Consider the following 144,179-nt stretch of genomic DNA (forward strand, 5'->3'; position numbering starts at 1 on the left):
CTGCTCTGAGAATGGGAGGGCTAGAGGACAAGGGGAGGGAGAGTTGTTGAGCCCTGGACGACAGAGCTCAGCTTGGTGGGGAACAAAGGCTCTCGCCAGTGCCATCTCCCTCGCCCATCCCCCAGCCAAAATCCCAAAGGGAACCAGATCCTGCCAGGGAACTTGCTTGCACTGCGCAAACACCCAACACTGTGCTTCTGCGGATCCATCCCTCCAGTGGTGGGTCTGACTCCCTCCCGGTGCCCCAGGACCCTCCTGAAGCGGATGTCCAAAGGAAAAGCAAGCTGATCCTGCCCCTCTCTCCCCTGTGCACCTTGCCATCCACCCCAGCTAATAGGCCAAATCCCCAGCACCACAAGCCTGGAAGTGTGCAAGCAGCCCAGACGGGCCACGCCACCCCACAGTGAATCCCGCCCCTAGGAGAGGGGAAGAGAAGGCACACACCTGTCTGACTGTGGCCCCAGCGGTGGGCTGGGGGCAGACATCAGGTCTGACTGTGGCCCCGCCCACCAACGCATGTTATTCAAGACAGCACAGGGGAAGTGACCAGCAGTCCCGCACCACTCCAGGGACTATCCAAAATGATGAAACGAAAGAATTCCCCTCAGAAAAATGTCCAGGAAATAACAACAGCTAACGAACTGATAAAAAATTATTTAAATAATATAACAGAAAGTGAATTTAGAATAATAGTCATAAAATTAATCGCTGGGCTTGAAAACAGTATAAAGGACAGCAGAGAATCTATTGCTACAGAGATCAAGGGACTAAGGAACAGCCAGGAGGAGCTAAAACATGCTATCAAAGAGCTGCAAAATAAAATGGAGACAACTACGGCTAGGATTGAAGAGGCAGAGGAGAGAATAGGTGAACTAGAAGATAAAATTATGGAAAAAGAAGAAGCTGAGAAAAAGAGATATAAAAAAATCCAGAAGTATGAGGAGAAAATTAGAGAACTAAGTGATGCACTAAAGAGAAATAATATATGCATAATTGGTATTCCAGAGGAGGAAGACAGAGGGAAAGGTGCTGAAGGGGAACTTGAAGAAATAATAGCTGAGAACTTCCCTGAACTGGGGAAGAAAAAAGGCACTGAAATCCAAGAGGCACAGAGAACTCCCTTCAGACGTAACTTGAATCGATCTTCTGCACAACATATCATAGTGAAACTGGCAAAATACAAGGACAAAGAGAAAATTCTGAAAGCAGCTAGAGATAAACGTGCTCTAACATATAAAGGCAGACCTATAAGACTCGTGACTGATCTCTCTACTGAAACTTGGCAGGCCAGAAAGGAATGGCAGGAGATCTTCAATGTGATGAACAGAAAAAAAATCCGCAGCCGAGAATCCTTTATCCAGCAAGTCTGTCATTTAGAATAGAAGGAGAGATAAAGGTCTTCCCAAACAAACAAAAACTGAGGAATTCATCACCATTAAACCAGCCCTACAAGAGATCCTAAGGGGGATCCTGTGAGAAAAAGTACCAGAGACATCACTACAAGCATGAAACCTACGGACATCACAATAACTCTAAACCCATATCTTTTTATATTAACACTGAATGTAAATGGACTAAATGCGCCAACCAAAAGACAAAGGGTATCAGAATGGATAAAAAAACAAGATCAACCTATTTGCTGTCTACAAGAGACTCATTTTAGACCTGAGGACACCTTCAGATTGAGAGTGAGGGGATGGAGAACTATTTATCATGCTACTGGAAGTCAAAAGAAAGCTGGAGTAGCCATACTTATATCAGACAAACTAGACTTTAAATTAAAGGCTGTAACAAGAGATGAAGAAGGGCATTATATAATAATTACAGGGTCTATCCATCAGGAAGAGCTAACAATTACAAATGTCTATGCGCCGAATACAGGAGCCCCCAAATATATAAAATAAACATAAGCAACCTTATTGATAAGAATGTGGTTATTGCAGGGGAATTTAACACCCCACTTACAGAAATGGATAGATCATCTAGACACACGGTCAATAAAGAAACAAGGGCCCTGAATGATACATTGGATCAGATGAACTTGACAGATATATTTAGAACTCTGCATCCCAAAGCAACAGAATATACTTTCTTCTCGAGTGCACATGGAACATTCTCCAAGATAGATCACATATTAGGTCACAAAACAGCCCTTCATAAGTATACAAGAATTGAAATCATACCATGCATATTTTCAGACCACAATGCTATGAAGCTTGAAATCAACCACAGGTAAAAGTCTGGAAAACCTCCAAAAGCATGGAGGTAAAAGAACACCCTGCTAAAGAATGAATGGGTCAACCAGGCAATTAGAGGAGAAATTAAAAAATATATGGAAACAAATGAAAATGAAAATACAACAATCCAAATGCTTTGGGATACAGCTAAGGCAGTCCTGAGAGGAAAATACTTTGTAATCCAGGCCTATCTCAAGAAACAAGAAAAATCCCAAATACAAAACCTAACGGCACACCTAAAGGAAATAGAAGCAGAACAGCAAAGACAGCCTAAACCCAGCAGCAGAAGAGAAATAATAAAGATCAGAGCAGAAATAAACAATATAGAATCTAAAAACACTGTAGAGCAGATCAATGAAACCAAGAGTTGGTTTTTTGAAAAAATAAACAAAATTGATAAACCTTTAGCCAGGCTTCTCAAAAAGAAAAGGGAGATGACCCAAATAGATAAAATCATGAATGAAAATGGAATGATTACAACCAATCCCTCAGAGATACAAACAATTATCAGGGAATACTATGAAAAATTATATGTCAACAAACTGGACAACCTGGAAGAAGTGGACAAATTCCTAAACACCCACACGCTTCCAAAACTCAATCAGGAGGAAATAGAAAGCTTGAACAGACCCATAATCAGCGAAGAAATTGAATCAGTCATCAAAAATCTCCCAAAAAATGAGTCCAGGAGCAGATGGCTTCCCAGGGGAGTTCTACCAGATGTTTAAAGCAGAGATAATACCTATCCTTCTCAAGCTATTCCAAGAAATAGAAAGGGAAGGAAAACTTCCAGACTCATTCTATGAAGCCAGTATTACTTTGATTCCTAAACCAGACAGAGACCTAGTAAAAAAAGAGAACTACAGGCCAATATCCCTGGTGAATATGGATGCAAAAATTCTCAATAAGATACTAGCAAATCGAATTCAACAGCATATAAAAAGCATTATTCACCATGATCAAGTGGGATTCATTCCTGGGAGGCAGGGCTGCTTCAACAGTAGCAAATCAATCAATGTGATACATCACATTAATAAAAGAAATGATAAGAACCATATGATCCTGTCAATCGATGCAGAAAAGGCCTTTGACAAAATTCAGCACCCTTTCTTAATAAAAACCCTTGAGAAAGTCGGGATAGAAGGAACATACTTAGAGATCATAAAAGTGATTTATGAAAAGCGCACAGCTAACATCATCGTCAATGGGGAAAAACTGAGAGCTTTTTTCCTAAGATCAGGAACACGACAGAGATGCCCACTCTCACCGCTGTTGCTTAACATAGTGTTGGAAGTTCTAGCGTCAGCAATCAGACAACAAAAGGAAATCAAAGACATCAAAATTGGCAGAGATGAAGTTAATCTTTCACTTTTTGCAGATGACATGATATTATACATGGAAAATCTGATAGACTCCACCAGAAGTCTGCTAGAACAGATACATGAATTTAGCAAAGTTGCAGGATACAAAATCAACGTACAGAAATCAGTTGCATTCTTATACACTAACAATGCAGCAACAGAAAGACAAATAAAGAAACTGATCCCATTCACAATTGCACCAAGAAGCATAAAATACCTAGGGATAAATCTAACCAAAGATGTAAAAGATCTGTATGCTGAAAACTATAGAAAGCTTATGAAGGAAATTGAAGAAGATATAAAAAAAATGGAAAAAACATTTCATGCTCACGGATTGGAAGAATAAATGTTGTCAAAATGTCAATACTACCCAAAGCTATCTACACATTCAATGCAATCCCAATCAAAATTACACCAGCATTCTTCTCGAAACTAGAGCAAGCAATCCTAAAATTCATATGGAACCACAAAAGGCCCCAAATAGCCAAAGTAATTTTGAAGAAGAAGACCAAAGCAGGAGGCATCACAATCCCAGACTTTAGCCTCTACTACAAAGCTGTCATCATCAAGACAGCATGGTATTGGCACAAAAACAGACACATAGACCAATGGAATAGAATAGAAACCCCAGAACTAGACCCACAAATGTATGGCCAACTAATCTTTGACAAAGCAGGAAAGAATATCCAATGGAAAAAAGACAGTCTCTTTAACAAATGGTGCTGGGAGAACAGAACAACAACATGCAGAAGGTTGAAACTAGACCACTTTCTCACACCATTCACAAAAATAAACTCAAAATGGATTAAGGACCTGAATGTGAGACAGGAAACCATGAAAACCCTAGAGGAGAAAGCAGGAAAAGACCTCTCTGACCTCAGCCGTAGCAATTTCTTATTTGACACATCCCCAAAGGCAAGGGAATTAAAAGCAAAAATGAACTACTGGGACCTTATGAAGATTAAAAGCTTCCGCACAGCAAAGGAAACAACCAACAAAACTAAAAGGCAACCAACGGAATGGGAAAAGATATTTGCAAATGACATATCGGACAAAGGGCTAGTATCCAAAATCTATTTATAGCTCACCAAACTCCACACCCGAAAAACAAATAACCCAGTGAAGAAATGGGCAGAAAACATGAATAGACACTTCTCTAAAGAAGACATCCGGATGGCCAACAGGCACATGAAAAGATGTTCAATGTCACTCCTTATCAGGGAAATACAAATCAAAACCACACTCAGATACCACCTCACGCCAGTCAGAGTGGCCAAAATGAAGAAATCAGGAGACTATAGATGCTGGAGAGGATGTGGAGAAACGGGAACCCTCTTGCACTGTTGGTGGGAATGCAAATTGGTGCAGCCACTCTGGAAAGCAGTGTGGAGGTTCCTGAGAAAATTAAAAATAGACCTACCCTATGACCCAGCAATAGCACTGCTAGGAATTTACCCAAGGGATACAGGAGTACTGATGCATAGGGGCACTTGTACCCCAATGTTTATAGCAGCACTCTCAACAATAGCCAAATTATGGAAAGAGCCTAAATGTCCATCAACTGATGAATGGATAAAGAAATTGTGGTTTATACACAAAATTATATACACGTGGCAATGAGAAAGAATGAAATATGGCCCTTTGTAGCAACATGGATGGAACTGAAGAGTGTTATGCTAAGTGAAATAAGCCATACAGAGAAAGACAGATACCATATGGTTTCACTCTTATGTGGATCCTGAGAAACTTAACAGAAACCCATGGGGGAGGGGAAGAAAAAAAAAAAAAAGAGGTTAGAGTGGGAGAGAGCCAAAGCATAAGAGATGTTAAAAACTGAGAACAAACTGAGGGTTGATGGGGGGTGGGAGGGAGGGGAGGATGGGTGATGGGTATTGAGGAGGGCACCTTTTGGGATGAGCACTGGGTGTTGTATAGAAACCAATTTGACAATAAACTTCATATATTGAAAAAAAATAAATAAAAAATAAAGGATAGTTAGTAATTTAAAACATTTTTCTCCCTGGTGTCTAGAAATTACACTATTTTACCACTGAGGTCTCCAACCTAGCTAGACTGTTGCAGTTCCTGTTTCTGTTTTTCATAGGAATCAAACGCTGCATAAGATAAAGAAATTGAAGAACGGAAAATGTGATTTATTTATAGTTGCCCTTTCTTCTGTGTGTTTTTTAGTTTAATTTGGTTAACTATAGTGATATAGGAAATGTGAAAAAGTGAAAGAGTTGTCAGGATTACTTTCTAAATCAAACCGTTTTCTATAAATAGAGCTTATCGTCTATATCTTTTTAAAAATACTTTCGTGTTATTGGTATCCCTAAATGAATGTGAATTCCTCAAGGAATAAAATGTTGCATTGCAAATATGGGGATTTAGTAAAAATTTAATTAGCAAAAATATTGACATGCTTTCCATTGCAAATTCTAATGAGACTTAATCAAGTATCCTTCAGATTGCCTTTACTTATGATGAAGCTCTTAAAGTTATATAAAATACTTTGCTAAGGAATTCATTACAGCTAAGTTTGGCTATAGTGTACATTATAAGAGTTATCATAGAAATGATGATCATATCCTGAAGGGATGTTTTGTTTATCTACTAAAAGTTTATATATGAAACCTTTTAATGTTAAAAGGGCTATTTGTTCTATTTTTATTTTGTGATTTGAGATACCAGAAGATTGAGAGCATGGTAGAATTATGCTTGTCTGTTTCCATAAAGACTGCTTTTCTACTCTGAAGATTATGTTAGCAGTTATTGAATAAGGGATTTATAATTTTTCACATTTATGTTCCTTTAATATTTGTGCAGCAAGCTTTATAAATTCTTACTGATGCCATTAGACTTTCAGATTACATACTTATTTGTATATATACATTCTTAGGTCCCTAGTTGTAACTTTATTATTTTTGATTATAATGCTTAAGGTTCTTTTGTCAGAAAGAATTATTTTGTGGATTGTTTTGCACAATGTCTTACAAAAAATCCAAAATACACAAATACAAACCAATATTTTAAAAATACTGACATTTAAAAATAACAAACCGTTTGGGTATAAAAACTAGAACTATAGTATCTCAGCTTTTCTTATAGTATGAGTTTAAAAAATGCTTCTAGGGGCGCCTGGGTGGCTTGGTCGGTTAAGCTTCCGACTTCAGCTCAGGTCATGATCTCACGGTCTGTGAGTTCGAGCCCCGCGTCGGGCTCTGTGCTGACAGCTCAGAGCCTGGAGCCTGTTTCAGATTCTGTGTTTCCGTCTCTCTCTGCTCCTCCCCCGTTCATGCTCTGTCTCTCTCTGTCTCAAAAATAAAATAAAACGTTAAAAAAAAAAAAAAAATTAAAAAAAAAAAAAAAAATGCTTCTATCTAGTATAGAATTGCTGAGAATTAGGATAGGAAGATGGCATAGACAGCTGAGCATAACAAGAAGCTCTAAAGTCTACCAAAATTAGGAATAGGGATTTAGTATATTTGGACATTAATTTACTTCTGCCTTAATTGGGCTCAGACTAGGAAATCTATGGAATGGTATTAAAACTAAAATTTTAGAACTTATCTTCTACAATTTTCTATCTCCCTCTCTCAAAAATAAATAAACATTAAAAAAAACATTTAAATAAAAGTTGGGGGTCACCTGGGTGGTTCAGTTGGTTAAGCATCCGACTTTGGCTCAGGTCATGATCTCACAGATCATGAGTTCAAGCCCCACATCACATGGGGCTCTGTGCTGACAGCTCAGAGCCTGGAGCCTGCTTCAGATTCTGTCTCTCTCTCTCTCTCTGCCCCTCCCCCTACTCACTCTCTGTCTCTCTTCCTCTCTCAAAAATAAATAAACATTTAAAAAAATTTTAATAAAAAATAAAGTTCTATTTTCTTGGCCACCCAAAATTTGTGAGCACTTTTAGTAGTCTATGCCCTATGGACATGTCACTATTCAGGGGCACTTGTTATAATCAGAATTCATCACAAATTCAAAGTGCGTTTCTCATTCAAGATTACTTAGGAAAATGCTAAATAAGACTGGCTTATCTGTGTTAATAGAAAAGTGGCACAAATAATCACAAACAGTAGGTAATCCATAAATCATTTATATTTGATTTTAGAATTTATTATGTAAATTGCGTTCTACAGCAGAATTATCATTCTAATATAATTTGCTTAGGATGATATTTAAATTAGTTTGCATTCCCTCCTCATCCACAACTGAAGGTGAAATGAGTCAGCACACATTTAGGTGGTGAATAAATCTGTTTGAAAATAAAACTTTGCTGTGAAAAATACAAAACAATAGTGAATAGAGCAAGATTTGCTTGGAGAAGAGCCCCATATCAATGATTGAATCAGTCGTAGAAAGTTTTGATAGAAAGATAACGTGGAAGTTTTTTAGTAGAATTTCTTGTCACTTTTATATCATCCCACAAATATCACTACTTCCACATTTTCCTAAATGAGACCACTTTCTCATACCATTCCTAAAATATAAGTTCTACCCTAAATTCAGTTTTTAACATTTTGAGGTTGTGTACACTCATGGGGAATACTGGAAATCAGCAGCTTAATTGATCTGAAGAAAATAAGAATAGAGGGCAATGAAAATCAAAAGTTCAATCATGCATTAATCAGAAAACAATGAAAGCAGAAGGTCATAAAACAAAGAACACATGATAATAGCTTTTCTTTTCTTTTCTTTCTTTTTTCAACAAAGGAGAAAATTTTCATCCTTAACTCTTTCTTTTTTGTTTTATCACACTAATACCTCTGTTAAAACAGAAACATTAGCACTTCACCAAAAGCTTGTTCAGTCCCCTCTTCCCACCATCTTTAAATTTCCTCATCTAATCACTTCTAAATATGGTCTCATCTATTTATCTTAAACATTAAAGAAAATAATCAAATAAAAAAAAAGGCTTTCATGACTCCATATCTTCTTCCAGTTTTGTCTTTTCTCTCTCTTTCCCATTCCTGCCAATTTTCCTTTAGGAGTTGGCTCTGTATTAATCTGCTTATAAAATAACTGTAATTGCATGAATTTTTTTCTCTATCTTCCATAGTGTAATTTCATAATCTGAAGGGAAAGCCCTGAGATTTATTCTTTTTATCTTCAGTAAGTAGCACAGTTAATGGAATGTAACACATTATCAGTGATATTTGTGAAAGAAAAAATAATTCCCTTTGTAAATAGTCAGGTCTTATTGCAAATAAATATAAATTCTAAAATACTAGAATTTAAATATTAGAATATTATATTAATATTAGAATAGAAATGTGTGAAATATTTGAAACAAAATTCCATAAATAGTAAGCACAGATGATCACTGAAGGTATACTTTGAAAGTAAACAGCATGAAACATCAAAAAATGCAAATTTGGAAGCTAAAATTCTAGTTTTTTAAGGCAATGATTAAAATCAAAACAATAAGCTTATATTATTTATTATTTATGTGGCCTCAATTTCTTCCATTTCTTTCATATTAACATGTAGACTTTGAGTCACAATGATTGACAAATTTTTGCAAGTGATAACAACAGACATACTGAAAAGAATCAAAGAAAGAATCATGAAAGGCAAAAAAAAAAAAAAAGTGGGTACAGATCAGCAGAAACTTAGAAACTGTAGAAATTTTAGATAATATGTCATCTATCATTAGCATCACTTAAGCCTACACTACTGATAGTACATTTTATAAATAATAAGTGATTAAAAATAACAACTAATCTCCTATGTAAATTTTCTTGCCTTCATTGAAAGTCGGGTACAGATTGTCTCCAACTATTAGTGTAGAACTATTTTTCCTTTCAATTCTGTCAATACTTACATTTTGCAATGTTTATTTGTTTTGGGACTGTGTTTTTCAATGCATATATGTTTACAATTGCTGTATCTTTCTGATGAGTTCATACTTTTATCAAAACCTATTATCCTTATTGATCTCTTATGATAGTTTTTTACTTAAAGGCTATTTTATCTGTTATTAGTACACCAATCCATCTCATGGAAAATCATTTTTAATATTTTCACTTTCAACCCAGTTGTGTCTTTGTATCCAAAGTAAATCTCTTCTAGAAAATATATCATTGGATCATAGGTTTTTTAATGCATTCTGCAATATCTGACTTTTGATTGGAGAGTTGCATTCATTTACATAGAAAATAATACTTTATGAGGAAAAACTTACTTCTGCTATTTTGCTATATGTGTTTGGTATGCGAGATCTTTGTTGTCCCTCACATGCTCCATTAGTGACTTAATTATGTTTAGTTGGTTTTGTATTGAGTTATTTTGATTTCTTTCTCATTTCTTTTTGTGTACATTCGATATTTTCTTTGTGTTTACTATATAGATTATATTTAACATCCTAAATTTAAAAGGATATAATTTAAATTGCTATGAACTTCACTTCAACAGCAACTTCACTTCAAAAGCTCTAATGTTGTAGAAATCTGCCCTCCTTTATGCTACTGTTTTCACAATTACATCCATACATTTTGTGCCCTAAGACATAGATTTATAATTCTTTTCATGCATCTATCTAAATCAGGTAGAAATAAAACAGAGTTATAAAACAAAAATACAATAATGCTGGCTTTTATATTTGACTATGTAGTTACATTGTAGGATATCCTCATTTCTTCATAGGACTTTGATTAACTGTTTAATGCCCTTTCATTTCAGCCCAAAGAATTCCATCTTGCATTTCTTTTGGGTAGGTTTAATGATAACAAATGCCCTCAGCTTTTGTTTATCTCTGAATATCTTAAATTTTCTCTCATTTTTGAAGGACAATTTGCCAGATACAGAATTCTTGGTTTAAAGGTTTTATTTTTCTTCCAGCCTTTTATATTTGCTATCCTACTGTTTTCTGGGTTCCATAGTTTCAGATGAGGAACATACTGTTAACCTTTTGTGGATCCCTTGTAAGTGCTAAGTCTCTTTCCTCTTGCAGATTTCAAAATTCTCTATTTTGACTTTCCACAGTTTCATTATAATGTGTCTTGGTGTGAGTCTCTTTAAATTTATCTCATATAAACTTTTTTTTAAGTTTCTTGGCTTCATGTCATTTATCAAATTTGGAAAGCTTTTGGCTATTATTTATTCAAATTTCTCTGTTCCAGTCTCTGTGTTTTTCTCTGTTATCTATTTAATTGGTGTTTCACAGGTCCCTTAGTCTTTTATTTCACTTTTCTTCATTATTTTTTATTTTCTTCTCTTCAGACATGATCATTTCAATTATCGTATCATCAAGATTGCTGATCTTCGGTCTATTCAAATCTTATGTTGTACTCCTCTAGTGAAATTTTCAATTCAGATATTGTAATCTTAGGAACAGAATTTCTTTTTGGTTCCTTTTTATAATTTCTGTCTCTTTATCAATATGTTAATTTTGTTCCTCTATCATTTGGCCCTTTTTCAATAGTTTATCTTTAGTTCTTGGAGCGTATTTAAGACCGTTGTTTTACAGTCGGACATCCGGGCTTCTTCTGAGGGATGGTTTCTATTAATCTATTTTTTTCTCCTTTGAATGAGCCAAATTTTCTGTTTCTTGTCATGCCTGTGATATTTTTGATGTTGTTGTTGGAAAAGGCACATTTTAATATTATAATATGGTAAATCTGAAAATAATATTTTCCCTTCCCCTATGTATACTGAGGATTTAATAACTTTTTCAAACTATTTTTGTAAAGACTGCATTCTTTCTTTTCTGTGGTCACTGATGTCTCTGTTCCTTTAGCCCATGTTTTGACAGAGACTTCCTTGGATGCAAGGAATTTTTTAAAAATACAATAAAAAAACAGACAAACAAATATCTCTCCCTTGTTTTTCCGTATTGACTCAGTGCTGAGGTACTCTAACACTTATGTAGGCTTGCAAAGAACATAGGAATCAAGCTAAGATGTCAGTTAAAGGTCTTGCAGGGTCTTTTCTGAGCACATGTCTTGCCCGGTTCATGCATATGTCTTTCTAAATTCCTCTGTGTAGAGGTGCCTGGGTGACTCAGTCGGTTAAGCATCTGACTCTTGATTTCAACACAGGTCATGATCTCACAGTTGGCAGGTTCGAGCCCCACATCAGGCTCTCTCCCTCTCTTTGCCCTTCCCCCACTTATGTTCACTCTCTCTTTCTCCCTCTCCCTCTCAAAATAAATAAATAAACATTAAAAAAGATAAATTCCTCTGTGTTTATGTATATGGGCACTTCTGAATGTCCCAATTTTCCAAAAAGAATACAAACAGCTTTCCTCTCTTGGCTCTTGGCTGTTTATGCCTTGACTATAATCTTATCTTTCAGGCACATGTTGGTTGTTAGGTCACCTGTGGCATTTCTGAGCAATGCCTGCTACTTTTCCAGCCTAAATTCTGAGTTAGGCATACAGAGACGAAGGAACACCTCGTGCCAGTTCATCAGGAAGCCCTCAGAGCAATTAGAACAGATTGCAAATAAGTGTGATCTGGCCTTTCCAAAACCAGAAACCATGGTCCCACACTGGGAACACAGGCTGCTGCTGTTTCAAGATGGACACTGCAACAGGTAGGGAATAAGTCAAGGTCCATTAAAAAAGATATAAAGCTTTCCTACTATTTCCAAGTTGCCTCTTTCATGATTTGGCATGTTAGTTATTTTACATCTTTTACTGTTTTCCAAAGTTCTAACAATGTTGCTTTGAGAGTTTTGTTTTGTTTTTCCCATTTTGTCTGTGGGGGACCAAGTTTGGAGCTGCCTACCCTACCATTTTGCTAAAGTCAGTCCTCTCACTAATCCTTCATTTTGTCTTCAAGCATAGCTTTTTGGCCTGGGAGGAAGAGGCCATACACATAAATACAGAATACTAGGAAATTTTTATAGAGGGTATTTAACATGAAATAACTGCTTACTCAGAAGGAAGTAGTGGTGGGGCTTCACAAAGAGCAACTGAGCTCTTTGCTAAGAGAAGACAGGTTTTCTAAATACTAAAAATCAAAGTCTTAATTTCTCCTGGGAATGTTGTCAGAGTCATACATATGTATAGATATTTAAGTTGCATAGTTATTCCTTTAGATATTACTTTGGAAGAGTAATGAGGTATTACACTTACTACGCAAATGAGGCATGAGATGGTCCTGCTATGAAACTTTGCACCAATCTATGGACATTTTCCAAAACATTTACAGAGTGAAAGCTTTAGATTTGGTAAAGACATCATTATGTACTTTGACTAACTTGGCTATGGAAGTAAAATTTTAAGTATCTTAAGTAAATATTATTTATTTATAAATTTAGATAGATATGAATGGACCTAAGTGAGTATTATACTTTCATTATAATTTATATTTGCACTGGTCAGGCAAAAGAGAAAAGATACTGCTATTAATTAGTTACATCTACCTGGATTATAACTAAAAACCAGATGTATTTGTATTTTTGTATTATATTTACTCATTATTTGCTGTATTTCTAATATGTCAGTTGAAACTTTTATGTTGTATACTCTACAATGAACAAGTGAACATTTATCATTCTTTAAAGAGAACATAAGGAAAAATGGGAAAAAAATCAAAAGTATTCATAAAATACATGTGTAAGCTCCAAATTAATCCTAAAAGAGCAAATGGAACATTAATGTGAGTGTGTTCAGTGAATAAATTATTTCTCAGTAAAGGCATTTAAAAATAGAACCAAAATCTAGTTCAAACAAATACAGTATCCACATATTTATGACTTATTTTGTCAGAAGAAAATTTCCTATTTAATGCAATAGTTTTTCTTTACTAAGTAAATATGAAGCTTACTTAACTTCTACACTTAATCTGTTCTGATTCTGTTTTAATATATATTTACAAGTATAATTGTTTTTAATGTTTTTCCCCTAAGGGTAAATAAAAAATAATGTAATTCCAAAGAGAGAAAGTTTGTTCTCCAAGCAAATTAATCTACTTATGTAATAAAATTAATAATACATTTTGCTTTGAAATACACAAATGGACTTATTTCCCAATTTCCCTTTACTTAAATTATAAATGCTGCCTTCCATAAATATGAATGCAGCTAAGTAGAAAATTTTATTGCAAGTCTGTAAAGCTTTTTATGGTTTGTCATTCTACATTTGTTTCTGGATGTGAGTCGACTAGTATGCTATAGATGTTCATTCTAATGTATAGTTCACTGGATTAACATAACTACCAACTACAAACTTCTCATTACTTGAATTCTAGGTAAGCTACATTAAGATTAGTAGATAGACTGCAAATTGAGATAATTATTTTTACATTATTTTAATATTTTGTGATGATGCTATTTGATAGCAATTTGAAAACTGCCATTTATTCAGATATCAATTAGTTGTCAAATATTCAACCACACACTATTTTTCTATTAAGCATAATATTACCGATCAGCATTCAGAAATCACTGAAAATAGACTAACTGAATTAAACCATTATGCTTTTCCTCTTAGGTGGTTGGCTTTCTGTGGTAGGCAGAATTCCAGGGTGGCTCGCATGATCTTTCCCCCCCAAGTGCTACTCGTATGATTATGCAACCTTATATGCCAATAGAAATTTTGTAGATAGAACTCAAGTTACTACTTGACCCTAAGACAGAGAGATGATCTGGGTAGGCCTAAGTGTTCTTTAGCCAGTTGCAGCAAAGAATGCCTGAGAGATTCAAACAATGAGAAGGATTTAACATTATGAAAGTCCCTTCTTGCTGAGCTGGAGGAAGCTGCAGGACAAGGGCCTAAGAGTGGCTTCTAGATGCTGAAAGCAGTCTTCATCCGATAGCCTGGAAGCAAACAAAAATTCAGTTCTCAAGTCTAAGGAAATAAATTCTGCCAAAGAAAGGAAAGAGCTTGGAAAAGGCCCTTGAGCATGCACCTAGGCCCCCACCTGTTTTTAGCCTAAGCAGAGAATCCAAAAACACCATTCCCAACATCTGATCTATAAATCATGAGCTAACAAATGAATGCTGTTTTAAGCCACTAACATTATTTTATTTGTTATGAAAAATAAAACAATAAACCTTCAAAATACACTTAATTTTATCAAACTGGTTGATAGCACATTTGATATTATACCATATTACCTTCAAATATATTTTTATATATTGTTTTTGATTTAGTCTTTCAAAATTTTCCAATAAGTAAATGTATCCTGCTATTATCAGTAGGAAGTTAAATATTTCTTCCTGCAATCCTCATGTTTCTAAGAAACCCTGAAGATCCTCTGTAACAAGCCAGTTCCTCTGAAAGACCCAGTTCTTCTTTTTGTACAACAGACAAAACTGTCTAGGAAATCAGACTGTTAGCTCTATTAATCACTTTGTTGTTATAATAGGTCACAGTTGAAGACTATCTGTGTCTGAGGTCATGCTCTGGCCAAAGCCAGAGTTTCTGGCTCAATAGTTTCTCAGGCTGATCATCAATATTATACTTTTGTTTTTATTTTTGGTAATTTATTATTCATTTGCTATTCATTATTACACAGACACACACACACACACACACACACACACACATACACATGCACATGCACATGGACAAAACATGGTATGCCAGCTCTCTGAGTCGAGATGGGCTTACCAATTTCAGCCATACATTTTTTAGGAATTAGGTATTTCTCATGAACACAAAAAGTATTTTGTTAACACACATTAAAAGTCCAGGTATCCCTGATTATGAGATCCCATTTGCAGCATTGGTATCTTTTCTTGCCATCAGACTAAGATTAGAGCCTCCTAGACCAGATTTCCTTAATTTCAAACAATATCATGAAAAATGGGAGTGATACTCCAACCCCTTTACCATAGTCTATTGCCATATTCTATCTAGAAGGAAATTATAAGCATCACTCACAAATCAGGGGAGGGTATTAATCACGGGCATGTCCTTTGAGGACCATCATTGCCTTTGAGGACCATCATTTCACACAATGAAAATGATAATAAACTTGACAGGGGGGGTGCTTTTATTTTCAGTAGTTTTTAATTCATTCATCCATATATTCCAAAAAATATTACAGAGCAATAACTAGAGCAGTTACGTTTCTATTTGTGACGGATTCTGCAGTGAACTAAGAGAATAACATATCTGCACTCATAAGGTTTATATCCTATTTGATAAGGTATTAGATAAATGCATAGACATGAAATCAGATAATAAAAGAAGCTGTGAAGAAAACGAAAACAGTCTAAGTGATTAGAAAGTGACAGGGGTGATGTTATTTTAGAAAAGAAGAACCGGAAACACCTCTCTGGAGAGTAGTATTTCAGCACTGACTTGAAAGAAATAAGAGGCCATAGGCATATAGCCAAAAGCATTCCTGGTAGAGGAGAGAATAATGTCAAAGGCCACGGTGCAGAAGTGTGGTCTGGAATCATAGGAAGGCCAGAGAAGCTGAGCCAAAATGAGCAAGGAGAAAAATTTAGGCGATAATGCCAGAGATTCATTCAGGTAAATGATACTTAAACCTATAAGGGCTCTTCCTTATTACCTGTGATACAGATTCCCATGTGTGTGGGGCTGGGGGGCCAGGAGCAGTGTGTCAAACAAAGGGGTACAAGGGAATGACATCTGGTTTTGGTCTTAAGTGGGTTCTGTTTATTTTTTTATAAAAAAATAAAATTTGAAGAACAAGAAAAGAATGATAAAAAGCGTTTGGGCATCAACTGCAAGAGTTCAAGCAAGGGATCATAGTATTTGTTATCACAAAGAAAATAAGGACAAAAAGACTTACTTATAACTTTTTGAAAATCCTTCACAAGTTAGTAGCCTTAAAATTTTGAAGTTTCTAAAACACGCAAACTGTCTTCAGGACATGCTATGTTCCTCCTACTTTCTACCTCTCTGTTTACATTTTAGAAGGCCACAGATTTTGTTCTGTGGTTCATGTCCATGGAGACATAGTTTGTTTTCCTTTCTCTGTCCTGGGTCAATCTGTAATCCTTTTCTGGATGGCTGGTAACAAAATTATAGTTAGTATAAATTTAGAAAAGGGAGAATATATCCATCAAGATCCAATAAAAATTTTTAACACCATATCCTTTATGAAGGAAGGTAAGAATAGAAAGGAAAGCTTTGAAACTTATAAAACCATAATGTATAATATCCACTAATAGAAAATGTACTATTTTTATTATGTACATTGCTTCAATTATTTTTCTGTTAGATAAGGTTTTAAGTTCTTTTCTTCTTTAGAGAGTTTATAAATATTTGATGAGTTTTCATCAGAGAACTATTTTTAGTTTTAATACTGTTTTTATTTGATGGCCAACTAGTAAATCCAACTTTTCTCCTACAGTGAAACAATATAAATGATATGAACCAACCAGTGGGGTTTTGGCATAGGGACAGCTTATCTAGTTTTCAATAGACTTTCCAACAAATAGTGTTGAAGTACTAACTTTAGAAAACAGTCAGCATTTTTATGTGAAAATAGTTCCTATATAGTTTTAGGATTTAATGGACTCCCAAACGATATGAGTTGGTTCTAAGGAAGCTCCCAGACAATGCTCTGTCAGTGAACCCAGAAAGCCCATTAACATAAGGGAATATTTCCGAATAGGATGCTTCTGAAGGGATTGCCAGGACTGAAATTTAGAGAATAATTTGAACTCATAATAAATGAAATACAAATGTACACATATGCCAACTGCTTATATTGAGCCTTGCCTTTAAAAAAATGTTTATTTATTTATTTTGAAAGACAGAGGCACAATTTGGGGAGGGGGAGAGTGAGGGGGAGGGAGAGAGAATCTCAAGCAGACTCTGTGCTGTCAGCACAGAGCCTGACCTAGGGCTCCATCGCATGAACAGTGAGATCATGACCTGAGCCGAAATCAAGAGTTAGACGCTTAACCAACTGAGGCACCCAGGTCCCTGAGCCTTGCACATTTTGAGGAGAGGCTATTGGAGCCTTTATTTGAGAATCTAAACCAGCAACCAGTACATGCTCCAGGCCCTGTATTAGAGCAATTCCCCTACTTTTTACATATTTTTACTTCCATGGAATTAAGTACTTTACCCCTATGCATTTAAATTTTGTTCCCTATACACAATTGCTATTCTAATTTGGTAGAGAATGGTTTGAATTTTGTAAAATACAAAGTTATATAAAAAATGCATAAAATACATTTAAGCCACAAATTGCCTTATTGAATTCACGTGACTTTTCCCAGACAGCACATTTAACTATATGCTTATTTTCTAGATTCTTTGTGTTTAGCCGAATACCCTGATGCTTCCTGTATGAATACAGACATGCCGATATATGTATATATATAAACATACACATACATGTATACATACATACGTATGTACACACATATACATGCGTGTATTTATACATATGTATATATACATATATACATATGTGTATGTATACATATATGTATACACATATACATATATGTATATATACATATATTGGCATGTCTGTATACACACACATATGTATTTATATATATTTGAAGTTTTAAAACACAGGGTTAAATACCTTGGTAAAGCATATTATATTTTATTTTGCACGTTAACTTTTCACAACCTAAGAAAAGTAATATTGAGCAAACACATATGTTAATACCAAAACCATTCAGTTGGTCTACAATCTAATTTGAAGTTTGCAAAAAAATTAGTCTTAAATGTATGTATTAGTTTGTCTTATTTATATAATCATATGCACTGAGGTTGCATACATTTTTATTTTATAATTCAGCAGCTAAATTCTAACTTAACCTATAATTGTCTCCTGTTACCAAATATGACAATTTCTGTCCCATAACAGGAATCCTTAGACCATTCACATTTAATGTATTGATATTATCTTTCCAGCTCTTTTCTATATGTACATGTTATCTCTTTTTCCCCTCTTTCCTGCCTTCTGTTTTGATAACTGACCAGTTTCTTCGGATTCTACCTTGCTTCTTCTATTAACTTATTTTACATACATCTTATTGTTAATTTTTTCATGGTGCCCTAGGGTTTACCATAAATATTTTAAATTAATCAGTCTACATTCACATAATATTACACTACTTCACAGGTAGTGTAATAATATTACAACTTTATATTCCCAATTCTTTCCTCCTATCCTTTGTGCTTTTATTGTAAAACTCTTTTAAATGTGACATAAACACATAATACAGTGCTGCATTTTGTCTAGTATTTTTGTTGCTAGTCAGAAAAAAAATAATAAATTTCAATGTACCATCTTTTTGTTTCTATTCATTTCATTTTATATGTCTACCTGTGATACAGTATTTCTGCCAGAAGGCACTTCTTTTATTTTTTTACAGAGTAGGTATGTTAGCAATTATTCTTATAGTTTTGGTTATGTCTAAGAAAGCTGTTATTTCTCAAATATTCAGGGCATAGAAGATTCTATTACAAATGATGCTACAGTGAACATCTTGAACATGTCTCTATAAGAGCATATGTGGGATAACTCTCTACTTTATGTCCCAAGCAGAATTTCTGGGACACAAGATATATACAACTTCAATTTTACTAATTGTTTTTGAATTGCTAGGCATTATATCTACTTACAAAGGTACTAATTATATTTCATTGCCTCTGTTTTCCCCATTCAACCCTTGGAAGTGTCAGAATTTAATCTGTATATGATACTTCTGTCTGTGAAGCATATAATATAAATGTATTTGCCTTATTATATACATATTTATTCATAATATCTAGGGCTATACATAAAATAATTTAATTACTGTCCAAATTTTTTGGAATCCTCTTAATATGCATCTTTGAAAGAAAAATGCATCCAGATTTTAGAGATTGTAAAAAAATATGACATGTTGAAGTATAAGTTCCATTATTGTGCATGAAATACTACTATCCATTGCTTCTAAATTTCTGAATCATAAATCAAAATAGCTTAATAGAAGTTGTACAGTTTTCAAGAAAGCAATTTAAATTTTGTACTTTATTAGTATGTCTATTTTTTGGCAATTTATACTTTTCAGTTTCAAAGTTACATTTCCAGGGGAAAAAAGGTATTGGACTGACAATGCATACAATTTACAACTGAAATTTTACTACTCATAAATGTAATAAAAGTGTATGGTAGAAGATAAATGATTTTTTTCCTAAACAGTGATAAAAGACTTACTTCTGATGAATATATTATTAGAGGGTAGAAATAGTAAAAAAAAAAAAAAAAAAACACATCATTTGCCTTTCTGGTTTCCAGTTCTTTTCAAAATATAGAATTTAATATAACAATTTACCATTTATCAGGAGGTTAACCTTCAAAATTTCAACTCTTGAACTAACTGAACAGCCAAGATAGAAAAATATTCTCCATGTTATCAAAACAAATGGGGGCTAGTTTTTATTAACTGTACTTGTGCTGATGTATATAAATTAGGTATTACTACAGGATGAATAACATGTACATTTCCAAGTCTTTTTTCATCCTTTGAACATTGTTTAGAATAACCATATTTGCAATAAGTATTGAAAATAATTGCAAGCCTTCATGAAATATTCAGATTATGTAGAATATAGAGTATTACGATAAAGAGTATTTGAACTTTTTAAACCAATTGAGTGTTAATTTAAGCGTACTCAAGTTGACATTGACACACTTGATATATATTCTCATTAAAGTAAAACCATGCATAATTTTAAAATAAACTATAATAAAATAGTTTTAATCTTGGTCATGTTTCTTCTAATCTGACCTTCACTGTACTGCTTACGGAAATTCATACTTCCATAGAACAACATTCATGAACTAGAAAATACACAAAAACAAAAACAGAGTAAGTTTCTCTTCTTTTTATATTTTCACAGATCCTAACATTTTTTGAATAATGGGACAAAATCTTCTTGAAATCTCCGCAGAGCAATGTTCATAAAACACACGTTTCTTACCTCTATTTCTTTCTTACCAGGAAGCAGAGCAAAATTTTAAAGATAGATAAAAACATGGGAGACATTACAAGCTCCAGGAAATAAGAATTAACACTTAGATGGCTCACACTCAATTTTTAATGAGCATCTAAAAGTGAAGACAGGAGTGCCTGGGTGGCTCAGTAGGCTAAGCTGCTGACTTGGTTTTGGCTCAGGTCGTGATCTCATCGTTTCATGGGTTTGAGCCCTGAGTCGGGCTCTGTGCTGCCATCCCAGAGTCTGCTTGGGATTCTCTCCCTGTCTCTCTCTCTCTCTGCCCCTCCCCTACTCACACTGTCTCTGTCCCTCTCAAAATAAAAAAAAAAAAAGTGAAGAGAAAGTGTCTGGGAATATTTGAAACAAATATTAAAAATAAAGAAAATCAAACTTTGAACCATTAGCAAATTATATTTTAAATAAAATTAAAGAAAAGAATGTGTTTTTGTAACAGTGACTTAGTTTTGAACAGGGAAATATGTCCCCTGTAAATTGCTAATGATGAGTCTATGTGTAATCCAAACAGGTTAAAACATGTAGGGAACCTGGGAAGAGAGATGCTTAAATTCTACTTTAGTTATTCAGACCAGACTTATTTTTTTAGACTCCAAATATGAGATAAAATCTACCTTGAGTTTTTTCACAACTGTCTGGTTCAATTTGTCTGTGACTAAAGAGATACCCTTAATATTGTGGAGGTAAAAATTAAAAAGTAAACAAAAGTAGTTCCTGAATTTCCAGAAGAATGGTTCCTGAATTCCCAAAAGCAAATAGCAGCAACAGAAGCAGATAAAATAATTAAGGCTAGGTGTTTTTGAAGAATAAGAATCTGGGTCAAAAGGGCTACAAAGACATTTCAGGTTATGAATTCAGTGTGTGAATATTGCACGCACCTGTGTGTGTGTAACATATTTTTATCACACGAAATTTGAAAAAAGTATATACCAGATAACATAGAAGGAAATGTTAAAAAAAGAAAGAAAAAATAGAAAACAAGGAAAGCTTAAAGAAAAATGCAAGCATTCTATAAAGTAATACATCTCTTTCCCCACTTTCATTCTAAAAAGTTTCTTCTCAAGGAAGAATAAGTGATTAGTACCGTAATCAGAAAAATAAATCTTTTGTTATCCTTTCTTTTTCTAGATCCCTGGTTCATATGTCAAGGAGAATCTGCTCATATTGAGTTTTTCACCTACAGAAGTAAATATAAAACATATTATATTTTGATAAAGACTGAGGAGAGAAATTGAAAAAAAAAAAAAGGCTGGCTTCTTTCTAGCCATTAAAAACCTGAGGGAATTCAGTAAATGATATATGGGTATGATATATGGGTTTGGAAATATTTGTGTTTTAAAACAAAGCCTGCAATATTGGAATAGGTCAAAGACTCACTATAAATTAATTGACTAAGATGTTAAAAGGAATACAACATTTAAACTCATGTAAGCTTTCTTAGAGAAAGCCCATCCTTTTGTCAGCACATAAGTGACAAGGAATGTTTACAGCTAGTTCTTATTTAGGTAATGCAATCTAAAACTTGATTTTTAATTATTTTATTTTTAATATTTTATTGGATTGTGGTAAGAACACTTAACATGAGTTCTTAACAATTTGTTGAGGCAGAATACATTATTGCTGACCATGGGTACAATGTCACATAGAAGATCTGTACAGCTTATTCATCAAATTTAACTGAGGCTATATGCCCATTGATTAGTAACTCCCCATTTCCCCCTTTCCCGATCCCTGGAAACCACCATTCCACTCTTTCATTCAATAAATTTGATTATTTAGATTCCTCACACAAGGGGAATTATGCAGTATTTGCCTTTTTGTGACTGGCATATTTCACTTAGTTTAACATCTTCAAGATTTATCCATGTTGTTGCATATTGTAGAATTTCCTCTTTTTCTTTTTGATTATGAATTGTATTACATTGTATGTGTATACCATATTTTCTTTATCCACTCATCTGTCAATGACCACTTAAGTAGTTGCTACATCTTGGCTATTGTGAATAGTGCTGCAATGAAGCTTGGGAGTGCTAATATCTCTTCAAGATCCTACTTTCAATTTTTTTGAATAAACACTTTACAGTGGAATTTCTAGATCATATGGTAGTTACACTTCTAATTTTTTGAAGGACCTCCATACTATTTTCCATAGCACGAGTTCCAATTCTGCCACACCCTCACCAAACCCCTTCTTTTTTTTTTTTTTTTTTTTATAATAGCCAACCTGACAGATGTGAAGTGATAGCTGATTGTGGTTTTGATTTGCATTTCTCTGATGATTAGTGACATTGGGCCTTTTTACATATACCTGTTGGTTATTTGTATGTCTTTAGAAGAAAGTTCAAAGACATTTTGAAGAAATGTACATTCAAGTCCTTAGACCATCTTAGTTAATCAGGATAGTTAGGTTTTTGTTTATTGTTTGTTAGTTTGTCTTTGCTATTGAGTTTTAAAAATTTGATATTGACCCATAACTAGTGAAGAAATTGAATATGTTATCAAAAATCTCCCAACAAATAAGAGTCCTGGGCCAGATGACTTCTCAGGGGAATTCTACCACACATTCAAAGCAGAGTTAATACCTACCCTTCTCAAGCTGTTCAAAAAAATAGAAATGGAAAGAAAGATTTCAGACTCATTCTGTGAAGCCAGCATTACCTTGACTCCCAAACCAGACAGAGACCCCAGTAAAAGAGGAGAATTTCAGGCCAATATTCCTGATGAATATGGATGCAAACATTCTCAACAAGATACTAGCAAATCGAATTCCACAGCGTATAGAAAGAATTATTCACCATGATCAAGTGGGATTCAATCCTGGGCTGCAGGACTGGTTCAATATTCGCAAATCAATCAATGTGATACATCACATTAATAAAAGAAAGGATAAGAACCATATGATCCTGCCAATAGATACAGAAAAAGCATTTGACAAAATTCAGCATCCTTTCTTAATAAAAACCCTCAAGAAAGTCAGAATAGAAGGAATGTACCTAAACATCATAAAAGTTATATATAAAAAGCCCACAGTTAATATCATCCTCAATGGGGAAAAACAGAACTTTCCCCGTGAGACCAGGAACACGACATGGATGTCCACTCTTACCACTGTTGTTTAACATCATGTTGGAAGTCCTAGCATCAGTAATCAGACAACAAAATGAAATAAAAGGCATCAAATTGGCAAAGAAGTTAAACTTTCACATTTTGCAGATGATATGATACTTTACATGGAAAACCTGAAAGACTCCACCAAAGGCTACTAGAACTGATACATGAATTCAGCAAAGTCGCAGGGTACAAAATCAATGTACAGAAATCAGTTGCATTTCTATACACCAATAATGAGGCAACAGAAAGAGATATCAAGAAACTGGTCCCATTTACACCAAGAACCATTGCACCAAGAGCCATAAAATACCTAGTAATAAACCTAACCAAAATGTAAAAGATCTGTATGCTGCAAACTATAGAAAACTTATGAAGGAAATTGAAGAAGACACAAAAGAATGGAAAAACATTCCATGCTCATGTATTGAAAGAATAAATATTATTAAAATGTCAATACTACCCAAAGCAATCTACACATTCAATGCAATCCCAATCAAAATTGCACCATATGGGCCCTGGATGGCTTAGTCTGTTAAGCATCCAACTTCAGCTCAGGTCATGATCTCACAGTCTGTGGGTTCAAGCCCCGTGTTGGGCTTTGTGCTGACAGCTCAGAACCCAGAGTCTGCTTTGGATTCATTCTCTCTCTCTCTCTCTCTCCTTCCCTGCTCTCTCTGTCTCTCTCAAAAATAAATAAACATTAAAAAAAATTTTAAAAATTGCACCAGCATTCTTCTCAAACCTAGAACAAACAATCCTAAAATTTGTATGGAACCGAATAGCCAAAATATTGAAAAAGAAAACCAAACCTGGAGGCATAACAATTCCAGACTTCAAAAGCTGCATTACAAAGTTATAATCACCAAGACAATATAGTATTGGCAAAAACAAACAAACAAACAAACCAAACAAACAAAAAAGCAGACACATAGACCAATGGAATAGAATAGAGAACCCAGAATTGGGCCCACAAATGTATGGCCAACTAATATTTGTCAAAGCAGGAAAGAGTATCCAGTGGAAAAAAGACAGTCTCTTTAGCAAATGGTGCTGGGAGAACTGGACAGCAACATACAGAAGAATGAAACTAGACCACTTTCTTATACCACACACAAAAATAAACTCAAAAGGATGAAAGACCTAAATGTGAGACAGGAAACCATCAACACACTAGAGGAGAAAGCAGGCAACAACCTCTTTGACCTCAGTCGCAGCAATTTCTTGCTCGACACATCTCCAAAAGCAAGGGAATTAAAAGCAAAAATGAACTATTGGGACCTCATCAAGATAAAAAGCTTCTGCACTGCAAAGGAAACAATCAACAAAACTAAAAGGCAACCGACAGATGGGAAAATATATTTGCAAATGACATATCGGATAAAGGGTTAGTATCCAAAATCTATAAAGAACTTAACCACACTCAACACCTGAAAAACTAATAATCCAGTGAAGAAATAGGCAGAAGACTTGCATAGACACTTTTATAAAGAAGACATCCAGATGGCCAACAGATACATGAAAAGATGCTCAACATCACTCGTCATCAGGGAAATACAAATCAAAACCACATTGAGATGCCACCTCGCACTGGTCAGAATGGCTAAAATTAACAACTCAGGAAACAACAGATGCTGGTGAGGATGTGGAGAAATGGGAACCCTCTTGTACTGTTGGTGGGAAGGCAAACTGGTGCAGCCACTCTGGAAAACACTGTGGCAAAAAATTAAAAATAGAACTACCCCACAACCCAGCAATAGAACTACTAGGAATTTAACCAAAAGATACAGGAGTGCTGATTTATAGGGGCACATGTACCCCAATGTTTATAGCAGCACTTTCTACAATAGCCAAATTATGAAAAGAGTTAAATGTCCATCAAGTGATGAATGGATAAAGAAGATGTGGTTTATATACACAATGGAATACTACTTGGCATGAGAAAGAATGAAATCTTGCCATTTGCAGCAATGTGGATGGAACTGGTAGGTATTATGCAAAGTGAAATAAGTCAGACAGAGAAAGACAGATATTATACGTTTTCATCATATGTGGAACTTGAGAAACTTAACTGAAGACCATGGGGGAAGGGAAGGGGAAAAATAGTCACAGACAGAGAGGGAGGGAGGCAAACCATAAGAGACTCTTAAATACAGAGAACAAACTGAGGGTTGATGGGGACATGGGGGAGAGGAGAAAATGGGTGATGGGCATTGAGGAGGGCACTTGTTGGGATGAGCACTGGGTGTTGTATGTAAGTGATGAACCACGGGCAAACCAAGAGCACACTGTATATAATGTATGTTAGCCAATTTAACAATAAATTAAAAGAAAAATTGGAACAAAAAAAACTGTTTGGTATATGATTGGTATAAAGTAGATATTTCTGTAAAAAAATAGATATTAGTTCTAGCATGCTCTTTTACCTCCAAAGAGTTATAAGTAACTGGTTGCCAAAATGAAATAAATCTTGCATTAGTCTGTTTTAAAAAATGGAAATGTCCAGAAGAAAACCTTTCTCTTAAATGCTCAGTATTTTATATTATGCTACTGCATGTGAAATTAAAAATAAATTGTCACTGAAGTACATTTTAGTTATTATTAATATATTCACTTCACAGCAAATAAATACATACTTAGTATGTTTTAACTAGTTCACATAGTTGGGTGCTATAAACATCTATATAGTTTATTATCAACATGAAACAAAACAACTGAAACAGAATTACTTTCATCTTGATTTTCTCTCTTCAGTAACCTATGTAGAATTCCTATTTTCTGCTCTTACTGCAACTACCATATCATACCCCCAAATTACACTGTAACACTTAGAGCAATAAGTTTATTATATTTTTCTCCACTACCAGCAGTTTTACAACGCCTTTAAAATAATCATACTTCAATTATTTTGAGATAGTTCCTCCTAATGGCAAACATAATTACTGGATTTAAAAATTTGAGTATAAAGCTCTTGATATGAATTTCCATATTCTCTCTGAAATGATTCAACTATGCTTAATATTCAGCATGAGATGTGAATTGTAACAGTTAAGGTAAAAGTATTCTAATGAATATTTTTAATTGAGATTATGCAGATGGTTGGTGGTAAGAACATGTCTCTAATACCATTTAAGGTTAGAAATGCAATACTTACACATTTTCGTGTGTGTCAAATTCCAGTTTTTAACTATGGAGGAGTGATTTCTTTAAATACGTCAATCTGTGGTAGATAAATACATTGTAGGGTACACTTAGACTTTTTGAGGAGGCAAGTTAAATTGGAAGAGTTGAAGCTATAATTTAGACAAATCAACAGAAAAGTGAACATCCCCATCATCTGGGACATGTTAGATGATGTGCTGTAATTACATAGCTTTATTATCTTTATTGATCACATTTAGCTAAAGATTCTTTTGCTTTCTACTCCAATTTGCCTGAGTAAAATACTGAAGACAGAGTAATCACATCATTTTCCTTCATTTACCAAATCTGTTATTTTTTGTTTAATATCTAGAAAATTGGCTAAAACATAATTTTAAATGTTTTAACTCTGCTTTGATTCCATATAAAAGAAATAGAAAATCTTAGAGTGTACTTCTATGTCTGTTGTTTTATTTTCTTACAATATTTAGCTAACCTTCTTAATATAGATTAGTGACTCAAAATATGTATTTATCAATTGCAAATTATGACTTCTAAGGTGAGGCATGGAGGTTTTGCAGAACAGACTTGTATATAATTGGCAAATAAGCAAAATAAAGTATACCCCTTTCATTCTTTTTGATGGAAGAGATTCAGAAATTATTCAGTGATTATAGAAAGAAATCCATGTATAATCATTAGCTTATACATTTAATCAACACCTTAATTCAATTTTAAATAAAAAAAATGAATCCAAGCAAAATGTGTGCTTGTTTATTCAAACTCATTAGAAAAATGTACAGAAACCTTCATTTTCATGACAACTTAAACATAAGCAATAACAAGGAAATGTTTATTGGGGAAAAAAAATGTTGACTTTATGGCTATAGCACAGCAACAACAAAATTCCTCTAAAAATCAAAAAAATATATATAAATATCTTTATTCTCATAAATTGTTACTTCTTTAAAATTTTTTTTTAATGTTTATGTATTTTTGAGAGAGAGACAGAGTGTGAGCGGGGTGGTTGGGAGAGCAGTGAGAGAGAGAGAGACACAGAATCTGAAGCAGGCTCCAGGCTTAGAGCTGTCAGCACAGAGCTTACTTCTAAGCTGCAAAAACCTTAAAAATAAAAGGTAAATACAAAAGTCACAGAAATATATTCCTCAGAGCCATTAAGTAATTACATAAATAGTCTGAGAACTAAACGGATGCTATTCACAGAGAACATTTATCATAAGTGAATTTTAGGGGCAAGTGGAGACATTTCCCAAAATTTAAAGTAATACAAATGCCAATTAATTAATTAGATTTACTGGATTACTCTTAATATTTAATACATTTATGTAAATACCTCTGTGTAATTTCATCATTTAATATGTGTTATCTTTTATTTTCTTTGAATGATGCAATATTTATATTACTGAAAACTATAAAAAATTACAAAATATCTGACATGGAACTATTACTGCAATATGATAATTTTCTAAAATATATTTTTACTTATACTTTAAAGTACTATAGATTATATTTTATTTGTAAATAAAATACATAAATAATGCAAATAATGCTTTTCTAATTTGCTAACTTTTGATATTTTTTTCACTGATTATTGATAAATTTAAGCCATAGTAAGTTTTAAGTATTTTGTCTATTTTTACAATTTCCTCTCTGCATTGCTTGTTTATTTATCACCTAGCTTACTTGTATGTTGTTTTTAATATCTAGAATTTTTCAAACTTATTAGAAAATGGAAGGCATCTTGTTTTGGCAGCTGCTCTGCCCTTACCTTCATTTATAATGCTCTAATTTAATGTTTCATATGACTGTTGCAAATAAATTAAGTGGCATTTAGTAGCATATAATTAGCTGTATATATTCCACAGATTATTCCAATTTTAAAAAAAGCGCTAATATTTATGTATATAATTATTGCTTTGGGAATTTCAGTTCAGACTTACCTCCCTATCATGATAATTATGTTTCATATTAAGTTATATTTGACAAACAACATGCGAGTCATATAAACTTTTAGAGTCAAACTGAATTTGAAATATTTATCTTAAAAATCTGTTCATAATACATATTTCTGATAACACTTTTATCATACATAACTTAATATGTAAAGACTCTTTCACATTCATGATTTATTTACAAGATCTGAAAGATTCTGATGACTTTGGATAATATGTTGGATTAATTTGAATTTTCTCTAAGTAAATCAAAGCCAAGTAAATATTTACATATGTAAATTGACCATAAAGGCTCTAAAATCCAAAATAATAATCATGCTCTAAGAAAGTAGAAGGTACAAAGTAATTATATTTTCTTATAAAATTCTATAACTTTATTATTTAGTGAGTTTGTAGTGTTTGGCTTACTTATCTCAAAGTGGTATTGATATTTATCCCACACTTTCCATCCAGTTTATGTAGGTATAAATTATGGTAAATTTTTTTTTTTGGTAGAATAACTGACACAGAAGAATGTAGCAGCATACAGAACATTTTTCATGTTATTCTAGTATTTCTTTGTTTCCTGATATCTGCTTCATGGATATTCATATTCCATAAAGTTGTCAGCCGGTCAGTACCTGAAAACTTCTAGTAATGAAGTCCTATATCCTACACTAAGTTTGCCCTCTTCAGTATTGTCTTCTTGCAGATTATAAAATTTTGGTTGTCAAAGATTTACTATGCCTATTTTATTACCCACATGTTTGTATAGAAATCTCCCTGGTAGGAAGCAGTACATAATAAAAATGTACTAATCTGAAGCTTACACGCTGCTTCTCTTCTTACACACTACTACTTACTGCTTCTAGTTTGGCTACCAAACTGTCTTCATATCTGTCCCTACTCAAAGTAGAAAACTATGCAGAAAATTTTCATATGGTTCCAAACAGTAAAATTAAGAAAACAACTTCTGGCAGGCCTGTGAGGAATTAATCCCAATTTGGGCAGTCAGAACAATTATTCAGGTCACTGAAGTGCTATCTGGCACATTACTCAACTAGTGTGGGACCCATATATCCTAAAACACATAATGCAGCTTTCCAAATTGTCTAACTTTCATCCAAGTCAAACGCAGGATGAAAAAATACCAGCTGCATTTCTGTTTATGACTTTTTCCCCCAATGTATTTTTGATATGATGTCTCAATGCACATTTTCAGCTGATACCAACATTTTTATAAAAGTTAGAAAATAAGGGCATATGCAGAACCTATTATTGGAAGAACTGGAAGAAATGCTTCACATTTGATTTAAGTCCAATGCCATGACAATCACTGCCTGCCCTAAAAAGGATTGCTCAGGCAGTGGTTTGGCCCAATAATTTCAAAAAATCATTAATTAAACTAACCGAATGCTACAGAGTTCTACAGTTAAAATAATGTGACTAAACTGACCACTACACCAAAGCAATATAGTCTCCATCTAAATTATTCTGTTTGGTAAATAATCCAATATTTAATTAGCTTTGTTATTTGTATCAGTGTATATTTAAAATGGACTTTTGGGGCACCTGGGTGGCTCAGTCGGTTGAGCGTCCGACTTCGGCTCAGGTCATGATCTCACAGTCTGTGGGCTCGAGCCCCAGTCGGGCTCTGTGCTGACAGCTCAGAGCCTGGAGCCTACTTTCGATCCTGTGTCTCCCTCTCTCTCTGCCCCTCCCCACTCTCACTTTGTCTCACTCTGTCTCTCAAAAATAAATAAATATTTTTTAAAAATAAATAAATAAAATAAAATGGACTTTTAACTTGGATCAGACAGCAGATTGCTGCTCACCTTAAAAGTACATGTATATACTATGTAAAGATTAGTATTCTATAAATTTTGCTTAAACTTTTTCATTAACACTTCTCATGACCATGTCCTTTGTGTTTATGATGATGTTTTCAGGGATTTTGGTAAACCTCAGAGCCATCCTGCCTTGGCTTTCATGACCGCAGTACTTAATACCTCAGTAAGGCTACATGGCTTTGCAGCATAATGAATTTAGGGGAACCATTGCTGTCTGGGATTATATACAATAGCAAATAGTACCTGTAGCTATGCATTATGTGCAAGATAAGTTTTTTTTTTTTTTGATAAACGAGGGCATCTCTCTCCTACCTTGGGGCCCATGGAGAAATCACACAGCCTTGGTACATAAAATTGTTATCTTCCTTGTAACTGCCTAGCTAAAATTGGTATTTTTTAAAAAATGTTTTCTTAAATTCTCCCTTAATTTACTACAGTTTATTCACACATAAAAAGGTAGCACCTTGGTTTACTTTAAATAATCTTTTAAAGAGGAAAGAACTGATATTTAGGGTATATTAACACATATGTGGGAGTACCAGACTTGGGCACACAGCATAACCCACTTCAAGCCTTGAGGCATTGCACAACACATGCATTGAGCAATATCTCTGGTCTTCCAAACTGTTTTAGCAGTGGAAGAAGAAGAACAAGTGACAGGCAACATGGATGGTGCCTCTCACGTTCATTTTTTCGGATTGAGTATGGAGTATGGGCAATCAGGATTCTGTTTGTTTGGCTGCCAAATCAGTAGGAGATCAGTAGGAGATCTAAGGTTGGCTTTCAGCATTTGCTCTGTACAAGTACAGGGAGTGGTCAGACACATTTTTCTCAGGCCTTATACAAGAGAAAGGGCAGTGAAATGTCCAGACAGCTGGTAGTCTGTTAGTCAACAGCTGGCCCGTCCTCCTGCCCGGTGCATTCCATCTCATTAGGAATGAGCCTCCATGCACAGCCTCTCTCCTGGCCCCAATATCCTCATCTCTGACTCTTGTGTTACTTTCCAGAACCAAGAAACACTGGGACTCCCCCTTAAAAGGATGTATACATGCAGTATAAACATATTTGATAGTGTATTTAAATATATATAAAGAAATATGTGTGTACTGCATACACACATAGGTATTTCCATATAATAATCAGGCTGGAGGTTTCAAGTTTGAAGATCAATATGAATATGTATATATATGTATATGTGTGTGTGTGTGTGTGTGTGTGTGTGTGTAAAGATAGAAGTGCATAATATATACACATACATTATAATGTATATATATATAAGGTATAATATATATCTTATATATACATACATACATAATTGCACTGTATTTATGTACATGTATGCACACAATACAATATACATGTATTGTAATATATATTCAGACTGTGTATGTGTGTATATACGTGTGTATACGTATGCAAGTGTGTATATATGTATGTGTGCATATATGTATATAAATGTGTGTATGTGTATAAATATATTTATAATTATACATATAATGCCCCTCCAACATATCAACAGGTGGGCAGAGGGAACAGCCATTGTAGCATCAACCATTCCTTAAAGCTGAGGCAATAATTGCCCATTGTGCATTTTGAGAAAAAATCTTTGCCCTACTTCCAATCAACTTGATCACCAGCTTTTCTACCATTTGTAAGAGTGAAGTTATGCGGTTAGTGTGTATTTGCATTTTTCATTAAGTACTAGTACATGTACAATAATGTCCCTACTAAGGTACTATATTTCATGAATCTGCCTTTTGTCCCAAACCAAAGTGCTTTAAATACTGAAATTTCATAGAATTTTTCAATATGTGCTATGACATGTCTCCCCTCCCATAACATATTTAACAGTTTCCCTTGGTTTTATGAATAATTCGAAGAAAATAAGACTAAAACTGATGAATTTTCATATGCAAAGTTGTACACCCAAAGTATAGCTTTTTATCTATTTTTTCTTTTCTGTAATTTCATGAAAAAGTTTCTCTGCCTTCTCTTATTTTTGTCGTAAATAGTATGTATGTATGTATGTATGTATGTATGTATGTATTTATTTTAATTTTTTTAATTCCCATGCAGTGTTATTTTAGTTTCAGGTGAACAATACAGTGATTCAGCAATTCTATACATTATAGATGCTCATCATGATAAGTGCACTCTTTAATACCTATCACTTATTACACCTAAATAGTTTGTTTTATTTTATTTTGTTTGCTTTTTGTTTTTGCTAACTCCCTGTTTCTCTTACTATTTACATACAATAATTTCTTTTCTGTTTTTCAAATGTCAGTTCTCTTATCTTTTGTCTTGACTAATTACATTGGCAAATACATTCAGAACACTCTTAAAGGACAGTGAGGATATAGTCTTCTCTCTGATTTCAACTGATGTGATTATTGCAAATCCCCATTATGCATGATATTGGCTTTTGGTCTGAAGTATAAAGTTTTCATAAAGCTAGAGAAGTAACTTATTTTCTATTGTACTATGATTACAATTATATTTTTCAGTATCTATTAGGACAATCCAGTGATTTTTGTTGTTGGAAAACTTAATATAATGAGTTGCATAAATAGTTTCTAATATTTAATTATCTAATATTTAGATAAAATGTACCAGTGATTTATTTAGAATAAATATTACAATATTCATGAATGAAGTTGATCATTAATTTCATTAGTTTATATTTTTGCTACTTTTTTATGGCTTAATATCAGTGTTTTAATATCTTCAACAAATATGTGTGCTAGGTATAGTACCTTAAATATGTTTATATCCTCAGTCTGTTCATTATTTGGATAAGCTTAACCAAGGAAATGACATAGTCTGATGTACATTTTTAAAAAATCACTATTTATACTTGGGAGGATGGCTTACAGAAATGTTGCAATTATATGTGGAAGGCTATTTACCCATGTCTCAATGCTGAGGTTTCAGACATTTTGTATCTCAAGAAGACTGTCTTACCAGTGTCTGTAAGAAAAGGGATAGGTTCAAAAGAAAGCCAAATTTCACTATCAGATAGGTGTCCTAAGAAATATTCATGAATCACTTGAGAACAGAAGTAGACTTTTGTGTAAGATTGGTCTATCATACATACAGAGGGACTGGTATAGATCTATGCTAGTCTCTGGAAACTCCTAGAAATCTGGTACTGACATTCGGCCAAGATAAAAACAAGATAGACTCTCTTGCAATTGATAATGTTTTCCTTAAATTTTGAAATTACCCTGTACATAAATAATAGAGCATGTAGTTCAATATTCTTATTTGTACAATGAAAATAATAACCAAAACTTACCTCAAAGAATTTTTGTAAGTATTATATGAGTTAATTATATGTAAAGCACTTAGTGTCTGTCACATATAATTGCTATGTAATATTAACATTAACTGTTTCAGATACTGAAATGTGCTTTTAGCACAATAATAAAGGTAGAGTTCTTTCTCTGATACATGAGTAAGTTAATGAGCACCATGACCCCAAACCTTAAAAGTAAAAAAAGAAAAAAAAGATCACCATCTAAGAGTTACTTCTAATTCATCAAAAATGCATTCCATTAAGTCATACAAGAAAAGAGATGGCCCTGGGCTTACTTGCTATATGACTGACACTATTACAATACGGAAAAAAAAATCGAATCAGAATGTGAGTCTTCAGCAAAGGAAGCATGAAACAAGATGAGAGAAGAATATATTTGCAGAAGTTCTTAAAAACTGTCAAAAAGAAAGTGCTCCTGCTAGGAAACCAGTGTCTGGTCTGGTGGCTATTATTTTAGAAGATATCGGATTATCTATTAGATTTAGCAAGCTGGCTTCCCTTACTTTGCTATTGTGTCTGTCCATCAGGTATTAGGTCTCAATTGACGTTACACGTGCCCAAACAAGCTTAAAGAGAGACACTATGTCAGACAATCATTATATCACTTACTGTAAAATACTTATATTTTTTAATTTTATATATATATATATATATATATATATATATATATATATATATCTGCATTCATGGAGAGGATATGAGAATATGAGCAAATCATACCCACTTATTTACTTGACCATTTATTTTTGTAAATAACGATTACAGATCTTGTATTTCTATCTTTCTTTTTTCCACTGAGTAGATTCATTAAAAATCTTTAAGGAGGGATGGCTTGATAAGCAGATTTTGTGGTTGTCATGACTGAGAACTGAGGGCAACAGTCTACAACTAAGGTATTTAATGTATTGCCATATTAGCCACTTAGATTTTCCTGAACAGCAGTCAATGTCATAGTATTTTGTCTATTTTCAACCTGTTGCAAACAGAAATTCAAAATTATGCTAGTAGATTGGGAACAAAGAGAACTCCAAGACAGCTTAGTCTATAATCAGCAAAAGACCTTAGGAATATATTATAGAAATATTATTTGAATAGAGGAACAAGGAACACCCTGATAATGCTTTAAGTGGCAAATGACTATTATATAGAATGACCGATTAATTGGGTAGCGCAGAGAGAAAAGCAGAAAAGAGAAATTAGGAAGCAATAGGTAAAGTATAAATAATCAAAATTTGACTGATGCTTTGAACTCAGCTAGAAATAATGCAAACAAAACTGGATGCATATTCTATGACTGCTTTCCATAACCCTTCCTCCCTCCAAATACACCTAAGAAATACTGAATCTGAAAAAAACCCTCAAATTCATACATATTAACGAAAGGAAAGAAGTAATTACCTATAAGCCCTCAATAAGTGGGTGGAGAAAAAGTTATTTATAAATTATTTGACAGTAGCATTGTAATTCAGTAGGTATGTTTTTAGGTACATGATGTCTTTTAATAACAAAATGATGTTTGGCAAGTTAAAATACCTACTTGTCTTTTTTTTAAAGTCTTTATTTCTCAGGCCAATGGATTATTCTATTCCATATAAATGCAATAATAATACAGTTATTTAATTATTAAATAATATAATTATAATTCTTATTTTTAATTTGATAACATTCAAAATTTGCTAAACTTCTGACTTCAGGCTTATTTTTAAGCCTATTAGAACAGATTCAAAACAGTAACTTTCATGCCTATTATCTAAGAGTTTTAAAAAGTAGTGTTTTGAACTTTTATTCTACTGTTACCAGGCAAAATATAACTTCAAAAATGTGTGTATGTCATTGGTTTTCACTTTAAATAGCAATAACACATAAAGAAATGTATCATAAAAAGCTACTAACAATGTTTACATTTTAATGTTTTGTTGTATTTTAAAGAGATGCAAAGATTTGAGAAAAAATGCTCTCAAAGCATACTCTCTGAGGAAAAGCTGTGAAAAAAGTATTTACATTTGATAGTATGGAACAGGCCACTCTGAAGCCTTCCACAACAGCCTATCATCTGCTTGGCCTTTTCTGAGGAGATTGAATCCAGGCAGGAAAATACACATTTGACACCTACAGAAATAAATATTAGATGTTTTGTTCTTTTGCCACTACTAAGCACAGTATTAAACATGCTCATTCTTATTGCTAAATTACTATAATTACTAGACATGTTCCAAAATTAATACTATAACATTAAATATGATTTAAAAATTAAAAAAAGACTCACTGAAAAATGTAATATTGCATAATGCCAAAAACCCTCTCTTGCATTATGATAGATGAGCATTGCTGCATTTAACTTCTTATGAACTTCTAATTATAGCTAAAAATAATAAAGGACAAAAAGTTTACGTTGTCATGATATTTTGCTTTTTAGTGGAAACAAAAGCCCCGAAAGATATCAAATGACTGAATGCGTATAGTTGAAATGAATTCACCGTATAGTTGAAACATTACATGGAAATTGGCTTCTAAAAATACATTCACTATTAAATTTCTAAAAGAAATATTTTCTTTGGTACCTGCTACCGGCCATATAACCAGAATAATGGGGAATGAAGTTGTCTTTATTCACAGACAACATGATTTGCTATGGAGAAAACTTCAAAGCATCTATGAAAAGCTATTAGACCTAATATATGACTTTTTTAAACTTCACACTATGCAAGGTCAGTCTACAAAAATCAGTTGTATATCTATACATCAGCAATTAGAATTTGCATTAAAGTGCGCTTAGATTAGCCCTCAAATATTAAATGATTTGGTATAAATCTGAAAAAATACATTCAAGACTTGCATGATGAAAACAACAAAATGCTGCTAAAGAAATCTATGAAGACTGAAACAAATATAATGATAATATTTTGCTGGTTAATGAAGAAACTACATATAGCTATTAGTTACTATGAGATAGACCTGTAGATTTAATGTGATTCCAAACAAACTCCCAGCTGGATTCTTTTGTACCAATTAACAAGCTTGTTTTAAATTTGTGCTATAGGGTTTATGAGGTTGTGTGTGTGTGTGTGTGTGTGTGTGTGTGTGTGTGTGTGTGTATGTGTTTATTTTGAAAAATACCATATATCATACATGATATATATGATATATTCCAGCATTTCTAGTTACTTTTAGAAGGAGTAGCCAACTAACAACCACTATAATAGTAAGAGAAGAAAAAAGCGAACTTCTGAAAATTGTAATAGTCCTCAGATTTTCCTTTTTAATAAACAAAGAAGCAGCTTTTAGGAAAATAAAATGATTAATTTAGATTTATATATTTCTTTTTTTTTTTTTTTTTTTTTGATAACAGGTATGCAGATATCCCTGAATCCCTCTCTTAACACACTGTTTTTGTTCACCTGGTGCATTTTCTTCTTCAAATCTTTCATGTATATTATACATTTTTCAAAAGATCTAAGTATATTTAGTAAGTAAAGACTTTACGAAGCTAAATCAAAGTGATGAAATTGCTTGAGATTGATAGTATAATGCACATATAGATATGACACGCAGATTGTTCCTAAAATCTATTTTTAACATAAAATTTTAAAGATAGACAACCAATATTGATGTTCTTTAATTTATAAAACACAAAAATATAAAATGCAGGGGTGCCTGGATAGATCACTCAGTTAAGCGTGCGACTTCACTCAGGTCATGATCTCACAGATCGCGGGTTCAAGCTCTGCATCAGGCTCTGTGCTGACAGCTCGGAGCCTGGAGTCTGCTTCATATTCTGTGTCTCCCTCTCTCTCTGCCCCTCCCCAGCTCGTGGTCTCAGTCTCTCTCTCTCTCTCTCTCTCTCTCTCTCTCTCAAAAATGAATAAACATTAAAATTGTAAAGAAATATAAATTGCAATTTATCTTGTTAAAATAATGTGCTTTTTAAATTTTAGATTCTTTTTTTACAGAAGTTTTATATAAAGGGATACTCATACTCACACTGCATCGTCACCATTTGTCATCCCCAGAAGAATCTTCTTTTAAGTATTTTATTTACTAACTTGAGTATTTACTACCATCTTTCTGAGTAACAGTATCATAGAGCTACTTACTATTTTTTCAGTTTTAGGCATTATTTTTTTTTCATTATTGACTCTAAGGAGGTTGCAGAAATTCCTTAGATTCATCTTACCAATACATTTATGATATAATTTTTAATTAAATCAAAATTCTGAGTATACTTAATGTAACTTTGTAAATATCACTGATAATACAGCCATGTAGTGCACTATTATAACATTTCATTTTTTATACATCTCTTTGGTCTCCCTCATAATTATAACTCTATTCTTGATTAGTTTATAGCATTTCTGCATTATTTATATTTTTGAATTTTTTTTTGAATTAATGGAAATTTCCCTCAATCTTTTCTCCTTAATTTCTCCTATACCTGTGTGGTTCCATCACATGAAACAAGTGTGCAACATCCAGCAACACTGGCTACTGAAATGGTCCCCAAATCATCTAATAGTGTATTATATGTTTCCCACAAAATATTATTCTACATATAATACCTCCACTCAGAGAGAAGTATGACGTAAAATTGAAAGTTAAATATATCATTGGAGACATGGATGGAAATAAATGGTATGAAATTGAAATTGTTATATGTGTTTAACATGCAAGCAGCAACTCATTGTTCAAAGTAGATTATTTGGACACAAATTTGCATAAATTGGAAGGACCTACAGGACAAAGGAATTGGTTCATACAAGAGGAAGTGAATTAGTGAAGCCAAACTGAAAATGATAGATTTTTCAAACCATTGACAAGATATAGTTTAAAAACTTGTTGTGGTTGTGTCAGAGTATTATAAATAACTTGAAAATGTCCATAAAGAATAGTTGAGTGTTGCAGAATTTATATTACACACACACACACACACACACACATATACACACACATATGCACACATGCACACGTACACCCCTAATTAACACTGGAGTGAGAAAGTACCCCAGTTCATATTAAGGAACACAGATAGAGGTATTTTTAATATGTGCATACTTTACATAATGGTGATAATTGAGGCAATGTTACTGACAGATCACATATGAATGATCTGAATGAGCAAAAAATAGCTGAGGAGACAAGTTTTGAATACTTATATTTAGCATGTGACATAATAAATTAAAGACTAAGAAGCTATTTAAAAAGTAATATTACACAGAGAAACAAGATAGGCAAATTCATGAATCAAAGGAAATAGAATCTATAAATAATTGATTTAATCATTATGTTGAAGCAATGCCCTTTCATTATATAAAAATATTACAACTTTATTTTTATTTCTTGCTCTTCATTTTAACATTGATTCTTTTCTTCTTAAAAAAAAGGGGCAAATCAATGACTTTTCTGTTCACACATCCAAAGTGCTACTGCCATTTCAGGTCTCAAAAAGAATCTCATTTTAAATATCCAGTTGCCTAACAATAAGGAAAGATGTGAGAGATAACTTTTTTTTCCCCTAGCTTTAGTATGTGAACCAAAAGAATGGTCATGATCCTTATCATCTCATTTTTCCTCAAATCTCCCTCACATGCTAGTTACTGTGTCTGACCCCTTTAGCATGGGGCCCAATGTGAGAACTGATTAAGAACTAAGGGCTTACTCTTAAAATACATGATGCTGTGTACTCTTGCTGACTCCATGTTTCACATTTGTGTGGAGACATCACTGTTTACCATGCTGGGCACTTGTGGCTAAGAAATGATGTGGGTGAATGAACCATGTAGGCTTCCACTCCTCCCTACTCCCAGAGTTCCTGCAGTTTACTCTGAAGGCTAGTAGATATTTGATTCTTTTGCTTCGAGGTGGTCTTCTTGAGCAGAACTTAACACGACTCTTGTCAGCTCTCTCTTGTTACGGTCCACTCCTGTTCAAAGGAAATAGTCATCGTATCCTTGACTTATAGGCAAACACGGTAGCATCTCACCTTGACTGGACCTCCCAAGAATCTCACAGTCTATTCAGTGTTGTTTTCCAGATTTTCTGGGGTCAGGGGTTAGACGTCAAACTCCAAAAGACAAATAAATTCTCTATGAACAACACCTCCTCTGAACTTAGGCTGGAGAATTAAGTGCAGCGAGTTCCCAACTCCCCCATACATAGTAGATTTAACACACAGCTTGCTCTAAAGAAATCCTCCACAGGAATTTCTCTGTCTTGCTCTGCAATGGGTGAACCCCTTTTAGTCACATGTTACACAGAAAGTCATAAAAGCCCTAAGACCAGTGATTTGATGTGGATGTGAACATCTGCTTTTCTGTCTGGCAACACACATTTGTATCAATCATCATAAGTTATCAACTCTAACTTCCAATTTCATATTCTCCTAACTGTCAACATAGTCAAATTCTAAAAAGAGGCTATGAAATATAAGGACACAGGAAAGGTCACTGGATATAAAAAAGTCATAAATTCATTGACAGAAGTTGAGTGTAAGGGACTTAGACACTAGTCATATATTAGTTTACTAACATATTCTTACTCTATTCCTTAATAAAATAGTATAACAGAAATCACTTATTGGGAATTTAATAACCACTTGCTATGTCAGAGAGTTATTTTAAATGAATTTAGAAATTTAAACAATTTATAGCATACTTTCGTCATGTAAATTAAAAACACCTTTGTTGCAAAACCAGGACTTCTTAAAGATATATGCATTTTATTTATTTATTTTTAATTTTTTAGTGTTTTTATTTATTTTGAGAGAGAGAGCGAGAGAGAGAGAGAGAGAGAGAGAGAGAGAGCAAGCATGTGCATGAGCAGGGGAGGGGCAGAGAGAGAGGGAAAGAGAGACTCCCAAGCAGGGGGTGGGGTAGGGGCAGAGAGAGAGGGAGAGAGGATCCCAAGCAGGCTTCACACTGTCAGCTTGGAGCCTGATGTGGGGCTCTACAGGGCTCAAACTCACAAACCATGAGATCATGACCTGAGCGGAAATCAAGAGTCAGAAGCTTAACCAACTGAGCCACCCAGGCGTCCCAATATATATGAATTTTAATTCTACATAGTAAACATACTTTATGAGTTCCTATGAGGCTGGAGAGTCAAAGTTGGTGTGAGGGATGAAGGAGAAACAGAAACAAATAAAAATGGAGCATCATAAAGAGAGAAACTGGCAACTCGTGCATGTTTACCACAGGTGTTGAACCTGATGTTTAACACACACACACACACACACACACACACACACACACACAAGCACAGACACTTCTACTTGACTGGTTTTACTGACTGTCCTTGGCAACACAAAGAGAAGTTAGGGGCTAGAGATGAACTTGCTCAAGAAATGCCGCTAACAGCATCTTTCAGGCCAGAACATGGATCAGAACATCACTTTACTTATTTCAGCTCCTTTTCCCCTTGGCCCAAACACTCCGTCCCACCCCCAGACACACAGAAATAGAGATGTTGCTGGAGGTACAACTGCTAGGTGTGTTGAGTCCGCCTGCATATTATCTTTACAGCATGTGTAAATACTCTGATTTTTAGTCAAACTTGCCTAGTGCAGCCATGCCAAGACAGTTTATATATTAGAAGGTGGGAAGTAACCTCTGGTCAAATATTTCTCAGAAGAGCTCACAAACAGTTTTAAAACCACCTTTCTTTGTTTACACCTAGAACTGGCACTGGAGCCGACCCTGACAACTAGCCTGGCAATACAGATACTATCAAGTGTGGTGTTGCTTATTATTGCTGGGGGTGCTGATTCTCTGATTTCACTTACTGTTCTGAGCCTGTCCATCTCAGAAAGATTTTGTCAGGCAGATTTCTCACACCATGCCTAGAGTGGAACATCAAGAAGAGGTGAGGGGTGAAGTGGGAGAAGGCTGGATCCTAATGAAGGGAATTCTTCCAACAGAGACACAAATCCCCTTTGGCATTACAGGAGGCTCATGCTCTTCTGAGCACCAGAACTCTTCCAAAAGTTATAGTTAAGATGGGACGGGATGGTAGACTTGCCCTCATATTTAGATGACATTCTAGGAAACACAAATAAATATAAGGTTTAGGGTTGATAATTCAAAGGGATCTGGGCAGAGTGAAATTGCAGTGCAAAAGAAAGGGGAAAAAAAAAAACAACACATTAACCTGATCTTTACGGGCAAGAAGACAGATTTTAAAATTGTGATTTATTAGAATATATTGTGAGAGAGAAGTTTTCCATGCTGACTTCACACAGAGTTTGATCCTACTCTCCTACATAATAAAGGGCTTTAGAATATTTGAACTCTATAATCTCCCTCCTTACTTATACATTGTTGTCAGATCTAGAAAATATTATTTATATATACAATATTTTACAGATTTTCTGGGCATTAGTATTATTGTTTTTAAACTTTTTAATACATTCTAAAAATCACTATCTACTGTTTCTTTTCTTTTTTTTATTTTGCTTTTCCAGCAAATAGCTTAAATATTATCTAAAATAGTTCTTAGAGTATATTAAGGTCAGCAGAATTTTCAAAACAGAGTCTATGTTAAAAATAGTGTTTTTTTGTTCTAGCTTGATTTGGTTGGAAATGTAAATTTTTAAATTTATTTCTTTTTAAGTTGTGGAAATAGGTTGAGAAACTCTCTCATACTTTTTATCAAGACTAAAGGATTATTTACCTTTGCCCAATTTACTTTATTGTTCTCTCTCTCCCAATGTGTGTAGGCTTGTGCGTTTTCATGTATGTAGCCTCCGTGAATCTATTTACCTGGAATTTTGCCTTCTCAGAAGCTATAGTGACAATTTCTTATTATTCTCTCAGTTCTTCAATGGTTTAATATGGTGTATTTAATTTTTTTTTTCAGTTGGAAGTTGGGTGCAAACAATTTTGCTTACATTATTAAAAGTATAATTTTATAAACATATTCTTTATTTTATTTTCAATAGTAATAAAACCATTTACAAACATCTGTGTATAAGTGAATATAAATAACACTGCTATCCAAATGACATGTAAGAGGACAAGTAGCACCGTTATATTGGTTGAGAAGAGTAATTATGTGAGGTCCATAACACAGGGACAGATAATATTTGAAATAGAAAGAAAAAAGCAACATATATGATAAAAGTATAAAATGCTAAGACAACAAACAAATTAATTCTCTGAATTATTTGAAAAACAAGTGTATACTTTTGCTCTTCACATTTTACAGTAAATTTAATTACAGTGAGTTTTCTTTCTATGTCTTTCTCACAACTAAAGTGTTAGTCCAAAAAGCTGTTAGAAAATTAGTCATAGGTGCTCCCGGGTGGCTCAGTTGGTTAAGTGTCAGACTCTTGATTTCGGCTCAGGTCATGATCTCACAGTTCGGGAGTTAGAGTCCCGCATTGGGCTATGCACTGACAGTGTGGAAGCTGCTTGGGATCCTCTCTCTCCTTCTCTCTCTGCCCCTCCCCGGTGCTCAATTGCTCGCTCTCTTTCTCTCTCTCTCAAAGTAATTAAACAAAATGAAAATTAGTCATAAAATTTCACTTTATTTAAAAATTTAAGTTTATTCTCAATATACTAGTTGATTATTGCTCTTAATAGCTAATGTAGTATTTATTTAATTTCACTTAAGATCAAAAGTAAGAAAGAAGAAAACACTTTCTGGTTCAAGAATTTTCCAAGAAACACAGACTCATCAATTATATGGAAATTGTAGACTGACTCAGTTCTCATTTCCTGTTTTAAAAATGTTTTCAAATATCACAAATGTATTTAAAAACACATTACTTATATTTTCTCAAAAGCCCCATTTGATCTTATTATGTAATTATTTTTGTAAGGTAGAAACCAATAATAATGACTTAACATGGCCAGATTCTTTAATAGCACGGTTTTTTTTTTCTTACAAATTGACTCAAGATGTGACTCCCGATTAATTCCTGCAGTCCTCAAAAAATTAGAAGTACTTTCTAGTGTGAAAAGAGAGCTTAGTTACCCACAGTTCATTAATGCCCCTAATGTTGTTGCTTTTTTCACCAAATGTTGAATCTTACATTAATTTGGTATAGTTTAAATGCTCCCTATGTGAATTAACTTTGTTAACCTCACATTTAATTTTTCCGTAGCAAGAGTTTCCATTTAATGGCATTGTGGATGGATAAACACTGTGATATATTTTCTGAGAGTCATTTTTTTAATGTTTATTTACTTTTAAGACAGAGAGAGAGAGAGAATGAGAATGCAAGTGGGTTAGGGGCAGAGAGAGAGGGAGACACAGGTCTGAAGCAGGCTCCAGGCTGTGAGCTGTCGGCATAGAGCCCTATGCGGGGCTCGAACGCATGAGCTGTGAGATCATGACCTGAGCCGAAGTCAGCCGCTCAACTGACTACCCCTAAGAGTCATTTTTAACAGCATAATGGAGCCATGTCTAGAAAGTGTCAGCATGCTCTATTTTCCATTTTGTACTTACTTAGAACTCCATTTTTTAAACTAGGTGAGTTCATAACATTCTATATATTAAAACAATCATTATTTGGTTCACTCTAGATTTGAGAATGTAATTGGTGTAATATAGAGCCAATTTGTTTTCTTTCTTATCATTCTGAATAAGACAATTGTTAGCTGAATTTCGTAACTTCCCTTCCCAGAGTTCTTCTATTCCTACCAAGGCATCAGTTGTGCTAACGTTGTTTACACACTCAGATCCTGAGCTCCGGGAACCCAATCACTTCATGTTCCCCCTTTGCCACAGTTTTCGTTCAGTGGTGGGCATGTGATATGAGTCAAACAATTACTCTGAAACTCAGGATTTATTCTGTGTATGCTAAGAGAAAGATTCTCTCATTCTGTCAAACATGAAGGAGGAAGTGTGTACTTCTGTGAGGTGTTAGCAGAATTTTGGCATCATGAATTCTTAGCTATAGCAGTAATTAAGATGCAGAGATAAGAAAAGGGAAAAAATGTTTCTTCTTTATAATAAGTGATTTAATAAACAAAAGTACCCTAAAGCCAGACTTGAACCTAACTCTTAACTGCATAATACATATCAACCATATTTTTATTAAGATACACCCAAAAATAAATATATGACACAATCAATTACCACCTATGGAAACACTATTCAGGTGAAGACACAGAATGTCATCAGCACCTTTGAAAGTTATCGATACCGCTGTCAACTTCTATCCTTTACTTTCTATACAGAAGCAAGCAATATATTGGATTTTCATAAGTTACTGGTTTTGCCTGTTTCAAAATTGTAAATGCCTAAATTAATATACTCTGCATTCATTTGTGTTTAGCTTCTTTCTCTTAAAATTACTCTTATAAGGGGTGCTTGGGTGGCTCAGTCAGTTTAGCATCTGAGTTCAGTTCAGGTTATGATCTCAGAGTTTGTGAGTTCAAGCCCTGCATCGGGCTCTCTGCTGTCAGCATGGAGCACACTTCAGATCCTCTGTCCCCCTCTCTCTCCGCTCCTTCATTTCTCTCTCAAAAATAAATTAACATTAAAAAATCAAAAATAAATAAAATTATGCTTATAAGAGTTATTCATATGTAGCAGAAATTAATTTATTTCTATTGTCATAGAGTATTCCATTTATGGCTGTGATAAACTGATGTATTCATTCTACTGTCCACCTCTTGGTGACTTTTTACTACTAAATACATCACATATGTACTACCACCTAATGGTTTTGTGTGTCTATTTTTTCATTCTCTTAAATTTTTTCATGAAGAACAGGGTTCATAATTAGGAGGTGTCTAATTTATCACTTTTTTTAATAGTCTTTCTAGTTTAAGTAAACTTTTGCTATTCTGAGGTCCTGAAGATAATATCCAAAAATCATCTTTAAAAAGTTTCTTTTTTTTTTTACTTTTCTTATTTAGTTCTCTGTCTTGCTAAAATATTTTTTTCATATAATGTAATGTAGGAGTCATTATCGTTTGTTTTTTCCCATATGGATATCCCATTGATTTAGCAACTTTCACTGAAAAGCTTTTTTTTTTTTGTCTTTCTTTTTCTTTTTTTGTTCTTTTTTTTTTTTAATTTGTTCTCCACCTTTCTTATACATTTGATGTCTTCATATGCATAAGTCTGTTTGGATTCTATTTTATTCCATCATTACTTAGCCTGTTTTGGAGCCAATGTGACACTACATTAACTTTAACAACCATAACTTTACTATTTTATTTTTTTTATTATTTTTTTAAATCATTATGTTTATTTATTTTGAGAGAGGGAGAGAGAGACAAAGTGCAAGCGGGGGAAGGGTAGAGAGAGAGGGAAACACAGAATCTGAAGCAGGCTCCAGTCTCTGAACTACCAACAAAGAGCCTGACGTGGGGCTCAAACCCACAAACCACGAGATCATGACCTGAACTGAAGTTGGGCACTTAACCGACTGAGACACCCATGTATCCCAACAACCATAATTTTATAATAAATTTCAATATCAGTATTGTAAACTTCCCAAAATTTCTTCTTTTTTGAATACATTGATAAATTTATAAATTCAACAAAATTTTGCTGGATTTTTTCCCATTCCTGTACTTTATTAATCAAGTACTAGAATCTCTCGCAACTTGCTGTCTCAGTAAAGTAGATGATCCTGTTCAATTTCAGCACAGTTGCATTTCTGGGTAGGCACTGGACCTTTAGCATAAGTGTGGGGCAGTCACCTCTTCTCCTTAAGATTTCAAATTATTGCTATAGTTTGTAATAAAAAAATAATTTCCAGAGTTTGTGATAAAAAAAATCTGTATTCCATGAACATCTGGTTTCTTAACTGATTCTGTGTTGAGAAATAAACCTCACATTCTTATAATGTGTCAGAGCTGGGAAACAAATACCAATGTACAGAGTTAACACTTGGAAACATGAGAACAAATGTTTCTGTGCCTGCTTCAGGCCAAGGCACTTAAGAAAGAGGTCTTCTTTCCTTCTACTTTCTTTTCCTCTCCACTGGCTAGACACAGGACAAGTCCAAAGGAATTCTGGAGCCACTGTCTGGCAGAAACACCTACCCCAAAACCACCCAGGAACACCTACCCCAAAAACAAATGCCAGATAACTTTTAGTGCCTATAAAATCTATTTTATACATATATTTTTTTTATTTTTTTCCATTTCTTTTTTCATTTCACAGTCAGTGCCAAAGATAGAATTCTAGTGATCCATTGATGGTTGGGGGAAGTGAAGAGAAAAGGTTATATAAGGAGTTAATTCAAATTTATGGAGGAAGCAGTATTTGGAGTGGCAGAGTTTTAGGGTTTCCTGTTAGTTTTCCCACTATCCTTGGGTCCTGAGTTTTGTCTGGTAGCCCCCAAGACTTGAGACATTATGAAAAACTATTTATGAGTTCACTAAATTTGACAAATGCTTTCAAGGTGAACATCAGCTTCACAGTATATTTTATATTTCTGAATGATAGCTTTCATTTAGATTTTGGCCTTTGTATTCCTTACTTTTTTTTTTGCCAGTTCATAGATGAACTTAAAAACTTCTTTCTTAACATTTGATGTTGGATTTTCATCTGTTTTAAACAGCAATGTGGACCATAGTGCAATAAATAGAGATACTATGTCTAATATAGTATACAGATTTTTATGCAGATTATATGTTATCATTTATCTGTTTAATCTACATACCATCTAGTGACACAAATATAAATTTTGCTAATGTTTTATTTATATTTAAAAAACCTTAATTTGGGGGTCCCTGAGTGGCTCAGTAGGTCAAGTGTCCGACTCTTGATTTTGGCTCAGGTCATGATCTCACGTTTGTGAAGTCAATCCCCATACTGGGATTTTCTGTCCCTTCCTCTCTCTATGCCCCTCCTCTGCATGGTACCTGTCTCTTTCTCTCTCAAAATAAATAAATAAACTTAAAAAAAAACAATTTTAAAAATTAAAAATAAAATAAAATACTTATTAATATCACTACCTAATGGCCATGTATTACAGCAGTGTACTAGACTCTGGAATACAACATAACTGTCCTCATGAAGTGTCAATCTAGTGAGAAACACCAACCTTCTGTGCAAGAAAATGTAATAAAAGAAATATTAGTTCATATATATTTTAGATAGTGACTTAGCTAATGTATCAACTATTTAAAAATTCTGCCTTCTCTCAGGAAATATTTTAATGTATCCTATATAATATATAAGGTACAAGATAAAAATACACAAAAATAAGCATAGTAAAAATTCTGATAAAATAAATCCTGTATGTTTATCATGGTATATCAGGGTCTACTCTGTCCAACTTTGAAACAATATACCCTTGACTGCTCTAGTATCTTCCTCTCCTGATAATCTTTATGTGGATCTTGGTACCAAATATGTTCTTTCCAAACACAGAGCCTTTGCACATACTTTCTCCACCACCTGCAGTCTTTCCACTCAAGTCTTCACATGGCTCATTACATACTTTCTACTCAGACAACATGTCCCCAGAGAGGTCTTTTGAGCCATTCTCATTTAGGCAGGTATTTTTCTCCATTATAATTTATCATCCTAACCTAAATAGTATTTAAGAGTAACTTTAACTATAGTATACACTTTTATTGTTTAATTATTATACGTCTCCTTCAGAGAAGCGTTTTACTGTTTATCTCCATAATACCATTCGCTAGTGATTAGCACAAAGGTGCTCAATAAATACTTGTTACAATGAGTGTTGAATGTAACACTACCTTATGTTTGCAAAATGACCAACTTCTTGATACCTAACAGGAGGGACAGACAAGTACCTATAAAATGGAAATCTGTATGCACAGTATAAGGAAAAAGTTTAAATAAGTATTATAAATATCCCCAAAACAGAAGATAATTATATTTGCCAAAATACAAAAAGAGATAATACCAGAGGCTTTAAAAATTATTTCTAGTTTTTTCTCTTTTTTTCTTTGTTCTTTTGTTTCTTAAATTCCATACCTGAGGGGCGCCTGGGTGGCTCAGATGGTTGAGCGTCTGACTTCGGTTCAGGTCATGATCTCACGGTCTGTGAGTTTGATACCCACGTCAGGCTCTGTGCTGACAGTTCAGAGCCTGGAGCCTGCTTTGGATTCTGTGTTTCCCTCTCTCTCTGACCCTCCCCCGTTCATGCTCTATCTCTGTCTCAAAAATAAATAAACATTAAAAAAAATAAAAAAAATTCCATATCTGAGTAAAATCATATGGTATCTGTACTTCTCTGACTGACTTACTTCACTTAGCATTATCTTTTCTAGATCCATCTGTGTTGTTGCAAGTGTCAAATTTTCATTCTTTTACTGGTGCAGCCAATGTGGAAAATAGTATGGAGGTTTCTCAAGAAGTTAAAAATAGAACTACCTTATGATTCAACATTTATACTACTGGGTATTTACCCAAAGAACACAGAAAACATGAATTCAAAGGTATACATGCACCCCTATGTTTATAGCAGCATTATATACAATATCCAAATTATGGAAGCAGCCTAAGTGTCCAATGATTGATGAATGGATAAAGAAGATGTGGTGTGTGTGTGTGTGTGTGTGTGTGTGTGTGTGTAACAATGGAATATTACCCATTAAAAAATAATGAAATCTTGTCATTTGAAATGACATGGATGGAGCTAGAGAGTATAATGCTAAGTGAAATAAGCCAGTCAGAGAAAGACAAATATATGATTTCACTCATATGTGGAATTTAAGAAACAAAACAAATGAACAAAGGGAGAAAGAGAGAGAGAGAGACAAACCATGAAACAGATTCCCAGCTATAAAGAACAAACTGATGGTTACCAGAGGGGAGGTGGGTGGGGGGATGCGTCAAATAGGTGTTGGGGATTAAAGAGGGCATTTGGTGATGAGCACCAGGTGATGTATGGAAGAGTTGAATCACTATACTATACACTATACTATACATATACTATACACTATATATAACACTGTATGTTAACTAAGTGGAATTAAATGAAAAACTTAAAAATATTTAAAATAGAATTACCATATGATCCAGCAATTATACTACTGGGTATTTCCCCAAAGAATATGAAAACACTAACTCGAAAAGACAGATGCATCCCTTGTTTATTGCAGCATTTTCTACAATAGCCAAATTCTTTCTGGTTTGTGAATAGAGCGCCGTGTTGCTAGGATTAATAGGAGGAAATTCCAGAGGGCCACACTTCGAATGCCTGTTTAAAGGTGGGGGGAGAACGGCAATAACAACAAAACCAAACCAAAAATAAAGGGCTTGATAGCCAAGTGGCAGCAGATGTATTTATCCTAGAATAGAGTCTGCTACTGCAGATGGAGAGGTCATACAGGGTCAACTATTTACTCCTGGCCAATCAGAATCTTTCATTTTCTCTCTTGGATTCTATTTTATAAAACGTGATGCTGAAATATTGAGATAGTCATTAATGAACTAAAAAAGAGAAGTTTGTGTAGAGAAAAGCATAGTACTATCTATTAATTATAGCTCCCCCTTGAAGAACACAGGGATTAGGGGTGCCAAAAGTAGAAAATCCATATGCAATATTTGACTCCCCTGGAATTTACCTACTAATAGTCCACCGCTGACCAGAAAGCCTTACTGATAATGTAAACAGTGAATTAACAGAATTTTTGGTGTGCTCTATGTATTATATACTATGTTCTTACAATAAAGTAAGCTAGAAAAAATAAAATACAGTATTAAGAAAATAATAAGGAAGACAAAATGTATGCACAGTATTCTCCCATTAAAAAAATCTACATATAAGTCAACCTGCACAATTCAAACCCCTGTTGTTCAAGGATCAACTGCATAATTGATCTTCACATTTGTCTCTTCACTGAAGTGACTGTCCTAGCTCCCACACTTTTGAGTCGTTTATCTTAGCACAGGATGTAATTCCTAGGAAGCCAGCCTCAAGTACAGTTTCAAACAGTTAGTAAAACAGGCGAAAAAACAAACAAGAAAGCAAACTAAAGGACTAACGAATTCCTTTATCACCTGTAACAATCAACTTCAAATACTTAGGGTTAAAATCTATATGAAACAAAGAAAGGAAAAAAAAATAACATAGGACTACCTTATTTGGGGGGTAAAAAGCAAGCCTGAGAGAAACTAGTACTGTCATAAAACCAAAGCAAACATTTTATAAGAGCGAAAGTTATATTGCTCACAAAGATATACTCTTAAAGGTGCTGAACAAGATAGAAAACTTTTATTTTTCATTGCTCTTCCTGCTCTCTTTTTTCTAAGTTTATGTATTTATCTTTGAGAGAGACAGAGAGAGTGAGCGAGGAGGGGCATAGAGAGAGAGGGAGAGAGAGAATACTAAACAGGCTCCACACTGCCAGCGCAGATCTCAGTGCAGGGCTCAAACTCACACCATGAGATCATGACCTCAGCCAAAACCAAGAGAGTCAGACGCTTAATTGACTGAGCCACCCAGGGACCCCTCCTCCTCTCTTTTTTTTTTAAATGTTTATTTATTTATTATTTTTGAGAGAGAAAAGAAAAGAGAGAGAGAGAGGCCGAAAGAGAGAGAGACAGACAGACAGACAGACAGAAAAATCCAAAGCAGGCTCCCAGCTGTCAGCGCAGAGCCCAGCATAGGGCTCAAACTCACACTGTGAGATGGTGACCAGAGCCAAATTCAGAAACTTAACTGACTGAGCCACCCAGGTGCCCTTCTCCCTCCTCTTAATATAACTAAATACCTTGGGAAGTATTATACTGACAGTGATGAAGGATTCTGATAGCTCTTGGACTGCCTTGGAACCCAGGACATGAGAAACTACAATGAAGTGAGTTCCCTGGGCTTTCTTTCGATCTCTGATGTACCTCTGGACCAGGCGGTGGAGGGGCCTGTAACACCAGATCACTAAAAGGTATAGTGAAGCAGCAATAAAACAAGCAAACACACCAGAATAACCCTTGGTCCTCCTTGGTTAAGCACCTGAAAAGCAGAAGTCCAACAGAGACCTAGTTGAGAGCTGACTCATCAGCTGGCTACTGCTGACGATCTGATCCACTGGAAGCAATAGTAGCAAAGACGAAATCCTTTCTAGCCCTGCTCAAAATTCAGGCACCACTGGTCATCTGACCTGCCTGCAGCAGAGGCTGCCGTGAAGCCTGGCCATCCCAGGCCAAGCCTCCTAACCTAAACCCAATGAAGGGACGTACAGCAGCTGTGGCCACAAGTTCTACGGGGCCATCCAAGACCCAGCTTAGACACACTGGCCCAGTCGCTTTGCCCACATCTCTCAAATGTTGCCCAGTGACAGAAAGAACTCATAGAAGTTCCTTCTGTCTCTACAGATGGCACCAGCAGGATTAAGCAGGAATCCTAGAAACACCAGGCGAATGAAGCAGAGCAGAATAGCACTGCCATGGGAGGGACCTACACAGTGACTAGAACTACAGCCCACAAAAATGCTCAGACCTACATGCTAAACCTAAACAGGGCAACTGCCGCAAAAAACACATGATTCGGACAGGATCAAGAGTCTCCTAATATAATAATCCAAATGTCCAAGCCACACCTGAAACTCACTTGTCACCTGAAGATCAAATACACCTCAATTTGTGTGAGAAAGACCATAAACTAGCATGAATACCATGAATAATGTGAGTATTATTTCATAAGGATTTGATAAGGATTTAAAATCACCCACAAAAAAATGCTTCAGCAATTAAGTGCACATTTTCTTTAACCTAATGAAAAAGGAGGAAATATCATGAAACAAAAAGAAATTGGAAAACAGAAACAAAGGAGTTTCTACTTCAGGGAAATGGGTGTTTGCACTTTTTTTTTCTATTTCTCCTCTCAGTACAATGACAAACTGTGGGCATTCTATATAAAACCAACATAAGAAAACTCTGGAAACTGGAGAAAAAAGTGTGAGTCAGCTAGTGTTCACATGACCTGAAAAACAATATGGCAGTAAGTTCCAGCGATTTCTTATTGCCTCCTCTACAGTCATACCTCAGAGTTATTGCAGGTTTGACCACCACAATAAAGCTGATATCAGAATAAAATGATTCAAATCAATTTTTTGGTTTCTCAGTGCATATAAAAGTTATGTTTAAACTATAGTCTACTAAGTGCTCATCCATTAAAGTTTTATCATGAGATTCACAGCAATTCAATCACATAATAAGGGTCCACTTGTAGTGCTAGTTCTCTTGCTATTTCTACCACATCTGTAGTTACTTCCTCCTCTGAACTCTTGAACCCCTCACAGTTATCCATGAGGGCTGAGATAAACTTTGTCCAAACTTCTGTTAATATTGACATTTTGACCTCTTTCCATGAATCATGAACATGCTTAATGATGCCTAGAATGGTGAGTCTTTTCCAGAAAGTTTTCAGTTGACTTTGCCCTGATCCATCAGAGGAGTCACTATCTATGGCAGCGATAGCCTTATACAATGTATTGCTTAAATAATAAGACTTGAAAGTAAAAATTACTGCTTGATCCATAGGTTACAGAATGGATGTTGTGTTAGCAGGCATGAGAACATTAATCTTGTTGTGCATCTTCCTCAGAGCTCTTTGGTGACAAGGTACATTGTCTATGAACACTAATTTTTAAAAACAATCTTTGTTTACTGAGCAGTAGGTCTCAATAGTGTGCTTAAATAAATATTCAATAAGCCATGTTGTAAACAGATGTGCTGTCATCCAGTCTTTGTTGTTTCACTTATAGAGCAAAGACAGCGTAGATTTAGCATAATTCTTAAGGCTCTAGGATGGTCAGAATGTAAATGCACACTGACATCAACTTAAAATCACCAAATGCATTAGCCCTAATAAGGGAGGTAGTCTATCCTTTGGAAGCTTTGAAGTCAGGCATTGACTTTTCCTCTCTAGCTATGAAAGTCCTAGATGGCATCTTCTTCAAATAGAAGATTGGAAGATTCTTTAGTTTTGTCTACATTAAAAACTCATTGTTTAGTGCAGCCACCTTGGTTACTTATCTTAGCTATATCTTCTGGATAACTTGCTACAGCTTCTATATCAGCATTTCTGCTTCACCTTGAACTTTTATATTCTAGAAACAGCTTCTTTCCTTAAACCTCATGAACCTACCACTGCTAGCTTCAAACTTTTCTTCTATAGTTTCTTCACCTCTCTCAGCTTTCATAGAATTGAAGAGTGTCAGGACCTAGCTCTGGAGTAGATTCTGGCTTAACAGAATGTGATGGCTGGTTTGATTTCCTATCCAGACCACTAAAACTTTCTCCATATCAGCATTTAGGGCTGTTTTGGTTTCTTATTAGTATGTTCACTGGAGTAGCACTTTTAAAGTCCTTCAAGAACTTCTCTTTGCATCCACAACTTAGCCAACTGTTTGGCATAAGAAGCCCAGCTTTTAGCCTATCTCACCTTTCAACACATCTTTCTTACTAGACTTAATCATTTCTAGCTCTGGATTTAAAGTAAGAGATGTGCAATTCTTCCTTTCACTTGAACATTTAAAAGATACTGTAGGGTTATTATTTGGCCTAATTTCAATATTGTTGTGTCTCGGGGAATAGGGAGGTCTGAGGAAAGGGAGAGAGATGGGGAAATGGCAGGTCAGTGGAGCAGCCAGAATACACACAATTGTATTGATGAAAGTCACTGTTTTATATTGGTGCAGTTTGTGGTGCAACCCCCCCTAGAATTACAATAGTAACATCAAAGGTCATATGTGACAGATTCCCATAACAAATGTAATAATAATAGAAAAAAGTTTGAAATACTATGAGGATAACCAAAATGTGACACAGAGACACAAAGTGAGCAAATCTGGTGGAAACATGAGACCAAAGACTTGCTTGAGGCAGGGTTGCCACAAACTTTCAGTTCATTAAAAAAGAAAAAGCACAAATTGTGAAGTACAGTAAAGTGAAACACAACAAAACAAGGTAAACCTGTACCCTGGAATGGATGCTGGAGTATCCAGCAACCTGGAATTGCTAACAGGTGCAAACAGTAGAAGCTCCCCAAAAAGCCTGAGTTATGTAGATGGAAAAAAATAATAATAAATAAAAATAAATAATTTTAAAATTTTTAAAATTTTAAAAAATAGTCAAAGACAGCCTAGCAAGATGGAAAGCTTTTAGAAAATAATAGTGAAACCCCACAGAATAACCCCAGCCCTATCCATGCCAGCAAATGTTGAGTGGGGTGTCTAAATTGTTCACCTTCACAAGGCCACAATGAGGCTTTTGAACTCATCTAGTGGAACCAAGTAAAAAGAAAACAACCAAGACAGAATTTTAACCTTCAGAAGAGTCTTTTCACATAATATCCATAATATTCTATTCAATTAAATATCACTCAACGAACCAAGAACGATGCAGATCTCAAACTGAATTAAAAACACAATCAGGAGATGTCAACAAAATGATGACAGAAACATTAGAATTATCTGGCACATATTTTAAAGAAGTCTTCATAAACCTACTTCAATGATCATGCTTGAAATAAATGAAAAAATTATAATAAAGACTCCCAGCAAAGAAACAAAAAGTTCAAAGAAGAAACCAATGGAAATTTTAGAACTAAAATATATAATAACCAAAATTTTAAAATAACTCTCGATATATAGGCACAGCAGCAGAAAACAGAAGAATTAGTAAAATTAAAAATAACAATTATTTAGGGGCTCCTGGGTGGCTTAGTTGGTTAAGTGTCAGACTCTTGATTTTAGATTCGGTCATGATCTCATGGTTGTGATATTGAGCCCTGTGTGAGCTCCATGCTGGAGATTCTCTCTCTCCTTCTCCCTCAGCCCCTCCCCAAGTAAATAAATAAATAAATAAATGAATAGTAAATAAATAAATAAATAAATAATATTATTATTTAATCTGAATAACAAAAAGGAAATAGAATTAGAAAATAAATGTAAGAAACAGTGAAACTATAATATGATAAGTAAGGTCATGTCACCAGAGCTGATAAGGAAAAGTAGCTTAAAGCACTCAAAAAAATAGAATAAACTCCTCAAATTCAGCAAAGAAATCTCATATATAGACAGTCCAAGAATTTCAGTGAATCCCCAAACAGATGAATCTATAGGACTACAAACCTATAGAAATACAAACCAAGGCACATCATAGTTAAGCTTATTAAAATAAAGACAAAGAAAATACCTGGAAATCAGTGAGAGAGAAAAAGACATTGTACCTATAAGGGGAAAAAAATGAGATGACAATGGATTTCTCATAATATACCCTTCTCAAGTTCAGAAGGAACTCACAGAACATTTTTCAAGTGCTGGGGGAAACAAACAAAGAAACCAAAATCCCTACCAACCCAGAAACCTATATGTTGTGAAAATGTTCTTCAGAAATGAAGAGGGAATCAACACATTCACAGATGAAGGAAAACTAAGAGAATTTACCATTTACCTACTTTTCAATGATGGCTAAAGAAATTTATTAAAACAACAATTTGCATATCCTTCAAGATTAAATTATTGGGGGACAATAGAATAATATAAACAAAAATACATATATACATCTTAAAAACAATAAAGTAATCTATATTAAATGTAAATATATCATAGGTTGACATGTTTTCAGTCACTAGATAGAAATGGTCCACCTAGGCTAATTTCAACTAATTATTAACAACTTTCAAGTATCTTATTGTGATATAATTATTTTCCATAGGAAAAAAAATTTAACATGCTGACATAAATCATACTGTTCTCTGCTGATTTTAGAAAGACTTAATTTCACAAAAAAAATCCTTAAATTTCCCAGGAGGAGTTATGCCTGACATTTGTAATGGTATAAACTCCATTTAACTTGACCTGAATCTTAAATTCAGTAAACAAAAAGAGCTAATCTAATGTTCCAAGAAAAGCAAGTGTCATGAAAGTGGATTAATTCTGATGACTAAAGTATTTTATTTATCAATTGACTGAGAGAATTGAATAGTCAATAGAATGCAGGCAATTCAAAGCTCACTCAACCCTAAACTGGAGGGACCAATTTTAGGAGTAACTGTTATTCAGTTTGAATGCCCATTCAGTCCTTGATCGCTCTGCTGAAGATGTGAAGTAGTCGCTAAACACTGTAATACGTTGGTTTATTGTTATTATGTTTAGAATTATTCAATGACTTGCCACTGAATTGGTTCCAGTGACTTCTTTCTTAGAGTTTAATTGTCAAAAATGAGTTACTGAAAGATTAATATTTAAACCTTGAAACTCAAATAAGGATCTTTACATATGAAACGTTATTTGGACTTATTTATGTTATTGTGCTTTTGCATGACCTCTTTGCCTTATTTTAGAGTGCATTTTTATCTCTTTCTGTGTTTCTTCTTATGGCAAGGAAATTTTCCTAATTATTCCTTTTATTTCCCCTCCAAATTTGTAATATTTTTATATGTCAATGATTACCCTATAAGTTTTATATATTATATTATCAAAATATAAGATATATCACAATCTTTAATATCCTACCATAAACTAGAAATGCTTTCACTCATTGAAATGCATCTCTCTCTAATTTACATAACATGTAAACATCTATACACCTATACCTATAATTTTTCCACCAGAATATACTAACTCTACAGGGATTGTTTTCAGAATTTCATAAATCACTGGGGCACCCGGGTGGCTCTGTAGGTTAAGCTTCCAACTCTTGTTTTCAGCTCAAGTCATGATCTCAAAGTTCCCGGGTTCCAGTCCCACATCAGGCTGTGTGCTGTCAGTGCAGAACCTACCTGGGATTCTCTCTCTCTCTCCCTCTCTCTCAGCCCCTCCCCTGCTCTCTCTCTCTCTCTCTCTCCATCTCAAAATAAGTAAACTTACCAAAAAAAAATTTCATAAATCACCAATTATTTGGATTATCTATGTGGTTCCTATTTTCTTGCTTCACTGTTTTTCTCACTTTCAGGACTTGATTCCTTATTTCTGTAGTACATCTTTAAAGAGCCCTTTAATGAAGTTCTGTCATGAGTGCATAATCTCAGGATTTATCTGAAAATGGCATGTATTAGGTCCTGTGTTTTCTGGGTGTGCCATTCCAGTTTATAGTTAAGTTTTGATACAAATATCACAAACCATTATAGAAAAGACTGTCTCAACTGAAATCATTAAAACTGAAAACGTCTGCTTGTAAAAATATAGCATAAATACAAAAGGTAAATAAAAAATTCAGAAAACATTTATAAAATATTTAATCTTTGAAGCAGTGCTCAAAAGTATCAATAAAAAGGAAAACAACTTAGGGGCGCCTGGGTGGCTCAGTCGGTTGAGCGTCCGACTTCAGCTCAGGTCACGATCTCACGGTTCGTGAGTTCGAGCCCCACGTCAGGCTCTGGGCTGATGGCTCAGAGCCTGGAGCCTGCTTCCGATTCTGTGTCCCCCTCTCTCTCTGCCCCTCCCCCATTCATGCTCTGTCTCTCTCTGTCAAAAAAAAAATAAAACATTAAAAAAGATTAAAAAAAAAAAGGAAAACAACTTAACGGGTAAGATGGGCAAAATATTATCACCAGGTATTTCACAAAGGAGATAACATAAGTGTCTATAATATTACGAAAATTCTGTTCAGCTGCTAAATAATCTGTGATACAGAAATTTAAATCACTCCATTACAATTTAGTATCACTATGTTGACAAGATTTTTAAAAATTGCAGATAGAGCATAAATTGATGCAATTACATTGGAAAACCATTTAATCTACTGGTATATATCAGTCTGCCTGTAAATTAGGATCTGGCAATTCTACTCCAAATATGCTTCCTAAACATATTCCTTAAAAGTTGTATACAAGGATGACCAAAGCAATAATAACCAAAGCAGTAATAATAAAAAAAAAAAACTATAATAGCAAAAAACTTAAAAGAAAACTCAAATGTCTTTGGACAAAATTTAGCTGAACATGGTGACATTAATTAAGGTTCAAAAAATAGTATTGAGAGCACAAAACAACTTGTTAATGAATTTATGTAGTACATTTTCACTGAATTTTGAAAACATTTAATATTGCATAGTATAATGTTTCGGTATTCTTGTACATATGATAAAACTATTAAAGCAAGGCAAATGTGTGTGATAATAGAATTTCCAGGTAATTGACTGGAAGGATGGAGGGGTTATAATTTGGGAGGGTTATACATAAAAGATTTACTTAATATTCTTTTTTTTTAATGGAAGTGCAAGGGATCATTTTATAATTTTAAGCACATATATTCTCATCTGTACATTTGAAATATTTCGTAATTTCAAAATTATTTAAAATAATACATTACTCTTTTGTCCTAGCCCCACACTCATACAGTTCATAACTCCAGATGACTCCTGTTAGTAGGCCCCTTGTATACGATTTAAGAGACATTCCACTCATATATTAACACTTACTATTATAAAACAAAACAAAAAATAAATGTTAAACATTGATACATAAACAAGAAAACTTGTTAAGGGTACTACAAATTGATTTTTTATTCAATATTAAGTGATAATTTTTCAATTTTAGAAATCAAGGCAATAATCAACTTTATCTGTTTTGTCTATGATATATTGTCTATTTTATATCTTCATATGGTTAGATATGTTAATTGTATATGCTTCAAGAAAGGCATTCTTTCCATCTGTGTTCTCGCATTTGTTTGCAAAAATGAATAAAATTCTATGTTTTATTTTTAAAATTCATTGTATATTATTTTGCCACTTTGAGCTTTTTCTCCATGTTAACAGTATCTGATATATTTTATGTAACTTTGCTTGTTTGTTTTCCAAAGAAGCAATCCTGGAATGTTTATTATTTCTACCATTTTCTGTCAGTTTTTCTGGTTTGTTAAAATTTTAATGTCATCTTTAATAATTCTTCCTTCTACCTGACAAGTTTATTTTACCATCATGTTATTTACATACTATAAATTGCACATATGTAAAATGCATATGTTTGATATGTTTTGACTTTGTAGGGGGCAGAATATTCTTCCTTTCTTTCTAGGTTCTTTGGCTGATCAAATAACTATATTGATATAAAACAGATTAATAGGAGAAAAACAAATTTAATTTCATATCTACAGAAGATTCATAAAAATGAGAGTCTAAGAAGTGACCAAAGCCAGAAGCTTTTATACATTTTAGACAAAGAAACAATAAATTTGTGTGGAATTGACAAGACAAAGGAGTTTGGGCTTGGGGTAGTATTGGTAAAGAAGTAACAGGGTTTGTTTAGACAGCCTTCTCAGCCTTAAATTCCCTGTCTCTGGTGATAAGAACACCTTCTCCCCTTCTGGTACAGGTAGGGTACATTTCACACAGGAGATTTATCTCCTGCTTTCAGACGGACTAAGGAGGATCACGTCTTTCTTGCACTACCTGTTTCTGAGAGCCCTTTAATTCCAAATAATCAATATGCCAAAGTGGCATATTTAAGGGTGGCATATTCTGCTCCCCTTCAGTATGTATCCAATCCATGATATTATCACATAATCAGGATAATAAATATATTCATCATCCTTGTTTCCTTGTGCCCCTTTAAATTGTTCCTTTATGCCCTTCCCATCCTCCTCATTCACAGACAACCACTACATGTCATGATGTATTTAGCTGGCTTTTCCTATAAATCTACATAGAGTAATACAATATGTGCTCCTTTTTAATTGGCCTTTTTTTTTTCAGAGTAACAGTTTGAGATTCTTCCACATTTATAGCATGTATCAATAGTCCCCCCCTCCCTTTTTATTGCTGAATAATGCTTCTTTGTTAACATACCATAATTTGTTTACCCAATCATTTGTTGATAGATGTTTCAGTTTGGGACCCTTACTCATAAACTTGCTTTGGATATTTATGTAAAATGATCAGTCTTTCTTTTTAAATAGTTTTTTTTTTTTTTTTTTTTTTCAACGTTTTTTTTATTTATTTTTGGGACAGAGAGAGACAGAGCATGAACGGGGGAAGGGCAGAGAGAGAGGGAGACACAGAATCGGAAACAGGCTCCAGGCTCCGAGCCATCAGCCCAGAGCCTGACGCGGGGCTCGAACTCACGGACCGCGAGATCGTGACCTGGCTGAAGTCGGACGCTTAACCGACTGCGCCACCCAGGCGCCCCGATCAGTCTTTCTAATTCCAGCTATTCTAATAGGTGATTAGTGGCATCTCCTTATGTTTTCAATTTGCATATTCCTAACATCTGAAGATGTTTCATGTACTTATTTATGAAGATAAATATGGTAAGATGTCTTTTCAAATCTTATACAGATTTTTGGTGAAATTACTTTGGGGATATGTCAGCTTAAAACTGTATCCATTTTATTGAGTTGTTTTTCTTGAGAACATTTATATAAATAGGATTCAACTCACTTTCCAAGTGAGCTGTATCACTAGGAAATATTTTCTTCCAAAGTACTGTCTTTTCTTTTGCTTATCTATATCTTTTGAAAAGCAGACATTTCTTTTTAATTTTGATGAAGTTCAATTATCATTTATTTTATGAATGTTCCGTGTGGAGTTGCTTCTAAGAAATCTTTGCATAATCCCATGCCACAATAAATTTCAATACTAGGTTTTTTTATATAGTGTTGCAAGTATTACCCCCCACACCATGTTTTTCATTTATTAGACTATTCTTAATATCTCCTGTGTCACATAAATATGCCTATTTCCCTTCCTCAATACACCCCATGTCTGCCTGCCTAGCCTCTTCTTTATAACTTCCTTGATCAGGACAGTTTTCCTGAGTCAACATTCTTGTCTTGGTGGCCACTCCTATGAATCAATCACTCTTGTGAGATTTTATACATTTGTCCTGAAATCTATTTTGATTTTTTTAAAAAAATTGCTGTATAAATATATAATTTTTCCAGCAACATCTACTTTGTCTACTGTACTTCCATTACATCTTTGTCAAAAATCAACTTTTCATGAGTCTATTTCTATCTTTCCTCTGTTCCATTGATATACTTGCCAATCTTGTGCAATATCACAGTGTCTTAATGAACACAGCTTTTTAATTAATCTTTTAACCAAATTAGTCCTCCAAATTTTTCCTCTTTTACAAAGCCATTTTGGTAATTTCATTTTCTATGTATTTTCATAGTAACTTTAGAATAAATTCATTTCTACAAAGAAGTTTTGTGGATTTTTTGGTATTAGATCTATAGATAATTTAGAGAGAATTGGCAATGCAACAATTTTATTATTTGCAGTAAATGAGCACAATATATCCCCCATTTGTTCAGGTCTTTTTTATATTCTTTCAGAAATACTTTATAGTTTTCATTGTACAGATATTTCATATCACGTACTAGATTTATCGCTACATATGTCATACTCTTGCCATTTTTATAATTTTACTTTTAAAAACGTCCATTTCTGTCAGGTGTTAGCTTGAAGAAATAGAATTTACTTCGGTATGTTTATACTATATCCTATAAATATGCTAGAAACCCTTATTACTTCTATTAGCATTTTGTAGATTCCACTGGATTTTCTTTTATGTAGACAGGCATATTGTCTTTGAATACAGAGTACTTTACTTTCAACTTTCTAATCTGGATGCCTTTTGTCTCTTTTTCTGGATTTGGCTACAGTAAAATGCTGAATAGATATTATGAGATTGGTCACTTGTTTTTGCATAATGTTAAGGGAAAAGTGTTGTCATTCACCATTAAGTATGGATGTTAACTCCAGGTTTTTCTTAGATGCCCTTTATGAAATTGAGTGAATTTTCTTCTGTTCCTACCTTGCTTAGGTTCTTCTTTTCTAGATAGATGTTAGATTTTGTGAAAAGCTTTTCATGAATTTATTGAGATAATATGATCTTTCTTTTTAGTTTTTGTATATGTGTAATCATCTTGATTGGTTTTAAACATTAAAGCAACCATGCCTGCATGGCTGGGATAAATTCTACCTGGCCATAACATATCATCCATTTATATTTGTATTATTTGTTTTTGCTTTTTTATTTTTTTATTTTTGTTTTAAACTTTATTTGTTTATTTTGAGAGAGAGAGAGAGAGCATGAGTGGGGGAGAAGCAGAGGGAGAGACAGAGAGACAGAGACAGAGACAGAGAATCCCAGGTAGGCTCCTTGTTCAGCACAGAGCCCTACATGGGACTCAATCTCACCAATTGTAAGATCACGACCTGAACTGAAATCAAGAGTCAGATGCTTAACTGACTGAGGCACCCAGGCACCCCTATTTTTGCTTTTTTTAAAGATTAATGTGAATATGGTATGTTTCTTTTCATTCATTTATTTGCAACTATATATGTCTTTGTATTTGAAGTGTATTTGTTGTAGGGAGAACATAGTGAGTCTTGCTTTTCTATCTAATCTAACTATCTCTTATTTTAATTTGGGCTTTCCCAAAACTTATATTTGTATTATTGTGAGGTTTAAATCTATAAAATTATTATTTTTCCTCTACTTGTATTACTGCTTTTTTTTTCCTTTTCTCTCTTTTACTGTCTTTCAGATTAATTGACTCTAATGTTTGGTTCTAGTTTACCTTTCTCTTTGGTGAATTTGTTATAGCTTTTTCATTTTAATGCTTTAGGGTTTATATTATATATATTTAACTTATTACAGCTATGTGATATTATATGACTTTACTTATACTATAAGAACTTAAAATATTTTCGGGGTGCCTGGATGGCTCAGTCAGATAAGCATCCAACTTTGGCTCAGGTCATGATCTCAGGGTTTGTGGGTTTGAGCCGTGCATCAGGCTCTGTGCTGACAGCTCAGAGCCTGGAGCCTGCTTCGCATTCTGTGTTTCCCTCTCTCTGACTCTCTCTACTCTCTCTCTCTCTCTCTGTCTCTTAGAGATAAATAAACGTTTTAAAAAAGAACATTTAAATATTTTCTTTGCATTTTTATCTTTTTGAAATTTTTATTGTTATCGCCCCTTTTAATTTTACACATGATATGAACACCAAACTACATTGCTGTTATTTTCAGTTAAATAATAATTCTCTTTTAATAGGTATTAAATTATAAGAAAAAGTTGCCATATTCATTAATGTAGTTTCCATTTCCAGCACTCCCCATTCCTTGTGTAGATACATATTTCATATAGTGTCATCTTCCTTCTGCCTGAGGGTTTGGTTTAACACTTCTTGTACTGTGACTTGCTGGTGATTAATTCTTTTAATTTTTGTATATCTGAAAATATTTTATGGATCCATGATTTGATGTAATATATATTTTTTATTAAGCATTTACATGAAGTTTCCTATTGAAGATTTTGGGGAATACAAGTGCCATAATTGATGCCTGCACATATAAAATAAATAGCTAAGGACCTGACTATCCCTTCTTGGTAGGGCCATAGCAATGCATATGGATCAACACAAGGGCAAGCATGAACAGAGAAATCTGAATTATGGAAAATCTAATCACCTAAAATCAAATGTAGTTATAGAAATAGAGTTCTACTTTTACATAGCCAAACACATGATTTAAAGAACCTACTACATGATAACCAAGGGGAAAGAGAAGTGAATAAGATTTTCTCATTATACATAATGCAGTCCAACAGAAAACACAAGCAAATCCATAGATTAACAAGGTATATAATTTGATATCACACCATGGGAAAAGGAAATAAACAGATTGAAAGAAATGATAGTTTGGGGCACCTGGGTGGCTCAGTTGGTTAAGCGTCTGACTTCAGCTCAAGTCACGATCACACAGTCTGTGAGTTCGAGCCCTGTGTTGGGCTCTGTGCTGACAGCTCAGAGCCTGGAGCCTGCTTCAGATTCTGTGTCTCCCTCGCTCTCTGCCCCTCCCCTGCTCACACTCTGTCTCTCTCTCTCAAAAATAAATAAACGTTAAAAAATATTTAAAAAAAGAAAGAAATGATAGTTAAACTGAGAACCAATGGATCACTGAGTGGTAAGTAGGTCCGGAGGAGTCATGATTTTGGTAAAGAGAACAGCTTAAGAGATAGATTTACTTGAGCGATGACAAGTCATATTTGTGAAATTTAATTTTCTTAGATTGTAAAAAACTATAGTTTTTATTTTTTTGTGTGCATAGTCCAGTACATTATTTATTTGGAATAACTGAAATTTAAATTGAATATACCGCTATCCTGCTAGTCTTTGACTTCATATACCATTTCATATGCTTTGATCATGACTTCTTACATATTAATACACAAAAACTATTTATGTTACTATATACATAATATTTCTTCATCTCGGACTGGGCCAGTGTGGCTGCCAACGGTAAACTATATTATACCCATGTTGCACAGCCTACAGAAAAAAGCTTTCCTTTGTCACGGTCGTGCCCATAACAGTATACATCCTCCAAGAATCAAACATAAATTGCACATGTTTTGTGTCAAATTGTCCACAGTTTTTGTTCCAACAATGTTTGAATGTATCAGTGTAGACAAGGAGACAGAGCACTGAATGGAGAGGTTATATAGCTGGTTGAATTGAGAAACTGAAACAAGTTTAAAAGCATTTTTTTTTACATAAGGGCAATGAGAAGTCACAGAGTGCCTTTGTGAAAAGGAGGCCTATTTATATTCTATTTACCTAAAGGTAGTTTAAAATACTATTTTGAGATTCTTACCTTAAATAATCTGCTTTCAAATTCCAATTTTGCTGGTACACATTTATTATAGAAAGTATTTGCTTCAAAAGGGAATACTTTCAGGTAACTTTTAGGTCTTTTAGTTAGATGGTAATAAATTAGGTTAAATAACTCCTTTATAAGATATTTTTTCTTAGGGGTGCCTGACCAGCTCAGTCGGTAGAGCATGTGACTCTTGATCTTGGGGTCATGAGTTAAAGCCCCACGTTGGGCACAGAACTTACTTAATTAAAAAAAAGACTATAAAAATAGTGTGTTTAAGATGTTTTTTCTTATGTTGTTAAATCAATTATTCTTTGGAACTTGGCTAGAACAAATACTGGAGTTGAAAATCTCAGAGCAAAGTATGTCCTAACAAGGTCTCCTTCCCATTCTTCAAGGAAATACAAATGAATTCTCTGGCAGGTGTACCAACATACATCACTACTGAACGTTATGATATTAATAAGTATAGCAACAATAATAATGAACGATAATCATACAGCACTCCCCACATGGAAGAAATAGGCCTAAGTACTTCATGTGTTTTCAATTGATCCTCATAAAAATGCCATGAGGATGGAATTATTTCTAGCTCTACTCTATAGCTGTGGAATTGGAGGTTAAGGAACTTAAGGCCACAGAAGTAAAAAGTGATGGAGATGGGACTCCAAGCCTGTTAGTTTGGGTTCAAAATACATCTTATTATGTGTTATACAGAGCACTTTTAATAGATTTTACATCATATAACATAGGTGGCCACTCATATGAAGTGCCTTTCCAAAAGAGAACAGAAATAAATGCTGAGTGAAAGGAAAATTGAAATATAATGATGAACGAAAGGAATGTGAGCAAAGAGAATCTAATACTCTGTACTACAAGTTACTAGATATGTAATCATGAAAAAGTTACTTACTCTCTGAGCCCTTTTCTTTTTCTTTAATTAACGATAATGTCTACCTCGAAAAGCTTGCATGAAATAATATTTGTCAAATATCTAGTATAGCTTCTGACATATGTTACGCATGTAATAGGTCTCATGGGATCACAGTCAAACAGGAATAAATTTGTATTTGTATATGAGACAGAAGTGTGTTTATGAAGTCTGTCTATTCAAATAAAAGCATAGCTAGGACATATAGCAACCAAATACATATATTTTTGTATGAAAAATAAAGCTACATGGTTTATTTCTTTTGTTTTCAAATTATGTTTTATGCTTATTTTTATTTATTTTAGAGACAGAGAGTGCACATGAGTGGGGGAGGGGTAGAGAGAGAGGATCCCAAGCAGACTCCATGCTGTCAGCACAGAGGCCAATGGTGAGGCTCAATCCCATGAACCATGAGATCAAGACCTGAGCCAAAATCAAGAGTTGAATGCTTAACAGACTGAGCCACCCAGGTGCTCCTGTTTTCAAATTCTTGTATCATTAGATTCTTGTAACGGGCTAAATTACTGTAATGTAATACACTGTGTCCTACTTGCTGACTTAGGCTGATTGCTGGCACAATAAGTTGTGATTTTTTTTCTACATTTATTTATTTTTGAGAGACAGAGAGAGACAGAGCACAAGCGGGGGTAGGGGCAGAGAGAAAAGGAGACACAGAATCCGAAGCAGGCTCCAGGCTCTAAGCTTTAAGCACAGAGCCACGCAGGGCTCAAACTCACAAACCACAAGATCATGACCTGAGCTGAACTCAGACACTTACCCGACTGAGCCACCCAGCCACCCCAATAAGTTGTGAATTTTATATAAACTCTACTGATCAATCAAATCTGACAGACAGTGATTCTTTAAGGGCTACGAAGTGTGGTACACATTTTCAGCTGAAAGATCAAGTTGGCGCTATGTATAACAAACAAAGATGGCATCCAGTACTATGAGTGAGAACCTTTTCAGTCTCCCTTGCATTAATATTTTATTTTTGGTGTTAAATAGACTAGTTGAATAACATTAATTCACTCCAGGAATTATTTCTTAGTTTCCTTCTATCATAGACCCATGCAGATTAAGAGTTAAGAGATCTGACAAAGATATCTTGGCCAATGTTGTGGAATGTTTTCAAAACAAGCTATTGAATATCTGACATGAATCTAAAGAATGATCATCCTTGTATTCCTCTTATAATTAATGAGTTTATAATATTAAGACTTTTTACAGATATTTTCCTACATTCTGAGTGCTGAGTTGAAACATACCATTCAAAAATGTCTTTATTCCATATTGCACAAATATAGACTGCTCAGTGGAAGGTTAGAGAGAGCTCAAGAAGAAAGAACAATTGCTTTCTCAGGTGCCTATCATAAAACATAGAAATTAAAAAAACTACAGTAGTATTAATCTAAAATCAATAATTGATATTATAAAAGCATTTAGATTTCCCTCATTAGTTGTATTAATTCCTACATGATGAAACTTCGTTCCCCTGGCTCTTAGATCAACAATCTACTTTCATGAAGTCTACTTCTGGACCAAAATTGTCCTTCAAATCCTGATTAATTCCCCTGGAACAGTCAAGTGTAAGTTTGTGATGACAGTGTTCATTTACACTAGAAGCCTATGTTCAGAAGTGTGAACAATGAAGAGTCCTCAATGAAGCCCTGGATTTGGGAGATTCCAAACTGCCTTTATTTTTCTTTTAGAGGACTCCATGTCTGGCTTTTAGTTTATAATGACTGGAAAGTATGGGGTCTCTATGCGGTCATGCTATAAAGTGTGTGCTAAAACTGCTGCCTCTTTACAAAGGTATTTTCAACCTAAAAAATAAAACTTTTTAGAAGTTACCTTATTGAATGTTACTGTGGTATCTTTTTACCTGAACAGGAATATGCAGTTGTCCATCTTGAAAAGTATATAACTGCTAAAATACATTCATTCCATACAGTTTTATCTGAGTATAATTAGATTTTTGGTGATTTTTTTTTATTTTACATATCATGGGTTTTATAAACTGCACATCTCTCACAGTAATATTGGTCTATTTAAACAGGAAGCACATAAAATATGTATTTACACAACTATTTTTCCATTTTTCGTTACTGATGAATATCATGTCAAGGTAGGCGATAATGTGAGTGAGCAAATATTTCTTGTTACCCAATACTATCAGAACCACAAAAGTTCTTTAGGTGTAAAAGACATCTTCATATTTATAATATACTGAATTTGATGTCCACATTAAAACTTCATTTAGAGGGGTGCCTGGTGGCTCAGTCGGGTAGGTGTCCAACTCTTAAGTTCAGCAAAGGTCATGATCTTGTTGTCATCAGATCAAGCCCCACATCAGGCTCTGTGCTAGGTGTAGAGCACTTGGTATTCTCTATCTCCCTCTCTCTCTGCCCCTCCCTGCTTTCTCTCACTCTGTCTCTCAAAAACAAACAAAAAAGTTTAAAAAAATAACCTAATTTAGAGAAAAGAATATTGAAAGTGTCCTTTTCTTGAGTACTGTTTTTTATGTCAAGATTAACAACAATTAATTGATGTGCAAAGATGATACACAGCTATGAATTTGCAGTTGCATCTAAAGTGATAACATTTAAACTGAAATGGCATCTAGAGGAAATTAGCATATTTTTAAAAGTAAGAAAAACTTACTAAAATTAATTCAGAGTATAGCAGAATCAGCACAAAAGCACACATAGTTAAACAGCTATCAGTAAGTGATAAGGAAATTCTGCAACCAGGTAGAAAATATATTTTGCTTTTAATTATACATACTATATATATATATAATTAATAATTATATATATAATTTAGATTTATATATAATGTAATTATTATATAATTATATATATTTATGTATAATTATATAGTTATTATAAATAAATGAATTACTCATTCACATGTCTATAAAGCAGATTATATATATATTGATAAATATATACACAGGTTTTGTGCAAAAACAAACTATATTCTAATAACATTTTGTTATTTTTATTCTTCACTATTTACAAACTCTTTTATAACAATGTATGCCTTTATAATGTATATAACTGAACAGATTTAAATGTCTTAATTTAGCTATAAATATACTAATATTGTTGTAAAATTTATTATCATACTGGTGTTTTATACCACACTGAACCATTTAAATTAAAATCTTACAAAAAGCCATTACAGATGTAAGGTATATAGATAAGGGTATAAAAGCAATAAATGCACGAAAAATACATTAATTTCCTTAGGAAGTTTGCAGGTAACAAGGGGTTCATTCATTAACACAATTTACTGTTAAGTCCAAATTTTAAAGTAAAAAATGATCTTGTAAATTAAATATTTAAGTTGCCATTATAGAGAACCTCATTCATTGTGGATACTAAAACTATTTCACATCTCAGTTTAAAATTTTCCCAGTTAGTGTAAAGGAAATGACTAAGCCCAAAACATTTATAGCATTTCCCAAAATTTACAACACTCTTTCAAAACTATATCAGTAGTCATAACATAATTTAATAAACATATGTTTGCATTTTATGATCACATAAATTTTGTGAAAATAACAATAAATTGACACAGAGTCATGTAGGAAACCAAGAGAGTTTAAATAATTATGCTTTTATGGGAAAATCTAAGTTTCACATAAAATAAAATGTTATATTTCCATTGTAGTTCTTAATATTAGAAAACAAAGGTTTTGAGCCAAATTAGTAATCTTTGATTTTTTTCCCTTTAGATTCATTGTGACCTAGATTAATATATAAATCTTGGATCTTTAAAATATTTTCTTTATTTTCTACCAGATGCCAAGTTTCAATTAACACATCTTCAGAATAGCATATAAAATATATATTATAGCATAAATAAAAGGTATCATGTTGAATAAAAACACATTAGTTGCTAGCCTCACATTTATTTTGCATTTCTTTGCTTATCCTCTAATTATTCATTAACACAGCTAAACCACTTTTTTTTTCTCCTAGCATTTTTATGAGATGTTACTCTTAATGGGCAGTTCACTTATCAACATTAGAGATATAATTTCCCTGAGAATTTTTATTTTTCTTATGAATGCTTATTAAAGTCCATGAGTAATAAGAACACAGGCTTTGAAACATAAGAGTTAATTATCCAATGTATTAACTCCTTCTGGAAGATGGCAAAGGAGTAGCAACCGAATTTCTCAACATCTTATATTGTCAGGCACACTAGTGAACTTTAGGTTAGGAATTTATCAGATGGTATTTCTCTTTATTACATACATAACAGAATTTTATCATCTAAACAATCAAAATGTGAGTTCAACTAGGGCTCCAACCAGTGTATATGTTGTCAGCACAGTTTTTCCGCTCATCTAGATTTGGTTGTTCATGGGTATATTTATATGGGACTCCTGTATATATTATGTTGGAAAAAGAAATGAAAAAAAAACAAACAAACTACATCTAGAAGGTTTTGGATTTCTGGATAGTAAGCAAAAGGTCATCCAGAAGAGGAAGTAAATAAAATCAAGCCAAAATTGATCACTTCCATTCCATCCATATTTCATTCTCATTCATAAAGGGGTTATTATATAAGCCATGCAAGCCTCCTTAGAATGCAGAGATTTCTGCATATCAAACCATGAAACCCCTGGTTGCAACTCTCTACATATATGCATATATTTCTTTTTCTTAAAAAAAATCTGCATATTTTTTTCTTCATAGTCATCCTGGCTGTTTAAATCATATCTCTCTATACTACACACATTGTATATTTTTATGGGTTAATTTTCTCTGAGTATCTTATATAAACTGAAACAATGAACCAAAAGTGTGTGCATTATTTAATTCAAGTACATTTCTCACCAAACTCCAAATAATGATGAAAAAGAATATGTTATTTACAGAAAAGTACAGCTATGCAAATTTAATACTACCTTATAAATAATATAATAAGTACAATTATTTAAAAGAGTTAGAATATAACAATAATAAATTGAATTTCAAGTATAGCAAATGTTAAAATAAAAATTTTGAAATCAGTCTGATAGCACCTCATCTGCATCAGAAAAGTAAGGATACCATTTTTCTCCTTCCACTCCATATATGCAATATTCCTACTTGAGCTTTTAGAAAGGACACTGATACACCTCAGTAAATTTCAGTTTACTTCAAACAGTTTGCTAGATATGATGTTACAAACAGGTTCATTACATTTGTAATTTTTAAACACATACACATTTCTATTAAAAGCAATGTGACCTATAATGAAAACAGAGGCCTAGGAAAACTACCTACTTCAAAGCATTTACCCTTGAGTATTAATTATAATGCAAAGTTAGATATATATATTAAAGATTAATTCTATTTAAGTTGTAAATGTCATTGACTTTATGAATGCAAAGTCATACAGAAATTCTTGCTGCAAATTTTAATGTATCAGTATAAATTTATTTACTTTCAAGATTAGGGTAAACTTATCCCAACAGACCTAGAAATAAGTTTTGACTTACTACAAAAAAGAAAGGCATAGGAAATACTCAGAGATACTCAGAGAAAAGTAAGTACTGAATGATGCAGATATACTGAGATAGAGGTAGAGAAACCAACAGACTATGGATGTGTCTTATGATATAGTTTGTGGAGAATGTACCTTGAAAGACAATTTGAAAGAGAAAAAAGACTGGCCCTATAAAAAGTTTTACGTTACTAGGTGCTTTAAAATTTATGAAGTTATTCTTACTATACATATGTTGATTTGCCTATAGGAACATTTTTGACAAGTGGATGCATATTGCAACAACTATGTAAATTTTCCTATAACTGTGATACAACACATACATTTATGGAAAATTAGTGATCATAACACCCAACTATGTTGATTGAGCTGGAATTAATAATAGAAAGATGTTTTGCTTTCTTTACAAAATAAGTATTTTCCAAGTAGCAATGAAATATATTTAAGAATGTGTAAAAGCTTTAGCGGGCCTAAGCTATAGTGAAATATCTTGTCATCAGCAGTGAACTAATGGTCATTTCAGTTTTGAACTTAACATGCTCTAAGCAAAATCCTTGGCAGCTTTACCCTCTTTAAGTTTAATAGCTACTTGTAGCTGGAAGCAAGCCACTACTAATTGTTAAAGTCAACAAAATTAACATCTAGCCTTTTAGCCTGCATTATTATTATTTTTTTACTTCCATACCTAGCTAACTACCTAGTAGCTGTGATCAACTAAAATAAATCTTGCAAAGATACTTCTTAAAAGAAAGATTTAGTCTCTAAATATTTAAGAAGTTTCTCCATTTTCAGGAACAGTTGCTCCTGGTTATTGCATAAAATATCACCAGGAATATCGTCAGTCAGGAGAAAAAAAAAAGAGGGAAGTTATTTAAAATAGTCAACAAAGATGATATTTTATATGCACAAATTCACTATGGTTGCTCTCCTATGAAACATTTGTAAAATTTAAAAGCAAATGCTTCCACACACATATAAGTGTTTATTAATGGAAAAACAATGTATAAAAATGACTTTCTTCAAGTTATACTAAGTTTTCCATACATTACCAGCATGTTACTGGGTAAAAAGTATTCAAAAAGCCAAATCCTCAGCTACTGGAGCAGAGACAATGTTTATTAGTATTACTTGAAAAAAGAACAGAGAATTCTTTTCTATCCAGTAGAGGTAATAGTTTCATTTTAGAGATAATCAGTAACCCTCTGCACATTTCCAAAGAAAGAAAGTGTATCATGTTTTTCTATAGGCTAATCCCAGATCACAAAGGAAAGAAGAAGTGGAAGGAGAGCAAATAAGAAATGAGGAGAATTTACAAAGTAAGAATTGATAAGAGAACATTGTTTATTAGAAGCATGAATTTTTTAAATCAGTGTAATTATTTACATCATTGTGAGGTTTGCACCTAGAACATATCACGTACTGCAAAAGCATTAACAACATATTTTCTGTCATTATTAATAATAGACCTGAAAAAAATTCAGGATTCTATTATATGATTTATACAAAAACAAGTTGCTCAGTATAAAGACAACATGTACACCAGAATTATATATATATATATATATACATATATATATATATATATATATACACACACATATATATGTGTATATATATATATATATATATATATGTATATATATATGTAAAATAACAACATAGAAAATCAAAGTTGTCATTCCATTATAGGACACTGGTAATTCTCAAGTTAAAGAATAAAAACTAATAAACTTTTTAAGAAAGAATATATTTTAATCAATAGATATGTGGAATGTTCAGATTTGCAACAACTCTGATATTCAGAATGGCTATGTCAAACAAGCCACTTATTCATGCTGCACCATGCAAATACAAACACTCTTGAAAGTAATTAAAACATTTTAAAAAGTTCAGCCAAAATACAAATTATGAAAAAAATAAGTAAAAGTATGGAAGTAAAATAAGCAAAATTAAGAACTCATTGCACAGACTCATTAGAAACAACAGGAAATAATGAGTAAACTCAAAACCCATCGATAAATATTATCTTATTTGAGTAAGAAAGAGAAAATGGACAGGAAAAGAAAACAGTCCCCAAAGTTTATAAGATAATATAAAATACATAACATTTATGTCCTCAGAATCCTAGGAGGAAAAGAGAAAAATGTGGAGCTTAGAGATAGTGATAAGATAGAAGAGATAATGGCTAACAATTCACATGTTTTATGAAAGTCATAATACATAAGCTAATAGTCTCAAGAAACAGTGCAAATCCCAAACAGGAAAAAATTCACAGAAATCCTCTTGATGCCAGAAACTAATCAAATTGCAGAAAAGTAAAAACAAGAAAAAAAAAATCTTTGTATCATGAAAAAAGAAAAGATGCATGACCTATAAAGAAACAATGATTATATTGACTGAAGATTCTCATCTGAAAACATGGAAGTTAGAAGAGAGTGACACTTTTTTTCAAATATTAAAAGAAAGGAGCTACCAACTTAGAATTCTATGTTCAAATTTATCTATATATTGATCAATCAATTAAAAAAGAGGAAGAATGAAAGGGAAAATAAAGACATGCTCACTGCATGAAAACTACAGCTCTCCTCCTTTGTCCCCAGTTTCACCTTCTGTGGTTTCAGTTATACATGGTCCACTGCAGTCTGGATACAGATGATCGTCCTTCTGACAGATTATCAGAAGGTCAATAGCAGTCACACCCTAGGTCACTTGCCTCACTTCATCTCATCACACAGGCCTTTTACCCTCTCACAGCATCACAAGAAGGGTGAGGACGGTACAATAAGATATTTTGAGAGACAGGCCATATCCATGGAACTTACTACAGTATATTTTTGCAATCGTTCTATTTTATTATTAGTTCCATTGTTAATCTCTTACTGTGATTAATTTAGAAGTGAAACTTTATCATAGCTATGTATGTATGTGAGGAAAAAAAAAAACTCTACAGGGCTCAGTATTTATCTGGGGTTTCAGGCATCCACTGGGGATCATGCACAGAGACAGGGAAATGACTGTATCTGTGTATTTTCATAACTAAAGCAACCACAAAGAGAATAAAAACACACATTAATATATATTCCAAAACACTATAGACACATAAAAAAGGAATTCTAAGACAGGTTCAAGTAGCCCATGGAAAGGCAAGAAAAAATAAAAACAAGAAACAAGATATAGAAGGAAGCAGAAGACAAATAATAAATGTCAAACTCAAACATGTCAATAATTACTTTAAATGTGAACTTTCAAAATATACCATTCAAAAGACTGAGATGGAGAAAAAGTGCAAACAAAAATAAAATGACCAAAATAATGAGGGCCTTGCAAGGGTCAACCAAAATGGCAGTGCCAGAGGCTCCTGAGCATCTCTCCTCCCACAGAGGTACGAAAATGTGGTTACACATGAAGGAATTCCCTCTGAAAGAGAGCCCAATACTAGCTGATTGACTCCCACATATCATTTGAAGGAGACAATACCTACATCCAAAAGTAGGAAAATCTGAGATACATTCTTGCCATAAACCCCACCTCCACACAGTGCCACACAACCAGCAGGGACCCATCAACTCCCATCTTCTCCCTGAGGAGTAAAGAATTTGGACTGTACATCTAACACACCAACTTTTAAGACTACAACCAGAGGGATAGTCTCCCAAAACACCCACTTCTGCAAGGCAATGGGGCTGGTATCTACAAGACCACAAAACTATAGCATGCAAAGAAACAATTCTTCACAGGCCTGAGTGTACTTTCTATGGCTATCCTCCCAGGTGTCAGTGCAGAGGGATCTGGCAAAATTCCCCATCTCTGTCTTTCCTTGAAAGAATTTTATCTGTACTTAAAAGCTGCTGCCTGTGACTTCTAATTTAGACGGCCCTATGGTCCTGCCATGATTGTCCACAGAGATCAGAAAAGCCTGCAGAAAACTCTCCCACTCTCCCTCCAGCTATAAAAAAAATAAAACCACTAAAAAATGTGATTTTTTATACTTACATATTGCAAAACGATAACCAGCTAACAACTCCATTATATAATTACTGTTTTTTTAAATGTAGTAACATTTAAGATGTACTCTCTCAGAAACTTTCAAGTATATAATACAATATTATTAGCTATAATCACCATCCTGCACTTTAGATATCCAGAACTTATTCATTTTATAATTGGACATTTGTATTCTTTGACCAACATTTTCCCATTTCCCCCACCCAAGCCCCAGCCTCTAATAACTACCATTCTACTCTCTGTTTTTATAAATTTGGCTTTTATAGATTTCACATATAAGTGATATCATCAAAAAGTATTTATTCTTCCCTGTCTGACTTATTTAGTAACATGCCTTCAAGTTTTATACACATTGTTGCAAATTGTAGAATTTTGTCTTTGTTATGGCTGAATAATATTCTACCGTGTATATATATTGTATCTTCTTTAACCATCCATCCATTCTGACAAACAAGTAGGTTATTTCCATTATCTTGGCTATTGTGAATAATGTTGCAATAAACATGGGAGTGTATATATCTCTTCTATATCTTACTTTCATTTTTTTAGAAATATGACCAGAATTGGGACTGATGGATCATACAGCAGATAGTTCTTTTTAGTGCATAAGAAACCTCTCTCCACACACACACACACACACACACACACACACACACAAACACACGGTATATACACTTATATAATATGTAATATGTTACATATTAGCTCATTTTTAATTTGTTTTCATTGGCTGAGAAAGCATTAGAGAGGAGGTGACATTGTATTTCCTGACACTAGAAGAAGGATTTGAATTTTCAGAATAAAAGGATATCTTCAGAATAAAAGGTATACCTTTATTTTAAAATCTATGACAAATAATTTTTCTATTTATCTTTCTATTGCTTAAAGATAATTACCTGGTTTTTTTTATAGGTTATAAATTACATACTCCTCTCTCTTTTTTTTAAAAAAAATCCATACTTTCAAAAATGAAGGACACTAGTTTAAGAAAAGGAAGGTGATGAGCATAAAAGCACCTATTCAACCCTAAACAATGGACTAAATATGTATATCTTATAAAAAAAGAATGGCACTAAGACACCTAGGATCTTTTTGTCACCAAGAACTGAAAAAAAATAAAAATCATTGAAGAATTGACCTTTGTTTTCCAAAGACTTCTTTTTATCAATCCCATTGTTTTCCAAAGGCTTACTATGATCAATGTAAAAAGGAAAATGCAAATGATTTTTCTAAACTTTAAAATATTTAGAAATAAATCATTTGCATATATTGGAAATAGCATCAAATTGTTTGCTAATAAACCCAATAACAGCAAGTCACTGATTACATTTTTATAGGATAATACAAAGGAGAAAAATAAAAATAAATGAAAGCAAAAATGTATTCTAAGACAGCAAATTCTTTTGCATTTGCAATAGCAAAAAAAGATTCCTCAACCAATTGAATTTAAAGATATGCTAGTGAAATATATTTAGGTATGGATGATTTTATTGTTGGGTTACATGGTATTAAGATCTTTAGAGAATTCTTTTGTTCTTGAACATATATTGGTCTAATTCAGTTTATGATATTTCTGAATATATATCTGTCTGTGCATCAAGGCCTGGGAACAGTGTTAGTTATTATTGCAATAAAAGCAATATTCATGTTGGGATAAAATTTGTGAGATTTAAATTCCTTTGACACAGATAAGGATTTGTTGGAGAAGGATTTTTATTTTACCTCCCTTACGATTATATATATATATAGCAGAATAATAAAATGTGATATTAAAATATTGGGAAATGGTTTAACATAGAATATCTTGCTGTTTTAGTTCAATGTTTCTGTTACATGGACAAAATAGTTTGATGAACTTTTTTTAAAGAAAAGAATTTGTCAACATTTTCTGTAGGATTTTAAGCTTTATACTCATTATTAAAGAAACTTGACCATCCACAGTTGAAATGATCATAACTTTTTCAATTAATTTAAAGATGAAAAAACATTGTGTAATGCTATAGTTGATTCTAGACAATTCTCATGCTACCTATACAGTTCTTTCATATTTTTCTAAAATGCCTCAATAAAAGGAATTTATAGCATTTCTTTAATCCTCAGGTATGACATTAAATTCCTACCTTTATTTTTGTTTTTCCTTTATTTGCCTCTTTTAGCTAAACGTTACTAAGAAAATCCTTAATATTGAAAAGAAAACATCAAAGGTTTAAAGGCCATCAGCTTCATTGATCTTACATGATTATAGTTACTATCTATCATATCACTGAAAGATAATAACATAATGTTGAAAATATGTGAAAACATTTCTCTATTACTTCTGAACATAAAATGAATTTGTTATACTTCATTTTAAATAATTACTGGCTTTAGCATAAATTATATTAACTGCAAATTTATATTTTTCAAGTATTATCAATGTGTTCATGATATTAATGCACTAGAGTTATTCCTCATATGTGGATAAAAATATCATTGATACATTATTCTTAAGTACACATTTGTTAACAATTTCCCAGAGAAATTTGTAGTCAGATTATACATTGTTACTTCAGGGTTTGCATGAAGAAAGATGCAATGAGTTTTACACTATCATTGGCTATAAAATAGCCTGTTATATTCATAGGCAATACTTCTATTTAATGAAATATCAGTCAAAGATCTTGCCAATTTGTTAAATAAGCTCATTTTGTGATGACATGTAGGGTATCGACCCAAGGGTAAAATATATTATTGCGGGTTAAGCCACTGTCTTTAGAGTCAAGACAGGCTAATTACTAGCTCTGAGATCTTGAGTAAATCACACAAAACCTCTTAAGTTTAGTTTCATCATTTTTTTTAAGGTTTTTAAATGTGTTGTTTTTTGCCATGTGTGTGGCATATAAAGTGCAATTAATAATAGGTAAGTACAAAAATAATAGGTAGGTACAAACAGCTCCACCAAACACAACAAGTTATACAAACATCTAATTTTATGGGTGATTGGATTAATAGGATAAAGTTAAGAGCTCCAACAGGATTTTGAATGGGGATAAATGGACCATTAATTCTCCAAATTGGCGTCAATCAACATCACTGTGGGTTTTGAAAAGTAGAGATTGTTATGCCCCACTCAAGAGAATTTAAATTCATAATCTTGAAATGTACAATTTTCAAAAGCTGTCCTGCTGACATTGCCATGTAAATATCTTTGGGGCGTTTTGAAGTGGAGAAGCGCTAAACATCTCTTTCTTACAGTGATCTCATTTGAACTGCCTCATAAATTTTCCCAATTATCTCATATTATTTATTCTGGAAAATTAGAGAATGAATTCTCTCACTTTTCCTTCGGAAAAGGTTTACACTTAGCTCTTCATTTACACTTAGTTTTACACTTAGTTAAGCTTAACAAAGAGGGGAAAACCAAACGGATGGTGTGTGGAGTATTGAAGGATCTCACTGTTATAACTGTATGGGAGGCATTTTATTGGCAGGGAGACTGAGGACTGAACTAAGGCCCATAATGTTTGCACAATAGTAATAATCATGGCAGTTTATTAACTGTCATTCTTATTAGAATGACAAGAATATGGGGACAAATTGGGAAAGGCAGAAAAAGCCTAAAATTTTGGTCTTTGAGTTATATTTTTTTAGTGTTTATTTATTTTTGAAGGGGGAAGGGCAGAGAGAGAGAGACAATCCCAAGCAGGCTCCATGCTGTCAGCACAGAGCCTGATGAGAGGTTTCAATTCATGAACTGTGAGATCATGACCTGAGCCAAAATCAAGAGTGCAACACTCATACTGTAGCATGTAGCTCTCTAGGAAATTAAATAATGTCTAGAAAAAGGTAACTGCTTTCCACAAAAGATTAAGCTACTTAAAATTAACAGAAAAAAAAATTTGGAGATGCATCTAGTGATTATAACAGGGTCTGCTGTAATGGTTTCCATCGTTGGATTTGTACTGAAATTGCATGAGCTGCTTTCAGAAATTATCTGGTTCCTGATGTGGGAAACAAAGGCAGAAGGAAGTGTAGATAAAGTTAAATTACCTTATAACCTGCAGCCCATTGACAAATACTTGAGGCAGGTGAGTAAAACATTCCTCCAGGAACTCCCTAATGTGTTAATGTTAATGCTTTGCTAGAGGGTAAAAACAACCTTAGCTAGGCTTCCAGGATCCTGTGAGTCTTCCCTAGCATATGAAAATTCTTTCATAAACCTCCCCAACTCCCAAGCATATAATCAGTCTTTCCTGACCACCTAGGGTGTCTCTTCCTCCCCAGGGGTCCTGTCCCTGCGCTGTAATAAAACCACTTTTTTGCACCAAAGACATCTCACGAACTTCTTGGCCATAGGCTCCAGATTCCCACCACAAATCCAAAACCCACATCAGTCCCCACATAAGATCAACTAATTATTTGAAGCACAGAATAAGCATCAGTATTATTTTACTTTATGTTATTTTAATTGCTAATACAGTAAAAATAACTTTGTGTGTGTATAGGCCTATGAATTACATAACACATGCACAGTTTGTTTAAACCACAATCAGAGTGAGGGCAGAAAACAGTTCCATCATCCCCAAAACTACTACTTTGAGTTATCCCTCTGGAGTAACATCCTTCTCCACCCTTAATTCCTGGTAACCACAAATCTGCTCTTTCTCTTTCTTTCTTTTCAGGAATGCCATATAAATGGAACCATGCAGCATGCAACCTTCCAAGCAAATTTCTTTCATTCAGGAAGAAAAAAAATGGTAAACTCACTCTTATTTTCATAGTCTTCTACTCTAATCTGCTTGTTACTGTTTGCTTTTCTGACACCATGAATAACTGTGAAATTTACTATGTCAAGGTTTAATTGCTGCATTCTGTAGATGAGACATGGTGGACTGTGATTACTCCATCTTAGCTAGAACCTGCTGTGGTAAAGCCTCTCCCTAAGGAATGTGGTGAAAATTTCTAGACAAGGGAAGGCAACCTGGCTATGTGTGGGGCATTCCTCATGACTCTGGAACATAAACCACACATTCAGAATGTATCTTATCATATATGAGAGACAAAGGGGCAAAAATTGTACAAAAATCAACCTCCCTCTGCGCTTGGGGCTCAGCCTTTTGGGTCTTAGCCTGCTGAGCCCATGCTGGCATGAATAAAGTTGCTTCTTGAAAAGAAAAGCCTTGGTGTCCCGACTCTCTGTGTGTAACTCACCGCTACATTTCATGGGGCTCATCCAGGATGTGGAGAAGGTGTTTCACCTACCTTTTTGCCAGGATACAAACCTCAGGGCACCAGGAGAGGTGACCTCACCTGGTGTCAATGGACCACTTGATCCGTAGGAGACTAGCCCCTCCTGGTGCCCCAGGGTGAGGGCCCCCAGAAGCACAAAGGAACCTGGTGAGGCCCAGGAACTACCTCAGGGAATATCACCTGTCATACTGGTAAGAACCTGGGTTAATTTGGGTAGACCTGCCTCTAAGAGGCAGAAGGGAGGCCTGATCACCTCCCAGAGTTGCCCTCTAAGGCGCTGGGCACTGGGCAGTGCGTTGGAGTTGCTGTGTGACTTTATGTGAATGAGACAAACAGTGGAAAGTTTCTAACCTGACCAGTGGGCCAAAGCAAGTGTTGAGTCCCAATCCACAGTTCATGTGGCTCAGGGCAGCATCAGACTTCCTCAGAAGTCTGATCCCAGTCAGGGCTTGACACTGAACCCACCAATGCTAAGAGGCGCCTGAAATATCTCTGAGAGGAGAGCAGATGAATGATGAAGCGAGTGTGTGTCCTCTCCAAATTAATCCCTCCTTTCCCCCTTTTTCCTCTCTTGTGCATGAAAGTTGTCCATTAGGGGGAGGAAATGGGTGGAAAGCACAGTAAACCTACTCCCCTAGAGTGTATGTTGAGGAATTTCAAAAAAGGATAGTCAGGAGATTATGGTATTAAGTTAACTCCCAGAAAGTTCCATACATTCTTTGAAATTGATTGGCCATCGTTCGGGTTGGGCTGGCCCTCGAGGTTTCACTTGATAAGGAACTAGTTAGCCGAGCGTTCAGGGTCACTGTGGGGGATCCAGGCCACCCTGACCAATTTCTTTACATTGACTGTTGACAAGACCTGGTCCTATCCCAGCCACCTTGCCTAAAAGTCTCTATTGAAGAGAACTGTAAAGTTATGATGTCTCATGTCACAGCATCCTCCAAATACCAGCCAAAAACTGAAAAACCCATATTGTTGGGAGATCCTGAGGGGACCCCACTGCCATATGCCCCACTGTACCCCTCACTGCCACCTGTGCCTCCAGCCGCCCAAGCTGCTGAAACCCCACTGAAGCCTGCCCCTAGTCCCAGGGTCTTGCCATCTCTAACACTTCTGGCTTCTCCAGATGTGACTGGATCACTCAGACCACAGGTCCTAACCTCATACACCCCTGATTGAAGGTGACTAGAAGATTAGGCCAGCAGAGACAGTCCTTCCCTGCAGCAACACCAGGGAGCCCTACTGATGCCACTGAAGGAAACCAGGGGATGTATCTATTAGGATCACAAAGGTCAGATCCAAGGTGCAAAGCATGTTTTTGTATACCCAACCCTTTACCATTATGGATCTCCTAAATTAGAAACACCATAATCCCCCCTATATAGATAAGCCCCAGGCTATGATTGAACTAATGCAGTCCATAATTTACACCCATAAGCCTACTTGGATGGACTGCCGCCAACTCTTCCTGACCCTCTTCAACATGGAGGTGTGTCACCAAATTACCCAGGCAGCCCTAAAATGGTTAAAGGAGAATGCCCCAGCTGGGATGCTAGACACCTAGGCTTATACTCAGGCTCACTTCCCTGGGGAGGACCCCAAATGGGACCCAAATGATTCAAATGTAGATGGAGGGCTCACAAGGACTGAACAGTATCAAGAAGCCCTTTTATTTGACATGAAGGAAGAAGAGGGGGAAGGCCATAAATATGAGTAAAACATCAGAAGTGCTCTGAGCCAGTTCTATGAGGGCCCGAGCCACTTCTATGAGAGACTATGTGAGGCATTTCATCTGTACACCCCTTTTGATCCAGAGATGTCTGTTAAACCAGTGGATGGTCAGTGAGTCTTTTGTAGGTCAGGCCCAAGGGGACATCAGGTGCAAGCTGCAAAAGCTAGAGGGTTTTGCTGGCATGAATACTAGTCAGTTGTGGGAAGTAGCAACTAAGGTGTTTGCCAACCATGACCAGGCGGTGCAGAGGGAAGAACACCAGAAGATACAGAAAAAGGCAGACTTCTTAGCTGCTGTCTTGGTGGAACAGTCAGAGTGTTCCCAGGAAGTTGCCCTGCAGGGATGGGGCTATGGCCAAAAAGGGGAACTAGGACAGGATCATCTCGCCCAAGACCAAAGTTAGGACAGGACCAGTATGCTCACTGTTGTCAGGAGGGCCACTGGAAAAATGAGTGCCCCCTATGTCTGGGTAATTCTCAGTAGAGCCCCAAGCAGAAAGAAAGAGGCCATGTGGTCCAGGGCCAGTACCAACCAGCATCACAGCCTCAGGGGCCCCAAAGATGATTTTGTGGGGCTAACCAACATGAAGGGCCATGAGACCAGGATCTATTTTGTTAGGTCCCCAAGAGCCTATGGTTTGAATTAATGTGCAGGGGTTGACCCATTGACTTCATGGTAGATACTGGGACAGAACGCTCAGTGGTAACCCAAACCATGAGGCCCTTCTCACAGGGACAAGCCACCATTGTGAGGGCCATGGGCAATAGGACATGCTGTCCCTTCCTGATGCCTCAGCAATGCAACTTGGGCAGCCATGAAATCATCCATGAATTCCTGTATCTCCCCAATTGCCCTGTGGCTTTAATGTGTTGAGACCTTTGGGGAAAGCTGCAGGCCCAGATAACTTTCAACTCCCACAGAAACCTGCTCTGACCCTATGAAAGCAGAAGCAAAGATTATGACACTCATGATTCCCCAAGGGGAAGAATGGTGCCTCTACAGTTTCATGGAGGAGCCACAACAGGGACCTGAGCTGCCCTACAGAGTACTGGGGGTGTGGGCTGAGGACACACCAGGACTGGGCCAGAAAACCCATGCATTCACCTAGAAGTAGTGCAGACCCTAAACCCTGCAACCCTACTGCCTGTCAGGCCAGGTCAACCAGATCATTACTGCATGGAAGTCATGGATGAGGTGTTCTTCAGCAGACCAGACTTGAGGGACCAGCCCCTCAAGGACCCCGATGATATTTCACCAACAGTTGCAGTTTTGTAAAAGAGGGAGAACACCTTGCAGGGTTCTCCATAGTGACCTTGAATTCTATCACTGAGGCACAGGAAGTGGCCTAACTTGTTCTAAAAGAAATCATTCCTCAATTTGGGTTCCCTATCACTATGGGATCAGATAACGGGCCAGCACGAGTGGCTGAAGTGGTGCAGCTGGTGGCAAAGGGGTTAAAGATCACCTGAAAGTTACACACAACATACAGACCCCAGAGCTCTGGGATGGTGGAACAAATGAACTGTACCCTGAAGCTGCAATTACATAAACTATGTCAGGAAACCTACCTACACTGGGACCAGGTGTTGTCAATCACTTCGTTAAGAATCAGATGTAGCCCCACTAAGCAGATGGGGTTCTCCCCTTATGAAATCCTTTATGGGCACTTTATGGGTGCCTTCCCCCCTGTTATCAAGGTTATAATGGGGGATCTAAATGAGACAGGTAATCTAACCCTAAAGCAACAGATGAGGGCTCTTGGCTCTACCCTAGCCACCTTACACCCCTAGGTTAGGGAGTTAGGGAGCAATTACCTGAATCCGACCATAGATGCTCACTCCTGAAAACCAGAGATGCTGTATGGGTGAAGGAGTGGAATGTCCAACCCCTAAAACCCCTCTGGAGGGGCCTGTTCACTGTCATTTTGTCCACCCATACTGCAGTAAAGATAGCCAAAGTGGATCCCTGGATTCACCACAGCAGAATGAAGCCGGCATCTCGAAACTGGGAGTGCATTCCTGATCCATCAATGCCCTGCAAGCTGACTATACGAAAGGAACAATTTGCAACTCCAGAGGCTCTGGGAGGCTGCAGCCCTGCTTTAGTCACTCCAGAAAGTGACTAATCTACACACAGCAGAAGCTTGAGGAATCAACGGTCCAGTGGAACAAAAAGACTGTCCTTATTTTCTATATGTTTCCTTACTGTGATGCACTGTCACCCCTTGTGTCATGCCTTGCCTCTCCAGAGGCTGCCCTGACCACCTGAAAGTATGGTGAGAGTTTGTGTTAGCACTCACCTTCCCTTTGTAGATAGGATCCTTCATTGGTATTGGTTGCTTCTAATCTGGACCCCTTATGTAGACCTAGATCTCTCATCAAGTGACCCATGTATTCACGTACCCAAGTTAGGCCAGGGAGTCCCTTGCACCTTACTATACCATACCCGCTTCTCCAATATTATGGTCTCCATCCAATATTATGGTCCTACCACCTGGGCAGAGGATGGGTCCTGGGGCTACTGCACTCCCACTTACATGCTAAAGCACATAATCAGACTGCAAGTAGTTGTAGAAATTATAACCCATGAAACTGCCAGAGCTCTTAACTTATGAGCCAAGCAGCAGAACAAAATGTGCAATGCTATCTATCAAAATTGCTTGGCCTTAGATTATTTGCTTGCTTCTGAGGGAGGAGTTTGTGGAAACTTTAACGTGAGCAACTGCTGCCTACAGATGGGTGATGAAGGAAAAGTCATAGAGGAGATCACAGATTAAATGAGAAAGGGCTCATGTCCCAGTCCAGACCTGGAAAGGTTGGGACCCAAGGAGTTATTCAGAGGATGGTTTTCAACTCTTGGGGGATTCAAAATCCTTGCAAGAATCATCCTCTTTATTTTGGGAGCTTGCTTGCTTCCTTGCCTAGCTTCCCTGGTTATACTGTCTGTCACCAGCCTCACTGAGGTAATGGTCAAAAGGAAAACGAACACACATGTGATGATGTTATGGAAATATAAACCTCTAAACCAAGATGATGCTCTTTGACCCAAAATAGGGGGTCCAAACATCAAAGGGGGGAATGTGGTAGAACTCCTCCCTAAGGAATGTGGTGAAAACCTCAAGACAAGGGAAGGCAATCTGGCTATGTGCACGTGTGCGACTCTCCTCATGGCTCTGTAACATAGACCACACATTCAGACTGTATGCTACCATATATGGGAGACAAAAGAGCAAAAATCATACAAAAGCCAACCCTGTGCTGCACTTGGGGCTCAGCATTTTGGGTCTTAGCCCGCTGAGCCCATGCTGACATGAATAAAGCTGCATCCTGGAAAGAAAAGTCTCAGTGTCCCGACTCCCTGTGTGCCACTTAACCACTACACTGCCCCCTCCTCCAGCTTGTAAATATGCTTCACACTTCTATACAAATGCAGGATTGATAAATGCAGTTCTAGGGCACCCAAATTGATGCAAAATGTGGAATAAATAGGGGAGAAAATATTAAATTAGTCATTGTTACAGTTCAACAATTCAGGGTTTTTCGAAGTAGAATTTAGCTACTTGCATCAAAAGCCACATGGGGTGTTTGTTTAGAGCACAGGTTATAAGGACAAAACCTGATACACAAAATAAGAATCTCTGAGAACTGGGTCTAGATACCTCTATATAAAAGGTACCTAAATAATGCTTATTCACCCTTAAGTTTGCAGAACAAAGACTTAATGGGGATATAGGAATGATTCTAATCCAATTTCAGACTCTACCATCTTCCCATTATTGTATAAATCACATAATCTCTCTACACTCACATGTGAAATTCAGTTCAATAAGCCAACGAATACTTCTTACTGCATATTATTAATAACACACATTGTAATTCATTAACATAACTATTAATTAGTCGTTCTTAGTATTTATTAATATTCATATATATATACCATTTGTATAGAATACACATAGTTCTAAAACTTGTAATGTCATACATGAACAAAAACAAATTATCTTCAGAAACTTATACTCTAGAGAGTGAAGTGAAATAATAAGAATACTAAACTAGAATTCTTTTTTAGAATGCTAGGACATGAAAAATGATGTGGAAAAATAAATACTGCAGGGTAATGGGGACTGAGAGAGAGTTGTATTTGGTAGAAGACTATGAGGTTAAGAAGAGTGGTTAAGATAGTCCCCACTATACAAATGTATTTTTTAACAGATTTTTAGGTGGTGAGGGAGTAAACCAAGTGGCTAACTTGAAGAAGGGTATTCAAGCATTTCATAACTCCATGTATATGCCATGCCTCAGAAAGAGCAAGGGGAGTGTGTGTGTGTGTGTGTGTGTTTTGTGTGTGCGTGTGTGTGCGTGTGTGTGTGTGAGTGTGTGTGTGTGTGTGTGTGTGTGTGTGTGTGTGTGTGTGTGTTTAGAAGAGGAGAGAGAGACAGAGAGGAAGGAAGGAGAGAGGAGGGAGAAGGAGAAAAATAGTATAAGATGAGCTCAGAGAAGAAATGGAATTCAGATCACACAAAACTTTAGGTAAGTTTGACAATCATTTTCAGCAAAAATGGAGAGTTGAATAATCATCAACAAATTCCTTCTTTTCTTTTAAAAGATTTTTTTTAATGTTTACTTATTTCTGAGACAGTGTGACAGAGCATGAGTGGGGAGGGGTGGAGAGAGAGGGAGACACAGAATCAGAAGCAGGGTCCAGGCTCTGAGCGGTCAGCACAGAGCCTGACGCAGGGCTCAAATCCACAAACCGTGAGATCATGACCTGAGCCAAAGTCAGATGCTTAACTGACTGAGCCACCCAGGTGCCCCAACAAATTCTTTCTTTTCAACTTCATCATCTTTAGAGAAACCTTGATTATGCTTGTCCTTCACAATTTTATATAGATTCTAGAAATGTCTTGTAAAACTTATTAAAATTAAGAAAAAATATTTTGATATTTTGGTTGGAATTGCTTTGATACTCTAAATTTGAAGAGCATGTACAATTTTATGCTGGGTCATTTCATCTATTTATTAAGGTACTTCATAAAACTAAAAACTAAAAACTATGAACAGTTTTGCATACCTTTTAAAAAGATACATTCCTAAGTACCTAATCATTTGTTGCTGATGCAAATGTTATCTTTTAATTAATTTCATTTTCTTAAGTGTATTAATGTATAGAAAAAATAATCTTTTATATTGATCTTATATCAATGATACTGTTAACATCCTTAAAAGTTCAAATAATATTCTCTATAATCACTTGAACTTTCCATAAAGGTAAATATTCCACCTCAGAATCATGACAGTGTTGCTTTATAATCCTTTTAAATTTTTTTTTGATTTTGTTTTTCTTTATTGGAACAAAAAGTGCTGGCAAAAACAAAAAAAAAAATCAAAGAATTTTTTTTTGAAAAAAATATTCGCTGTTGAGCATGATGTCAAATATAAGATAATACAGGTAATCTTTATCAATTAATAGAAGCTTTATTTCTAAATCCTAAAAAAAAGTTTTATTTTTAATTCCATGTTTTTCTACCCAATTATAATCCTCTCAAAGTGTAATGACATTTATTCTCAGGATGGGACATTTTATTTCACCATTAGCAATTTTATAAAGTACAGTTAATTTATAAATATAAAACTTTCTGATGAGTACACAACCAGTCACTAGCCTTTTACCAATTGATCAAAAAGAAATATAAACGCATTACTCATTTTTGCTTAAATTACTTTGATTTATCATTTAATTATAAAAACAACTTATTCTCTAGAACCATACAAGAATCAAAACAAAAAAATAAAGTCATTCTATAGTTATATATCAAACGTGCTTTCATCATGTTGCTTCATACAACAAATTATTGTTTAAATTTCCGTAATTACCACTAAATAAACATATATAGATATTATAAATAAAATCAGTGAAAATTTGTAGATTTGAGTATTTCACGACAAATACTTTCCATTTACTGTTCCATTTAACCCTTGCAATACTTAACTGATGCAGGTACTGTTACTAACTTCATTTCAAATCAAGAATCCCAGGTTTAGAGTAGAGGATTAGCTAAACTCACATAGCCACTAAAAGTTAAGTGATGGAACTGAGTTTCTAATCCAAACAGCCTGTCTCCAAAACTCACATATTTAAGCATTTTGCAATATTTCACAAATATTTAGTGAATATTGTTAATCTCCAATACAGGAATATGGTAACAAAGGTATTCTATGCCTGTTTGATGTATACCACATGATAAAGTCAAGTTGAAATACTCTGTTGTAGAATATAATTATTAAAAGACTGGGCTATGAAATAGACCTTTTAAGAGGTCCATTCCACTATGCATCTTACTTATATGACCTTGCACAGAAGTCAGGGAAATTGAATGCCCATGGCAAATACTAGGATGTAGACATTCATAAACTAGGGAAATTGAATTTCTGAATAAAGTGGGGAAGGCAGTAATCCAAGATGATCAAACTTCATGCTCCCAGATCTCCTTAACTAGAAACTCAGCAATTTCAATGTTTATTTGCTATTTATAGAACTTTGTTAAACTCCTCCCTTTTGATATTTTATAAATGCATGCTTCTTTTTAAGTAAAAATTGTATCTTTCCATATTTGAACAGTCTTAACATATGTGTTTCAAAATATTGGTTAGATTTATATATACAATGAGTTTCCTTTAGAAAGACTAGAAATTACTACTATCTAATTGCTGAATATATTGTTTGTTTGTTGTTGTTGTTGTTTAGCACTGGATTTCTTCATGAGCTTTGACATTTCTGTTTGCAAGTTCATTTAAAGTATTTTCTTTGAAAGGTGAGAGATTATTAGTCCATTGTTTTGTTTTATTTTTCTCTCTCCCTCTAGCTGTGGTCCTCACTGTCTAGTGATTTTTGTTTCTCAGCTCACACTAAAGCACCAGGTTTTAAATCTGCCTTCAGTATTATTTTCTAGGACTGACATTGAGAACATGTCTGATCTCATCATAAATTCAGTGGGTTTGTGACTCACTCCTGAAAGCCATATGATATTTATTGTCTCCTGCTTCCCTTTCCCCAACCCTTTAGATAGAGACACATCCCATTTGGTATATGCACAGATAGATACATTCTTCTCTGTCTGCCTAACCTTTCAGGAGCTTTTCCAGGAATCTATCTTAACTAAGTCTACCTGGTACCATATAACCATGTTTGTTAAAAAATTTACCATTTCTATTTTGTTTTTAATTTTTCCAATTTTATTGAGTAGTAATTGACATACATCACTGTATCAGTTTAGTATACAGAAAAATGGTTTCATTTATATAGGTTGTGACATAATTACCACAATAAGTTCATCATCCATTTTCTCATACAGATACAGTAAAAGAAAAGAATAAAATATAAGGGGAAACTTTTTTCTCCTTATGATGAGAACTCTTAGGATTTACTCCCTTAACAAGTTTCCTATAGATCATACAGCAGTGTTAGCTGTGGTCATCACGTTGTATATTACATCCCTATCACTTATTTATCACATAACTGGAAGTTTGTACCTTTTGACCACCTTCTTCCAATCCTCCCTTCTCCCACACCCCTATCTTTAGTAACCACAAGTCTGATCTCTTTTTCTATGAGTTTGTTTTGTTTTTTGATTACACTACATACAAGATCAAAAAGTATTTGTCTTTTTCTGACAGATTTCACTTTGCATAATAACTTCAAGTGCCATCTATATTATTACAAATAGTAGGACTTCCTAATTTTTGTGACTGAATAATATTCCTTTGTGTGCATGTGTGTGTTATTTATCCTTTCATCCATAAGTGGACACTTACATTGTTACCATGTCTTGGCTACCATAAATAATGCTGCTATGAACAAGGATTTTCAGATATCTTTCTGAGTTAGTGTTTTTGTTATCTTTGGATACATTCCCAGAAGTAGAATTGCTAGATCACATGGTAGTTCTATTTTTAATTTATTGGGGAATCTTCATACTTCATTAGCATTGGACTGCTACTAAGTTCTCTCCTTTCTCCTGTCAGCTTAGGATGGCACAAAAAAGGAGCTTAATCTTTCTCCAGCTGTCTGCCACTCAGGAAAGGAAAACTCAGTATGACTGGTAAAACCAGAGTTTTTTTTTTTTTTTATTAGCAAGTTGAAGCTTATGAATTTGCATCATTTTATCTGGTGATGTTTTGTTATTCAATGAAAACACAGGACTACATTTATGGGATTTTTAAAATTAAATTTTGGCTCTGGAGTCAGAAAGTAAAATTATGAACTAAACTTAAATCCCAATGAATGTGAGAAAAAGCCAAAATATTTTTTAAAAGGGAATCTCTTCCTAGAAATGTAGAAGAGAAAAAAAATATTTAGTAAAATAGCTAACAAGAGTTAAAATAAAAATAAAAGGAAAACAATGTAAAAACATTAAGATCATTTAAATGACAATAATAATGTTTTGGCATTCCAGTATCAAATGGGTATCAGATACCTAGGAAAATATTGGCATATATTAAGGCCTTGATAGATTATCTTATTTTCAGCACATTAGATATCCCTGTCTATGAAGATGTTCCATTCCTAGTCTTTTGATGTTATGACTGGCCACATGACATTTTGATTTGGCCTAGTTTGCTTCCCTCTTCCTTAGCCCCATCAAAGTTCCAGAGAGAAGTTCTGCTCTACCAGAGTGGCTCCATGAGTTAAGAGCCAAATAAACCTACTGTGGCAATGTTATATGAGCAAGAAGAGCAGGCCAGTGTGGCTGGAGTAGAGGGAATGAAGTGGGAGGAGAATGAAGTGGTGTCTGGGAGGTAACGAGCCAGTTTATGCGTAGCCTTGTAAATTGTAAATTTGCTTTTTACTTTGGTTGAAGTGGGATGTCATTTCAGTATCTCAAACTGAGCAACAACATAACCTGATTTATATTTTTAAAGGTTTATTCATACTACTGTGTTGGAGACAGATTCCAAGAGAACACTGGGAAGAAGTTGTTGTCTAGGCACGAGATGATGAGGGTTGGACCAAGGTAGTGACAGTGGAGAAATGAGACATAGGGAGATTCTAGATGAGTTTTGTAAATAGAGTTAACAGAAATTTTTGCTGAATTACATGTGAGTTATAAGAGAAACGTAACCTGAAATCTACCTCCAACATACATGCTTTCATAATGTCACTAATGACCTCCATGTGACTAAATTCAATGGAATTCATGTTTATTATCTTATATTACCTTACATAAGCTTCTATCAACACTTGTCAACTCTTTTATTGAAACACTTTTTTTACAGCAATCTCTGTGCACCCCACTCCCCAGGTTTTCTTCCTTTTCCTCTGGATGTCCTTTTTCTCTTTCTCAGGCTCATTTTCCTTTTTCCCCACATGAATTTTGAAATTTATTAAACTACATTTGTGCCTACTTATCAACTTTGCATTGAGTATTTTCCCTGAGGAATTTTATTCACAAACATGTCATTGAATGCTATTTATTTACAGAAATTCCTGATCTCATATCCACTGCTCACTCTTCTCTATTCTCCATATTCATACAGTAGAGTCTACTTGGAACAGTTCTTTTTTTTTAACATCAAAAGTGCCTTAAAAATCAACACATCAAAAAAAAAATTGTGATTTTCCTTTCCCCTCCACCTTATCAAATTGCAAGATTCCAATTCAGTGCAACACCATTCGTGCAGGTGAGCAAGCCAGAAAAATATCTGCCATCCTATCACCTTCCTCTTCCTCACCACTTACTACTTAAGTGAAATCCAATCCATAAAGTATACATGTGATTTCTCCATCTTCACTGCCAATATGCCTCTTCCTTTACAACATCACCAAAGCCTAGATTACTCCAATAACTTTCAGTAGACTCTCAACATCCAATAAAGTCTTTATGGGTCAATAATGATTATTTATTTTCAAATAAAATTATCTTAATATTAACTATATTTCAAAAATTCTTTATTTTTTCTCTAAGTTTAGAAACTAGTGTCCTATAGGATATGACAAAATCCCTGACTTCATACCCATCTCCATCTCAAACCTCCCTCACCATCACCTTCACTCTTGAGGCTCCATAACACAGGACTTTTAGCAATTCAGATGCACCTTTTATTTCCAACAGCAAGGATTTTGGACATTCTATGCCCTTTTCCTGAATTACACTGTTTATCTACAACCTCATATGATTCAAATTTCAAGTGTTATTTACAGATAGAACAATATGCTCTATGCATAGTTTAACACTACCTCCAAGCTTACTTTATTTACTGAATTGTCTGAATAATATTTTGTCAATCTTAATAGATTATACAGTTTGGTCACCTTTACACTCTTATCCTGAGCATGGTACCCAGGCAAAATAAATATTTATTGAATTAATTAATGCAATTCATATCACTATATGCTATAGGAAATCATAATCTGTTCCCCAAACCTTCAACAAATATCACCTGTGTATATCAGATTGTGTTAATTCCATTAAACACTTACACATACACAAAAGGAAGACTTACTTAAAACCAGGCTCTGAAGACAAGGATATAAAATGATAAGAGATTATTGTTATTGAGAGAAGAGTGTTAAGTGGGAAGTTTTAAAAATAACATGGCCATTGCTCTTGTTGACTATGACATTAATAGGCAATGCATAAACTGATTATTTATAAATAAAGATGAAATGATTTTTGTTTTCCAATCCAGAAGTCATTAGAAACAATATCTATCCAAATGAATGTTAATTCTGCATCTTTAAATTTATCTGTTAAAAATAAAATGAATTTGGGGCGCCTGGGTGGCGCAGTCGGTTAAGCGTCCGACTTCAGCCAGGTCACGATCTCGCGGTCCGTGAGTTCGAGCCCCGCGTCAGGCTCTGGGCTGATGGCTCGGAGCCTGGAGCCTGTTTCCGATTCTGTGTCTCCCTCTCTCTCTGCCCCTCCCCCGTTCATGCTCTGTCTCTCTCTGTCCCAAAAATAAATAAAAAACGTTGAAAAAAAAAATTTAAAAAAAAATAAAATGAATTTCATTTGAAAAAGAAAAATGTTTCAAAGAGTCTCAAGATCATTATTATAATAAGTTCAAGTTACTTTAGTCTTGGGTTTAGCATCACTGTGAAAAGAAAGAAGGCTATTTAATTAGTGGATTAACACACTCCATTAAATTGGTGTTTTTTAAAGAAAATGCCAAAATTGTAAAAGAGAAAATCAAATCACATCATCGCTTTGAATAAATATAACTATATGCCATAAAATTTCTTTGAGGAAATTTCCTTGAACTAGAGTTGGCACACCAAAAACAAAACAAAAAAGGGGAAAAAAAGCTAGATAACACTCTATAATTATTGAAATAAAATGGTCAATGTCCACGATCTCCCTCACACATCATCTTTATCATTACTTTTTACCAAGTCAATTGAGAAGTTCAGAATTATATTTCAAACTTAAGTTGAAAAGCTGAGCTCTAAATGAGAAACAGATAATTTGGGCTGAGTATGTGTTAAACAGGAAAGCATATCAGGGTCTTTAATATCATCAATTTATAGCACTAAATTTAAAATGAGAAATAGAAATCACAGAGAAATATATTAATATATTTATTGAATATATAGCTTTCATCTTGATGTAAACGTCTCTGTTTCTTAGTCCCCAAAATATCTGTGATGTACACTATATTTGGAAAAAGTATGTGACTGCATGTTTCTAGCACTGAGTCCTTACAGGATTTCTCCAGCTTGGATATAAGCAAAGCCCAGATTCAGTAGCTGAAATATCCCTCTGTATAGAATGTCTAAAGGGAACAATTTTGTTACATGTATTTTTGGTACTTGGTTTGTTTTGATGAGTTTCTCATATCCCAGTGAATTGTAGCCTTTCTTCTGGCAAATGAAGGATGCATGAAATCTCGATGTCTTAAAACTATCTCATTTTGGGGCGTCTGGGTGGCTCAGTCGGGTGAGCAGCCGACTTCGGCTCAGGTCATGATCTTGCACTCCGCGAGTTCGAGCCCCGCATCGGGCTCTGTGCTGACAGCTCAGAGCCTGGAGCCTGTTTCAGATTCTGTGTCTCCCTCTCTCTCTGACCCTCCCCTGTTCATGCTCTGTCTCTCTCTGTCTCAAAAATAAATAAACGTTAAAAAAAAATTAAAAAAAAAAACTATCTCATTTCAAGTTCACAGCAAGACCTCTTAAAGTAGAGATAATTAATCAATATCAGGTAAATTAATCAATATCAGGTGAATAATTAACACTTACAAATAAATTAACCAGTGTGAGTTATTTTAAAACTCCAAAAATGATCTTACTAACATCATACTATTAAATGTTTGTCATTTATTTTACTACACTGAAATTACGGATTTGTGGATGGAGTTCTTAAATGCAAAATGCATAGTAGCAAAAAAGAAATAGCAAATTAGAGTCTGATCACAAATGGTCTTTAAAATTAAATATAAGTGAAGAATGAGCCAAACCGGAGCTTTTTTAAAAATAGCTTTATTGTTTTTCCATTATCTTAAGAAAATATCATATTATACCAAAAATGGGAAAAATGTCTAATGCTGATAATGGTGTAAAAGCGCTCAGGTGCCATTTTGGCAAGTTTGAGAACCATTTTTAATTGATTAATTAATTTATTTATTTATGTTTTTTGTTTTTGAAAACCATTTTTAATTTGGATTAACCAAAAATAGTATTTGCTAAAGCACATCAACTCAGACTGTCAAACATGTATAAGAAGTATATGAATCTATTAAATTTGGGGTTCTATCTTGGGTCATACTGTGCCAAATAATATCCATCCAGAGACTATTTAAGACGTCAGAGAAGTAGGGGGACCCTGGGCTTTCCTCATCCTTTAAACACAGGTATATAGAGGTCAGATTACTTGAAACACCCAGGAAATTGATCTGCAGCATGCAAAAGGATTTTCACAGTTCGAGGGAGACAGCTTGGCAGGTGCCAGGTGCACGGATGTGAATTGGAAGAGAAAAGAATGGTGGTGGCATGGAGGAAAGTAAGCCTTTTCATGGAGAGACAAAGCAGAGAGAGACAGAAGTATTGAGACAGTGCAGCACTGAGTTAGCACAAGAGGAAAACCTCTCTGGACCCCAGACTGGGAAGCAAAAAGTACTGAGTATCCCAGTTCTTTTTTGCAAACAGCTTTTGGAACTCAGTCTCTGAGGTTTTGGAAGTGTGCAACTTTCTCTGGAGCTGAGGCACATGCTCCTGGGGAGGAGGGAGCTGGCCCCAGTGTGCATAGCATGGGGTGTGTGCTCTGGGAAAGAACAGTCACTTTGCTGGAGTACTTTTGGAAGCGGGTTTATTACTTTCTCAAGGAAAAAAAAAAAAAAAAACACTGTCGATGCCAACCAAAGGCCTTTCATCAGCAGGGTGGAGTTACTCCAGAGGAGGAGAGTAGAACCATGCCATGCTTAGTCCTTTAAGACACTGGGTTTTGAACCCCAATCGCATGCCAAAGAAAAAACGCAGGAGAGTTGTGGCACAGGGCAAGCTGACTTCCCTCACTGCCTGAACAGTGGGGGTTTATATCCCCTGGAAGGGATGAGAGACTGTGGTGCTGCCATTTCCACCCCCAACACCAACATGTGGGACTTCAGAGAGCAACACAGCAGCCCCCAGTGGAGGTGGGACATGCTTACACTGAACTCTGCCCCTCTGTGCCTGAAAACTGCCTATCTACTGAGGCAAGACTGACTGAGCCAATGCAGCTGGCCTCTCCTCCAGACAAGCACAGCCAGCACCCCCAAGCAGACAACTCTGTTTTTTTTTTCCTTTTTCTTCCCCTCCTTCTTCTTTTTTTTCCTTTTGGAATCAGGCTCATAGTTTTCTATTTGTTTTGTTTCATTTTGTTTTTTCTCTCTCTCTCTCAGATCAGTTTTCTATTCTTTTCATTTTCATTCTTTTTTTCTTTTCTTCTGCTTTTTCCCCCTATTTTTTCCTTTCTTTTTATTTTCAATCAACCTTATAGTTTTTAGATTGTCTGGGGTTTTTCTGTTCCCTTTCCTTTTATTTTTTAGGGGGATCAGGCCCCCCTTTTTTCCAGCGTTACTTCAACAAACGAATCAAAGCACACCTGGTTAGAGGTCCAAGCACTTCACCATTGCAAGCAAGTAGGAGCTATGCCGAGGACTTACTGGTGGGAAAGAGTAGTGCAAACACAACAGCAGAGTGCACACAGTATACACCAGAAACACTTCCTGAAATGCCAGGCCTGGGACAACGTATGACTCCTTTTTAATATAGTAGTATTTTCAGATACAGGAAACAGAACAAGCTTTTAAAATATGCAAAAGACAGAAACTTAGGCAATGTGAAAAGATGGAGGAATTCTCCCCAAAAGAAAGGTCAAGAAAAAAATCACAGCCAGGGACTTGCTCAAAACAGATATAAGAAATATATCTGAACAAGAATTTAGAACAACTAGCTGGGCTTGAAAAAAGCATAGAAGACACCAGAGAAGGCCACGTTGCAGAGATCAAAAACTTAAGAACTAGTCAGGATGAATAAAAAAAAATGCTATGACTGACTTGCAAAATAAACTAGATACACTGACAACGAGGATTGGAGAAACAAAGGAGACAATAGGTGAAATAGAAGATAAAATTGTGGAAAATGAAGATGAAAAAAAGAGAAGTAAATGAAAATACTAGATCACAAGGGGAGACTTAGAGAACTAAGTGATTCCATGAAATGAAACAATATTTGTATCACAGGATTCCCAGAAGAAGAAAAGTGAGAAACAGTGACAGAAGGTTTATTTGAAAAATTCTAGCTGAAAACTTCCCTATTCAAGGGAAAGAAATAGGCATCCAAGTCTAAAAGGCACAGAGAACTCCCTTCAAAATAAACAAAAACTGGTCAACACCATGACATATCATAATGAAATTTGCAAAATACAAAGATAAAGAGAGAATTCTGAGAGCAGGTGTGGACAAAAGGTTCTTAACCTACAAAAGTAGACACATAAGGTTAATAGCAGATCTGTCCACTGACTTGGCATGCCAGAAGGTAGTGGCAGGAAAAATTCATTGTGCTAATTAGGAAAAATACACAGCCAAGAATCCTTTATCCAGCAAAGCTGTCAATCAGAACAGAAGGAGAAATAAAGTCTTTCCAAGACAAACAAATCTAAAGGAGTTCACAACTATTACATCATCTCTGAAAGAAATTTTAAGGGGTACTCTGAGTGGAGGAAAAAAAAAAGACCAAAGCAACAAAGACTGTAAAAGGACCAGAGGACATCACCAGAAACACCAATTCTACAGATAACACAATGGCACTAAATTCATATATTTCAATAATCACTCTGAATGTAAATGTACTGAATGCTCCAGACAAAAGACATAGGATCTCAGAATGCATAACAAAACAAAACAAAACAACACAAAACAAAACCCCACAAGATCCATATATATGCTACCTACAAGAAACTCATCTTAGACCTGAGGACACCTGCAGATTGAAAGTGAGAGGACGGAGAACCGTATATTATGCTAATAGACATCAAAAGAAAGCTGGAGTAGCCATACTTATATCAGAAAAACTATATTTTAAAACAGACTGTTTTCTTCTTGAGAGAACATGGAATATTTTCCAGAAAAGATCACATACTGGATCAAAACTCAGCCCTCATCAAATATATGAAGATCAAGATCATACCATACATATTTTCAGATCACAATGCTATGAAACTTGAAATCAACCACCAGAAAAAAAGCCAACGTAATGTTGAAAAAGAAAACCAAAGTGGGAGGCACCACAATTCCGGATTTTAAGCTGTATTACAAAGCTGTAATCATCAAGACTGCATGATACTGGAACAAAACAAAAAAACATATAGATCAATGAACCAGAATACAGAATGCAGAAATGGACCCACAAATGTATGGCCAACTAATCTTCAACAAAGTAGGAAAGAGTATCCAACGGAAAAAAGACTGTCACTTCAGGAAATAATGCTGGGAAAATTGGACAGTGACATACAGAAGGATGAAACTGGACCACTTTCTTACACCATACACAAAAATACATTCAAAATTGATGAAAGACCTAAATGTGAAACAGGTTACCATCAAAATCCTAGAGGAGAAAATAGGTAGCAATCTCTTTGATCTCTACTGCAGCAACTTCTTACTAGCCATATCACCAGAGACAAGTGAAATAAAAGCAAAAATGAACTATTGGAACCTCATCAAGATAAAAAAACTTTTTTTTTTAAATTTTTTTTCAACATTTTTTATTTATTTTTGGGACAGAGAGAGACAGAGCATGAATGGGGGAGGGGCAGAGAGAGAGGGAGACACAGAATCGGAAACAGGCTCCAGGCTCCGAGCCATCAGCCCAGAGCCTGACGCGGGGCTCGAACTCACGGACCGCGAGATCGTGACCTGGCTGAAGTCGGACGCTTAACCGACTGCGCCACCCAGGCGCCCAAGATAAAAAAAACTTTTGCACAGAGAAGGAAACAATCACAAAACTGAAAGGCAACCTATAGAATGGTAGGAGATATTTCCAAATGATGTATCTCATAAAGGGTTAGTATCCACAAATCTATAAATAACTTGTCAAAGAACAAATAATCCAGGAAAGAAATGGACAGAAGACATTAACTGACACTTTTCCAAAGAAGATGTCCAGATGGCTAACAGACACATAAAAAGATGCTCAACATCAGGGGCGCCTGGGTGGCTCAGTTGGTTGAGCATCCGACTTCGGCTCAGGTCATGATCTCGTGGTTTGTGAGTTCAAGCCCCTCGTCAGGCTCTCGGCTGACAGCTAGGAGCCTGAAGCCTGCTTCGGATTCTGTGTCCCCCTCTCTCTCCACCCCACCCCTGCTTGTGTTCTGTCTCTCTCTGTCTTTCAAAAATGAATAAACATAAAAAAAATTTTTAAAGAAAAAAATGCTTAACATCAGTCATCATCAAAGAAACAAATCAAAACCATGAGATATCACCTCACACCTGCAGAATGGCTAAAATTAACAACTCAGAAAACAAAAGATGTTGGCAAGGATGCAGATAAATGGGAACACTTTTGTACTGTTGATGGAAATGCAAACTGGTACAGCCACCCTGGAAAATAGTATGGAGGTGCCTCAAAAAATTAAAAATAGAACTACCCTACAACCCAGCATTTTCACTACTAGGTATTTATCCAAGGATATAAAAATGCTGATTGGAAGGGGCACATGCATCCCAGTGTTTATAGCAGCACTAACAACAATAGCCAAAATGTGGAAAGAGCCCAAATGTCCATTGAGTGATGAATGGATAACGAAGATGTTGTGGGTATATGTATATATATATGTATGTATATATGTATGTATATGTTTTAATGAGTAAGTAGTTAAGCAAACTGTAGTATATCTATATTAAGGAATACTATTCAGCAATTAAAATAAAAAAAATTACTGATACATGTAACATCTGGATGAATCTCCAAGGAATTACACTGTTTAAAATGCCATCACTAAATGCCAACTATATATACATATAGACATATACAGATGAACAAAGGGAAGGGAAGGAAAAATAAAATTAAAACAGAGAGGGAGACAAACCTAAGAGTTTCTTAAATACAGCAACAAACTGAGAGTTGCTAGAGGTGAGGTGGGTGGGGGGATGGCTAAATGGGTAATGAGTATTAAGGAGGGCACTTCTTGGGATGAGCATTGGGTGTTACATATAAATGATGAATCACTGGGTTATACCCCTGAAACCAATACTGCACTGTATATTAACTAACTTGAATTTAAATAAATGAAGTTTGAAAAATACAAATGAAAACAAATAAACAATGATTTCTAGGTGAAGATATCAGCTCTATTGTATGTAAAGCAACGCACCAATACTTGGAATACAACTCCAGTATCCCGAAGTAATGTTTGGTATAAACTTGGGACAGTACAGTTTATACCAAAATGCAGAGCTGTCTCTGTATTAAAGTCAATCAAGGTAATCCACCATATTAGCAGGCTAAAGAAGAAAATACACATGTTCATATCAATCTATGCTGAAAAGCAATAGACAAAACTTACTACCATTTCATGATAAAAACTCTCAGAAAAAATATTAATAAAGAAAATCTTCAAAAAAATTTTGGCTCATATAATATTTAACGATAAAGGACTGAATGTATTCCTGCTAAGATCAGGAACAAGGCAAATTGTTCAATCTTACTATTCTTATTTAATATGGTACTAGGAGTTCTAGTTAGTGCAGTAAGGCAAGATAGAAAATAAAATTTGTAGATCTCAGAAACAAAGAAAAAACTTGATCCTGCTTATTGATGAAATGTTTATCTATATAGAAAACACCAAAGAATATACAAGAACAACTTCTAAGAGAAGTGAGTTTAATAAGGTGGGATGTTGCAAGATGATACACAAAAATCACATGTATTTCTATATACTAGGAAGAAACATTTGGACAGTCAAATTCTCAGTACAATTTGCAATCACTTAAGATAAAATGTTAAGTGTAAGTCTAACAAAACATGTACAGGAAATGTAGTTCTGGGCATTTATCCCAGAGAAATTAAGACTTATTTTCACAGAAAGCCTCTGTTGAATGCTTATAGCAGCTTTATTCATAATAGCCCAAAACTGGAAACAATTCAGATGAGGTTCAATGAGTAATTGGTTAAACGAACTGTAGTACATCTATATCAAGGAATACTACTTAGCAATTAAAATTAAAAAAAAAAAATTATCAATACATGTAACAACCAGATGAATCTCCAGGGAATTATACTGTTTAAAAAAGCCATCACTATACACAAAACATATGATTCCATTTACCCTATCATTTTTGAAATAACAACTACTGAAATGGAGAGAAGATTAGTGGTCTCCAGGGGTTAACAATGTTATAAGGGTAGGAAAGATGTGGTATGACCATTAAAGGACAACACAAGGGATACTTGCATTATAGAAATGCTCAGTATTTTGACTGTATTGATGTCAATATTCTTGTTGTGATAAGGTACTAAAGTTTTACAAGGAGTTACCAGTGGGGGTAGCTGGTTAAAGAGTGTATGGGATCTCTGGGGCACCTGGGTGGCTCAGTTGATTAAGCATCCATGATCTCACAGTTCGTAGGTTTGAGCCCTACCTAGGGCTCTACACTGACAGTGTGGGCCCTGCTTGGTATTCTCTGTTTCTCTCTCTGCCCCTCTCTTACTTGCATTCTCTCTCTTTAAAAAATAAATTAATTAGGGACACCTGGGTGGCTCAGTTGGTTAAATGTCCAACGTCGGCTCATGTCATGAACTTGCAGTTTCTGAGTTCAAGCCCCACGTTGGGCTCTGTGCTGACAGCTCAGAGCCTGGAGCCTGCTTCAGATTCTGTGTCTCCTTTTCCCTCTGCTCCTCCCCCATTCTCACTCTGTCTCTCTGTCTCTCAAAAATAAATAAATATTGAAAAAAAATTGAAATAAATAAATGATTAAAAAAAGAGTACATGGGATCCCTATTATTTCTCAAAACAACATGTAAAATCATAATTATATAAAGGTTTCTTAATAATTTTAAAAAATGAGTATGATAATTCTCTAAGATTTGACTAGGCTTTATTTCATCAAAATATTTTCTCCAAATTGAATAAATTAGGTTACATGTATGAATCCTCAGTGTTGTCTCTCTCTCTGCTTGTGTTTGTGTATGTATGTATACAGAGATGCATATATATATGTTTGCATACATACTGATACACACATATATGCATATGTACAAGGTTAGATTAGAAAAAGTGGTCCCATGCCCACTGTTCACTAGAGCACTTTCATTTGGCTGGCATGTATGTCTACTGCCATGAAGCTACCATGTGGTGAAGAAGCCTAAACTAGTTCAAATGAAAATAGCATATACAAATCCCCAAGTCTGCATGAAAAGAGAAAGAGGCAAAACCATGACATGTTTCAGCTCCAGCCACTGTGTGTAATCCCATAGGAGATCTTGAGCTAGAATAGCTCTACTCAGTCCTTCTTGAATCCTGATACTTGAATCCTGATACACAGAAAATCTAGAGGATAATAAAATGATCAACATATTTACCCCTAACATGCATTTTTAAAATTACATGTTATTTTTTTATGTATTCTTCACTAGATTCTGTGAATTTGTGGCTAATAGTACACATTAATACTAGACATAGATCTTTTTTATCGTCAGACCTATATTTTTGTAACCCAATTATCAGCATACACTTGATACTCCATTAACATATGATGAATATTCTCACGAACAGTTTTACCTTTAATATGATTGTGTTTCAATATCATTTATTTATATTCATTTTAAAATTTGTTCAACTATCCAGAAGTGAAAGATTTTTGGTGTATACAAAATCAACAGTCAAAAGTGAGTGTAAGGAGAGTTACAATTATAAAAATCATATATTTTTCCTCTTAACCAGAAGTTGTAAAGTATATTTCTCACCATCCAAAAAATATTTTCAAATGCATATGCAGAGGCAAGAAGAAACAGCATCAATGGATCATATGCAGCAGATGGTATAAATAGATGTCTATGGCATGCTTCTATCTTTTTACACTGTGAAATCATGTTTACATAGTGTTTCTGTGTGATTCGTTCACTCTCTATAATCAATTAAAAGGTCAATGGTTTCTTCTGTTGGGAAATTTTGTTAGTTGTCAACATCTAAAGATTTCTGTCAACAAAATCTTTGTCTAATAAAATTAAATGTCTACTACTTAGCATTTCATTAAAAAGTATTTTAATGTTGGAGCCCCTGATGGCTCAGTTGGTTAAGCATCCTACTCTTCATCTCAGCTTAGATCATGATCTCACAGTTCATGATTTCGAGCCCCACATTGGTCTCTGCACTGATGACACAGAGTCTACTTAGGATTCCGTCTCTCCTTTTCTCTGCTCCTCCCCCACTTGTTCTCTCTCTCTGTCTCACAAAATAAATAAACTTAAAGTATGTTAATGTCAATTTTAGAAGTGTATAGCTTGTTTTTTATAGCCATTTTACATGGCTATCAATTGATTAATAGAAGTTACCCATCAATATTTCACCTGAGCCTGTATAAACAATAAATTTGTAAACTGTATCTTGAGACTTCTTTACAAAGATAAGATCTAGAATCTGTTATTGAGGCTGGTGGGGGATATAGAAATAACAACAAGAAGGATACAATTTAAAATATTACTAGTACAAAGTGTTTTAAGAGAGAAAAGCTAATGATTAACTCTTTTTGGAATGGTCTTCTAATTTTTTTTTAATTTCAGAAGCAACCTAAATATGGTCATGAATCAAAAGCTCATGGATGCCTGCAAACTGTGGAGAGAGGGGAATATGGTAGCAGAGTAGGAGGACCCTAGGCTCATGTTGTACTATGAACCCAACTAGATAACTATCAAATCATCCTATATACCCCATAAATCAATCTGGACACTGGCAACACAAACTCCACAACTAAAGATAGCAAAGAAGCCACTTAGAAGATAGAAAGTGTGGAGACATGGCTTTTGTGAGAAACGGATCATAGCCCATGTGGTGGGGAGAGACCCCTGGTAACAAAGAAGGGTGAGAGATAAACTAGCACACAAAGCAGCACATGGAGAAAATAAATCCCCATTGCAATTGGTTTGGAATGTGAGAAGGCTCAAATTCCATGAGTTATTGCAAATAGTGGTACTTAAAGTCTAGAGTTTTAAAGGTCAGAGTGCTTGGCTCTGGGAGAGATCAGAGGACATCAGTGCTGCTCTTGGAGAAAACAGAGGGCAAACAACTTAGGGACATACAGTATGGAAACGAGAATCTGAAAAGTACCTGGAACAAAGAACGGAGAAGTTAGTTGCTCACTTCAGAGAATGATCCAGAGAGGTAGCATTCACGGAGAGACCCCTCTGGGAAAAAAGGAATTGGCTAGTGTCATTTTCCTCCCTCATATCTTCAGCATGATTAGAGATCCACCTGCTGGAACCAGAGGAGGGCTGACACTTGCTACCTTACTTGCACCAAGCTCTATCTCTCTACACTCTAGAAGAATCACCCTTCCTTGTCATTCTGTGTTAGTCCCAGGATGGTGGGCCCTATCCTCCAGAAGACCAGCCCAAACCCCTGCGCATACCACGTCTTCCTACCTGAAAGTTTTAAGAGGCCTTGGTTCCAGTGGTGGTGGTACCAGGTCTCATCTCCCAAGCATATCAGAGCACATCTAGTTAAAACTATCCACATTAAGGTCAGAGACCAAACACTGCCCACAACAGGCAAAGAGAGCCTCTGCAGACTACTGGCCTGAAGGATAAAATAGGCCTGACAAAATAGCAGAGAACACACAGGACACATTGGAGATACTCCTAGAAGCACCAGGCCCTAGGTAATAGGGGACACTACACTGCAGGGCACCACATGACCTCTTCTTCATAAAGTCATTATACTAAAAAAAGAGAGACATAAATGACTTTCCTAACACAGACAAACAAGTACAAAATGCAAAGACAAAGGAGACTTACAAAGTGCAAAGACAAAGGAATTGGTCCAAAATGAAATAACAGGACAAGGTCATGGCCAGAGATCTAAGCAAAACAGATATAAGTAACATGCTTGAAGGAGAATGTAAAGCAATGATCTTAAGGATACTCACTGGACTTGAGAAAGAATAGAAGACATCAATGAGACCATTAACACAGATAAAAGGATGCACATAGCAGAGAGAAGGGGATAAATAAATAAATGAGAAACACACTTGACCGAATGAGTGGCACGATGGAAAAAGTACAAACCTAATTAATGACCTAGAATTCAGAGTAATGGAAAGTGACCAAGATGAACAAAAGAGAGAAAAAATAATTATGCAAAATGAGAATAGAATTATGGAACTCAGTGACTCCATCATACATAATAACATTTGTATTATAGGAGTCCCAGAAGAAGAAGAGAGAGAAGGGGGGAGGGGGTAGAGAATTTATTTGAAGAAATAATAGCTGTAAACTTTCCTAATCTGGGAAAAGAAACACATACTAGATCCAAGAGGCATACAGAACCCCCAAGAAAACTAACAAAAACAAAACTACACCAAGACATATTGTAATTAAAATGGCAAAATATAGTGATAAAGGAAAAAAAAAGCATTGAGACAAAAGAAGACAATTACATACAATGGAAACCCCATAAGGCTATCAGTGCATTTTTCAGCAGAAACTTTTCAAGCCAAAAAGAAGTGGAATGATATATTCACAGTGCTGATTTCTACCCCCCCCCAATGATAATTAAAATGAAATAAAATAGAATAGAATAGAATAAAATAAAATAATAAAAAAACCATAGCCGAGAATACTCTATCTATCAAGGCTATCATTCAGAATAGGAGAGATCAAGATGTTCCCAGACAAACAAAAACTAAAAGGATTCATGACCATTAAACCAGCCTAGCATGAAACATTAAAGAGGACCCTTTGAGTAGAAAGGAAAGACCAAAATTGACAATGTAAATATAGAAAACACAAAAGCAATAAAAATGAATATTTCTATAAAAAATCAGTCTAGGAACTCACAAAATAAAAGGATTTTAAATATGACACTATGTATGTAAAAAGTGGGTAGGAGTACAGAATGGGTTTAAACTTAAATGACCATCAGCTTTATATAGACTGCAGTATGTAGAAGATGTTATAAACAAACCTAATGGTAACCAAAAATTTAAAAAAACACCAATAAATATGCAAAGAATAAAGATAAGGAAATCTGACTGTATCTAAAGAATATAACTAAAGAAAACCAGCTAACCATGAAAGAAAGACAAGAAAGGATAAGGGAAAGTCTTCAGAAACAACTACAAAACAAGTAATAAAATGACAATAAATACATATCTATCAATAATTACTTTGAATGTAAGTAAACTAAATGCTCCAATCAAGAGACACAGGGTGATAAACTGGATTTAAAAAAAAAAAAAAAGACCTATCTATTTGCTGCCTATGAGAGACTTATCTTAGAACTAAAGACACCTGCAGATTGAAAGTGAGTGAATGGAGAAATATTTATCATGCGAATGGATATCAAAAGAAAGTTGATGTAGCGGTGCCAGGAAGGCTCAATTGGTTAAACGTCTGACCCTTGATTTTGGCTCAGGTTATAATCTCATGATTTGTGAGTTTAAGTCCCACATCAAGCTTTGCACTGACATTGCGGTGCCTGATTGGGATTCTCTCTTTCCCGCCTCTCTCTGCCCCTACCTTGCTTTCTCTCTCTCTCTCAAAATAAATACCTAAACTTAAAAAACTTAAAAAAAAAATAAATACAGTGTAGCAATACTTATATTGAGCAAAATCGACTTTAAAGCAAAGATTGTAACAAGAGACAAAGAAGGAAACTATATAAAAATAAAGGGGGAAATCCAACAAGAAGTTGTAACAAATGTAAATATTTATCTACCCAACATGAGAGCATCCAAATACATAAAACAGTTAATAACAAACTTAAGGAAATAACATAATAATATAATAATAGTAGGGGACTTTAATACCTCACTTACATCAATCTAAAGAGATCATTTAAATAGAAAAGCAACAAGAAAATGATGGCTTTGAATGACACACTTCACCAGATGGATTTAACAGATATATTCAGAACATTCTATCCTAAAACAGCAGAATACACATTCTTTTCAACTGCACATGGAACATTCTTCAAAATAGATCATATATTAGGCCCAAAACAATCCTCAACAAATTTAAGAAGATCCAAGTTATGCCATTAAACTTTTCTTATCACAATGCTATTAAACTAGAAGCCAACCACAAGAAAAAAAATTGGAAAGATCACAAATACATGGAGGTTAAACAACATGGTACTAAACATTGAATGGGTCAACCAGGAAATTAGAGAAGAAATTTAAAAAGTACATGGAAACAAATGATAATGAGAACACAATGATCCCAAATCTCTGGGATGCAGCAAAAGCAGTTCTAAGAGGGAAGTTTATAGCAATACATGCTTAACACAAGAAGTAAGAAAACTCTCAAATAAGGAACCTAACCTTACACCTAAAGGAGCTAGAAATGAACAACAAACAAAACCTAAAATCATCAGAAGAAATAAGGATTAGAGCAGAAAAAAAAATGGTATAGAAACTGAAACAAACAAACAAATAAATAAATAAATAAATAAATAAGACAGATCAATGAAACCAGGAACTGGTTCTTTGAAAAAAATCAAGAAAGTTGATAAACTGCTAGCCAGAATCATAAAGAAAAAAAAAAAAAAAAGAGAGAGAGAGAGAGAGAAAGGACTCAAAATCACAAATGAGAGAGAAGAAATAAAAACACCACAGATATATAATTGTAAGAGAATATTATGAAGAAAACACATGTCAAAAAGTTGGACAACCTAGAAGAAATCAATAAATTCTTAGGCACATATAACCTACCAAACCTGAAACAGGAAGAAAGAAAATTGGAAAAGATTGATTACCAACCAAGAAATTGAATCAATAATCAAAAAAAAAACTCCCGGGCGGCTCGCCGGCCAAGCAGAGCCCCCGAGTCTGGCTGGCAAAAGCGGAGGGGCCGGACGGACTGTGTTCCGACAGCAAGCGCGACTTAGCGTCTGGGAGGTCATAAGTTAACAGCTCTGCTCGGAAAGCGGGAAGGCTGGAGGACAAAGGGAGGGAGAGCTGCTGAGCCCCCAGACGGCAGAGCTCAGCTTGGCGGGGAACAAAGGCGCCAGCGCCATCTCCCCCGCCCATTCCCCAGCCAAAATCCCAAAGGGAACCAGTTCCTGCCAGGGAACTTGCTCGCTCCGCGCAAACACCCAACTCTGTGCTTCTGTGGAGCCAAACCTCCGGCAGCGGATCTGACTCCCTCCCGCTGCCACAGGGCTCCTCCTGAAGTGGATCACCTAAGGAGAAGCGAGCTAAGCCTGCCCCTCCAGCCCCCGTGCACCTTGCCTACCCACCCCAGCTAATACGCCAGATCCCCAGCAACACAAGCCTGGCAGTGTGCAAATAGCCCAGACGGGCCACGCCACCCCACAGTGAATCCCGCCCCTAGGAGAGGGGAAGAGAAGGCACACACCAGTCTGACTGTGGCCCCAGCAGTGGGCTGGGGGCAGACATCGGGTCGGACTGCGGCCCTGCCCACTAACTCCAGTTATACACCACAGCACAGGGGAAGTGCCCTGCAGGTCCTCACCACGCCAGGGACTCTCCAAAATGACCAAACGGAAGAATTCCCCTCAGAAGAATCTCCAGGAAATAACAACAGCTAATGAACTGATCAAAAAGGATTTAAATAATATAACAGAAAGTGAATTTAGAATAATAGTCATAAAATTAATCGCTGGGCTTGAAAACAGTATACAGGACAGCAGAGAATCTCTTGCCACAAAGATCGAGGGACTAAGGAACAGTCACGAGGAGCTGAAAAACGCTTTAAACGAAATGCAAAACAAAATGGAAACCACGATGGCTCGGCTTGAAGAGGCAGAGGAGAGAATAGGTGAACTAGAAGATAAAGTTATGGAGAAAGAGGAAGCTGAAAGAGAGATAAAAAAATCCAGGAGTATGAGGGGAAAATTAGAGAACTAAGTGCTACACTAAAAAAAAATAATATACGCATAATTGGTATCCCAGAGGAGGAAGAGAGAGGGAAAGGTGCTGAAGGGGTACTTGAACAAATTATAGCTGAGAACTTCCCTGAACTGGGGAAGGAAAAAGGCATTGAAATCCAAGAGGCACAGAGAACTCCCTTCAGATGTAACTTGAATCGATCTTCTGCACGACATATCATAGTGAAACTGGCAAAATACAAGGATAAAGAGAAAATTCTGAAAGCAGCAAGGGATAAACGTGCCCTCACATATAAAGGGAGACCTATAAGACTCGTGACTGATCTCTCCTTTGAAACTTGGCAGGCCAGAAAGGCTTGGCACGATATCTACAGTGTGCTAAACAGAAAAAATATGCAGCCGAGAATCCTTTATCCAGCAAGTCTGTCATTTAGAATAGAAGGAGAGATAAAGGTCTTCCCAAACAAACAAAAACTGAAGGAATTTGTCACCACGAAACCAGCCCTACAAGAAATCCTAATGGGATCCTGTGAGACAAAGTACCAGAGACATCACTACAAGCATAAAACATACAGACATCACAATGACTCTAAACCCATATCTTTCTATAATAACACTGAATGTAAATGGATTAAATGCGCCAACTAAAAGACATAGGGTATCAGAATGGATAAAAAAACAAGACCCACCTATTTGCTGTCTACAAGAGACTCATTTTAGATCTGAGGACACCTTTAGATTGAGAGTGAGGGGATGGAGAACTATTTATCATGCTCCTGGAAGCCAAAAGAAAGCTGGAGTAGCCATACTTATATCAGACAAACTAGACTTTAAATTGAAGGCTGTCACAAGAGATGAAGAAGGGCATTATATAATAATCACAGGGTCTATCCACCAGGAAGAGCTAACTATTATAAATGTCTATGCGCCAAATACCCGAGCCCCCAGATATATAAAACAATTACTCATAAACATAAGCAACCTTATTGATAAGAATGTGGTCATTGCAGGGGACTTTAACACCCCACTTACAGAAATGGATAGATCATCTAGACACACAGTCAATAAAGAAACAAGGGCCCTGAATGATACATTGGATCAGATGGACTTGACAGATATATTTAGAACTCTGCATCCCAAAGCAACAGAATATACTTTCTTCTCGAGTGCACATGGAACATTCTCCAAGATAGATCATATACTGGGTCACAAAACAGCCCTTCATAAGTTTACAAGAATTGAAATTATACCATGCATACTTTCAGACCACAATGCTATGAAACTTGAAATCAACCACAGGAAAAAGTCTGGAAAACTTCCAAAAGCATGGAGGTTAAAGAACACCCTACTAACGAATGAGTGGGTCAACCAGGCAATTAGAGAAGAAATTAAAATATATATGGAAACAAACGAAAATGAAAATACAACAATCCAAACGCTTTGGGATGCAGCGAAGGCAGTCCTGAGAGGAAAATACATTGCAATCCAGGCCTATCTCAAGAAACAAGAAAAATCCCAAATACAAAATCTAACAGCACACCTAAAGGAAATAGAAGCGGAACAGCAAAGGCAGCCTAAACCCAGCAGAAGAAGAGAAATAATAAAGATCAGAGCAGAAATAAACAATATAGAATCTAAAAAAACTGTAGAGCAGATCAACGAAACCAAGAGTTGGTTTTTTGAAAAAATAAACAAAATTGACAAACCTCTAGCCAGGCTTCTCAAAAAGAAAAGGGAGATGACCCAAATAGATAAAATCATGAATGAAAATGGAATGATTACAACCAATCCCTCAGAGATACAAACAATGATCAGGGAATACTATGAAAAATTATATGCCAGCAAATTGGACAACCTGGAAGAAATGGACAAATTTCTAAACACCCACACTCTTCCAAAACTCAATCAGGAGGAAATAGAAAGCTTGAACAGACCCATAACCAGCGAAGAAATTGAATCGGTTATCAAAAATCTCCCAACAAATAAGAGTCCAGGACCAGATGGCTTCCCAGGGGAGTTCTACCAGACGTTTAAAGCAGAGATAATACCTATCCTTCTCAAGCTATTCCAAGAAATAGAAAGGGAAGGAAAACTTCCAGACTCATTCTATGAAGCCAGTATTACTTTGATTCCTAAACCAGACAGAGACCCAGTAAAAAAAGAGAACTACAGGCCAATATCCCTGATGAATATGGATGCAAAAATTCTTAATAAGATACTAGCAAATCGAATTCAACAGCATATCAAAAGAATTATTCACCATGATCAAGTGGGATTCATTCCTGGGATGCAGGGCTGGTTCAACATTCGCAAATCGATCAACGTGATACATCACATTAACAAAAAAAAAAGAGAAGAACCATATGATCCTGTCAATCGATGCAGAAAAGGCCTTTGACAAAATCCAGCACCCTTTCTTAATAAAAACCCTTGAGAAAGTCGGGATAGAAGGAACATACTTAAAGATCATAAAGGCCATTTATGAAAAGCCCACAGCTAACATCATCCTCAACGGGGAAAAACTGAGAGCTTTTTCCCTGAGATCAGGAACACGACAGGGATGCCCACTGTCACCGCTGTTGTTTAATATAGTGCTGGAAGTTCTAGCATCAGCAATCAGACAACAAAAGGAAATCAAAGGCATCAAAATTGGCAAAGATGAAGTCAAGCTTTCGCTTTTTGCAGATGACATGATATTATACATGGAAAATCCGATAGACTCCACCAAAAGTCTGCTAGAACTGATACATGAATTCAGCAAAGTTGCAGGATACAAAATCAATGTGCAGAAATCAGTTGCATTCTTATACACTAACAATGAAGCAACAGAAAGACAAATGAAGAAACTGATCCCATTCACAATTGCACCAAGAAGCATAAAATACCTAGGAATAAATCTAACCAAAGATGTAAAAGATCTGTATGCTGAAAACTATAGAAAGCTTATGCAGGTAATTGAAGAAGATATAAAGAAATGGAAAGACATTCCCTGCTCATGGATTGGAAGAATAAATATTGTCAAAATGTCAATACTACCCAAAGCTATCTACACATTCAATGCAATCCCAATCAAAATTGCACCAGCATTCTTCTCGAAACTAGAACAAGCAATCCTAAAATTCATATGGAACCACAAAAGGCCCCGAATAGCCAAAGTAATTTTGAAGAAGAAGACCAAAGCAGGAGGCATCACAATCCCAGACTTTAGCCTCTACTACAAAGCTGTCATCATCAAGACAGCATGGTATTGGCACAAAAACAGACACATAGACCAATGGAATAGAATAGAAACCCCAGAACTAGACCCACAAACGTATGGCCAACTCATCTTTGACAAAGCAGGAAAGAACATCCAATGGAAAAAAGACAGTCTCTTTAACAAATGGTGCTGGGAGAACTGGACAGCAACATGCAGAAGGTTGAAACTAGACCACTTTCTCACACCATTCACAAAAATAAACTCAAAATGGATAAAGGACCTGAATGTGAGACAGGAAACCATCAAAACCTTAGAGGAGAAAGCAGGAAAAGACCTCTCTGACCTCAGCCGTAGCAACCTCTTACTCGGCACATCCCCAAAGGCAAGGGAATTAAAAGCAAAAGTGAATTACTGGGACCTTATGAAGATAAAAAGCTTCTGCACAGCAAAGGAAACAACCAACAAAACTAAAAGGCAACCAACGGAATGGGAAAAGATATTTGCAAATGACACATTGGACAAAGGGCTAGTATCCAAAATCTATAAAGAGCTCATCAAACTCCACACCCGAAAAACAAATAACCCAGTGAAGAAATGGGCAGAAAACATGAATAGACACTTCTCTAAAGAAGACATCCGGATGGCCAACAGGCACATGAAAAGATGTTCAACGTCGCTCCTTATCAGGGAAATACAAATCAAAACCACACTCAGATACCACCTCACGCCAGTCAGAGTGGCCAAAATGAAGAAATCAGGAGACTATAGATGCTGGAGAGGATGTGGAGAAACAGGAACCCTCTTGCACTGTTGGTGGGAATGCAAATTGGTGCAGCCGCTCTGGAAAGCAGTGTGGAGGTTCCTCAGAAAATTAAAAATAGACTTACCCTATGACCCAGCAATAGCACTGCTAGGAATTTATCCAAGGGATACAGGAGTACTGATGCATAGGGGCACCTGTACCCCAATGTTTATAGCGGCACTCTCAACAATAGCCAAATTATGGAAAGAGCCTAAATGTCCATCAACTGATGAATGGATAAAGAAATTGTGGTTTATATACACAATGGAATACTACGTGGCAATGAGAAAAAATGAAATATGGCCTTTTGTAGCAACATGGATGGAACTGGAGAGTGTGATGCTAAGTGAAATAAGCCATACAGAGAAAGACAGATACCATATGGTTTCACTCTTATGTGGATCCTGAGAAACATAACAGAAACTCATGGGGGAGGGGAAGGAAAAAAAAAAAAAAAAAGAGGTTAGAGTGGGAGAGAGCCAAAGCATAAGAGACTGTTAAAAACTGAGAACAAACTGAGGGTTGATGGGGGGTGGGAGGGATGGCAGGGTGGGAGGGAGGGCAGGGTGGGTGATGGGTATTGAGGAGGGCACCTTTTGGGATGAGCACTGGGTGTTGTATGGAAACCAATTTGACAGTAAATTTCATATATTAAAAAAAAAAAAAAGTCAAGTTTGATATAAAAAAAAAAAAAACAAACAAAAAAAACCAAACAAAAAAAAAAACTCCCAGTAAACAGAAGTCCAGGACCAGATGACTTCACAAGTGAATTCTACCAAACATTTAAAGAAGAGTTAAAATGTATTCTTCTCAAATTATTCCAAAAAAAATAGAAAAGGAAGAAAAGTTTCCAAATTCACTCTGTGAGGCCAGCATTACCCTGATACCAAAACCCGATAAAGACACCACAAAAAGAGTACAGACCATTACCCCTGATGATCATGGATGCAAAAATCCTCAACAAAATTGTAGAAAATCTAACAATACATTAAAAAAATAATTCACCACGATCAACTGTGATTTATTCCTGGGTTGCAAATATTCAATATTTGTTAATCAATCAATGTGATACACCACATCAATAAGAGAAAAATAGAACCATATAATCATCTCAGTAGAGGCAGAAAAAGCATTTGACAAAGTACAACATCCATTCATGATAAAAACCCTCAACAAAGTAGGTTTAGGTGTAACATATCTCAACATAATAAAAGCCATATATGAAAAATCCACAGCTAACATCATCTTCAATGGGGAAAAAACCAAGAGCCATGCACATAGGTTGGAAAAACAAGTATTTTTAAAATGTCTATACTACCCAAAGAAATCTACACATTTAATACAATCCCTATCAAAATACCACTAGCACTTTTCATGGAGCTAGAGCAAATAATTCTAAAATTGTTTTCAAAATCAATAAAGACCCTGAATAGCCAAAGAAGTCTTAAAAAAGAAAGGTAAAGAGGAAGGCATCACAATTCCAGACTGCAAGTTATATTACTAGGCTGTAGTAATGAAAACAATATGGTACTGGAACAACAATAGGCACATAGATTAATAGAACAGAAGCGAATATCCAGAAATAAACCCACAATTTTATGATCAGTTAATATTTGACAAGGCAGCAGGGCGCCTGGGGGGGGTCAGTCAGTTGACCCACGGTTTGTGGGTTGAAGCCCCATGTCAGACTCTGTGCTGACAGCTCAGAGCCTGAAGCCTGCTTTGGATTCTATCGCTCCTTCTCTCTCTGCCCCTCCCCTGCTCACACTCTGTCTCTCTCTCTCTCAAAATAAGTGAACATTAAAAAAATTTTTTTAAAAATACTTGACAAAGCAGAAAAGAATATCCAATAGGATAAAGACAGTCTCTTCAACAAATGGCACTGGGAAAACCAGACAGCAACATGCAAAAGAGTAAAATTAGACCACTTTCCTACACCATACACAAAAATAAATTCAACATGGATTAAATACCTAAATTTGAGAACTAAAACCATAAAAATCCTAGGAGAAAGCACAGGCAGCAACCTCTGTGACTTGGGCCATAGCAACTTTTTCTAGAGAAGTTCCCTGCAGCAAGGGAAACAAAAACAAAAGCAAAAACAAAAAACAAAAACAAACAAAAAACCAAAAACAAAACAAAACAAAACAAAACAAAAACACTATCATGTCTACATCAAAATAAAAAGCATCTGCATAGCAAAAGAAACAATCAACAAAACTAAAAGGCAACCTATGTAATGGGAGAAGATATTTGCAAATGACATATATGATAAAGAGTTAGTATAAAAATATATAAAGAACTTATAGGCTCAATCCCCAAAACAAAATAATCCAATTAAAAACATAAACAGACATTTCTTCAAAGAAGATATACAGATGACCAACATATGAAAAGATGCTCAACATCACTCACCATCAGGGAAATGTGAATCCAAACTACAAGGAGATATCAACTCACACTTGTCAGAATAAATAAAATCACAACATGTGTTGACAAGGATGTAGAGAGAAAGGAACCCTCTTGCCCTGTTGGTGAAAATGCAAACAGGTGCAGCCACTGTGAAAACCAGTATGAAGATTCCTCAAAAACTTATAAATAGAACTATGATCCAGGAATCACACTATTGGGTATTTAACCAAAGAATAGAAGAACACTAATTCAAAGGGATACATGCACCTCTGTGTTTACAGCAGCATTATTTATAATGGGCAAGATATGGAAGCAACCCAAGTGTCCATCAATAGATGAATGGATGAAGAGGAAGTGGCATATACATACAACAGAATATTATTCCGATATAAATAGAATGAAATCCTAGGGTGCCTGAGTGGTTCAGTTGGTTAAGTGTTCAACTTTGTCTCAGGTCACGATCTCATGGTTCCTGAGTTTGAGCCCCACATCAGGCTTGCTGTTGTCAGCACACAGCCTGTTTTGGATCCTCTGTCCCCCACACCTCTCTGCCTTCCCAAAACTCTCAAAAAATTAAAAACATGAAATCCTGCCATTTGCATCAACTTGGATTGAGCTACAGAGTATAACACTAAGTGAAATACGTCAGTTAGAGAGAGACAAATACCATATAATTTCATTTATATGTGGAATTTAAGAAACAAAACAAATGAACAAAGTGAAAGGAAGGGAGAGAGAGAGAGACAAACCAAGAAAGAGACTCAACTATAGGGAACAGACCAATGGTTACCAGAGGGGAGATGGTTAGGGGCATGGGTGAAATAGGTGATGGGGATTAAGGAATGCACTTGTCATTATGAGCACTGGGTGATAAAAATAAAAGCTTAAAATATTATTTTAAAAAACCTCGTGGATGTCTTACTAGTGGAAGAAGTACCCTAAATTTTGAAGGTAAGAAATAGTAATAAATGCATTTTAATAGTGCATTTGATTTTAGCTTAACAGGGAAACCACAGCTTTAGCCATTGAGTATATTCTCAGAATGCAACGGAGTGGATGGAGAATCCTTTATCAGAACACAACATCTCCTGAATGACTGCTAAAAGTCTTGGACATATTCTGCTCCAAGTCATGAATCCAAAAGAGTAATCCAGGGAAGCTGAAAGCTGACAGTCTGGATTATTGTGGCAGAGTTTCATATTGTGTGCAGACATGTATTCCAAGTAGACTACACAGAGCAAAAAAATCGTAGAGCTCCAGGGCCAAAAATGTAGCCTTATAAAAATAATCAAACAATGAATCAGGGTTCAAAAAGTGAGAGTTTCCACATGCCAGAGAGTATGATTCAGAGATGGATGTGTCTCGCGGATGGCTACTGTGATTGGAATGAGAATACCAAAGAAATGAGGGTGGATGGATGTGTCCCAAAGGCCAACATTGTACTGTCGCTATTGCTCATTACGATTTTTTCCCCTTGGCTAGTACTGTCACCTCTGTACTGTATGAACATCATATATGCTTTCTGACATCTTCCACTATTGCTCTAATGTCCACATTCACAGAGGAAATAGCTTCCAGAAACAGACAGGATGATGTAAAAACCATGCTCATTTATTTTCCCAGCTTTTCATAAAAATTCATGGCTGAAAGTAACTCCCACTTGTATTTGCTGCAAGGAAACAAATATGAATATTTTCTTGGCTTCATGTCATGATTTTCATATGAAAACACATATAGAATGGAACCACATATAAGATGAAAGGCTTAGAAATATTTGTGGATTGGGTAAATGTGTATGATACCCAGACAAGTGTTCTCAGCTAAAGAAATCTACAACAGTGTTACTCAAACTATGACAAAATGACATGTTTTTGTTTTTCAGTTTTCCAAATTCACTACATGCCTATATATACTTTTAAAGAATATAATTCTGAATTTGTAGAAAAAATAAAAAACAATGACATATGAACAAAAACACCATTTTAAAATGGATTGTTAGACCCAGTAGATAGTAAAATTCTGTCAAATTATCATGAATGTTTAGTACACTGATTTAAAACTCATCTTAATGGGTATATTCATGCAATTTTAACAAAATGCAAGCTAGTCTATATGACACTTAAAACAAATGAAATGGATAAGAAGGAATGGTGCTCTTATTCTGAAGAAATGTTAAATAAGATAGAAGTGAAAAGAAGAATGGACACATCTTTTAAATAAGTAAATTACTCTGTGCTTAACTGAACCCAGTGAAAGGTCTGATTGATTGTTGTCCTAAGTACAACATTTTTTAATAAGGTGACTGATAGTTCCTTCTGCATTTCTATTCTCAGATTGCTAACATTGGGGTTCTGAAGGTCCAGTACATGTTTTAAATACTATTACCAAATGGAGATTAACAGAGCAGAAAATATACATGTATAGAGTCTTTCCTGCTTTTTTGTTATCATATTTGGTGTTGTATTTTTAAACTATCAAATTAAAGTACTAATCCACATCAGCTATAGTAAATTAATATTTAATTTTCACTTTAAAAGACCCAATGGATTATGTAAACATCAACATTCAAGGGACACATTTATAGAAAATAGGAAAGCCTGATAAATAGAATATGTAAAATTAACTGTCAAGAAATAAGAATAAATACAAAATTATATATTTACCATAACAAAAATCTGAGAGCTAAATATCCACATTAGAAGCTATGTGATATTTAAAAAGGTAATGATAAAATACAATGTCACCTAAAGATTAGAGAAAAAGAATGGTATATAATTGTTGTAATGTTTATTTATTTTTGAGAGAGAGAGAGAGAGAGAGAGCGCATACAAGTGGGGGAGGGGCATAGAGAGAGGGTGACAGAGCATCTGAAGTAGGCTCTGTGCTAACAGCAGTGAGCTCTATGTGGGGCTGGAACTCAGGAACTGTGAAATCATGACCTGAGCCGAAGTCAGATGTTCAACTGACTGAGCCACCCAGGCACCCCTGGTATATCAGTTTAAATATATATATATATATACATTATATATATATATATATATATATATATATATATATACATTATATATATATATACATATATATACATTATATATATATACACACATATATACACACACACATAATATATACATATATATACACACACACATATGTATATATATATGTATATATTATGTATATGTATATATATATACATATATATATACACACACATAATATATACATATATATATACACACACACATATATGTATATATATGTATATATATATATGCTAAAATCAACAAAAGTGAGGGAGTATAGCAATACTGGCAATATCAATTAACACCAAATAAGGAAAAAAATCAGTACAAATGAGTAATATGTCCTCCTGTAAATGTTAAATCCACCAAAAGTTTTGTCATTAATAATTCTTCTTTAATATATAAAATGTTGACATATATATGAATGTCCACAAAATAAGAGATGAAACGGTCACAATGTAAATGACACCCTACTGCTGTTGAAAAAATTACAACCAAATCAGTGGCTTAAAAATAATACAAACTTATTATTTTGTAGTTCAGGAAGTCAGATGTTCAAGATGGATTTCACTGGGATAGCCTCAAGGTATCAGCAAGTTTGTGTTCCTTTCTGGAGTTTCAACGGGACAACTGTTCCTGACTTTATGAGCTTCTAGAGGCTGCCCACCCCTCTTGGTGCTTGATCTCTTCCTCCATTTTCAGAGCCGACAATGATCATTAAGGCTTCCCCACATTGCCATCTCATTAGCTCTCTCTTTCCTGCCTCAATTTTTCACTTGTAATGATGCTTATGACTATACTGGCTAACCTGGACAATCAAGGATGATCTCCCCACCTCAAAGTCAGCTGATTAGAAATCTTAATTCCAGGGGCACCTGGATGGCTCAGTCAGATAAGTGCCTGACTTTGGCTCAGGTCATGATCTCGTCATTAGGAAGTTTGAGCCCTACATTGGGCTCTGCTCTAACAGTGTGGAGCCTGTCTGGGATTCTCTTTCTCCCTCTCTCTGCTCCTCCTCCACTTGCTCTCTCTCTTTCTCTCTCAGAATACATAAACTTAAAAAAAATACTTATGTAAGAAAAGAAATCTTAATTCCATTATCAAACTTAATTTCCACTTGTCATGTAACTTATAGTTTCAGGAGATTAGAATGTGGACATATTGGCAGTGGCATTTTCTGCCTAACACATCATATAATACCTATTTCTGATAAACTAGAACATTTAACAAAAAATAGTGATGATAAAGAGATTGAATAATACAAATAACATACTTACAATAGGATATAAGGAATAACAAAAGACCATTTTATTTACAAGTGTTAAGAGTTTTTCTGTTTAATCTGCTAGGCACATGATACCTAAGGAAAAATGTAATGTCACAAAGTTCATATTATTTGATGAAGAAGTAATAATATTCACACAATATTCAAAACAATGATTGAAATGTGATGTGTGTGTGTGTTGTGCATGTAGTAGTTATAATCACTGGAATTTAATTTTTAAGCAGTCTGTTCTCCATTGTTCTAAGCACAAAGGTAAATGAAGAGTAAAATAACAATTTATTATGAATAAATAAATGTTAGAAAATTAAACTGCAAGGCTCTCATCAAAGTGGTGATGATAAAATTTATACCTTTGTACATATAACAACCTAAAAGAAGTGCTTAAATGACAGATCTCAACATCTCCTTTTTCAAAATTTACAAATAACAATGGGTAAAACCAAAAGGTATAACAAAAGCAATCAAACAGTGAAAATACAAAATGGCATGTTAGAATTTTTTAGGAGTATAACACCAAAGATACATTAAAAAATCCTCATGGAGAACACCATCTAAACTTGGTGTGGAATACTTAATCGACATGCAGAAGACTTATAGAGATGATTGGATAAAATAAACAGAAAAATACATTTTTAAGTGTTATACTTTACATGCAAATAAGTGGACAAGGAGGAGAAATAGATAGCCTGAGGAAATGATGTCAACATTTTTAAAGAGCAATTACTTTTTCCAATGCTTTGCCAGAAACAAGAAAACAACACAGTGCTGGAGAATTCCAGCCAAAGGAATAATGGAGCTTAAAGGCAGACAGATCATAAGCAATCAGAGCTATAAGTATTTTCAGATAAATAAGAAAACAAAACAAAAAAAGGACCCTGGAGAAGAATAAAAAAGATGCGAAAATTTCTTGGGGGTGGTGGTGAGGATTGGGCTCTATCCTTGATACTTAGACTAATGTCTGATACTTAATATATCCTCAATAAATACTTGTCAAAGAAATAAAGGAATAACACACACAAAAATATCCTCCTTTCCTCCTGAATTCTAATAAAGGTATAGTTAAATAAAGCTCAGGGTTACCTGACTCAAGGGATATGTGTGGTTGAAGATGGGGGAACCATCTATGCAGTGGGTCAAATTTTAATAGATGCTGAAACATTATTTAAAATACAAAATAGAAAACTGCACAGTGATATTTAATGTACACCCCATAAATTTTACATAGCTTGTAAAGTGTAAATAAAATAAAATGCACATACATGCCAACCACAAGCAAAGTGGCTAGGGGCACTGATAAATATGCCAATATCCTAATACAGTAAAGTGGCATACATAGAGCTTCAAAGTCATCACTTCTGTCCTCAAAATAATAATGAAGATATTGAAGAAACAGAAAACAAACAAATTTTCTTAGGCCCAGCAGATTAAGATCACAGAGCAAACTGCCCCCTGAAAACCAGAAAGACTGGTGAATAAGAAGAATTGTAACTTACCAGGAGCTAAAGATGCCAGCGGAGCCAGTCACTGGTAGGGATACTTAAAGGACACTGTTATCTGGAGACTTGAGTGGACTAGTCGGAGAGATAAAACTTCTGGAGACTCATCCTGAGGGGGACTTCTACACTTTTGTGAATAATACTTCTAGGAACTCTACGAGGTACTCAGTGAGATGACTGAAGAAAGACCCCATCCTCTCATACTTCTGGCAGGAAATGGGAAAATTAACCACTTTGAGATACTCTGAAAGCACTCTGTCTTCTGTTACAAAGGTCTGATCACAAGGAAATCTATTTTACTAGAGCATGGCCAACCTATGGGAGGGAAATACCTAACTCCAGCCGTGTGGTCTTTGATGTGAGAGGAGGGAAACACCCAATTTCAGCTTTATCAAGCCTTCCTGTCTCATCTGTGAAGGTCACAGCCCAGGAACAAAAACTGACTAAAAGAATGAGACCTAATTTTGGGATTATGGAATGCTTTCTCTCCCCTTACAGCTTCTCAACACATCCACAGGGCTCCTGTGTAATAACAAGGGGTTACAGCTGAAAGAACTTCTATGCCAAGGCTCTATTTAAGAAGGGATTGCTTAAGGAATCCAAAACAAAAAAGATAAAGGAAGGAAGGGAGGAAGGAAGGAAGAAAAAAAAAGGACAGTAGAGGAAATTTTAGCCTCTGACACTGTAGCTATAACAAATGGTAAATAGAACCTAACTCCTAGTGAGATAAACGTAAAATCTCACACTATAAGCCTATTCCCATCAGTTCTTTTTACCCTATATAGGCCGTGTCTGGCTCTGGAGAAAAAAATACAATGCAGGGGAGAAGCTGAAAAACACTATTGAAGAGACCAAGTAAGAACTAGGCATGAATAAGGAAGACTCTGGAACAATGAGACTGGGACTTTAAAATAAGGATGAATTTGCTTTAAAAAATAAAATAAAATAAGGATGATTTATAAGCTATTGGATCCAACTGAAAAAGTAAAAAACATGCAAGAACAGATGCTGAACATAATTGGATGAAAACTGTAAGAGTCAAAAGTAAATATTACAAATCAAAAACACTGTAAAAGAAGTGAAAAATTTATTTAATAGGCTCATCAGTAGACTGACACAGTCAAGAATCAATGGACTTGAATATAAGTTGAAAGAAAGCTCTCAAACTGAAAAGCAAAGAGAAAAAATAATGGAAAAAGTGGAACAGAATACCCTATAACTGTGAGGGCAATTACAACAGGAGTAACATGCACATAACAAATAGACCAGAGGGGGGGGGAAAGAGAAAAAAAAAGATAAAATATTTGGAGAAATAATTGCTGGAAGTTTTCCAAAATTCATGATTGACACTAAACCACAGGTTCACAAAGCTCGAAGAACAACTATTAGGATAAATATTAAATAATTTATACCTAAGCCTAATAACTTATACCTAATACCTATATGTATTAACTTATAATGAATAACTTGTATATATTCAAACTGCAGAAAAATCAAAGAAAAAGAAAAAAATCTTAAAAGAAGCCATTAGGGAGGGGATAGTCATTTATACAGGATCAAGAATAAGAATTATATCAGATTTTTATTCAGAAATCTTACAAGCAAGAGAGGAAAGTGAAATATTTAGTGTTGACAGAAAAAAAACCAAAACCAAACCAAAAACAACCTAGAATTCTGTTCTCAGTGAAATTAGTAAAGGACAAATATTTTCTCAGAGAAACAAAAAAATAAAGGCATTTGTTGCCAGAAGACCTGCTTTACAAGAAATGTTAGATGTCTTCAGAGGGAAGAAAAATGATATAAAGCATAAACTTAGATCTTAATGAGGAAAGGAACAGTGTTAAAGAATAAATAAATAAAAGTGATAAAACATGTAATTGCTCATTCTTTAATTGTTCTTACTCTTATTTGATGTAACAAATAAGTTTGTTCAAAATAATAATAGTAAAGATGTATTGTGTGATTATAGTATATGTGTAAGTGAAATGAATTGAAACAATGTAACAAGAAACAGAAGAATTGGAGTACTCTAAGATACTGGTATTACCCAGTAAATTATTTGAAAGTGAACACAGATTAGTAATAAATGAATAGAGCAAACTCCAAGACAATCATTTAAAAAATTAGTAAAATAATTTAGTAGCATCTCAAAAGAAATTTTAAAAATATTTTGAAACAAATGGAAATAGAATTTACAAAATTTGGGGGTTACAGTGAGGGCAGTGTTTAGAAGCAAAGTTATAGCATTGACTATATCAATTAGAAAAGAAGAAAAATCTAAAATCAATAATCTAAGATCCTGAGAAAACTAGAAACAAATAATTATTTAAACCCAAAGTAAGCTAAAAAAAATCCTAAAGAATAATCTAATGAAATTGTAGATCAAAAGAGACAGTGAGAGAGAGAGAGAGACAAAACCAAAGCTAATTAATTCTTTGAAAAGATCCATACAATTGATAAACCCCTGGGCATGCTAGGGAAGATAAAGAGAGAAGCTAAAAATTGCTTCTAATATCAGAAATGAATTCTGGAACATCACTATTGATCCCATGGACATGAAAAAAAAAAAAAATAATAAAAGAATATTATGAAAGTGGCACCTGGGTGGCTCAGTTGGTTAAGCATCCAACTTCAGCTCAGGTCATGATCTCATGGTTTGTGGGTTCGAGCCCTGTGTCAGGCTCTGTGGTGACAGCTCAGAGCCTGAAGCCTTTGGATTCTGTGTCTCCCTTTCTCTCCACCCCTCCCCTGCTCACACTGTTTGTCTGTCTCTCTCAAAAATAAATAAACATTAAAACATTTTTAAAAAAATAAATGTAGTAAATATGTATAACATCTATATGAGATAAACTACAAAACTCTGATGAGATAGATCAAAGAAGATCTAAATAAATATAGAGATATTCCATGTTCATGATCAGGAAGACTCAATGTTGTCAGTAGTCAGTTTTTCCCAACTTGATTCATACATTCAATATGATCCCAATAAAAATGTCAGCAAGTTGCTTTGTGGATATTAATAAAGTAATTCTAAAATTTATTTGGAAAGCCAAAAAATCTAGAATAACAAACACAATCTTGAAGAAGTCAGAAGACTGTCACTACCTTACTTCAAGACTGACTACATATCTGTGTTAATCAAGACAGTGTTTTATTGGTAAGGAAACACACAAAAAGATCAATGAACAAGAAAAGCAAGCTTAGGAAGAGACCTACACAAACACGGTCAAGTAAGATTTGACAAAGAACAAAGGTAGTTGAATGGAGAGAAAGGATATCTTTTCAACAAATGCTGTTGGAACCATAGAAATCTATGTGCAAAAAAAATTTATATAACCATGTAATTGTAATACATTATTAGGTACTTATTAAATATGAAACATGTAATTAGAAACATCTTTCAAAAAATTAACTAAAAATGTGTCATAAAACTAAGTGTAAAACATAAATCTATGAAATTTCTCTAAGCTAACACAGAAGAATATCCAGGTGACTTGGGGTTTAGTAGTGACTTTTTGGATATTATACTGAAATACAATCTATAAAAGGCAAAATTGACAAGATAGAACTCACTGAAATTAAAACTTTTGCTATGTGAAAAACTGTCTTAAGAGAAGGACAAGAAAAACCACAGACTGGGAGAAATATTTGCAGAACACATACTTGATGAAGGACTTGTGTCCAAAATAAACAAAGAATTCTTAAAACTCAACAATAACAAAAATAAACAAACCTAATCAATAAAAAATCTGAACAGAAATCTCACCAAATAAGATATACAGGTGGTAAATATCAAAACAAAACAAACAGAAAGTGTTCAACAACACATGTCAAGAATGGCAAATTAAAAAATGAGATAGCACTGTACACCCATTAAAGTGGCTAAAATCCCAAACACAGACGGCAACAAATACTTCTGAGGCTGTAGAACAAGAGGAACTCTCTCATTCACTGCTGGCGGAGCGCACAATGATACAGCCATTTTGGCACACGGTTTGACAGTTTCTCACACAGCTAAAGCTATAGTCTGTCATACGATAGGATTCAGCCATCACACTCCTACATAATTGTCCAAATGAGGTGAAAATTTCTGTCCACCTAAAAATTTACAAATGAACATTTACAATTGTATGCATAATTGCCGAAATTCGGAAGCAACCAGGATGCCCTTTGATACATTGAGTGGTTAAATCGTGATACATCCACACAATGGAAAGTTACCAAATCATACCAAGAAGTGACCTCTCCAGCCAGGAAAAGACATGCAAAACCTTAAATGAATGAATTCTAATGCAAGGAGGTCAGTCTGCAAAGTCTACATATTATATGATTCTAACTACAGACCTTCTGAAAAAGGCAAAACTATACAGAGAGTAAAAATATCAGGGGTGACCAAAGTTTCAGGTGGAGGAAGGGAAGGAAGAATGGATAGATGGATCACAGGAGATTTTTAAGACAGTAAAAATATTTTGTACAATACTGTTAAGGTGGGTACATGACATTATGTATTTGTTAAGTCCAATAATCAACACCACACTAATAAGGCAGGGTGGCCATAATAGGAGAAACCGTGGGAGTGGAGGATGGTCGGGGAATAGAAAGTATCTGAGAACTCTGCATCTGCTGCTCAGTTTTTTCTCTAAACCTAAAACTGCTCTAAAAATATATAGTCTGGGGAGTCTGTCATGAGACAGAGCCCTGAGTTGGGGTCTGTGCTGACAGTGTGGAGCCTGCTTGGGATTCTCTCTCTCTCTCTGCCCCTCCCCAATTCATGCATGTGGGTGTATATGTATATATATTTATAATCTATTATTTTAAAAAAAATAAAAAACAAATCAATCACAACCCAAAACAATCACTAGTTGAATTTCTGGTTCCAAATATTACAAATCTGTATGCTTTTCAGCTGTAAAAGCTGATTTAAATTTATTATATAAATGCTAAAATTGCTTAATATTCCTTTTCTCCAACAAAATGCCTGATTCAGAAAATCTAAATGGCTAATTTAGATATAAGAGGAAAAAAACAAATCTTATTAATAGAAAACCATTTTTCCTGCCCTCATTAAAATAATTATTTGAGGATTATTGGTGTAACTGTTTGCCATCCTTTAGTCTTTCCATATGCCTAGGAGTCCATATGTCTAGGTGTAATTCACCCTGTAGTTGGATGTGCAGATTCTTTTAAAATTCAGAGAGACACAAAATACACCTGATTTTTCATCTTCCATGACAGAGAATAGATTGAACAGTGTGATGAGCAGTCTTCGTTCCATATGTTCTGTTTAAATCTTGCCAATTTCAATGCTGTAAAAGGTGAGAATAAAATGAACAACCTATTTTTCATTCTGTATGATTCTCGAGTAAAGGGAAATTACTTTCACATTTGGTGGTCAATAAAAAGGTGTAATAAAAAGTTTAATTTAAAGTGAGTCTTAAATAAGATGATTTGTAAAATAGGCAAAAAAGGAGCCCAGAAGTTGCAGCAGATGCAGAGTTTGGTGAAGGCAAACTAAAAGGCAATAGTTGGAAAATGATGCTGTGGAAGTTTCCAGAGATTGATCACAGCAGCATGGTGAATCATTCAGACTGGGGAAAAGCTATGTATCAAGGAACTGTTTAGAGTTTATTTTAAAAATGAGAAATGTGAAGTGGGTAATGATGCTATCTTCCACATGCTGAAGTAAAAATGAAGCCTATTTATGACAAGAAGAGTGGGGTGGCAATTAAAATAATTAAGAGACTGTCGTTTGAGGGGCTAGTAGTTTTGACCTTGCAGATAAGGGTGTGTGTGTGTGTGTGTGTGTGTGTGTGTCTGTGTGTGTGTGTGTGTGTGTGTAAACAAATTCCACTTGAAAAAATTACAGGAGGGCAAACAAAAAATGTACAGCAGTTGATGGATTCTAGCAAATAAAAGAAATGTCACATTGCTGATAAAATTTGGGAGATTTACAAAGAGATGTTATATTTGAATGAATGAGATAATCAGGGATTATACTGAATTAAACAATGGCTTAAATGCAGACAGACTGGGGATACAAATATGGATATTTCTCTTGCTGGGTCATATAAAACAAATTGATGTCCTTCTATTAGCTTGATATAGCATACCTGATGCCCTGAACCAACAAGACTGAATTGCTCTGAAACATTTAGTTAGGCTATGGGCTTAATAATAAATGTACGGCTTATTTTTTTAACTTACTTTTAGTTTATTTTTATTTTAAAGCACACCTGCTTACTTAGTATGTTTTACTCTATCCTTTGAATATATGGGTTTTCATTAATGGGTATGTTATATAGATAATATAATATACTGGAAACATTACAATCAGAATTATAATTGAAAATTCATGTGTATCTGTTTCACCTATAATTGATTCCTTCAGGTTATTATTAGCCTAAAAAACTTTCTATTAAAATGTTCTATTTTTTCTTTTAAGTTTGTTTAAACTCTTGAAATCCTCTTCAATGTCTGTGATAGTATTCTTCCAAACATGGCATATAATATTATATCTAATTAGTTAGCCAAACCTTTTAAGTGTATTACCTCTATAAAATTGTGTATCTTAATATTTTGCAAAATAATTTCTTTAATTAAACGGAAAGAGATTGTTCAACTGTGATATGTTTTCTTTAATTCTTTAGGTACTTTAAATATTAATGTTTTAAAGTGAGGAATTTTAAAATCTAGTTCACATCAATTAACATATCAATTACTACAGGAATCTAGGAGTCCCAGGGCTTTGTTTTGTTTGTATGCTTTGGCTTCCAACTGGCAGTTGCAATTTGTACATCATAAAATCTATGATGAATATTCAACACCAGTTCAAGTTAGGTAAATTCAAACTGCACTTGCATAGTTGTAATTACTGTGTTAGTAATTTGCTAATTTTTTCTCAGGAGATGCTGTCTGCACTATCCAGAAAACTAAATAAATATATATGTAGTGTGTGTGTGTGCGTGTGTGGTATATAATTAGCATATATACTATATATAACATATATATAAAGAGTGCACATTGTGTGGAAGGCAAGTTAACACCTCTATCTTAAGAAAAATAATATTTTTACCCCTCCAAATTTAATTTCACATGTTTAGTGATGTTTATACAAAACAGTATCAATTTACATAAGAAATTCTACTCAAAAGTTTTCTATATTTCATGCCTTCTCACATAACTCAAATGGCTCAGTTGGTTAAGTGTCAGACTTCAGCTCAGGTCATGATCTCGTGGTCATGGGTTCCAGCCCCACATCCAGCTCTGTGCTGATAGCTTAGAGCCTAGAGCCTGCTTCTGATTCTGTGTCTCCCTCTCTGCTCTCCCCTACTTGCACTCTGTTTCGTCTTTCTCAAAAATAACTAAACATTAAAAAAGAAAGAAAAAAGAAAAAAAAAGAAAACAGAGTTTCCGGGAAATGTGGGGAAAGATAGTATAATTGAATTATAATCAATTACATATTACATACCACTGTGTATACAAGCTTACATAAATGTGCACTTTCATTCTTTTAAATTACTCTCATATGAATTGATAAAACTTGTGTGTTGTGTTCTGAAATTTACTAAAATACAATAACTTTAACAATTAAACCATTTTCAAACCACATTTCACACAGTTGAAGTATCTGTTTCTGAAAAATGTGTGTGTATGAAGTTTCTGTCCATTTGTCAATTTATCATCTATAAATAGCTGAAGATATTTTAAATAACTTTGGAAGGTATATTTCCATAATTTAAAATATATCTAATATGGGATACATATATAAAATCACACTACGGGTCATAATTTAAACAAAACAAAACCAGTTATCTTATGGACTGCCTGAACAGAGGTGCTGTAAGAGGCTTGTCAAGAAGCATCCTAGGGCTGCACCATCCAATATGGCAGACATCAGTCACATGTGGCTACTAAGCACTTGAAATGCTGCGAGTCAAACTGAGGAACTTAAATGTTAATTTTCTTTATTTTTTAGATATTTATTTTTTAGAGACAGGGAGAGAGGGAGAAAGAAGGGAAGGGGCAGAGACAGAGGGAGACAGAGGAACCAAAGCAGGCAGAGCCCAATGCAGAGTTCAAACTCATCAAAGTATGAGATCATGACCTACGCCAAAGTTGGATGCTTAACCAACTGAGCCACCCAGGCGTCCATTCATTTTCTTTAATAATAAGTAACTTAAGTTTAAAAACTGAAATAGTATCGAATAGAGATCAAGTATTTCTCATGAAAGTTTAGTATTCTATTTGAGATGTCCTTTGCAACTATGGAATACACACTGGCATTCAAAGTCTTGGTATGATCGAAAAGAATGTGTAACATTTTATTAATAATTATTATGTTGACTACATGTTTAGATGATGTTTCTAAAGGGTTAAGTGCAACATAATACTAAGACAAATTTTATTATTTTTAACTTTTAAAAAAATTGCCCTCTGACTCCTCTACCCTCTATCTCTGACTCGCCTCTCTCCACGTCTGCCTTTCTTGTCCTCCACTACAAGTGGAGGTGGCACCAGTTCACTTGCATTGTCCTCGCTGTCACACTTTTCTTCACCTTTTCATGATTCAACAATAAAAGGAAACCATTGGCGACTTAGATGGCAGATGCTCTTCTGAAGCTAATAGAGTGCTAAGTACTTAGTATGTTGCTGTTGATCTTGAGAACGCTCTTTTCTCCACATTTATTTAAAGACCCTGAAAGGCAGTTGATCTTTTCTTGGCAGGGACAGATTCAAAGCTGTAGTGCCTTATGTCAGGGCTGTATCAACCCTTCAGCTCGCTACCTCAAATTATTCAGGCTTGTCCACTATTTTGACAAAGTCATTCTGATTGGACCTGTTGAGTTGGAGTCAGCATACAGAATAGGTCCTTAGAAGCTAAGTGTATGCCAGAGGCTCAGAAATCTATCACATGATTATTAGGGGGCATTCAAAGACTCTATGGGTCCAGTGGCATAAGGCAGGTTAATATATTGTCTTCAAGATGAACACCTTATTTACATATTCCCAGAAAAGACACATGCCTAGTAGGTCTCTGAATTTAAACAGCAAACCTATACTTTATTGGGACTTACTACCTTGACTCATTTGCCAATCAAATTATAAGTTTGGAATGGGTCAATGTTTCCACACTAGCTACTCTGCCCTTGCTGTTTGGCCCAAAAGATCTTAGAGTGCTTCAAGTATCTATGGCAAATACATTTTGTATTTTGAAGCAAACCCATGTTCTCTTCTGCATATATACACCTACCTTGTGAGCCAACAGCGAAAGCTTGGTGCTGGGCCCTTGCAGAGACCAAATCCTTGTCCACAGTTTCAAGGCACCATGACACTCAGAGAAGCCCATCACGAATTGGATGTTATCAGACACAGCAAGCCATGGATTTGGGGTGTGCAGCCATATCCCACCATCAAATGAAAGTGCTTTGTATGAGATGGACCAGAGCAGAGGCAACAGCAGCAGACGGGACATTCATGGAGAATCTTCACTGAGTGTTTGTCTTCCACTCATTTTGCAGCAGTATCCTGAAATGGTTGGTGTGAAATTTTTCAGAGATTTTGGAGAACCGCAGCAGTTTCTCGGTGTGATTTTGAGAAACCGCCCCTTCTGCACAGTGAGGTATTGAGTATCTGCGGCCTCGTCTCTTCAGCTGCCGCTTCCCCTGACTCCGGCAACCCTCTTCCTTTTTTTGTGCTGAGTATGCCAAGATTCTGACAACAGTAAACTGTTGTTTTTCTTCCCAGAATCCTGAAATGGTTCTAGTTTTGTGACTGAACCAGACTACTGAAAACAGACTGCTGTGTCCCCTGACAGAGTTCTAGGAGATGATGCACAGCAAGTGTCTTTCTAGCACACAGCACGCAGCAAGGCTACATAAGTCTTCGTTGGGTCTCGTCACTACATAGTTACATCGCACTTATTGTACTGTAGTCGACAGAACATTGTTTCTTAGATCTTGATTAATGGATAGCAAAGCATAGCTTGAAACTTGCTAGAGTCATATTTTTGTATTATATTTCATTGATAGATAACAATAACACTTTGGACATATTTTTTATCTCTCATGTATACTATATATGTAGATATTTTAATTATTTTGAGTTTATTTACTTTGAGAAACAGAGAGGGCAAATAGGGGAGGGACAGAAAGAGACAGCGAGAGAGAGAATGCCAAGCAGGTTCCAAGTTGTCAGCATGAAGCCTGATGCACAGTTGAAACCCACAAACTATGAGATCATGACCAGAGCTGAAACCAAGAGTTGGATACTTAACCCACACCCAGGTGTCTCTCGAATATAATATATATTACTAAAAATTTGAAAATTTCAGGATAATCTCACATCTTTTATGACCTTATCAACCCTTTGTGCCTAATATTAACTGTTGTTTCTTTCAAGATTAGAGACATTCCAATTTTCCACAGCAAGATTATTTTATCATGTTACCTTTTTCTGATAGGTACTTTAAGGCTTTACTAAAATTTGGGATATTTCAATACAATTCTGGAAAACACATAATGCTGGTGATATGCTACCTAAATACCCCATCTCTTGTGTCAAGAAGCAGAACATAGGTGTGTTTTACCCATTTAATTTATCAAAAAAAAGGAGGCATTACTGTCCCGTAAAATGCTTTAACATGATTATCATCGTTTATGCATCTGAAGATATTACCAGATATATTTCATGCTTTATTTGAAAGATACGGATCAATGCTAATGTTATTAGAAGCATTAACTCTAAATGTTACTAGGAGTTTGTCATGTCCTAATTGTGGCAACTCTCCCAAGGAATCAATATCTGTCTGTATCTGGGATAAAGATATGTGTCTGTGAACTAAACACACTGAGACTTTCCTTTATCAATTCAGAGTATCGGAGTTTAATGAATGACTAATATGAGATCAGTTGCACAGCAAATGAGCACAATGCTAAAGTGCAAATTCAGGTCTGTGCGTGTTTGTGTACAAGTGTGTCATGAATACGTTTGTGTATGAGGGGGGGTGAAGGACAAGTACTCTTAAAGTAAGGACTGTGTAGTGGGTGGAAAGCAAGTCAAGGCAAGTCTCTTCTCATAATTAGGCCAAGGAAGTGTTTATGGGTACACTGATTACCTGATTTTATAATATAACGCCAAACAGTCCAAAAAAAGGAGCAACCTTTTATGAGTAGTAGTTTAGTCAATGTTCCCCCTTTCCTTTTATGCTGCTTTTCTGGGTGACACTCCATTTTCCAAAAACTTCCTTTTGAGTGCTGACATTTCTAATTTACTAAATTCTTCTTGCCAATGTGTAATCTCTTCCCTTTAATGTTTTGTAACAATGGTGCTTCCATATTCTAATTATTTACGTTAGGCCTGGGCCTTTTTAACACTGGGATTAGGGGTTATGAACACAAAGAAAATCTGATTAAGGTTTTAAACACTCCATTCAGAATATTGCATATATTTCCTTCAAAGCAAGTTTTTGCATAAGATTTCAGACCTTTTTCAAACTTTACAAATATTTTCCATGAAGTATGAATGGCTTTTAGGTACACTATACAATGACCCTCTACAATACACTTGCTGATATGAAGAAACTAAGTTTCAGCCTTGATATCTATGTTGATAGATAACTGAATATGATGAATGCTCAGAATTCTAATTCCTTCTGATTTTACATAAAACATTTCCATGCCTGTTTTACATATTCAGCATTTCATATCTGGAAATTCAGTAATTAAATTATCTCTAATTACTGGTAAAGTAATCTTCTAGCCTTTTCTTCTGAGTTGGGCATAATATACCGTATCTTTAAATCCTTATTGCCATTAGTCAACTCAAACTGAATGGTTATTGGTACAACTTTTGAAACATGCCTCTAGGGGCGCCTGGGTGGCTCAGTTGGTTTAGTGTCCTACTCTTGATTTTGGCTCAGGTCATGATCTCATGGTTCGTGGGCTTGAGCCCTGTGTCATGCTCTGCACTGATGGTGTAGAGCCTGCTTTGGATTCTCTGTCTCCGTCTCTCTATTCCCCCCTCTGCCTCCCTCAAAATAAAGAAAGAAAAATTAAAATATATCTCTAAGATGAATCAGACTCCCCTTTGAATTTATCTTAAGGCTAATTATAGTAGCCTAATTTCTAAGTTGAGCAAGGTTTTAGAAAAAGATCAACATGTGTGTGTATCTGTGTGTACATGTAGAAATTTGCCATAATTGCAGATGTAAGAAATATTAGCATTGAGCAGAAGTCTCTAAACAAATACTAAAACTACTTCAAATGCTTCTTGCAAATCACGCTAGAAGGCTCTACAGGGATTCGAGGAAATTTATGCATTTTGTAGGGGAATGAATTTTATAATCACATTCACAGTGAGGGGGCTGCTAGTATCTTTATTTATAAGAGTGAATAACTGTTGCTCCTGTCTGTTTGTAGCTGTCACAGAGAAGGGATCTTGCTGATCCATGCCTCTCCCTCCCCACTCCATCATGAGAATATGGCTGAAAATGTGGTTTCTCCACTGTCGTCATAGCCTTTATCACAGTGACAGCAACAGCAAAAGGGGAAAAAAATCACCTTTCCTGAAATTGTTCCAACTTGGCCAGGTACAAAAGTTATTTTATTGAGTCATCCTTACAAAACAGGGAGGATGAAAAGATGCACTCAAATCTAGAAATCTTTTAGCAAATGTGGGTTAAAAACACTAATTCCACTTACTCAAAGTGAGCTCTGTAGGAGAATGGGTAAACCGTGGTTGAAGCATTTCATAGCAACTGACACTCGAATCATATAAACGTTATGACTGATAAACTATGTCCTTCTATATTCTAATAAAGGAATAAACTTACTTTCTATAGCTATCTCATAAAATTAAAACTTATATAGAAAAATTACCTTACTTGAAAACTTTGAGCAATTTTTCTTAGAATATAAAGTTTGAACAATTCTTCTTAGAATATAAATTCATTGTGTTAATGTAACCTAGGAATAATACAAATTTCTCTGACGGATTTACAATGTACAGAATAAATTACATAATGCATTCCTCCACTGACTTGTTACATTTTCATTCTTTCTTCCATTCATAATTATTTTCATTTTTCATTGCTCCCACATACCTCACCAGTGTTCTTTTACACCACATTTTCTACATCCTTTGAATGTGACAAATATTAAATAATACTCTTTGCAGGTCCTGAGCTAGGAAGATTGACATTCAGAGATACGTCGCCTCTTCCTTCCCACTTTCACATCTACTTCCCCTCTTTACCCTCTCTTCTCCTTCAGTCCCTTGTTGTTGCTATTACATAGTTCATAAATGTGATGCTACTAAGAGTCAAAAATTAAACAAGTTTATATTGGATATGATTTTATTCAGCATACCAGAGGGATAGCATGTATTCAACATGAGGTAAAATACATGCTATTACCCGCTTGGCAATTAGCTTAATATTGTGATTCCCTATGTGGACTGTAAATTATTTAGTACTAGAAAAAAGTGGCATTATACTTCATTATGTAGCTTCACAGGTACATGTTGCAATAGCACAGAGATTAATAAATTATGAACCTTTGTGAGAACTTTTGTGTGACTAAATGATCCATTATTTGCATGTGCTAGCAAATCAACCAACTCTCTTTCATATCCATCACTTTGATGTTTTTTAAAACAGTATAGAATAAAATACCTGTTATGAGACAAACTATATATGTATCTCTATATTATTATCAGAAGTAAATGCTAATTTCAATCAATGAATATTCATTGGGTAACAGACACTGTGTTCAGCACTGAAAATATGTATAGTAAGCTTGGATCCTGCTCTCATGGACCTGGAAATAATTCATTCTTTATATACTCATATAACTTACTATAGATTATGATAATTCCTATCATAGGAAATGATCAGGCATGTATGGGAGAAAACAATGGAGGATATTTTTTTGTATAGGTCAGAAGTATCTTTTCTGAAGAAGTGAGATCTCTTTTGAGATCTGAAGAGGGGACAGTGCAAGGGACTGAATGTTTGTGTCCCTCCCAAATTTGCATGTTGAAACCTAATCCCCAAGTGACAGTATTAGGAGGTGGAAACTTGGAGAGGTAATTAGATCATGAGGGTGGACCCGTGGATGGGATTAGTGCCTTATAATAAGGACCTTAGGGAACTCTCTTACTCTTCTTCTATCATGCAAGACCAATCCACAGGAAGGATAGCAATTCTAAATGTACATGCTCCAAGAAACAGAACTGCGATAAATGTGAAAGAAATCCATGGAACAAAAGAGACAGAGAATTACATAATTATCACTGCAGACTTCAACTCCTCTTCATCAAAAATTGATAGAACTACCATGAAAAGAAGAAATTAGACAGAAAATATCAATAGTATCAATCAACATTATCCAAATGACATTTATAGAATATTCCCCTCAACAAGAGCAGAATACACATTTTCCCCCAATTTTTAAGGAACTCCCACCAAGACAGATGAAAACCTGGGATATAAATAAAATATCCACTAATTTACAAGAATTAAAATCATGCAGAATGTGTAATCCAACCATAATGGAGTCAAATTGGAAATAAATAGGAAGATAATGGGAAAATCTCCAAATACGTGGAAACAAAACATTTCTAACTTAGGATAAAAAGGGAAAGTTTCAGGAGAAATTAAAAAAAAATGAACTTAATGAAAATGGCATACAACGCTTCAAAATTTGTGGGACACAGCTAGCACAGTCTTGAGAGACAAATTTATAACACTAAAGACATGCATAAGGAAAAGTCTGAAATTAATCTACACTTCCTCCTCAAAAACCTAGAAAAATAAGAACAAAATAAAAAGGCATTATGGATAGTAAGACTTTTGTCATATATCTTAGTTTCAAATATATTCTCCCAGTTTTTTACTTTCTGTTCACTTAGTGTCTTTTTTTTTTTTTTTTTTCTTTTTAGGGTTTTTAATTTTTATAAAATCCCATTGTGCAGTGAATGCAGAATCCTGGCAGTAATCCCATTAAAAAAAAAAAAAAAAAAAAGTCCTGAAATTCCATCCATGGTGAAATTTATAGAAGCAGTGAATGTTCCAAGAGGAATATCAATTGTTTTTAGTGCCAGTCACTACACACCGAAGACATGAGGGGAAAAAAAGGAAAATGAAGAAAGTCAAGGATTCTTCTGATTAAGATTGAATCGAAAAGGTCAGTTTTTGAGTGAGCTTCTCATGGCCTACCAACTGATATCTCATAGCTGTCATCTGTGGCACATTACGATATAGAAAGCTAAGAGTGTTTGGGATTTGTCAAGCAAAAGGGAAATAAATATGATGCATTCTCAGAAATTAATCAGATTGTTACAAAAAGGTCACAGATATATTACTTTATATTTTTAAACTCAGTGTAGGCTTTGTTTTTGCTATCTTTACTCTCAGTGCAAAGGAGGCTTCAAATTCTTCCATTATTATTACCTTGTGTTTAGGTCAGAGGTTTGCAAAAGTATTTTTCTTTTTTTCTATTCTCCCGTTACTTTGCATGCTAGTCAGTGAGCACCTCTCTCTACCCTTCGATATCACTGACTTCTGCTGCCACTGTGAGAGGTGTGGAGTTAATTCTCTGATGAAGCCTCAGCCTTCAGCTCACACTTACCCCTGGATACTTAGGGTTGTGACCCTCTCAGTGCTCTTATGGACCCCCCACCCCCACCCCACTGTAATTCTTGGCTCAGATGGTAGAATCCCCTTTCCTAATGAATAGAGGGTTCTTTGATTTTTCCCAGCTCTCTTTCTCAGGTGTGATGCATTTTCCCAAGTGTTTTAAAAAAAAAATCCTCTTAGTGTCCGAAGTAAATAGTTTAATTCTATTCATACTTCATAGGCTAACAGCTGAAATTTTATTATAACACTCCTTATCTTTCTATTTAGTCCTGAAGTTGTACTTCAATATTAAGGTTAAAAACACACATTTCTACACCTAGTTTATATTTTCACAGTTTTGTTGTATTTATTTCTATTTAAAAATTATTTAATGTTTTATTTCTTTTTAAGAGAGAGAGAGACAGAGTATGAGCAGGAGAGGGGCAGTGACAGAGGGAGACACAGAATCTGAAGCAGACTCCAGGCTCTGAGGTGTCAGCAAAGAGCCAGGCACAGGGCTCAAACTCACGAAGGGTGAGATCATGACCTGAGCCGAAGCCAGATGCTTAACCTACTGAGTCACCCAGGCACCCTGGGTTTTGTTGTATTTAATGTTTCATAAGACCATTTTTATTATTTTTGAAATTGGCACGTAGTATGGTAAAGAATCATTAGGTTATAGTTAGAACAAAAATCTCCTACCTGTTCTAAGGGTTATTCATGTTGTATACTTGCAAAACAATCTATTCTAAGAAGCAACAAATCTAACATTCTTGTCTGTTTGTCAGAGTCCATTTGAATAGACAAAGATACAAAGTAGACACTTAAATAGACAAAGTAGTTCACTTAAACAAAGACACAAAATTAACCATAAAGTGCTAATTTACATACATGAAATAGAAATAAATAGCGCCTAAGGGAAATTTTCACAGTGGGAGAAGTTTTGGAGTATATAGATATAATTTTTCTCACTCAAAAATTCCTTGGAAGGATTAACTCTTCTCAGACTGATTAAAAATCAATTTACTTTAAAAATTTACACAATTGAAATGGATCAGTTGAAATCCCAAATGGGAATAAATATATACATTTTATCTGAGCTACGAATATATCTGTCATCATTATAGTGAATGGAATTGTTAATAAATAATATTTCAATTTCCAACAACTGATGTTTGTCACCAACAGCCCTTTCAGGGTCAGAGTGAGTGAGAGAGAGAGAAACAAAGGAGAGGAGGAAGGGGAGAGAGATGGATAGAAATAATTTAATTAGCTGGGTAATTGAGTAATTAGCCCATTTTTAATTGAAGTTCTCTCAAAGAACTTGGAGACTTTGTGATTTCAAATCTTTGCTTTAAGCCAAGCATTATATTCTTAAGGGAAAAATTAAGAAGGATTATTAAGGGATAACTGTATAATATATAATAGCTATCATTATCACATGATATAAAAGGAAAAAGTATAATATTCTGTATTACTAATAGTTGTCTTTGGAAAAATGATTGCTAACCATATAAAAATGTGCTAAAGCTACCTACTTTTTTTTTTCTCATTACCCACCCCCCCCAAATTGTATTAGCTTCCCATGTGTTAATGTGCTGCACTTGACAGTCTATTAGAGGTCAGTCTATGTGCCATGAAAGCTCACTCTTTGGCTGGCTTTGTAGATTTAATCTACAATAATTGGAATGAGCTTTTTACCATCTTCATTTTCCTGTTTCTTCCCCCTCCCTTCTTTTTCCATCTCCTCCATGTGTACTGGTAGCACTGAAATGAATTGGTAAGCTTTTCGGATCACTGCTCCTTCTCTAAATTCTACCTGGTGTGTAAATCAAGGACTTTTTCTGCAAATGGAATTGCTTCCAGGATTTTGTATCTGATGTACAGGACTTGGCATACTGTGTTCTGACAATGAATGCTACGAAGCCATTTAAAATTTTTTTTGTGAAACATTTAATACTATTAGTTGTCATGAATTACATATAATCTCACAATCAAAATGCATTTCTTGTTTATATTGACATTGATTTTTACATTGGTGTGATATGTGTGTGTGTGTGTCTCCATGTGTATATGTCTGAAATTTCTGATTTTTTTTTTTTTTTTGGAAGAGAATGTGAGGAGAACAATTGAATAGCAACAATATGGTTTGTAGAGGAACAGAATTTAGAAGATAAGCATTATGTATTCTTCAGTAGCATGTTGGTATTATTAGGATACATTTCAGATCCTTCAACACGGCATTCAGATTCCGTCAAATCTCTTCAGAACATACTATCCCTTATGCCTGAAGAAAACACGTTTGGCTCTATTTGGAGTGGTAGAATGCAGAGTTTCCCAACTTTGGCATTATTGACATTTTGGGATGGATATTCTTTGTTGTGGGGAGTGATGTGTAAACTGTAGAATGTGTAGTGGCAGCCCTCTCCCAGCTGTGAAACTAAAAATATCTCCAGACACTGTCAAATGTACCGTAGAAGACAAAACCACCCAGCTAAAAGTCACTAGTGTAATGGAAAGAAACCAGCCCTTGGTGCTAGTTAAAACTAGATTTAAATTCCAATTCTGCTGTGGATGCATCTGAGCAAATAATACATAATTCACATATTTGCTGCAAGGGTTAAAGAACAATATACGATATACATATATTAGCCTGTCCACTGCCTGAAATATAGCAGTACTCCTTAATTATCCCAACACTTGGACAGAGGCCACTTTTCTTAAAGGATCAATTCGGAGGCACTTACGTTTAGAAGACTTATTTTTACTTCAGACCTTTTAGCATATAGTATATAATGTTCTTTATAATTCACATCCATTCCTCACAGGAGTTAGTTGTTCTTTGTCTGGGCTGCCCTAGCTTCTGAGTCTCAATCTATCATACCACTCCCTCACTGACTAGATGTAAATTGTTGGGTTACTTTCCTGTGTATAGATCTACAGGATGACTTCCCGGAAGATAGGGAAGATTCTTGTTCATCTGGGTTTATATTTGTGCTGGCTGGCTCAGAGCTTTTGACTAGTAATCCACCAAGGTGCAAATGAATAGGGCATTCATTATCCACCCATGTGTTTCACAGAGCCCCCACTAAGCAGCCTCTGTGGGGACTGGTTGCCACCATCCCCTCATAATGAGACACTCTGCTATTATGTTTTGCATTCACAATTTCAGATAATAACAGGTCCCAAAGCAAAACAAAATAAGAGAAATGACAACGAAAACAAGCACAATAAAACATGTATTTTTGTTTTCAAGTGCTTTGAAGCTACCCTTTTGTTACTTATAACCATGATTATGTTTAGAGTTCCTATTTTTTTCTGGACCTTTTATCTCAGCCTTATTCTTTGAAATAATTCCATTGCTGTTACCCATTATGCTACGTTTGTTGTTTTGTTTTGATTTTATGCCACTTGTGGTTATCAAGAATGATAGAAATACTAAGTAGTGAAGTAAATTTAACAGACTGTGGGGAAAAAGAGCCAAATCATAAAAAGCAGAAAGACACAGAAAGCAGCTAGAGGGATACATAAGAGATAAAAAACAAAAAAAAAAAAAGAAAGAAAAAGTAAATATCCCATTGTTCTGATACCATTTTTTGAAAAGATTTTTTTGTTGTTGTTGACATTGAATTTCTTTTTTGCCTTTGTTTCAAATCAACTTATCATCCAAATGTAGATCTGTTTGAGTTCTCCATTTCTTCCACACTTATCCTTACGCCATTACCACATTGCTTTTACTATTACACTGTTAAAGTAAATGTCAAAATAAGTCAGTGCATGTCCTTCACACATGCATTATGTTTCTGAGATAGCTTTGATTACTCTGTGTTCTTTGCATTTCCTCTAGAATTGTAAAACTGGTTGTCAGTTTCTAATTAAAAAAAAAAAAAAAGGTCTCTTGCAATTATAATCCATATCATATTGAATTAATTAATTTGAAAAGAATAATATAAATGATTACATCTTTTAATCCATGAACACAGTATATCCCTCCATTTATTTAAATTTTACTTAATTTCACTTAGGATTGTTTTGTAATTTTCAATATATAGGACTTGTACATATTTGGTTCAAATTTCCCATGAGTATTTAATGGTTTTTAACACTTTAGAAAATGGAATTTCTAATATTCCAATTAATATTTTAAAGAAATACATTTTATTTTTGTTTATTGACGTTTCACCCTAAGATTTTGCTAAATTCCTCATTTTCATAGTAGGTTGATTTTTAGAATTTTCTACTTAATTATGCAGTCTTCAAATTGAGACAGTTTTAAGTCTTTCTTTCCAATTCTACCTTGAATGAACCTTTATTCTTATTGCTCAGGATAATGATTAATACAATGTTGGAGATGGACATTCTTGCCTTTCTCCCAATAATAAGGAAAATGTGTTTAATACAAAGAGACAGGCTAATACATTTGAATAAATGAATTTTGTTCAAAACGTGTAATTATAAATGCCACAGATTATAAAAAAGGAAATGCAAATTCCTTATTCTTCAAAACTTAATACCATCACTATATAAATAGCTGTGTCTAATAAAAGAAAAACTAACACTAAAATATATAATCATATAAGTATCAGGGAGGCAATTCCTAAAATAATAAATACAATTTGCTTTTTTTTTTTAAGTTTATTTATTTATTTTGAGAGAGAGACTGTGTGTGCATGAGCACTTGAGCAGGGAAGGGGCAGAGAGAAGAGGAGAGATAGAATCCCAAGCAGGCTCCACACCGTCAGCACAGAGCCTGATGTGGGGCTCAATCCAACAAATTGTGAGATCATGAACTGAGCTGAGATCAAGAGTCCAACACTTAACTGAATCAGCCATCCAGGTGCTCCAAAACAATTTGCTTTTAAAAATACAAAAACAAAGGGGTGCCTGGGTATCTCAGTTGGTTGAGCATTTGGCTCAGGTTATGATCCCAGGGTTGTGGGATTGAGCCCCACATTGGTCTTTGTGCTGAGTGTGGAGTCTGTTTATGTCTTTCTCTCTCCCTCTGCCCCTCCCTCACCAAGTCCTCTTCTTTCTTAAATACATACATACATACATACATACAATTAAAATATTAAAGCCTATAGTACAAAACAGCATGATAAATTCTGCCATCTATATTGATAAAGAAAAAATGTCCATTCTTACAAATATCTTTGAACATACATACTTTAATATTCAAAGCTGTTGAGCATATTGCCCTTTCAAACTTCTCTGTAGAAGGATTTAGAAATATACATCAAAATCCTTTATAATAGTAAAGACTTTGGAACAGTACTTAAATGTAGATAATAACAGTTTTAAATAAGAGGATTTAACAAATATTTATGAACAATGGTATTGACTGAAGGGTTATCTTTGATAGTGATATGAAAAATATAAATACCGAAACAAAAAGATTGTTCAAATTTGTGATATGTAAGTGAAGAGGGATATTATACAATCTTTGATGCTCACTGTATTGCAAGTTATTTGTACCTTCTTAACAAACTTAAAATACATAATAACTTTGTTTTTAAGTGAGGAAAGGCCCGAGAACCTCACTGAAGCCTGGGTCAGATGCTTAAAGGTTTGAAATACAGAAATAAGGAACTTAAATCTATTCTGTGAATCATGGATTCCACTAAACGCTCTTCACAGGCAGGCTTGCTCGTAGTTTATGGCTCTTCTTTTCTTTTTCTTCAAGCCACAAACTGTAGACTCACCCTTGACATTTCTTTTTCTCTCGATTCTCACATTCAAACAAATCCCATTGTTTCTTCATTGGAAACAGATGAAGATTCTAACAATCTGTTACTGTCTTTACAGCTATCCTCATGGTCCAGCCTCTGTCCTTACTTGCCTATAATAGTCCCCAGTAATACTTTTTGCCTCCATCCCTGCCTTAGTTAAAAACTGCTTTCTTCAAAATATGTCAAATTATACTACTCCTCTCTCTCAATCCTCTTATCACCTCCAGTTTTGTTTTAAAATACCACCCCATGTCTTTACAATGGGTATAAAATCCTATAGGATCTGTCGCTAACATTTTTGAGTGCTGTTTGCTATTTTCCTTTATGCTTGCTCAGCTCCTGTTGTATTAACCCTCTTGAATACAACAAGCATACTCTCACTGTATGATTCTGATCAAACTGTTCCTACATGCTTGACTAAATCCCTCATCTACTTCAAGTATATGTTCAAATTTCATCTTTTCATACAATGACTGATCACACAATGTAATAAAGCAACTCATGCCACTGACCTCCTCCATAATTACAACTCCTGATCATCTATCTTTACCTGGTCTACTATCACGTTGTTTTTCTGTAAAATGAATTACTTTCTCACATACTATATAATTTATTTCCTGAATTTAATATTTCCCACTTACCTTCTCCTGCTTGCATGCTCTGCATAGACATGAATCGTTTTTTGTTTTTGTTTTTTTTTCCATTGATGTACCTCAGGTGCTAAATGAGTACCTGGCACAGAGTGAGTACATGATAAATATTTATTGAATGAATGAATGAATGATCTCCTTTTTATCTTTTTTTATAATGACTTCACACCTAAACATTCATAATCTATTATGTGCACAGTGCATTTTAGTTTTTAATCTCTGTGTCTTTATTGTCTCATTTTAGACTCAAACAAGCTACACTTTTTCTTTTTTTTTAACCTGGCTAACTTATTTTTTCCCAAATTCACACAATTTTGACTAATTGTACTGTAATTGTACATACTAATGCAGACATTAACTTTCTGCATAATTATATTAAAAGTGATATATATAATCAACCAGAAGTTAACGTACAATAAAATTCCCATACTTTTTTGTGAGAGTTTTTCAGAATTCTTTTGGACAAGCAAGGAAGTGTTATGCCTAGAATTCGTGATCCCCAGATACCGCCAGGGAGCCGAGTCCGATGTAAAAGCAAAAGAGCCTTTATTCGAGCTAGCTCGAGCTCAATCCCCTACCTGCACCGACGCAGAGGTGAGATACCGGGGAGAGAGAGCGAGTTTCAAAGGGACAAAGGTTTTATTGGGGCCTAGGGGCAGTTGGTGA

Source organism: Panthera onca, chromosome A1, assembly GCF_046562875.1.
Source record: "Panthera onca isolate mPanOnc1 chromosome A1, mPanOnc1 haplotype 2, whole genome shotgun sequence".
Lineage (NCBI taxonomy): Eukaryota > Metazoa > Chordata > Mammalia > Carnivora > Felidae > Panthera > Panthera onca.